General features: G+C 34.1%; 3 protein-coding genes across 3 annotated transcripts; 1 reads left to right on the plus strand and 2 right to left on the minus strand.

Annotated features, from left to right (window-relative positions):
• The first annotated feature begins 56,802 nt into the window (after positions 1-56,802).
• Positions 56,803-75,721, plus strand: LOC149426011 (uncharacterized). The gene is made up of 4 exons (XM_089645494.1): positions 56,803-56,893; positions 64,889-65,126; positions 73,218-73,268; positions 75,179-75,721. Exons 1-4 carry the CDS (start codon positions 56,882-56,884, stop codon positions 75,616-75,618), a joined length of 741 nt encoding a protein of 246 aa, XP_089501620.1. The 5' UTR covers positions 56,803-56,881; the 3' UTR covers positions 75,619-75,721.
• An 8,336-nt stretch (positions 75,722-84,057) lies between these two features.
• On the minus strand, positions 84,058-85,405 carry LOC149426012 (uncharacterized). Its single transcript, XM_089644091.1, has 2 exons — positions 84,734-85,405; positions 84,058-84,520 (listed from the first exon to the last, which is right to left on the minus strand). Exons 1-2 carry the CDS (start codon positions 85,403-85,405, stop codon positions 84,122-84,124), a joined length of 1,071 nt encoding a protein of 356 aa, XP_089500217.1. The 3' UTR covers positions 84,058-84,121.
• A 3,171-nt stretch (positions 85,406-88,576) lies between these two features.
• On the minus strand, positions 88,577-120,000 carry Cog1 (conserved oligomeric Golgi complex subunit 1). The gene is made up of 13 exons (XM_089645505.1): positions 119,806-120,000; positions 119,550-119,717; positions 116,785-116,930; positions 112,280-112,434; positions 110,666-110,900; positions 103,873-104,005; positions 102,456-102,628; positions 100,082-100,387; positions 98,688-98,976; positions 98,119-98,470; positions 94,560-95,000; positions 92,121-92,318; positions 88,577-89,342 (listed from the first exon to the last, which is right to left on the minus strand). Exons 1-13 carry the CDS (start codon positions 119,940-119,942, stop codon positions 89,169-89,171), a joined length of 2,907 nt encoding a protein of 968 aa, XP_089501631.1. The 5' UTR covers positions 119,943-120,000; the 3' UTR covers positions 88,577-89,168.
• Between the last annotated feature and the right edge of the window lie 24,179 nt (positions 120,001-144,179).

Below are 144,179 nucleotides of genomic sequence, written 5' to 3' on the forward strand. Positions count from 1 at the left end.
GAGAGCCATGTAGATTTTGATTAAGTCTTTTTTAATGAGCACATTCCTGATAGATTTGAAAAAATAACTTAGTTTTTTAATTTAATTTTATTTTTATTTTTAGACCTAGATACGTTATAAGGTCAAATATGATGCAAATGTGAATGGTGAAAGAAGTCGGGACGCCCGAGGAAGACATGGCACGATCAAGTGAAACAGATGCTTAAGTCCATGTCAAGAGTCAGAATAATAGAAGAGTTTGTATGAATGTGAATGAGGCAAGGGGTGACGTTTGTGATGGTTAGTGAGTTATCTCTTTAACACTTACTCAGTTTGGAACGGCAGATCCAAACTTCCTATTTGATCATATCCCAATACGAAATACTTGAACAGTTGCTTCAGCAAGGGTATCCAGCAGTAGATGAAGTACGTGACGATCATCAACACGAAATAAACGGTGGTAAAAGCTTGACCTTTTTTATCTGCCACTGTCAAAATTCTTCTGACATTTGCATCCCCAGCACTGTACACTAAAACGTTAAAGAAAATTACAAATTATTTTAACCGTGAATAATTCGTGAATTGATTTACAGTAATTTTAATGATAAAAGAATAAATCACTTTAAAAAAAATGTCTATTAATCTTTAAAACTGAAAAGTAATCTCCTCCCCGTACTATTTCAAACCCAAACCTCTTGCCCGAATCACTGTTTTAAGAAGAAAATACAGGCCAAAAATGTGTATATTCTTGGTATAACTTATATTGTAGGTAATAGGCATTAAAATCGCTTGACAAACGGAGTCTAGAAACGTTCGTTTTCAAGCACAAACCTGGTTTTAATATATTTTGTAAATAATTTTATAAGAAAGCAAAAAATTTACTTAAGTGAAGCTGTTACATATAATCTTAGCTATAATACTGTATTTTTTAAATTTGTTTCCTTTATTTTTCATTTATTGTTTCATTTCTATTGAAAAAATATGTTTCTTAGTAGTTTACATTTATATTTTTTATTGAGTAATTTACTTTTTTATTTGTATTCTACTCAAGCGAAATGATAGGAAAACCTTCAATTTATCTCAAGCATATTTTTTGGTATTAATAATGTACACCAATTCGTTATAAAGATTAATCAAAATAGTGATTTAGCATTAAGCTTCGCCTTAATCATTTAGGTACAATATAATTTCACATAACATACGCATCATTATTTTACAAGGATGACAAAGTTGTTTCTTTTTATATGGGGAAATTCTAGTCTAAAATTGTCACAAACATCAATAGTGCTGTACTTTTCGTTATTTTGTTATAATTTGTTAAATTCTTTAATAAGTGTAACAACTTACTCCTCCTAAAAACCTTCACAAAATTAGAAATCAATTTTTTAAATTTATTACTCATAAAATTAAAAACATGTATAAAAAATTACACCTTCTAACAAAATGGTGGAATTACACAAGTTTTTTTTTTCTTTGAAAATGCTTATTATTTTAAGGTTTTTGGGTGTGCTAAATAAATTTTATATTAAAAAAAGTCAGGTTAGGTTTGGTTTTTTGACGTATATAATTTCAGTAGATAAAGTAAAGTTTAAGTAGATTCTGTAATTTCGAACAAGCAAAATTCCGTTCGCGTGTAATTTGGCAATGATTCTGTGAAATTTATGCATCGGTTAACTCCCTAATACTTACTTTGTTTATATTCGTACTGCAACGAAGTCATCAGATTCCAAAATGCTGGCATATGGTGGTACATCAAGACGTACTTTCCCAAGAAGCAGAATATTGAGGCTGTCATTGCCAGGGCATTTGTTGCCTCCAAAACGGTGGATTTATTACAAACAGACCATAACTGAAAACCGAAAATTGATACAATGATAAAACCAACAAAATACCCCCTAATTTTACTCTGTTTGACAACAATGTTTTTATCAATGGAGGTATGAAGTCCAATAAGTTTAAGTAGCTGTATATTTTTCTTCATTATTGTGAGATTTTTTCCTTCGTCCATCTTGAAATAATTTGGTTTAAAATGTGTTGAAATTTCTGTAACTCTCTTCTTAGTTATGTTTTGATAATATGTTCTGGTTTAGCAATACAAATATAAGATAATATGTAATGGTTTAGCTATCAAACACGAGTTGCAAAATTGTGTTGGTTTGCTTTGTAGTTAGCTCTTTTATACAGCGTTTAGATTGAAATCATCGATGATAGTTCATATGACCATACATCAAGAGAAAAAAAAATTATTTTGTTATGAACACGAATAAATATTACATTTAAATTGACAGCATAGCCAAATCCTTTTTTAACTCGACCGATTCGCGTTTCGTCTGTTTATAATTTTTTTTAAGACCGTTTTTGTTTCAAGACGGTGGCGGTTGCGTCATTGAGATTGTTTTTTGAAAAATTGTATAATTATATAAAATAAAGAAATGTTACATGAAATTCAGTGTGTCCGGGTTCAGTATAAAGTGCACAAACTTCGAGAGAAAATGTTTTTCGGTAGAAGAATATTTTTTCTCCATATATTGTTTAAATTCAAAATTTGTAGCTGCAAACTACCTTAAAACGTTGAAATTTGGAATAAAAGTTATACTTATTTGTACCTGTGATCTTCAACAAACTAAATAAAAACTTACAAATTGTGAATAATGAGAGACCCTGCCCTAAAATCATAAAGCTGTGGTTAATAAATGATCAATCTATGTACCTTTGAACACCTTAATGTAAATTCCCAAACTCTTTGTTTTAAGTGAGGTGCATTAGATATATTATGTATTTACAATTACTCGTTAGAAATATATTTTGCGAATGTCTGCAATAAAATAAAATCTGTGAAATGTACCTACTTAGAAATAAGACTTACTCATGTACACATAATCATACAATGTTAGAGACATAGACTTAAGATATTTTGATTCGGTGGATCCTGCAGACAAGCTGGCATGTGACAGTTTTGTTGGTCTACCTATTTTGTTAAATAAAAAAAAAATATAAAAAAATAATAATAAAAAAAATTAAAAATTAATAAAAAATAAAAACTTATACTTAAACTTAACAGTGTGCAATATGGTTGTGAATGAGGAATACTTGGAGCAGGTGGTTGAGTTTTTGTATTTCAGGAGTATGTTTTCGAGAGATGGGAAGGCTGACAGAGATATTGAAACACTTGAGACTGAAAACAGTTGACGCTAACAAAAAATTGTCCAAGCAGCGCTGCTAGCAGTCTACGATGGAGTTCTGATACCTACCCTGATGTACGGAAGTAAGGCATGGAACTGGCAGAGAAAGGATGAAAATATACTGAATGCTGTTGAAATGAGATCCCTTAGGCATGTGTGGTAAAACCATATATGATCGTGTGAGAAATGTGGAGATCCGAAAAGAGTGCAAGGCTGATGTAAGCTTAATGAGTAAGATCAAGAAAGGGACGCTTAGATGGTTTGGGCACGCAGAGCGAATGAGCGAAAAAATGAGTGTAAAGAGAATAAACGATGAAAATGTGAATAGTAGCAGAAGTCGGGGACATCCGAGGAAGACATGGGACGACCAAGTAAATCAGATACTTGAGTCGGGCCATGTCAAGAGTCAGAATAATAATAATAATTGGATGACTTGTATAGCGTCGTTTTTGTGCAAAATCACCTCAAGGGCGCTGTAATAGAAGAGTATGTATAAGACGATGTATGAATGTGAATGAGGCAAGGAGTGTGTGCCAAGACCGAGTGGTTTGGCGGTCCGTTCTCTCTGCCTACCCCTGCGGGGAAACGGCGTGATGGTTAGTTAGTTAGATTATACTATTATGTAGAATCACCTCCCGAAAATTGTGCACTTTACCACTTGATACCTTGTATTTGGTTTATAATTAAGTAAGATAGAAAAAATTATAAACACACATTTTTGGATGCGAGGTATACTTTTCACCGAACTTCTAGTAAAGAAGTGAAATTATAGTGATTGCTCTTCATTTCGCCAACCTTTTGGACAGAAGAGTGGGTTTATGCGTCTACAACCTGTGTGAAGTACATGGCTATACACTTCTAGGATAATAAATAACAAATTATAGAATATTAAGGTTTTGGTGTAGGTTTCACCATTTTTTATATCTAAGGAAATACTACAAATATTAATATAAATCCCATCAACGTTACTTGTGTACCAACATCTATATGAAAATATGCTCAACATTTGTTTTGTATGTGTCATCCAAGCTAAACGGTAATTTTGCCAACACTTAAAATCACAATAGACTACGTACAATTTGCAAATGATTGCAGGTCAGTACCGCTAGTAATTTGATGGTACAAGTGAGTAATGTCATGAGAAAATACAACTTGCGAACGATTATTGCATCATAAAAAATTACGTTTTGTCATTTTTCAACCCTGAAAAATTCCTTTGTTTGAAATTGTAGTACTTTTGTTTGAGACGATTCGAAATTTTTTTTTTATAATATGATTAATTACGTAATGCATAAATTATCGTTACCATTAAACAGAAACGTGTTTGATTTGAAGAAATCTTTGGCTTACTCTTGGCTTGTGAGGTCTGGCGCCCTAAAATCGCATGATATTGTTTTGCTTTTCATAGATTTATTTATTTATTTCTTGGATAATTTTTATAGCGCCGCTTTTGTTAGACATTACCTCAGGGGCGCTTTACAGTTGATGCAGGCATTACAAAAAATATAATTATTACAAAAAGAAAGTGAAGTTAAGTTATGTAAAATGAAGTACAGGAACAGGTGACACGAAAATAGAAGATGGAGACTGAAAAATAATCCTAGGTGGTGAAGAAACTATACCAGCTACTAGTTTCCAAGGGATGAAAATCGTCGTTTGAGCTTTTAAGGCTTTGTAGTAAGCGTTCGAAAATAATAAGAAGATAGTCTGAAAGGGAATACGAATGCTAGAGGCAGCGCGTAAATATTAAGAAAACAATAATTATTAAACGAAAGTTGTGAAAATATTTAATAAAACACAACTGGTTTAAAAAAGAGCAAAAAACTCTCGACAAAATGCTCAAGTTGCATTTAAAGGTGAATTGCGAATTTTTTTATACCTATAACCATAGACGTCGATGCCTACAACATATTAAATAATCTATTTCTATCGAGGGAATTTCATATAATTACTGTTTCGGCTCCACAAATGTATAGGTATTATATTCAAAAACGACATATATTTTTTTAATACCACAGTATTAGTGGCTGACATATTGTTAAACCACCCGACACCCAGAATAAGGGTAACTCGTTACATATATGAGCCGTCTCATAAAAACGAGTCGAAGAAGCGACCCGTTCTCATGAAGACAACATCAACTGTGAACGGGTGCTCCGCTTGTGTACATCGAGCTTCATTGCTGATCAATGCTGCAATCTCCTTAGAACAGGCTTCATTAAAATAGCTGTAGAACAGACTCAGCATGCCTACATTGCGTTTGTGCATAAGATACGGCAGTCGGTCTGTCAACAATGGATCAATCAGACGGAATGCCCTCCTTTGCACAGAATCAAATAGGTTTATCAAGTTTTGTGAGGTGAGTTTGGTGAGGTGAGTTTGGTGAGGTGGCTCCAAAATTCAATTGTTGGGCGTACTTTAGATTTGTATAGGGATAGCAACTGTTTACTATTGAAGAATCTGCCAGTCCTATACAAGAAGCCAGATTTACTCGGGCTTATTTAGAGCCCAGATTCTTGAGCCGGTCTGACATACTTACTCCAAACATTTCAATAGAGTCTTTATTAGAGAGGGTGCTTCTATCAAATTGCACCAGACAGTCATTCGTCATTTGCCAAAATCAGACACGCTTGGGTTTTTGAGACATTGAAACTGACCAGATTGGCCAGACCCCAGGCATGAACATTCTGGAGGTGGTGGTAACTGTTGATTAAACTATTTTACACTGACGTTTACTTTACGACAGCACTGACTTCTGAAATTGGCGGTTGTGTGCCCAGGTCTGTCTCTATTGGCCGTAGAGAGACGCCACATTTCCGATCTTTGAAACCTATGTGATTAAGGCGATTGAAGTTACGCTAAGTTTTTCTCTAACAGATTAGTAGATAATGTAGCTCAAAATTGCCTGATCCCCGCTAGCAAAATTCTGTAACGAGAAAATATCAGAAGAAGCAAAAATTTAATGAGGTGCATTTTATAGGCTGTCGGAATTCCTTGAATTTTGTTCGTCCGTAACAGAACATTTGTAAAGCGGTCTGCATTTCGAAAAAGTTTGAGAAACGCTACTCTAATTCTGGGTATACATGTACGAACCAATGCGCGAGCCGACCTAATTATAAGAAAGGAACAAAACGATTGCCTTACATTAGACAATGATGGATTTAGATAATATTCTCATCTTATTTATTGGAATAATTGGGGGAGCGGGGTGGAAAGTGGGGAGTGAATTTAAATTATTTTTGCGAACAGAATCGATTTAACTAAATTAAGGCTATAAAGCATAACGTTGAAGAGAAAAAAAATTGTTTTAAAAATACATGAAATTTAAACAAAATGTTATTAAAGAAATTAAATATTAACACGTAAATTTTTCCTATAGATAATGTGAAAATCATAATCTGAAGGTGTTCGAAAAAAGATAGATAGTAAAACATTAGTTTTGATACAGAGCACAGACATGACGTAGTTCTAGCAGTCATGTAATTGTTACTTAGCAAATTCATTTAATTCTGTTGTAGCGAAATGAAATTTGAATTGTGTGATTATAATCACTTGACAAACACGTACAAAGCATTAATTTATTTAGGCTGCATGTTATTACGTAACGTAAAAACTAGTATAATCAAATTTAAATACGTTACGTGGGTCCTGCCATCTTTAGCATTCAAGGCTTTGCAGTATAAGTATGCAGCCTCCTAAGTAGGGCGGCGTAGGTTTATTCGTTGTACCGGATCACTGCACGACTTAAATGTGTCAATTTATCTCGTTAAAATGAGATAAAAAGACATATTGATTCATAATTTTTTAGTTAAATTTACATAATGTAGTCATAATTCCCAGTTGAGACCCTAAACTTTTTTTATTTTTATTTCTTGTTCTGTTTCATGTTTCGTTCAGATTTTTAGTATTATCTTCTTCTTCAATGATATATTACATTGATGGGTATAACTTTCAAAAATTATTAAAAGAAAAGTAATTCCAATAAAAATTATGTTTATCCGAGTACAATCGACGTTACAAACCAATTCTTTAGAACTTTGTAATCATTGCAAAATATGAGAAAAATTAGTTTGCAAGATTATTGTTAATTCTGAATTTCAAATATGAGATCGACAAAAATTACGTGTAATAATTAGGTCCCAATGACCGGGTGGTTAGAGGCATTGTCCAGGTAAGACGGAGATTCTGGGTTCGATTCTCACTTGAAACCGTGACCGTTTTATTTTTTGTGTCTTGTTATTGGACGGGTCAGGGTTTGGGCGGTTAATCGGCTGAGTGACCAGTGACCAATGTGACCATGTTGATGTTGAAGAAACAATTTTTCTTCGCTATTATTTGGTTATAGAAAAAGAAATCACCGGATTTATTTGACTTTTTTTACTCCGAAAGCACCCCATATTCAAAGAGTTAAAGAACTTGTATGCTAATTTATTCAGTCAGCTGCAACAATCAGCAGAAGAAGCATAATAAAAATTATTGTGCTATTAAACAAAATTCTGAATGATGAATAAAATAATAATTTTAATTTTATTTAAGCCATATGCATATTCATGTTAACAAATGTCTAATTTATTATTATTTACATACATACATTATTAAATTGTCATTATTCAATACATTTTCTTTTGATTACTAATACTCCTACAATCTAGCTTCAATCAATGTATACCTATACTGCTCTCTCCTATTTTACCTCATTCCTTTAACAGTAACCTGGTCCCTTTTATAAACTTCACCAGGATTGTCATTTTATATGAGGCTACGTCTTCCTGTTCCACGATGTGTCTTCTCAGGACTCACCTTTCATCTCCAATCCCCCTTGGTTCCCTGAAGGCCGCACGAGAGAAGAAAGCATCATCTCTACTATTCACTCCCCTTTGGTTCCCTGAAGGGCCAACAATGGAAGAGTTATGGAGGTGACCTCGTTTCTCCTCTCCAATCCTCTTTGGTTCCCTAAAGGATCCACGAGAGAAAGGGGCATCATCTCTCCTCTCCACTCCTCCTTGGTTCCCCTAAGGCACCACGGGGGAAGATTTCACTTACCATTCTGTAGTGAACATTCATTTTTTATGTTTCAGTATTTTTTATGACATTAATTTATTTTATATTTTACACTTTATTTTTATTCTTTTTCATATACAGGTTTTGTTAACACATCATTAGTGGAACCTGTTCTGAGGTGTTCGCATGTATTGGGAAAAGGGATTCTGTAGTTTCATCCATAGCGGCATAATGTATATCGCACTAGTTGTACATTTAATTTTCTAATCTTATATCTTATTCCAAAGAAGTATGTTTTCTGTACTATTTCACATGTGTTAAATCATGCGTTATTGTTTCAACTTAACTAATTTTATAAATAAATTGCTATACTAGCTCTACCATTCATTACTGTACAAAATATTTCGAACCAATTAATGATAAACTTTTAGTAAATTCCTAATTTATCGGAACACGTGTTTATGCACCTGTATTTGCCCTGAAATATATATAGAAGTATATATTCATATGGACCTGCAATCCGGCTTTTAACTGGATTACAAATAATTTTTAATAAATGTGCAATTCACATTATTCTCCGTTTACCTAGTTAAAGGCGAAGCTTAATTAATGCCTAATCACTATTTTGATTAATCTTTTTAACGAATTGGTGTACATTATGAATACCAAAAAATATGCTTGAGGTAAATTGAAGGTTTTCCTATCGTTTGGCTTGAGTAGAATACAAATAAAAAATTAAATTACTCAATACAAATTTTTTTTTTCAATAGAAATAATGAACGCATAAAGGAAACAACTTTAAAAAAATTCAGTTTTATAGCTAAAATTATCTGTGACAGTTTCATCTGATTAACTTTTTTGCTTTCTTATAAAATTATTTACAAAATAAATAAAAACCAGTTTTGTGCTTGAAATCGAAAGTTTCTAGACTCCGTTTGTCAAGCGATTTTAATGCCTATTACCTACGATATAAGGTAAATTAAGAATATACACATTTTTGATGTGTAGCTTCCTCTTAAGGCGGATGACTAGCACAAAATAGTGCCACAAACATTGAACCAAATTTTTGTGCAAAAATGAAACATTGGGGCAGGGCAACAATTTTTTTTCCGTGGCCGATGGAAAACAAAAAAAAATTGTAACCCCGACCAAATGTTTTTGTATTTGTCCGATGTTATGATAACATTTGATTGCTGGAGACCCGACTTTATAAAATAATGAGATATATTATTTGATAAAACGGCTAAATGGCAAAATGAAATCAGCATGATCAGATAGAATTAGACTAATTAAATATTTGAAAATAATTTGTTATAAAACTTATCATTTTTATCTATCTGAGTTAGACAGAAGAATTCCGCAATCGGATATTTTTCTTAAAATACAGGGTTTTCCAATAATAGGTGTTATTTTGATATTCAATGGTAAATGATCAATGGTTTCGTTGCTTGTGTGGCACGTAGCGCTGTCTTGTTGAGCGTAAACGTTGTCCAGATCAATATCATCCAATTCCGGACATAAAAAATCATTGATCATCTCTCGATATCGCAATCCATTCACCGTAAAGTAATTTTGGTTGTTGACGAAGCCACCGTGGTGGAAATGGGCCTCATCACTCAAGATGATTTGCATTTGATTCACTCAAGTGAATTTTAATAATTTAAATGCGTTGTTGAAGCGTGTATCGTTCCATTTTTAGTAATGGCATAGTTTCTACTTGTCAAATGTCAAAAAATGACAGCTTCAAAATTAACATCTACCGAAATAGCGGGCTATTCAAAATAACACCTTTTATTGGAAAACCCTGTAGATTTAATCCATTTACCCGAACGAACAAAACCAATAACAAAATAATAAAATAAAATAATAAAATAAAATCTCAATTTTTAATGGATGTGTATCTAACTAAAAATCTCAATTTTAATGGTGTGTATCTGAATACAAATCTCAATTTTTAATGGATGTGTATCTGACTATAAATCTTAATTCTTAATGGATGTGTATCTGCCTAAAAATCTTAATTTAGGTATGTTAATTTAAGATTCATGTAGGTAGATAGTAGATACCACAACAATTTGATTTTATGTTTTTTTTATAGTTCGTAAATCTTTGGCAAAATATTTGTCAGAACGTGTTATGATTATTTTTGGTATTTGTTTTTGGGGTATTATGCCGTGTTGCGCTAACTCCTTCTTTAGCCAACGTTTCGGACAGCATTGCAGTGTCCATCATCAGGGCAGATGTGTTATTAATAACATATTGCAGTGTCCATCATCAGGGCAGATGTGTTATTAATAACATATTGCAGTGTCCATCATCAGGGCAGATGTGTTATTAATAACATATTGCAGTGTCCATCATCAGGGCAGATGTGTTATTAATAACATATTGCAGTGTCCATCATCAGGGCAGATGTGTTATTAATAACATATTGCAGTGTCCATCATCAGGGCAGATGTGTTATTAATAACATATTGCAGTGTCCATCATCAGGGCAGATGTGTTATTAATAACATATTGCAGTGTCCATCATCAGGGCAGATGTGTTATTAATAACATATTGCAGTGTCCATCATCAGGGCAGATGTGTTATCAATAACATATTGCAGTGTCCATCATCAGGGCAGATGTGTTATATAACCAATATATATAATAATCTGCCCTGATGATGGACCCTGCAATGCTGTCCGAAACGTTGGCTAAAGAAGGAGTTAGCGCAACACGGCATAATACCCCAAAAACAAATAACAAAAATACTTTTGGCCGTGAAAATCTTAAATCATATTTGTGTTATGATTACGTCGTATTATTAACTAATTAAAAAAAAAAAAAACGATATTTTTTTTATTTTTTATTTTTGTAATAGTACGTAAAAACATATTTTAGATAGGTATTAGTACCTTTTCTTTTCTAGTTCTTAACATAGCTGAAGCTGAGATTTATTTGGCGATAACGTCCCTAAGAGCAAGGTCTCATATTTGTTTAGATTCCAGTCTCACTATAGGGTCAAAAGTAGGAAATTCAGAAATTATTTCCAAGAGATATAAACGTTGAATTAAAATGTTGCAAAATCCTTTTGAAACACTTGATTCATTGTTGTCTCGACTCACAATGGTCGTTATTTTCAACTGTCCATTGAAACCTTCTCACCATAAGGTAAGTTAAAGGAAAACCGACTATGTTTCTGCCTTTTCAAAATCTTATAAAAATTATTAATTAAAGTGCTACATTAAGAGGAACGGCTACGCTGCTTTTTAGGCTAAAATACCAGGCTAAATAATTATTTTTTTAGCAATAGATATAGCAAATGGTGACCCGAATGTTCATCCCCCGACAGTTGCCCCCCCCCCCCCCCCCGACATTTCGCCCGCTAACAATTGATCTCCTGGACAGTTAATCCCCCGGACAGTTGATCCCTCAGACAGTTGATCCTGTAAAGGATTTTTTCTTTTGTCCTTATCGGTAAAGTAAGTATGCAAAGAAGATGTAAGGCTTTATGATCAAAATCGATATACTTATATCGGTGACCGGATAAATCATCAAAATGATAATATATCACATCTTTAAAAAGTTATATAAAGTCATGGAACGTGAAGAAACAAAAAAATATTAGCTGGGTTATGTAGGTTAGGTTAGGTAAGGTTAGGTTAGGTTAGGTTAGGTTAGGTTAGGTTAGGTTGGGTTAGGTTAGGTTCAAATTATTATTTTTTTCATCTTTTCAAATGACTTTATATCACTTTTAAAATGTGTGTTGAGTTACCATGGAACCACTTATATCTGCAGACGTCTTGAGTGGACATCCGCTGGAAATAGTTTTTAAAATAATAATGCCATTCCTCGAAAGAGCATGCAGTTATAATAAATGAAAAAGCCCTCTAAGCGTTTAGTAAAAAAATATATGAATACTATTTTCGCTGAAAAATAGATTGCTTTTGCTGCAAAATATACTGCTTTTGCTTCAAAATACGACCGCTTGTGCTGGGAAATAACTGCTTTTCGTGCGAATTTCGCGAAAACGTAACGCAAAATTTTCAAGTTCCTAGTTATGCGCAATATATCCCTAACTTGCCTAAATTCAAAATAATCTTTGACGGCTTTGCTAAGATATGAAAAGGTAGGCATTGTAGAATGATTTTTATATATGAGATTTTTCTACATATCAACTCCATACATAAACCCAAAGCTTACCAGAAAACCTTCAAAACCTTATGACGAATTTATTAACGGTATCTCGAGTCACTGACCACCGCGACTCCCACGTGTGCCAGGTGACTGCGGTATTTCGTCATTGTCCGTAACAGAGAATTGTGTTATATTTCGTCACTTCATTAATGCATTGTTGCATCACTGCAAAGGAAAACGTATGGCACTATTACAAGAACAAACAACACTGTTTTTCATGGTCAAATAGATTTTGTCGGTGTCTTTGGTTATTTAGCAATGTAAATATAAAAATGTAAATCACCCTGTGATAAAGAAAAGAATAATAATATTTTGATGACTCGCATAGCGCTGTTTTTGTGAAAAATTACCTCAAGGTCGCTATACAAATATATAATACTAGCGGACCCCACAATTCTTGGCTATTGCAAATGTATTTCTCGGGCGTCTCCAACTTCTTCCACCAGTCACTAATATATGTCATTATGTTACTGTCAAAAAACTACATTAGTTCGATTTTAATTTGACTCATTATCTCATTCCGATGCAGAGATATTGCGTTATTTATTCCCCGGGCGCCCCCGACAACTTTTAACATTCAAGCCACTTTCTAAACACTCCTGGCACCACTAAAAACAAACATTGAATTTTAGTGCGATATCGGTCGGCTAATTTTCTAGTTATGCGACCACGAACATACGCAGGTTGATTTTTGTATATATTAATAAATTTCTGCATGTGAAAAATGTATATATATACAATGATCTTTCTTATTACTAACTCTTGACTAGTCTTAATATTATCAGCTTTAAAGATTGCATCCACCGGTTCATCGATCACTTATAAAAAATATGTGTATAATGCATTTAACCAATTAACGTGATGCTGCATTAGAACCCAATGGCAACTTCAAGCTCGAACCAATGCAGCGTCATTAGCCCGAACGTATTCAACTCGCCAAGTATACTATTTATTTCAATTCTAAGAGCTTCAATATAGTATTCGCAAAAGTTTTATCGATTGTCCGTGCTATTCCTCCAGATCATTTTTTAATTAAAGAAAACGCAATATGGGTGTAAAGGGACGTTCTTGACTTACTTTAACAAGTGATTCCTGACATTATTTAGAGTAAAAAATTTAAACGAAATTTTGGTCTTGGGTGACTTTTTGATGTTTTTTGGTCAAAAAATTTTAGATTTTTTTTTCAACAACAATTTTTGAAAAGATTCTTCCACATATTTGTCAATAGGTTTGCTCAGAAACCGCCAAACACATCACATCAATCCTAGCTCTCCGATAACTACTGATGTTTTATGTATTTTGTTGAAAAAAAAAACAAAAAGTCACCGGTGACAAAAATTTCATTACCATTTTTTACTCCGAATCACCGGTTAAATAAAAACAAGCACATCCTTCAACTACACCTCAAGGTTAGAACCCTTCCGTTCGGCAAATTGTTCCTGAGAAAACGGCTTTCAAAGTTCAAACCCAAGCCTTGCATTTACGCTTATAAAAACTATGTTTTTTCTACAAATGCCACTTTATTGAAATTTTACTTTTCATACCACTTCACAGCATAATTTTTAGAATAAATACAAAATTTCATTACGTTCGGCGTTATGGTTCCAGAGAAAACGGCTTTCAAACTTCGAACCCAAGTCTTACATTTATATTCGTAAAAACTGATTTTTATTCAGATGCCATTTTTGAGATGTTGTTGTTGATTCCACTTCAGACCATAATTCTTAGTACGAATCCTAAATTTTATTCCGTTGTGCGATATAGTTCCCGAGAAAACGGTTTTCATACTTCGAACCCAAGTCTTACATTTATGCCCGCAAAAATGATAATCTTTCGACTTTTACTGAGATTTTGTGATTTATTCCTTTTGCGAACATTATTCTCAGTAGAAATCTTAAATTTCATTCCGTTCAGCCACATAGTTAACAAGAAAACGGCTTTCATATTTCGAACCTAAGTCTTTTATGCCTCTAAAAACTGTGATTTTTCTACAGATGCCACTTTATTGATATTTTGTTATTGATTCCATTTCAGACTACAATTGTTATAAAGAATCCTAAATTTCATTCCGTTCGGCGACATAGTTCCCTTGCCGACGCCCATGTATCGCTTAATTGCTCGTTGTTAATTAATTCTCTATCCGTTTACAGTATAAATGTCAAAGCACAATCACAACGACATTTGCAAAAATTATGGCACATCACATGACATTTTTCCTGCCTCGTACCTTTTCATGCTTATATGTCAATAATATAATTATCCGGCTTTGACGGATTTTTCAGAATGTATTATGTCTCCGAACAAAACTGAAAAAGATGTAACTAAATTATTAAAAGTTAAAAATTTTTAAGGCACGAAATGGATCAGTTTTTACCTCATTTATTTATTTATTAAAAAAATATCGATTTATCATTTTGTATTTGTGTTTATTTTGGAAATATACATTAGAATTAATTTAATATTTAATATGGTGAATATAAAATAAACAAGTCATGTTCCATTTTCAACTTTCACAGGTTTTATGGTTACAGATTATGAAGATTTATTATTACAATAAAATCTTAAGCAGCTCTGTTTCTTGTGTAGAGATGTGCAGCAACATAATTACAGTGAATGATTTTAAAAAATGTGATCTTAGTATTATTGAAAATATAAACCTACTAAATTATTACACAAATAAAAACTACAGTTTTTTTTAAAGTAAGACAAACTTTCCTTGATTACGAATAACCATAACTATCACCACAGTAAGCGGAAAATGGTCTTAGCCAGCCAAGGAATTGAACACACTACGCCTGGGTGGGACCTAAACGCAATGCCAACTCAGCCACTGACCGGTCAGCTTAGTAATTCCTACTTAATTGATTGGTAGTACGTTTGAAGTTGGTAACAATAACTTTCTACTTTGTAAATACGTATTACACAGTACCAGTACTGGCTTATTCTGACAATGGCAAGAGCGATATCATGAATAATTTGTAAGGCGATGAATATTTTAAATTGAGCCGCTATCAATAACAACCCTTACGTAGATGGCGATAAGGTTTAAATTCCCGCTTAACACCATCCGCCTGTTTTGATTTATGCAAGAAAAAAACATGGCCAAAAAGTGCCTTTTGTTTTATTTTTTGGATGTTCAGGCATAAATATTTCTTTTTTTTCGATCATTTTATAAATAATTTAATTTTCCACACTTTACAATAAAACCATACCGAAAATGGGTTCGTAAGTAGGAGATTTTGAACTTTAAAGCAGTTTTCATAGGCCTTATACATTATTTTTTCCTGGTCTTTTAAAAAGATTTATCTAAAAAATTCTCGATTATTTCAAAGGCCAAGATGTATTCTACTCGCAGTATTTAATTAAAGCATCTGACACATATCTAGGCGACCAAATTTTCAAACCAAAAACACATGATTTTGCATTACTACGTATGGCATCGCCATAACAAATAATAACAATAAATAATTTTGGCACTCATACGGAGAAAATTTACAGATATAAAATATCGGTAATTTATTAAAATTGCTGTTACAAACGTGACTGCAGGCTTTTAACGAATAAATTGACAGATTTTATGACAAAATATCAATAAAACACGGATGTGTTGTGAGGACGACGGAGCGCGCGTTCTTAAAAATACTAATATTGTCAAATTGCGTTATAATATTTAACAGGAAAAGGCATCCTGCATGAACACGTGTTCCGATATATTCCGAATATAACAATATTTTAACAGGAAATGAATCGCTGTCACGTTTTTAGCAGGATATCAATAATTCAGCCATACTCATTTTTCTTTGTGTATCATATTCTTCTTCTTCTTTGTGTGCCGTATCAGGTCCCCCCGACGTTGGCGATCACTCTAGAAAATGTCTTTTTGTCTTGCGCTGCCCGGAATAGCTCCTCCACACTTCTAATGCCGGTCCACTCTCGTATATTTCGCAGCCAAGACATTTGTCTCCTACCAGGCCCTCTGCGACCCTCTATCTTGCCATTCAATATTAACTGGAGCAAGTGATACTTCTCCCCTCGAAGTACATGACCCAGATATGAAATTTTCCTGATTTTTATTAATCTAAGCAGTTCTCTCTCTGCTCTAGCCCGCCTGATATCATATTGGCGTGTAATTATAATTTATAATTTATTTAGCGTGTATCATATTGGTTATTTGAAATGGTTAATAGTTACAAATATGAAAATTATTGAACTTGAATAATTTTACACATTACCCATGACTATTTCACGCTTCTTACTTGCCCATGCACCAACAACCATTTTTTGTAAAAATATCCCATTGTGTACAAGATATATGACAATTGTGTAGTAGGTAATCAAAAAAACTGCACATCATAAAATGTTTAGCTTACCAGGATGATCTGACCTGCAATGGGTTTCAGCGAATTTTAACGACAAACGGAAATAATTCGCAGTTTCCATTCAGAGACCCTCAGTCGTGGTTGAGTGATGCTTCACAATAGGTTCTAACAGTGGTTATTTCAGCATCAGAAGAGACAAGAGAATATACAGATTCTGAAGAATCGCTGGCGGTCATTGAACCATGGCTAAGAATAATACGTTTACGTAAGATCTTCACAGTGTATAATAGGTATTGGTTCATATGGTTTTCTTTAGCTTAACTCCACCCAGGAGGCCCTGAAGAAGATAATTTCCTTTAGAGCCCATCTCTGGGGATGCTGTGCAGGGGGTCTTTTAAGGATAGGAAGGAGTGAATAAGGGGTCTTGAAGAGACCAATACCGTAGGAGGGAAGGAACACAAAAGCCGGCAAATCGTTCCATAGCCGAGCTGTTGAACTCAAGAACGAGTCGTAGAAGCCACCCGTTCTCTTGTGGTAGACACAAACTCTTATATATTATGGCGCGTGTTTAGCGAGTATGAACTAGTTACTCGGAGCAGCTTCCATTGTAATACCGGTAGAACTCTGACAGCATACCTACATGACCATTTTGCTCTAAAAATTACAATCCGATTAATTTATTTAACGTACCGCCCCCGTTTCTGCACAGAGTTATGGGTTTTTAAAAATATTTTGGGGATCCAGAATTCAACAGTGCGGCGCAATGATATACAAATGAAAAATAGTATCGAAAATATATTTTCAAAAAAATTATTTTTCTTTTTTACTTCTATAATCATGTAGAATCACCTCCCGAAGTTAGCACACTTTTCCCCCGGAAACCCTGTGCAAAATAGTTTCGTGCCAAAGTAATCAAATAAAAGTTTATTATTAACTAATATAAATTCAACGCAGTTAAAAGTAGTATCATGCTAGAATCATGCTTGCTTAGTTATTAATATTATTGAGGTATGTTACTATAGCCTTCTTGTAACTATAATCCGTGCAGTTGAACACATCTACAATTTCTGCGAAATTATTTCCAACTGCATTTGATCTAGGTACATATAGACTATAGAGGCGCTACTGCGTAATAATATCTCGTCGAAACTTGTACCACTATCAGAACGCGATAAGCGGTGCGCTTAAACCAAAATTAGTAGTTTTAGTTAGAGCGTTGGGAGAGTTGGAGGTCAGTTGGAGGTCATTTGGAGGTAAAAAAACGGAACCTACTTTTTTGCTTTATGTCTCATCTAAATATAATACATCTATGGGTACAAGTGAGTATCTAAAGCCGGGAATACACATGCCTGTAGCTGGCACACTTGCATGCCAGCTCCTTGCACATGCCAGCTACTATCATGTGTATACGCTAACTTGCATGCCTGTACCTGCCTTGCCAGTAGATTGCACAACATTTGATTTACTGGCATGCAAGTTGAGGGAGGGGACGAGGGGGGCTATGAAACCGGCATGTGTGAACGTCGTGACAAGTACGGGCATGCCAGTAGCTGACCTGTTGTTCGCCGCGGCCTTTTCTCTCATTAAATTAGCCACACATTGTACTGCCAATTGCAATACGATGATATTTAATTCACTTCGAATGTTTTCCATTGCCAAAAAGCTTGAGACTACTCAGTCTCAGAGTGATTTGAGACACGTACTGTCTATTGACTGGCATGTGTATACGTCTTGCAAATACAGGCATGCAAGGACGCAACTGGCATGCAAGTTTAACTTGCATGTGTATTCTCATTGCGCCAGTAGCTTGCACATGCCAGTAGCTTGCATGCAAGCTACTGGTCCATTTTACAGGCATGTGTATCGCCGCCTTAATGGCAGGATATTTTGAGTAGTTCACAAATTGACACCAGTTGGCGCTAGTGTAAATGTAGACCTAAATACGAAAAGAGAACTGTCAAAACTTTGTTTCGTCAATTTTTGTTTGTTTTCTGTAGGTTCGGAGCGATTATTTTTGTGAATTCTGACATTCATAACAATGCCTTCAATATGTGTTGTACCGCAATGCTCTTCAAGAACATCTGGGCATCGTTTTCCTAGCAATAAGTGACCGAGCATTATTTGAAAAGTGTAGTTTAAGTAACTTTTTAATAAAAAATGACATTGTGCTAGCTGACAAAGGATTCCGAATTCAAGATCTTCTTGCACCCAAAGATGTAAAGGTCAATATGCCTGAATTTCTTAAAAAGAAGTGTGGTCAGCTTGAACCTGAACAGCTTCACCATTCCAAAAAAACTTCAGCAAATAGGATACATATTGAAAGGGTTATTGGGTTGGGTAAAACATACCGAATCCTAAAGGGAACTCTTACTTAAAATTTAGTGCCTATAGCTAGCAGAATATTTTTTGTCTGTTTTATGCTCGTCAACTTTCGCCAAAATATAATGGAAGGAAAAGAATGTGTTAATAAATAAAATTTTCAATGATACCTGTGTTTTTTAAATTTTTATTTTCAATAAAATGTTTCCTAACTAAATTATCAAAGCGATAAATAATAAACCAAAACTTTCTTCAACTTAACTATAAAAACAATATATTCTTGGTATGTGCCAAGTTCAATGCTCTTTAAAGTTTAATATTGTATAACATACAGTTGCAACATGCTTACATACCGATCTGGTGCCTTTGCCACCGATGCATTCACAGCTTCCTTCGATAATATTTCCTACTAGTGTAATAGCTAGCTTAACAAAATATGTCAAACTCTTTGTCATTTCACTATTAACTTGTGCTCGAAAGAAACTATTTTCTTCATTAATAGACACAACTAAAGGTACCAAAAAATATTCCTTCATCACATTGTATCCTTTCCTGTGAACTGCTGCATACATTGTCATTCCTTCCTGCCCTTTGTAAACTTGAAGAAAGTATTGGTTTATATGAATTATATCTATTTGTGGCAATACAGTCGAATCCTGTATGCTGTGAAATGATTCATCTGGGAGCCAACATATACCCACTATCTCACTTTCATACTCAAAATCATTTATTTCCATAAAGTTACTATTCCGGTCATAGGCAGCCAATCTGAAATTAATAATTATGATTATTGGGTACATTATAAACAAGCAACGTTAGCTAAAGTACCTATAATTATTACAAATACGACACAATTAATGTGTTTCATAGAAGTTCAAGAATGAGGTTATGTCCCAACCACTTAGCTCACCTCTCGATTAGAACTTCTTTCTTGCCAACACATTTTGCCTTTCTATTCTTTAATTCATTTTTAACTCCTTCACAGTCCAGCTACCGTATTTATCCACCATTTTTTAATATTACTTCCAAAATGCACACGCAAGCCAATAAGCCATATCAATTATTTGTGTTAACAAAGCAATATCAATTATGTCAATAATTAACAATGACAGGTCTACAACTACACCAGCGCCGCCAAGCGGGAGATGTTAGCACAGCATTCTGCCTAGGTTAATAATAATACTTAGGCTTATTTCGATATTGATAAATTTAAGTTATATTAAATAATTGTTTATTAAAAAAATAAAACATAATAAAACTTGAAAACTGTAATATCTTAAAAACCTTAGTACATTTCGATAAAAAAAGTTTATATATTTATAATAGAAAGATCATTAAAATACGAATAAAATTTTTAAATTTGTATTAAATTTGATAAAAGCATAAAAAATGTATGTTTGGATATATATGAGTTACATTTTAATATAATATTAAAAAAAAAAAAACATAAATAATTCTCACATATTGAGAATTACCGGCATTTTTAATAATGGTTTATTAAAAAATAATTCATAACAAAACTTGTAAATGGTAATATCTTTGATATTAATGTTAAAGCTCACCCATGGATGGTATTCATAGTAGTCTATTAGGTTACCCATATATGGCGCTAGTTGTCGAGTATTGTAGAAAACGAGGGGAACCTTAAGGTGGGGGTTGAGATGATTCCAACCACATGATAATTAAGATATCAGAACCCATTGTCAAACCATCACATTAAATGTCCAAGTGTTTTGTTGAAGCCGGAGTTTTATTTAATAAGAGCGTTTGTTGAAAACCCCGGAAACCTGTATTTTTTTATGTTATCGTTAATAATTATTACTCATGAATTGATGATAAAATGTATAAACAACACAAGTGGAATTTCTCTGAGAAATGACGTTATATTAATAATCTACGTTAAGGCGATTCCGTACGTAGTAATTCAAAATCATATGTTTTTGGTTTAAAAATTTGGTCGCCTAGAAATGTTTCAGATGCTTTAATTAAATACTGCGAGTAGAATACAGCTTGACCTTTGAAACAATCGAGTATTTTTTATATAAGCCCAGAAAAAAATAATGTATAGTCCCATGAAAACTGCTTTAAAGTTCATAATCTCCTACTTACGAACCCATTTTCGGTTAAGATTTTATTGTATAATGTGGCAAATTAGGTTATGACCATCCGCAAAATAAAATAAAAGACACTTTTTGGCCATGTTTTTTTCTTGCATAAATCAAAACAGGCGATGGTGTTAAGCGGGAATTTAAACCTTATCGCCATCTACGTAAGGGTTGTTATTGATAGCGGCTCAATTTAAAATATTACACGACGTAGTGCACCATCTAAAACAAATCATATATTTAGAGATCATAAGAGATATTATCAACAGAGATATTATTATCAGAAATTATTAATAATTACGTCGAGACCAAATATTTATGCAATGTAGATTGGCAATGAAAATATGTGATGTCAATCATATCAGATGGGACATGGCTTTTAATGTAAAAGGAATTTTACCAAATTATATAACTTTGAAGTACTATATCAATTTAATACAACACTTAAAATTTATGTACAATGATAAACATCAAAATATTATCATGTATTTTAAATTATTATCATGTACATTATGTGAACAGTAGGTATTTAATTACTAACCATAATATACTGTATTTAACATTTTCTAGTTCACAAAAGGATTTAGAAGATTTGTCCAAAGAAATATTATTATCTCAATGACAATTCCTTTTTCAAACTTTCTTCAATTAAGTAGTCATCATAGAATTGATGATTTGGCAAGATTAAAAGGTTGTATCCAATACGGCCGCCATCTTAAACCGGAAACGGAATACACAAACAAATTTAAAGCCAGACTAATTGTCAAACGTCGAGTTAAAACACGACTTCTCTACAATCAGTCAATTATTATTGTACCTCTTTCGGGAAATGTGATTTAATGTTTTATTATTCATTCTAATGGTTACTAATGGCAGAGCGGTATGTTCTTTACTGTCATGATTTGGAAAGAGAGAGGCTCCTCCGATTACCTCTCATCCCAGAAGATAGGTGGAAACTTGAGTAGCAAACGGCCAACGTGGAAAATGCCCATCTTATACAGGATTCCACCGAGAGACAGCCTGGGTTCTCATTGCCTCGCAAAACCTGGTCCGCCATTAAAAGGTTAAGGTTCCCACATGATGCACAGATGGGGCCTTAAAGAGTCGGCGATGTGTGAATGTGGTGCGGTGCAAACCACCAAACATGTGGTAAATGAATGCCTGCTCCATTCATTCCCCGGCGGGATTCATGAGGCGTCTGAGGCCCTAGACTGGCTCGCAGACCTAGATGTTCCCCTCTGACCCCCCCACCATACTAAAGAAGAAGAAGAATGACTTGAAGCAAAATAATTTCATGTCAATATTACCGCTTGTCATTCAATTTCAAATAGAATTGCTGTTTTTAAACGAATCCAAAAGTGAAGCACTGTTTTTGAAGGCAGATGAAAGAAACGTTCAGATTTTGATTTTGCAAACGTACATGGAATTAAAAATATTAAAAATTTGAACGCACACTGATAATTAGACAATCCATCGCCCCTCGTTCTATTTTGTCTTAAGATCAACCGTTTATTTAATATTTAATTTTGAAGTTTAATAAAAATGATGATCCGACAAACATCGTCAACATTGCGACTAAAGTGACAATATGACAAAATGGTACTTATAGTGAATACCTCACAAGAGTCCCAACTGCTCCCGTCTGGAGCCAGTGAGACTATGGCATCCCCAATTGGGGGATGTTGTGAGGCTGAAGGTAAGTGGGGAAAGGAAAGAGGAAGGTGGGGAAGTACCTGGCTATTCAGATCTAGTCACTAAACACGGCTAAAGCCATTTGGAGCAACGTTTCAATTCTGAATGGTGGTCTTACACCAGGGCGATACTGGTAGTATCTTCCACTCTGGAACGTGCCGCAAATATACTATATATTATTTTAATTAATTAATTGTGAAATAACAAAAATTAATCAAATAAAATTTATTTGCGCACGCCGGGTTCGAACCCGCGACCTTCGGAATGGCAGTCCAATGCGTTACCACTGGACTATGCCGGTACTGAAATAACTATAGAGGTTTAAAGCAAAAATGATGTTATTTAAATATTTTTTAGTAAATATAAGATTAAAAATAACGGGAAAACATTTTTTTTCATGAAGACCTGACATAATAAATAGTAAAAATAATACCTGAAGATCGACGTTTATGGGTAATAACTGAATATTGAGGTACGAAGAGTCTTATTTGATAATACAAATTGTTTATTTATTTCACGTGGAAACACAAAGTGAATGATTACAACCACGGATTACACGTGGACTAATAATCTCAATTCAGCATAGAAATAAACTGTTCAAATCTTATAAAACTCATGAAAAGCATTGCCTATCCACCAATGAAACACAAAATTACAGCAAACTTAACCATTATATTATATATAGAAATTATCTAAATACTCTTATAAAAAATGCAAACACCGGTTTTACTCTGAACAACTACAAAAAGCACATAACGACTCACGAAAAACATGGAACATCATAAATGAGATCTCAAACAGGAATCAAAAAGAACACAAAATTCCTCAAAAAATTATAACTGAAAATAATATAATCTTTGATAATCCTAAAGATATTGCAACCAATTTCAACCACTTTTTTACAAACATCGCCTCTACCCTAATTGACAATAATCCTTCTCTTACCTTGCACTCTCAGCATGTACCCCCAGACTTTCTGAAGACTAAAAATTCTACCTACGAACTATCCGAATTTCCCGAAATAACTGAACTTGAAATCGCAAACCACATTGACAATCTAAACGCTAGGTCTGCAAATGGCCCAGACAACTTAAGTAACACTACAATTAAATCTATAAAAAAACATATAATCAAACAATTACACCATATATTTAACGCATGCATCAGAGATAGTATTTTTCCGAATAAATTCAAACTAGCTAACATCATCCCAATACACAAATCACCTAGATGTAAAACAGACAACTACAGACCAATCACATTAACTTCTCAATTGTCTAAGATATTAGAAAAACGCATTAAAAAACGTATCGTCAATTTTCTGGAATCAAACTCACTCCTTTCACCTAACCAATATGGCTTTAGAACTAAACTAGGTACTGATGATGCTATATTTAATTTAACCAAAAACATTTATTCTAACCTGGACTCAAACATCAAAACTTTAACCATTTTTTTAGATTTAAAGAAAGCCTTTGACACAGTCAACCATAGAACTCTCTTAAAGAAAATATCCAACATTGGAATTAAACATAAATGTCTCATGCTGTTACAAAATTATATATTGAATCGCCAACAATGCACAAAAATTGGAACATATTTGAGCAATTTTGATTTAGTAAAACATGGTGTACCACAAGGAACTGTATTGGGGCCGCTACTCTTTCTAATATATATAAATGACTTATGTAATATTAAAATACCTGGTAAAATTTTCTCATTTGCTGACGATACTGCAATAACAGTCCAAGGAAAATCATGGGAAGATACTACTAATAAAGCTAACAAATGTATTACTATTATCAAAGAGTGGCTAGATAGAAACCTACTTACCCTAAATTATGATAAAACTATTTGTATTCCTTTCTTTAACACACAGAAGTCGGTTCCTAAAACCAATCTTAATTTGAAGTTTCATAACGTAAATTGTAACCCAAACACATTCTGTAACTGTGAGGAGATGAAATCTGGAAAACTTAGTATTTAGGTGTAACTATAGATTGTCAACTTAAATGGACCAGCCATATTGAAAAAACTGTTAACAAATTGAGATACCTAAACTATATTTTTAAAAGAATGAGTAATGTAGTAAATATAAAAACCATGAAACTAGTTTATGACTCACTAGTTCATTCATCTCTTTCCTATGGAATAATTGGCTGGGGCGGAACTTTCAACAATCATGTAAAACCACTAGAAATTTCACAAAAATCAATTATTAAGATAATGTACCAAAAGACTAAATCCTATCCCTCTAAACAATTGTTCCAAGAAACTGAAATTTTGGACCTTAAGCAGACCTATAGTGCTCAATGTCTTAAATTTATTTATACGCGACCAAACAACTTTATTAAAAATTCAAATCGTGCCAGCCAATGACATGGCGCTTGTGAATACGCTGTGCCTCACTGCAAAACCAGGTTGGCCCAAAGACATATTAGTTTTATTGCTCCAAAAATGTATAATTCTTTATGTACAACCTTTAAAAGGGACACGTGTGTAAACCTTCAATCTTTTAAAAAGTACATCAAATCTTGGCTAAAAAACACTGAACTAGATATTTTTTTCTTATAAGTTTTACCAAAGCTATCTGTAACATTTATATCCATGTATACATTATTTTTTATTATTTCACATACATACAAAACAGCGGATATATTTTATTGTTTGTAATGCTCTGTCTGCTAATTCACCTTTTAAGATGTCTTCAAAAACTAGTATTTACCTTATTTTTTGTGTTATTTTAAAACTTTTACATATTACATGATTTAGTTTATTGTATTGCATCTCTACAGTAACTCTTTTAAAATAACTTAAATTTATATTTAATATTGTATCTCCACTTAAACCATAGATATAAGATAAAAATACTTATAATACCCACACTCAGGCTTCGCCTTCGTGGGATTTTTTTAATTATGTACATTTATTTCAATATTTTTTATACATTTTTCAATATTTTATGTAACCATGTATGTATAAAAAAATTCAATAATAAAAAAAAAATTAAAAAAAAAAAAATGTTACGACGAGATATAACTATTTTGTTTGTAAATTTTGTAATGACATTTAGTAAGGTAAAATAGAATTAATATTAAATAGGGTAAAATAGAACGGAATAAACTGAATGTGTATTTACTTGGAACCCCAGTTCAATGGTACAACAGGATAGAAATGATTTTTTTTATGACATATTGATTCACTTGGTCCAGATTTTCTTCCGGTATTCTTCTTAAAAGGTTGTGCCGACTTTTTAAAACTGCCACTAAGCTTCTTACTTAATCTTTCCCTAGAAACTGGTGTATTTCCTGATTTGTGGAAAATATCAAAAAATTGTCCGATTTATAAAAGCGGCATAAAGATTTCTGTGGAAAATTTCAGACCGGTGGCAATACTATTTGCACTGGCTAAATTGTTCGAATCGATTCTTCATAAATTCACACTACCACAAGTTGGACCGTTTCTTATTTCTGAACAGCATGGATTTAGAAAAGGTCGATCGGCAGAAACCAACCTATTGGTGTTTACGGATTTCGTATCAAAATCATTAGACAAAGGCCGTCAAGTAGATTGTTCATACAATGATTTTTCAAAGGCCTTCGATACTGTAAATCACGACGTTTAACTCAATAAACTGGCTACAATAGGATTCTCCATAAGACTACTTACTTTTTTTGCTAGCCATCTTGCAGACAGGAAACAGTTTGTGTCTCACGGACTATTCCAATCTAAACATTTCTTTGTACGATCGGGGGTACCCCAAGGCAGTAATTTAGGGCCACTCCTCTTTTCCATATTTATAAACGATATTTCAGAAGTAATTCTGCATTCTAGGTTTCTTCTCTTTGCTGGTGACTTAAAACTTTCCTTAGAAATACTAACTTTAGAAGACTGCAATCAACTCAAGTCAGACATTGATAGAATTGTTGAATGGAGTAAAATAAATCGGATTGAGTTTAATATTTCTAAATGTTTAATTTTGTCATTCACTATAGTGAGTCATACCTGGTATTACCGGTGTACAATGGACGCCCGAAGTTTAAAACGTGTCTCGACAATGAAGGATCTTGGAATCATGTTTGATAGTAGGCTGACATTTCATGCTCATATTGAGACGGCATTTAGTACTTCACTGAGAATTCTGGGCTTTGTTCTACGCACTGCAAAGAATTTTAGAGATAACCGGGTGCTTATAATATAGTTTTATTTAATTCCTAAGGAGTAGACTTGAAAGTGGGTCGGTGATTTGGAGTCCACACCAGGTAAAGTATTCTCTCATGTTGGAGAGAGTTCAGAAGAAATTCTTGAGATTTATCTACATGAAGGAGTGGCTCTATCCCACTGACTTTCTTTTGAGTATGCTCGGAATGAACTATCTACGGGTCAGGAGAGATGTGCGCATTGCTACACTTTTCTTTAGACTGATTTGTGGATGGTTTGAAAACTCGGTCATCATGGAGAGCATTCATTTCTATGTTCCCGATGGTTATCTACGTCACCGACAACATAGACTATCTTATCTCCCGGCCTGCAGAACTAACTTGCCAATGGTCATGCCTGTGGGGAGAGCAATCTTAATTCTCTCAAAGGCAAGCTCTATTATTACTGGTATAGTTGATATACACACTGTTAATATTAATCTAAGAATTCTTATTTCAAAAATATTTTTAAAACGCATTGAAATTAACAATTTTGTAATGTTTTTGAAATGAATAAATAAAATTGAATTGAATTGAATTTCCAACAAGCCAAATAATTCAATGTGTACTAGTACTTCAATCAACAATTACTGTACATATTTATTTTTCTCGGGAGATATTTTCAATTTGCATGGATATTTTAGGCGCCTAATTATTGCTTATTATAATTTGTTATCCTTTGTGCTATGCATAAAAACCTTGTCTTATAAATTTTTGTGTATCATTTAAAAAAAATAATAATGTTTGACAAGTTAAAATATTTCACCAACAAATGTAGATATAATATATCTCCACGCCATCTAGTGGGAAATTCAGCACTAACAAAGCCTTTTATACAAAAATAAAGTTGGTTGTTTAAGGTGGAAAAAAATATAATAAGCAGTAATTGTTGATTGAGGTACTAGTACATATTGAATTATTTGGCGTGCTGAAAATAATCCGGCGTAGCTTAGTGGTTCAGAGCAACTGACCGGACATCAGAAGGTACGGGTTCAATTCCCTCAGCGGCATTTATTTTTACTCAGGAGATATTTTCAATTTGTATGGATATTTCCGGCGACTAGTTATTGCTTCCAATAATTTGTTATCCTTTGTGCTATGTATATAAAACCTTGTTTTATAAATATTAGTTTATCATTATAAAAAATAATATCGGACATTCCAGGGCAGATGTGTAATGAATGATGTTAGGCACTATAGCGCTGTCCAAAAAGTTGGATAAATAACGAGGTAGCGCAGCACAGCATAGTAGCCCAAAAATAAATCAGTCAAGCGTTAATAAATTTTCATAATATTATTAACAACTTTATTTAGAGGGTATCGATTCTCCGATCCAGACCGCTCGCAATCGCCGTCGAAAGTACATACATTGGTCGATGATCTTATTCTTGAGTCTCGTCAAAGGTACATACTTACATAGGCCAAACGTCAAAAGTCATTCCACTCGAACAACGAGTGAGTCGAACCACTCGTTAGGTGTGATTTGAGATTTACACGGCCAAAAGTACTATAGTGATTTGTTTTGGGGTATTATGCCGTGTTGTGCTACCTCCTTTTTAGCCAGCGTCGTTTCGGACAGCATTGCCCATCATCATTCATTACTTCGAGGAGTATCACTTGCTCCAGTTAATATTGAAAGGCAAGATAGAGGGTCGCAGAGGGCCTGGTAGGAGACAAATGTCTTGGCTGCGAAATATACGAGAGTGGACCGGCATTATAAGTGTGGAGGAGCTATTCCGGGCAGCGCAAGACAAAGAGACATTTTCTAGAGTGATCGCCAACGTCGGGGGGACCTGATACGGCACATAAAGAAGAATTCATTACACATCTGCCCTGTTAATGGATGTCCGATATATTTGCTACAGAACGAAGTAAAGCATCAGGCGTAATACTACAAAAATCAATCAAATAAAACTTTTGGCCGGGAAAATATCATATCATATCTAACTCTTACTGTCGATAATTTTTGGTTTCCTTAGTTTGGATTCAGTATATTACATTTAAATTTTTAAATTCATGTAGATGTATAATCACATCTTGCAAATCTGCCCTGATGATGGACACTGCAATGCTGTCCGAAATGTTGGCTAAAGAAGGACGTAGATCAACACTGCATAATACCCCAAAAACAAATCACTTATTGTACGAGTAGAATGACTTCGTCGAGAATCGAGGCCCTGTAATGTTGGTCCCAAAACATAGACATAAGATAATTTGATAAAACAGCCAATATAAGGAAAGGGAACAAAAAAAAATACGCGGAACGTGGAAGACGGGTGACCGTATCCCTTTCTGTGAATTGTCAATATGGTGTCGAATATGGTCAGTATGGTCACGTGGTTTTCCTCCAGCTCGCCGAAATGATACCCGGACTTTAAGTTAGGGTAAGTCTATCACTTCGAATGTTTATGTCCCAAACCATATGTATGTGACTCCTAAATACAGTAAGTGGCCATGATAAAAACAGTACACGAAGAATAATGACTGAAAAATTATGTAAATTTATTTTCCAAATTTATAATATTGTAAGTGTACGGGTTTGCGGTTGTTTTCACTTTTATCTGACCGATTTATTACTTAGAGGATAGGTTAGGTTAGGTTAGGTCGATTCTTTTATAAATTAATAATAATTAAATCATTATTATTAAATAAATTATCATGTTAGTATGTTGACACTGTATAATTTTTTTTTAAATGTTTTATTCTGTATTAAAAGGTAATTGTACCCAAACAAAAATAATGCAGTACTATATTGATAGACCATTCATCTAGAATGCTAATGACTTTAAATTTCAGTGGTAATCCTCATGACGACTTTTTCAAGATACCACACGGCAGAACAGATGTTCTAGCACACTGAATAAAATTTTGGAGCAAAAGTTTTTTTATTTTATTTTATTATTACCTACTTTTTAATTTACTAATTTTTAGTAGAAGTGAGTCGTTCGCGAACGAGTCGGCTCAGTGAACCGGATCTTTGTGCGGATCCGCAAGATCCGGTTCCCAAATTAGCCGCTCACTCGTTCGCGGATCAGTAGTGACTCACTCGTTCGTGTGAGTCGGTTCACTCGTTCGCCAACGATGAGTCGGTTCACTCGTTCGCGAATGGTGAGCCGGTTCACTTGTTCGCGAACGATGAGCCGGTTCACTCGATTTTTGTGAGGAAATTTTTGAAATGGAATTTTTAAATTTTGCGGGGAGTATGTATAGTAATTTTTTTTGTGGGGAATTATGTTTCACAGAAATTCTGTAACAACTCCCCCCCCCCATGGATTTCAAACCTCTTGTGGGGAGTATGTATTTGTAATTTTTTTTTGTGGGGAATTATGTTTTATAGAAATTCCGTAGCCACCCCCCCCCCCCCCCCCACGGATTTCAAATATCTTGTGGGGAGTACGTAGTTTGAAAACTTTTGTGGGGAATTATGTTTCTCAGAAAATCTCTAACAACTCCCCCCCCCCATGGATTTCAAATATCTCGTGAGTATTTTGAAATTTTTTGTGGGGAATTGTGTTTTATAGAAATTCTGTAACAACCCCCCCCCCCCATGGATTTCGAATAATGAAAGGAGGAATCACGTTCACGCAGAATATTTGTGGGGAATATGCAAGATCCGCTGGCAACACTGCCGGTGACCCGCTCAATTGAGCCGGTTCACTGAAGCGGATCTTTCAAGTGAACGGGAACTAGTGAACCGGCTCCCTCAACTGAACCGCTTCGCCCATCTCTAATTTTTAGACGATATAATATGAAATATATAAATAATAGAGATATAGATTCTTTTTAGTTCTTCTCATTAGGAGATCTTGTGCTGAGGGGGACGAGGTTTTGGATATAGGAGCACGAAGAAAAGTAAATATGACTATGACATTGAGTGACCAGTGACGAATCGTGAAATATTTTTTTATTTGTTTAAAAAAAATGTCACCGAAGCAGGAGAAGGAAGCGCAACATAAAACATTTATCACGATAATACTTTTGGTCGTAAAAATCAAGAGACAGAACGGACGATCTCCAAGAGGATATCTGAACACTTTTGTGCATGGTAAAATCGGCCTCTTGGCCAATCGGCAACTGTCGAGCACTTAATTCAAACCTCTCAATATTTTGGATTTGTTTCTGAAGTCCTCGGAAGACATTGAAAATTCATAACATCCCTTTAATATTAATGATAAGCTCAATAGCTCTTGGTATTCGGTATTGACGGCTACACCAAAACTAAACGCAGAAAACCCGTTTATGTTACTTAACCGTTAAAATTAGATTTGGCAAAACAGTATCATATCTACGTACATAAGCACACAATTCAGCACAATCTTCGATTAGGTACACATTTACACTTATCATAGACACTGTTATGCTATTCTAAACGTTGGCTAAAGAAGGAGATAGCGCAACATGGCATAGTACCCTAAAAATAGATCACTATAACATTTTGAGTGTTTTGTATTGAAAAATCAAGTATTATTTTGGAATTTTGACCACTTTTAATAACCGTTTTGCCTTTAAAAGGCTACAAATTAACGCGTAATATTAAGCGACATTACAGTGTATTCGAGTTGATTGCATCAAAACCATTTTCAATGACAGAATAAATAATAGACTATTGCATACATCATGTATCATAAGGCGGAACAATGAAAAGGTCGATATTATAAATGCTGATCTAAGTTACGTCAACCTTCGGGAAATTCACACGATTGGTGTCCAAGAAAAAGAAAACCAAAAGTATCACAATTACCGAATGCACAAAATATTTTACTTATATTATATTAATTATACTCGTAGTTTAAAATTAAATTAGTTCAAATTTAATTTCGTGTAAAATTAATTTAGTAAAAATTTAATTATAAATTTAATTTAAAAAAAAAAATTTTTTTTATTTTTTTTATTAATTTTAATTTAGTTTAAACTTAATTTGGTATTTTTTTAAATTTTAAATTTAATTTAATTATAATTAATTTAATTATAATTTAATTTAATTATAATTTAATTTAATTATAATTTTATTTAATTTAATTATAATTTTATTTAATTATAATTTAATTTAATTATAGTTTAATTTTAATTTAGTTTTATTTTTATAACTATTTTTTTTTAATTTTAATTTTAAATAAAAAAATAATTATTTTAATTTTAGTTTTATTTTTATAACTATTTTTTTTTTAAATTTTAATTTTAAATAAAAAAATAATTAATTTAATTTTAGTTTAATTTTAATTTTAATTTTAATTTTAATTTTAATTTTAATTTTAATTTTAATTTTAATTTTAATTTTAATTTTAATTTTAATTTTAATTTTAATTTTAATTTTAATTTTAATTTTAATTTTAATTTTAATTTTAATTTTAATTTTAATTTTAATTTTAATTTTAATTTTAATTTTAATTTTAATTTTAATTTTAATTTTAATTTTAATTTTAATTTTAATTTTAATTTTAATTTTAATTTTAATTTTAATTTTAATTTTAATTTTAATTTTAATTTAATTTTAATTCAGTTTTAATTTAGTTCGAATTTCATTTAGTTTAAATTTAATTTAGTTATATTTAATTTAGTTGACATTTCTTTTGGTTTAAATGTAATTTAGTTAGTTTTAATCACTTTTTTTCCATTAATATTTACGTAATCGGTTTACATTATGAACAACAAAAAATATTTTATGGATACGTTGAAGCTTTTCCTATCGTTTAACTTGAGTGGAATTAGAATACGATTGTTAATTACAATAGAAACATAAACTACTAAAAAAATCATAAAATGCATTAACGCAGTTAAGAAACAATAATAAAATACAATCTTATGATTCTTATTCACAAAATATATATAAACCACTTTTTGGTGAAAAAAAGCACATTTTTTACTTGTGAATTCCTCTTAAGTGAAAATGAAATAGTCATTTTTATCATTTATATCAAGTTGGAAGGTAATAATTTTTTTTATCTATTTATTTATTTATTTATTTTTACATTTATTACATACAAGATATACAAATATAAAAGGAAGCTTTGACTGTCCAACTAGGAAGTTTCCCGTTTTAGGACAGTGAATCTATTATTATTTATTTGTTTTTACGTAAAATCACATCCAGCTGGGCTTTTTTTACATGCCTTTTAAAACAGAAAATATCTAGAAAGCTACCGAAAATTATACAAAACAAAAATTTAAAGCTGATGAATGTAAAAAAATATTATTAAAATATGTAAGAGTAACATAAAATATTATATGTTAACTTGGGTAATATATAAGCCTGATAATTGATGGAAACATTTAAATACAGAACACAGATGAATCATTTCAACAAAGCGTAATTAACGTAATTGATTAACGTAATTTTACACATTATTTTGTTTTCATCGCTGCTATTACGGAAATTAATCACTAGACCGAATAATATTGAAAAGATATTGTATTCTTATAATCAGGAAATATTCACATCATTGAATAAACAAACTAAAATAAATTTGACATTTTTTGTTAATTATTTACTTTTTAATAATAAAAACACCCGGAACAAAAACAACAAAATCACAAATCTAATTTAAATGGTAATATTGGAAAGATCCAAGGTGATAACTAAATGAATTGAAAGAACTATTTTTTACTATTATTTCTTTTTTTCATGTGAATATCGCACAAGAGTCCCAACTGCTTCCAACCGTCTTAATTAATTTTAAATAATTTAATTAAGTTTAAGTAATTTAATTAATTTTAAATAATTTAATTAATTTTAAATAAATTAATTAATTTTAATTTGAGTCTTGCGCTGTCCTGTTTCATCTCGACCTTTTTGCATTTCGTATGTCTGTAAAATTGTTTTGGTTTGAAGATGGTGGCCTTTTGCATGGTTCAGTACAAAGAATGTTTTTATTAAATGCAAAATTGTCTCATTTATTCGGACTTTATTATTCGCGTTGTATATAGGTACATATTATGTTACCTACCTGCTTTAACAAGGTCTGAATAATGAATTGAGAAAAAAAATTGTCCAATTAACTATTCAAGATTTTTCAATTCTAATAAATTATTATTTATGGTTTACAATTATTTAGGGCGGTATTTAAGGAAGTACCTACTTAGGTAAAAAAATCAGTTCATAATAAATTTGGTTTAGATCACAGACATATGAATATATAGACTAGAAATTAAAGGTGAGGGGTAAAATCAACTGTTGAAGAACGAAGGGGGTAAAGCTGACTGTGATTCGTCAATAAATCAATCTGACAGTATATAGGCATCTCGCATTATAATATCACCATTTAGTTCTTAAAAGTAAAATCTGCTTCTGAATGAATAGACATTTTTACATGGGAGCGCAAAGTACTCGCCACGTTATGAACAAATTTGCGAAGTCCAAATTCGGCAAAAAAAATTTCTTCTATTTTCAGAGTCGAATATTTTATTTACGTATTTAGTTAAGACACTTTTATAAGTGTTCATAATTTAGTTCCCAGTAACCAACGATGCGTACAGATATATCTCGATGTGATAATATATGTTTCTACAAACTGATCCATATTATACGATGTAATTACGCTTAAAATAATGCTTACATATGGAATGTAATACGACAATTGGGTTTATTCTCTTTTTCACATCTATTTTTACAAGTTTTCATAGCTAAGCCACCATTTTGCCGTGTCATTTCGTAAAATGCCTCGACCATAGCTCGACGCTAGTTCGAACAAGAATGATGACGTCACATTCTCAAGATTCACGGGAAGCCATACGCGAGCCCAGCCGGCTCCAATGGAACCGGTATGGGGAGTGGGGAATAATACGCTTTTAATCACTTAGGGCAGGTCTACTAATATTCATATGTCTATGGTTTAGATTTACTAATAGAAAATTAGAAACATGGTTGTTTTAACGCGAGGTCTATACAGAATATAACTTATTTACTATAACATATTTAATTTATATACTATTAACAGAACTACTTACATAAGTAATCCATACCATTTTTATTTCGTATTGTGAACATCGTACTGTTATTATAATTCTTGTTAACTACAGTTGAATCCTTCCAGAAAGGTCATATAGTGTATGTACCTACCGATTTTACAGGTAACTAGGTTGAGTCACTACGTGTTACATTGACCTACAACGAAAAGATTCTTCCCATAAAACATGCGAAATATTCAGGGTTGCAAAGTTAATTAAAAAAACCCAAAAAGATATTACTCATTCGATAAAATAATAAGCTATAACTAGATGGGTCCTACACTGTCAATGCAGAATCTGGCGGAACCGCTCCTGCGGTGATCTTCTCGCGTATGTGACACATTGCGAATGTTTCAGGTTTCAGTGCGCCCCAAACGATTGCACTCGATATTTCAAATTCATTTGAACGGGTTCGACACAGAGTACTTATCAATAAACTGCCATCTTACGAACTCCCGCATCATTGTGTAGGTAGATCACCAATTTTGTAAAGGACGTTGAAAGACCGTTGTCAGTCAATCGATCGGTTTGTTTTTATTGCACATCAATGACCTCTTGTCACGTGCATACATTTCAATAAATAAAGTTTTTATTATTATTTTCATCTTAATAATACAAAGATATGGTATGATGTCCTTCACGCTAGGAGTTCACCTGTGTTGAGGTTATTTCTGGATCGATCGTGAAGACCTGCTTATTAAAACCCGCTCAAGAGCCACCAAAGAGCGAGCGGGTTATTTTTTCGTCAGCACCCGGGTCTCAAGACCCATTCTCACGACCTGCTCTCGCAGCAGTGTGGCTAGGTGAGCGACAAATTTTCAGTAACAGGGTCTCGCTCAGTGTGTTGGTTGCCAGTGTGACCATTGCAAATCTTCTCTTCTTGCTTTTATTATATTCTGCTATTTTCTTAGCTTTGTAATCTAAGAGTTTCTTCTAACTTTCAAATTCGGTAAAACAACCCGTCTTTAGTGTCTAATATTAGAGTGAATACTATATTATTATCATTGTATTCGCGATTAGTAAATTCAGCCTTTTCAATGCCGAATGACCAATCTAGCGAACTTTATGTCGAAAATATTTTTCCTATATTAGATTTTGTTAACGATCCCAAGGCCAAGTGGGGAAATCGTAGGTCACCTGTAAGTGTGAGACAACCGAAATGTTAAGGTCACCAGAACATATCATTATGTCACTGAACTCACGTAATCTATTGCACGCACGTATAACTTATTTTGTATTTATTCAGAGAGATCATTTATTTGTTCGTTCACCTCGAAATGGGAAAAAAAACATAATAAACAAAAAAACAACTTAATGGAGTTCATGCTCTGTCCACCGTGAAGACATAATAATTGTCATAACAAAAAAAAAATAATTTCAATTTAAGAGGCATGTGTGGGTACCGTAGCCTGGGAACCATTAATTGGATAACCACGCCCAGGTAGTTCGCCACGTTTTGTGACTTAGCAGGAGTGTCCGAGTTCATGGGGTGAGGTTTGGGTGTTAGTGGCGGATACGTTTGCCAAGCTACCGTGTGGCGGATCAGATTTGGAGAGAATGGGTGAGGAAGGCCTTTTTACCTCTCCCGTAGGACTCTCTCGACCCGTCGCCTTGCAGTGGGAGGGATAAATTCAAACGTCCGTCACTCCTGGACACACTGACCACCAGATTCCTATTCACCCTTTCACCTTACCTTCTTCTTCTTCGTTTCCTTGAAAAAACCCTCCACACAGCATATCCAAAGGTAACATAGGCACTGAGGTAAAATATTATTAGTAAAAAAAAACTTTTTAATTTTTATCAAAGGAATTAAAGAACGATAAAGATGGTTATTTAAATTTATTTTTGCGTTACAGGGGGCCCTAAAAAAAAAATTATCCTCAGATCCTATGTCATCTTTGAGGATGCTGTGTGGAGGGTCTTTTTGAGGCCTCCATGTTGTAGGAAAGAGGAAACTCAAAGGGTGGCAAATCGTTCCACAGTCAATCTGTTCCACTCAAGAACGAGCCGTAGAAACGAGATGATCTTTTGTGACAAATGTTAACCACGTAAAAATGTTGGGCGCGGGTTTTTCGTGTGTCGACTATGCACCAGTGCCAAAAGCATCAATGATTCTTGTTACTCTTAGCATCTTCTGTATGGTGAAAATATTGAATAAAACACAATTCCTTTAAAATAGAGCAAAAACCTCTCGTCAAATGCTTTAGTTGCATTTAAAGATACAGTTTGGATTTTTTTATACGTATTAAAAATATTACATTAAATAAGGGAACAAAATAATTGAAATGAGAACAAAAAACACTTGTTTTCAATAATTTTCGGAGGTTACTTTGCGATTTTTTTCTATCGAGGGAATTTCATATAGTTAACGTTTCGGCATTATAAATTTACAGATATAACAATTATTGAGTTTTCGGCGTTCAGTTTTGTTTAAAAATTAATCACTACATTTTCTTTGACCATGAATGTTTCTATCATATCTGCTTACAATTTCGATATTTATTTCAGTTTCTATTTTTGACCACCATCCCTCAGCAACAAGCAAAAAAAAACATCTCAGATAGTAGTGAGATCTGGTATTATAAAATTTGAACAGATTTTTTAATGATTATTTACTAGGTCAATGCAACTGCTTTCAACGCAACGTCACTTTGGTTGTTCCATAAGATTATACAATATTTAGCCTTACATGCCTGAAAACTTTTATATGAAAAAAAAATTAAAGAAGAAGTTCTCAAACTACGAAGACTGACATATGAATACACCAATTACCAATTACGTGTAACGAGTGTCTTTGACTCAAGTTATTTATGTTTTTTTTCCTTTGTCTGTCATTACAAGGACAGTCAGTTTTTAAGTACATAATTCCTTATTAACATCATTAAATCAATTATATGACAAATGCTGCATTTGGCTCTGTTACCTGCAATATTTTAAAGTACAAAAATATCAGTATGAAACTACATTTGTAGCACATCTCTACCGCTTTCAGAAGTGCCCCTCCTTCATCATGTTTTAAACCGTTTTATTTGTAGCACATCTCTGGCGGATTCAGAAATGCCCTTCCTTCATCAAGTTTTAAACCGTTTTATTTGTAGCACATCTCTGGCGGTTTCAGAAATGCCCTTCCTTCATCAAGTTTTAAACCGTTTTATTTGTAGCACATCTCTGGCGGTTTCAGAAATGCCCTTCCTTCATCAAGTTTTAAACCGTTTTATTTGTAGCACATCTCTGGCGGTTTCAGAAATGCCCTTCCTTCATCAAGTTTTAAACCGTTTTATTTGTAGCACATCTCTGGCGGTTTCAGAAATGCCCTTCCTTCATCAAGTTTTAAACCGTTTTATTTGTAGCACATCTCTGGCGGTTTCAGAAATGCCCTTCCTTCATCAAGTTTTAAACCGCTTTATTTGTAGCACATCTCTTTTCCGTTTTTAGAAGTGCCCTTCCTTAACCAGGAGAAAATTAAAACTAAAGAAAATACTGTCAGATAAATATAAATATTTAGGTTCTGGAGTGCAAAGGGAAAGGGTAATTGAGGAGTTTGCGGTAGGAACAGGGCGGCTAACAGAAAATATGTTTATAGTAGGGCTACACGAGTGTCTGTAGGTACGTTCCGTTTTCTGTTTAAGCAAGCCATACTTTGACTATACAGCTAACTTTGACTAGGTGACGAACTTTGTTGACTAGATAGATGATTAATTTGCATTTTTGTTGACAGCGTATATCGCTTTACATTGTCGATATCAGTCTGGCTATCAACCGTGCGTCGTTAGTTACGCTTATCAATTCGACGTTGTAAAGTTATCGATTTCGCTGTGCTAGACCGCCTCGTTGTATTTATGAATTATCTCCACCCCTGCTACTTACCTCCTGTTCCTTAGCTGGATTGACTAAAGGAACCTAATATTTAAAAAACTTGTGAGGCGGAAGGAAAGTAAAGATTACGTTAATTTGTTTGTCTAATTGTGTAAACATATCTCGCAAAAGTAGCAGGATTATTATGGTTGTCATTTCTTTAATACGGAAGTACGGCTAAAAGGTGTATCAACATTGAGAAGCAAACATATCCGTTCTTTCTTTCTTTGTTAAATTACGATTTCCTTCTTGCGTTTTAAGTTGGATGAAGATAACCTAGACACATATAACAGTGCCATTGAATACTCAAGGATAATTAACAATATTTCCAATAAACAAATAACACGCCCACACAATCAAACCTTCTAAAGACATCTCGATAAACTTAGATTTTTTCGTAAATAAATATTTTTTTGACCTTCGACATTTTTTGCAATAATATTTTACGCATTGTTAGTCTCATAATAAAACAAATATTTTAACAATATATGGGCAGATCAATGACAAAATCATTAAAAGTGACCAGATTACCACGAGAAAATCACTTCCTTGTGTAGTATTGGGAAAATCCATTTGAAGATGTTGTTTTAAATTTCGGCAACCGAGAAAAAAGCTTTTATCATTTTTCTGTAGTCTGGATTAGTAACAATATATATCAGAAAATTTTATGAGTAATATTTTGAATAACTTACTAGACAAAACTCTCCCTAAAAAAACCTTGGAAGTAGAACGAAATCAGGTTGAAATTGCCACTGAACACAGGTCGCCCGATTAGATTTGTGGATAAAAACATCGCCCAAAACAATTGACAAATTTTATTTTATTAAGAAATTAGCTGACGTGTACCCGGGGTTGCTGGGGATTATCATTGGGAGATACACATACACCATAGCCAATTTTTCTGTAGGCCTTTTTAAGATATACAATTCCGTAGTACATTATTTTGATGCATCTTATGAGGCTTAGCCAGCTTTAGCAATGTAGTGCCCGAAAATATATTTTCACTACTTGATTATAAAACATCGACTTTTGTCTACTTTTTATAAATACAATATGCATGTATCATATATGTAAACCTTCCGGGAAAAATTTTCTAAATGATAGTGAAAATTCTATCAAAATCCGTTGCGTAGTTTGGAAGAACTAAGCGTACAAACAGACAGACGCGGATAACGACTTTATTTTTCACTATTTAGAGATAGAGATTTTGTCAGAATATAAAGCCGCGTTTACACCAAAGTTGACAAAACATTGTTTTCAACTAAAAGTTGCTCTTCTCAAATTTAGAACAACAAATGGAAAACTTGTTGCCAAATAATTGGTGCGAAAGGCAGTAGTGTCAAGAATTAGGCAATATCTCCGAGAAGATGAACTCGATCCGTTGAGTGGTGAGCTGAGGTGCGACGGGAGTGTCAAAAACTGCACTGAGAATGACCAGTAGTGACTTTGAGTATTCGATTTCAATGATCGGATATAAAATCAAGAAACGTGACACAAACTACAGGAAAGCAGTATCTACCTGTCCAAGAAAAGCTAGCAGTTAAAGTTTTTTGGCTACTGGTGATTCGTACACAAGCCTCGGTTATTTGTTTAAAATCTCAAAATCAACCATTTAACAGTTTGTTATTGAAGTTTGTTAGTTTGCGTGGAGGGGGAACAGTTCTCCACTAGTTTCCTACAAGTTGCTAGCGCAAAGCGCGCAGCAACAAATCTTCCACTTTTAGTTGTCAACTTTCTTTGATCTTTACCGACACTCAAAAAAACCAAAATTTAGTAGAATATTTGTCTCTCCACAAGTGGAACACAGAAAATGTTGCTGTATTTTGTAGAAAAAGCAACAAATTGCCGCTTGTGGAAAACTTAGTGGAAGACTTTGGTAAACGCAGCTTTAGTACAATGAAATGAAATCCCAAAGATTCGTAAGTTGGATAATTGATAGTTCAAAACATTTTACAGTCCATATACGGTATTATTAAATATTGTTAAAAGATTTATTGTCAAAAACCAATTCCGGTTGCCGGTGAATGGGTGCGTGATTTGCATTCCTGCGTAGTGCGTAAAATTATTCAAGTTAAATGAATTTTTAATTTTCAAAATTGAAACTATAAATTATATCAGACAAGCGAAGAGTAATTACCAAAATGATTTTATTAATGTTTTTTTAATGTTACTTTTAGCTTCACAAATCCTACAATAACTACGTGAAAATTTTCACGGATCTGCGCTGGTATTTTGATAACTTTGCTGAAAAACTTTTGGGAAAAAAGTGTGTTACTCATAGAACATAGGATTGTAGCGACTGAGAACTGGACTTACCGAGCGCAGAGACAGCGTTTATAAAGACGCGCCCGCCTAGTAGGACCGCGCGCGCCCGGAGAATTCTAGAACTCGCAGGCAGATCACGAGTCCCAAAATATCCAGGCTACGCTGCACGGAAGGTACAACAATTGTCGAATATTCGATACTGCACTGCGAACGGTTCTTATTATTATACAGGGTTTTCCAATAAGAGGTGTTATTTTGAATAGCCCGCTATTTCAGTAGATGATAGTTTTGAAGCTGTCATTTTTTGACATTTGACAAGTAGAAGCTATGCCATTAATAAAAATGGAACGATGCACGCTTTAACAACGCATTGAAATTATTAAAATTCACTTGAGTGAATCAAATGCAAATCATCTTTAGTGATGAGGCCCATTACCGCCTCGGTGGCTTCGTCAACAAGCAAAATTGTCGCATCTGGGGCTCGCAAGACCCAAGAGTTATTGTTGATTTTTCAGGCTGCAACTTTTATAAAATATCACAATGAAAGCGGCGAGTATGTCGCATGGATAAAAGTAACTTATCTCTGCTACTTTAACTGATAAAGTGAAGTGTAAGTAGGTACGCGTCATTCGGATTTACGGTTTCTGTTGCAAGTTATCAGCTTGCAATGGATGCCACTTTAGCCAAGTCAAATATTGATGAAATCTATCATTTTGCCGTACAGATTAGTAAATGATTCTTTGAAGATTGCCGAAGTTATTGTACAATCATTTTGCACGTAGAAAAAAACGGCTGGTATTTCTATAGTAGCAACAAGCTACTACAGGGTTTCCAATAAGAGGTGTTATTTTGATATTCAATCGTAAAAGATCAATGGTTTCGTTGCTTGTGTGGCACGTAGCGCCGTCTTATTGAAAGTTAACGTTGTCCAGATCAATACCATCCAATTCCGGCCATAAAAATAATTAATCATCTCTCGATAGCGATCCATTAACCGTAACTGTTGCTCCAGCTTCATTTTCGAAAAAGTAAGGTCCAATGACTCTGCCTGACCATACACCGCACCAAACAGTCACACGTTGAGGATAGAGAGGCTTTTCTACAATAACTCTTGGGTTTTCCGAGCCCCAGATGCGACAATTTTGTTTCTTGACGAAGCCACCGAGGTGGAAATGGGCCTCATCACTCAAGATGATTTGCATTTGATTAACTCAAGTGAATTTTAATAATTTCAATGCGTTGTTGAAGCGTGTCTCGTTCCATTTTTATTAATGGCGTAGTTTCTACTTGTCAAATGTTAAAAAATGACAGCTTCAAAAGTAACATCATAAGTGTATTAAGCAGACTGTAATATTTAAAGCACGTGCGTCAGGTGGGAATGCTGTTCTTTTTCTACCAGTATTTCAATGGAAGATGCTCTGAGGAACTAGCGTCATTGATCTCTTCGGCAACGGTGCATAATCGGGTAATACGCCAAACGCGTGCTTAATATATGTACGTGGTTGACATTTGTCACACGAGAACGGGTCGCTTTTACGACTCGTTCTTCAGTTCAATAGCTCGGTTGTGGAATGATTTTCCGGCTTGTGTGTTTCCTCTCCTCAAAAAGACTCCACACAGCATCCCCAGAGATTACATGAGCCCTAAGGGAAATTATTTTCTTCAGTCTCCTGTGTGGAGTTAATGTAAAAAAAAACTTTTCACACATTCAGTTCCAATTTTTAAAATGATAAATTAACAACAAATTTGAATTCAGACAACCGAAATTATTACGTAAGATAAATTACACCGCTACAGCAAAACAAAAGAATGACTCAAAGGATGTTTGTTTTATTCCACTCTCTTCCAAACTCCTATCGCGGGTCAGCCTCCCATATCCATTTCATCTGAGGTCACTATTAATCGGATTAAACGCAATCAAATACGAGATCTACTTGCGGTATACTAATCACTTTTAAAAGAAATAAAAAGAAGGTTTTGCAACATTATTTAGGTCATGGTTTACGATCAAATACGAGTAAGGGTTTTTCCCATTGCAAATATGGATAATTTTATTGCCAATTCGATTAGTTGTCTAATTTATTCGCTTGCTTACATTTAAAAAGGCGGTAGAAAGGCCTTCCTAACCGCAGAATGTCGGACCGTTTGTTCATGAAAATTATGTATTTATTTACTGCAACGAGTAGTTATTGGAACAGTAAACTTCGCGTACAAAAATATGTTTCTAATCTTCTCTTCCATATAATACACAAAAATTAATGTTTAATAATAATAACAATAATATTTGGATGATTTGTAAATTTATAAATTATCAGTGTAATCCCTAAGAAACTAAAATATATCAATCTAAATTTAAAGAGCCTCTTACGTAAATTCAGGGTCCGCCAAGGTCAGCAAGTATTTCAGAACCTCTCGTGCCTCCGGGACTCGAGCCACAACTCTCGAACCATAAATGAACCACTCACTAGATCAATATCTTCGGGTTTTTAGTACTGAGCCCATGGGTCCTAATGTTTGCCATAGATAAAAGTCTGTAACTGAAAAATATACGTCACTACTACACATACTCACCATCGACTAGGATAGAAACTATAAAAAAGGCGTAACCATAGACAATATAATTCTCATTCGGAGCCAATCCCATTCACTAGCCTAAAATTTTGTTCTGAGATGAACAATCAACCTGTCGTAAAAATAAACTAAAATGACTTAAAATCCTTTAAATAAAGGAAGAACATTTATAAGATTATCAAATATGAAATGTTTTTTTACGACAGTAACGAATTTTGATATTTCTCTGCTTTTAACAGAAAAATGAAAAACACAGAAGATTTTTGTATTTCGTAATAAATTCTAATCTATCAATCCGTATTGACCATTTGCGAAAAAGACTAGGGTACTCCTTAAAACTCGGAAATCGATGTCGAATCGATGTATTGTCCGTACATCCTTTCACATCGCACTTAACATTTTTTGACATTTTCATGTTTTGACAGCGGCCTATAAACATGCATGAAGTTCGCACTGGTTTGTGGAAAATATACGTCACAGATACACAGCCATAGTCTCGAACCAAGTCCAAACGATGCGCACTTCAGACTCGATCGCCAAACAAGACGGCAACTTGAGAATGCTGAATGTCAGTCCGGTAGGTACTTTAACGGGCGAGACTGCTACAAGCGCCGTTTTTGTGCAAAATCACCTCAAGGGCGCTGTACAAATATATAATACATTTCTACAATGATCTATGTTATTACAAACTATATATGGAGATAATATACAAAACAATACTTACCTGGTAGGTCACTTGAGATTAACACTTAATTAACATTAACCAATTGTTTATTAGCGAAATTTAGATACAAGATTTAAGACGTAATTGGATATAACTGGACTTTCTCTCAGGAATGGTATATTTAATTTAAGGGTATGATAGTAAGGCAAGTTTTTAGTTTAGAACTGAATTCTGTTGGACTTGTTGTGGATCTTAGTTCCGGAGGAAGTTTATTACAAGCCTTCAATAATAATAATAATAATAATTGGATAATTTGTAGAGCGCCGTTTTTGTGAAAAATCACCTCAAGGGCGCTGTACAGTTTATTTCCTAGGATCTACATTTGTTATTTAGACCAACTGTGCCAGCACGAGGTTCGTCATCCGTTCAGGTATGTGTCTGCCGCCAATATAGCGCTGACATGTGTCTGCTGCCAATAAAGAGCGCCGACACAACATCCTCACATAGACAACAAACCTTGGCAGCACCGCTGTGACGCTCGACAAAGACAGAAGATGGAGACTCTGCTGCAAGAGTCCTAGGTAGCGATCGGCCCAGATAATCCGAAAGCGCGATCACCAAACTTAGTATTTGGCTTGCGCTTAGGTTCTATCAGTTTGCCTACAGCTGATGATCCTTGCTTGTTCCCTATAGACTCAATACTACTGGACCGATTTTGCTGAAAGATTCATAGCTTGTTTTTATTAGTTTCAGGAGTGTTTAGAGAGTGGTTTTAATGGTAGAAGAAGTCGGGGACGCCCAGGAAAGACTTAACACATTACCTCTGCACTGGAATGAAATACGAAGCTGAATAAGGTAGACCTTAATTTACAATCTCAAAAAATTTTTCCAAACCATTCGTAACCCCGAGCAACGCCGGGTAACATGTCAGCTAGTATTTACTAACTCAAAACCAAAATTACTTGGAAATAGGTACTTAAATACCTACCTACATAATTAAAAACCGTATATTTTCATGTAATATTCAAATAAAGAATTACATAATTTGCCCAAAGAAATGTCACTATCTCACAGACATAGGAATTAATAGACGAGAAGATAATGGCGAGGGGTAAAATCAACTGTTGAAGAACGAAGGGAGTGAAGCTGACTGTGATTCGTCAATAAATCAATCTGACAGTAAATAGGCATCTCGCATTATAATATCACCATTTACTTCTTAAAAGTAAAATCTACTTTTGAATGAATAGACATTTTTACATGGGAGCGCAAATTACTCGCCACGTTAAGTCCAAATTCGGCAAAAAAATTCGGTTAATTTTCAGAGTCGAATATTTCGTTTAAGTATTTAGTTAAGACACTTTTATAAATGTTCATAATTTACTTCCCAGCAACCAACCAGCTTTGTGTTTCGCGTCCAGACGTTTCTCGATGTGATAGTAACAACTGATTCATATTATACGATGTGAATATGCTTAAAATAAAGTAAAATAATGCTTACATATGGAATGTAATACGACAATTGTGTTTATTCTCTTTTTCACATCTATTTTTACAAGTTTTCATAGTACAAGTCAACATTTTGCCGTGTTATTTCGTAAAATGAACCGATGATGCCTCGACCATAGTTCGCACAAGAATGATGACGTCACGTTTTCAAATTTCACTTGAGGCCATACGCGAGCACAGCCGGCTCCAATGGAACCGGTATGGGGAGTGGGGATAATACGCTTTTAATCATTTAGGGCAGGTCTACTAATATTCATATGTCTATGCACTATCTCAATAAAATTATTTTTTTTAAATTTTCTTCAAGCTGGTAGGGGTACGTACCTCACATAATTACAAAGAAACTCGACGAGTCTACATTTGAAGAAATAATCTAAACTAAAGCATTATAATAGCCACCATCCCGAAACAGAAACGGAACGTACAAACAAATTTACAGATAGACGAAATGCAAAACGGTCGAATAGAAACAGGACTTTGCTACGCTCAGTCAATTATGTAGAAAATGAAGTGTAATATTTTTTTTTCTTTAAGAGGAATCTATAAGTCAAAAATGTGTATATTCTTCGTATACCTTATATTGTAGGAAATAGGCATTAAAATCGCTTGACAAACGCAGTCTAGAAACGTTTTCATTTATTTTGTAAATAATTTTATAAGAAAGCAAAAAAATTATTCAAGTGAAACTGTCTCAGATAATCTTAGCTATAATTACATATTTTTTTAGTGTAATTTCCTTTACGCGTTCATAATTTCTATTGAAAAAAAATTTTTTTTAGTAGTTTACATTCATATTTTTTAGTGAGTAATTTATTATTTTATTTGTATTCTACTCAAGCGAAACGATAGGAAAACCTTCAATTTATCTAAAGCGTATTTTTGGAATTCGTAATGTATACCAATTCGTTATAAAGATTAATCAAAATAGTGATTTAGCATTAAGCTTCGCCAATGTATACTTTCATAGTCCAAATTCACATAATTGGGAGGAAGCACCTTTTAGAGAATTTTGTGTTCGTACGTACATAATATTTATGTCAGTATGTTGGTGATATTTGAAGACTGAATTTGATTTGAAGCAAATCTACGATAATGATAATAAGAAGGTATAAAATTAGTTGGTAATAATAGTTTACAAAGTAGGTAGAAATAGTTCGCACATACTCCGTTTAAAGTTTGCCAAGTTCAAATTATTGTCAAATAAATTTACATTGTTTACGTATTTGTTACCAAGACTGTGTAAACGTTGTATTGGAGAATGAAAACTATAGTTGGAATGAGATGTATGTATGTAAAATGTTGGTATTTGCCTAGTTGTTCGTGTAGGTATGTGTAGATTTATTAAATGCTGGAGATCACAATAATCGAATTTAGAGTAATTTTAATAAAAAGGTTAGGTCGTTTATTTTACTTCTGTTTAAATATAAACACGAGGTTAGAATAAACGATGTTGACGTCTCACTAAGATTTTGAACGATTGCGATAACAGGTGTTACGCGATAATGCACAAAAATGAGCAATTCACAAAAAGATTTATCTGAAATATAACAAGAACAAAAAAGTGTCGATTAAATCATATGTGAATACCCAGAATCTTTGTTGCCAGATAATTCGGCCAAACGTCAAAAATATATGCTGAATAAATAATTATTTTCTCGACTTTAGGACCAAGGGCAAAACCCAAATCATTTGTAATTTTACAACAATGTTTACTGATAAGTAGCGATGCTTATACAACTTTCTTATGCATTCCTTTATCTTGACAACTTGAAAACGTATCGCGTCATCAAATGCAATCATCACAAGCAACTGCAATGATAATTCTGGCTACTAAAAATAAATATTCACGATAAGATAGCGCTCAGGATAAATTCTGTCAATTAACTTCGAATTATTCGCCGATATGCGCACAAAAAGATTTATAGATTAATGGCCATTGGATTTACAACCTTTAATTTGACCCTTTTCCAACATAAAGAGACGTGTAAACGTAATTAATTAATTTTATGAATTTACGATTAGATTTATGTAGTTTTTCCTTTTATTTATTCCTTTATAAGGTCTGTGACTAGGTGCTCCTTTGTAATCTCCCTTTCTGTTTACCGCATGTAACTAACCAACAAAGTAATTAAAAAATGAACTTAGCATTATTTTTTTACTAAACAGTTATTTGCGGATTTTCTTTTTTCGTTCGGGCTAAAAAATATTTTTTTTTGGATATTTGCTGCGAAAGAAAACGTAATTATAGTATGTTCTCACAATTATCGTAATTATAAATTCTCAATATGTTAAGATAGTCAGAAAGTGCCCAGAAACCTCGCATTTTCCCCGTAAAATGATTCTCCAAGCAAAATAGTAAAATCTTAGAAAAACAGCACAATTTAAGGAATTTGGTCAACTCTGCTAACCAACGCGACATTTTCCCTAAACTAAAGTAGATGGCTGTACAGGGTATCGATTCTCCAATCCAGGCCGCTGAAAATCGCCGTCGAAAGTACATATATTGATAGATGTTTTTATTTTTGAGTCTCATCGAAAGTACAAAAGTCATTCCACTCGAAATGGGTCGAATGATTTCGTCTAGAATCAAGGTCCAGATGCAACTAGTTTCGTCATCTATATTCACACCTTTGTCTTTTCACGTGAACTTTTCCGTTATTCCGACTCTATTTGAGTGCCTTGATCGTGACATCTCTTCATCGGGCATCCCGAAATTTTCATCTTCTCACTTACATGTTGTAATATTATGTTCTCCTGGCATTTCTTTCTCGGTCCATCTACTATCATCACGACACTCTGGGCGGGATTTGACCTCATCCACAAATGATTTCCACTGGCTGCAGTCCATCTCCATTCGCCTCCGATCCTTGGTCCTCCTTGTTTTATTCCAACTCTCTTCCACATAGTCTATCAACTTCTCTGTGAATCTGTCTCGGGGTTGCTTCCACCAACTTGACCATGGATGATGGTGTCACATCATCCAGCATTCTTCCAACGTGTCCATTGTTCAGACCATCACAGTCTGTTTGAACTACAGAATCTAAAGATGGTCTCATGCTCGATTAGATTATCGAGATCACGTTTCATTTTAACCTTTCAGTCTAATTTGTTCGTTTTGGGAACAATTCACTTGGTCTCACAGAAATCGCTGTTTCCCTTACTGTTGTGGTGAAAAATATGATCTAGGCGGTGTTGAAAAGAGAAAATGCCACGCTTTATATTCAAATCTAACAGTTAACCACAGAATAATTAAAACCTTTAAGAAACTAAAGGTTCCGACCGCAATTAGAAAATAATCTTATGAGAATTATGAATTGTTTTATTTAAATATTTTTATGTGAAACGACAAAAAGTAAGTTAACAATAACGTTTATAATACATAATATGTCTAATAATATAAGTAGATAAAAATTTGTTACCCGGTAATTCAAGTTAAAAACGTCATTAAATTATAAAGTGAGCAATTTAAAAAAAAAAATTATATTTTCATTCAAAATTTTATAATAACAATAAAGCGTATTTTATCACCTTTCAAAAACAGTTTTCAGTTTTCGGGTATGTTCAGAAATATTCCATTTATTTGGATTGTATAACAAAGCGGAAATCTGACCTTCTGACAGAATAGGACTGATGCCTTCGGGATTTTTATGTGGGTTCAAAGAAGCCGCTTAATCATCTAAAACAAAAAATAATTTCTCCATTACATCACTAGAGCTTATCACATTTTAATGTTTTTTTTTTATTTTTTTTATTTTTTATTAGGTACAATATTTTTTACAATTCAAGTTTTCCAGTAATGTAGGCCTCACTGGGTGGCTTGCCCGTGCTGAGGCCTTCATTTTGTAATATGAAATATAAACTACATAATACATTTAATGAGAAAAATTATACATTTAAAATTAAAAATACATAATAATATATTTAAAATTAAAAAAAATAGTACATTGAAAATAATCTTGTGTGTTTGTGAGTGATGTGTGTTTATATTGGTTTTGTGTGTTACGTGTATGTTTTATTTTTATTTTATGCTATGAAATTTTGATAATATTGTCTTTTTTGTTCTTTAATCCATTTTGTAATTTTGTGTGTGAATTTATTTTTATTTTCCTCAATTTTAATTTCTAGTTTTATACTGTTGAAAGCTTTTATTGCATGGTATTGGTAGTGTCTTTGTCCAAAGCTTGAATTTACTGTTTTATGTTTTCTTGGTACGCTTGTCTAACTGGTCTGTTATTGTTATTTTGTGTATATTGAAATTTATTTTTTTTGTCAAAAATGTATTTTAGTAGTGTTTTAATGTATAATTGGCGTATATCTAGTACGTCACAGCTGTTGAATATTTGGTCTGTATCAGTCAGTCTTTGTTTTTTTAGTTTTACCTTTAAGATCGTTTTCTGTGCGGTTTCTATGTAATTGATAGCCGAGTTTGTTGCTCCTCCCCAATCAATAATTCCATATTCTATTATTGATTGGCAAAGTGCAAAATATATTGTTTTCAATTGTTATATTTTATATATGTTTCTTATGTTTAGGAAAATGTGTATTGTTTTGAGAAGTTTATTTGTGATTTGTTTGATGTGAGGTATCCATCTAAGGTTATGGTCAATTACGATTCCTAGATACTTTATATGTTCTGTTTTTTCTAGAGGAGGGCAATCGCAGATGTTGGTGTTTAAACATTCGTGTATTTTTATGGTGTTTGTGTTGTTTTTTGGCTGTCCTGTGCTATTTATAATGTATGTTGTGAATTTTGTCTTTGATATGTTAAGTGTAAGTATGTTTGAGTCTAGCCATGTTTTCACTTGCGAGATTCCCAAATTCGCTATTATAATTAATTCATTGTTTGAAACAATGACACCTGGTCAACGAGTACACGCGAACATATTATTATAGTTCAACTATTGTACCTTTGGGGTCAATGGATTATACATATTTACATGAGTAGTTTACAATAGGTATGACTTCCCACGCTGATTATGGTCTTACGAAGCCATTTTTCATTAGATTCTGCCAAAATTGATGTAAATGACCGTGAATATCGGCCTCCGCCAAAGGAAATGTATGGTTCATTGCGAAATTATCTCCGGCGCATGATTTCGCATTTATCCGCAAATGTCCACACTTCAAGGAGAGTTTCAAAAAAACCACATCCGATTTACATTGACTGCAATTTTATTTATTGCCATGCGGAGAAGGCTAAATGCATGGGAAATTATAGGTACTTTTATTGTTGGGTAACATTTCAAGATAATGTATGTAATCTTTGTAATTTTTGTTTGGCCTGATTGAAATTATAAAATTGGCTGGCATATTGATTGATTATTATTCATGCCAATGGCTTGATGTTCTTGTCATGTCTCTAACTCTAACTAACTTTGTGGTAGTGTTCAGATTACCCAAAATCACTGGTTCGAAGTAGTGCGAAATGAAAATGTATTTATTATTTAAAATCGTTTTCACTTTATTGATTTTTGTTATTTTAACTATCCCGCAGCCAAGTGGAGGAGTAGGTAGTATCCAAAATTACTATCTTCCTTATATTAACTTAAATACTCGACATATAATTTTAGTATTTTACGTACTCCTGTGAAAATACGTAAGCTACCATTAATAATTTACTGTATAATTAGGATTTCTATAGTTTAAAAGCCCATAAGACAGAAAAATGCATGGGGTCGTCATAATGGCTTTTACAATAGAGTGATTACAGAACAAGTAATCACAAAAATATTGTTGCAAGTGATACAATTGTTAATAGAAGAGCAGTTAAACAATACATAATTAAAAGAAATATCTACTAGTGTAGTTATAATTGAATGAATACTAGGTTTGTATAAGACCCGACATAAATCGAGGTATGAGGTGTTTATGATAATGAATAGCAATTAATAAACAAACTTTTAGTAAATTCGTAATAATAACGGAACACGCGTTCAAGCACCTACGTTTGATGCGCAATGCAAAAGTGTTGACTTTACATAAATAAATTAGCAATATTTTTTGTTCGTAAGTTTTCTCCGTGCAAGGTCAGAAAGCTGGACAAAGTCAGCTTCTTAACGTGTTTGACATTCTCCAAAATTTAATTGTATTTCATTTGTTCTTATATTTATTTATTTATTTTAAAATGTTTTGTCAACTTTTAAATCAAATTAATTTAAAACATTTTCTTTAATGGTTTTCATACAAGTTAAGAGGCTGTTTAGAGTCAAGGTCCCGGTTTTGATTGAACCTGAACTAATTCAACTTAAGATTTCACATTAAGAACTAGTCTAATGTTCTTCTTTCCTGAGTGCACGATGCTCTCAGTAGGTCAAACATCATCATCCGTAATCGAAACGCTGCGTAAGGCCCCCTAGTAAGCGTTCAAAGATGGTTTGAAAGGGAGATATGTAAATACTAATGTCAGAGGGAGCGCGCTAATATAAAAAAACGATAAAAATTAAGCGAAAATTGTGAAAATTATCTATTATTATTTATTGTAATTAAGTTTAATTTGTAGAACTCCATTTTATTTTTTTATTTTTTTATATATACAATAATATTATTATTGGGTTTATAAAAACAGTTTATTTTTAAACAAGTTCTGCTGTGTAATTATTATTACGCGTGACAGCTGTTTCGCCCTCTGAAGGCATTATCAAACATTATCAAACATTATCAAAATTATCGTTTGAAATACAGTAAAAATCTCTTGAAAAATGCTTTAGTTGCATTTAAAGATACACGGTGACTTTTTGCATGCCTGTAAAATATTAAATAACAGAACAAAACGTGTTTTTAATAATTTTCGGAGCTTACTTTGTGATTTTTTTTCTATCGAGGGAATTTCATATAATTAACGTTTCGGCATAACGATATTATCTTCAAAAATAACATTATTTTTTTGGAACTTAAAAACTTAAAGAGTTTAAGAGAAACTTGTTATAAATCGGTAGATATTGGGTATGCGGGATTTTTAGATTAGTAAAAAGCCAGGCTCTTCAAAAACCTTCGTTTTATTCATATTCCTCTTCTTCTCACATCCTTCGGCCTTACAAAAGATCCATGAATTTAAAAAAGAGTAGGGTTTCCACATAACTCTCAAATTTACTTCTTCTAACAACCTTCCTGAATATTGGTAGTAGTTGCCATAGTCCCACCGGCTCCTGACAGTTTAGTTTCCAACTCACTTAAAAAATCAAATGTTTTCCTAATACATGTCGTATAAAGGAACGTAAAACAACTCTGATATCAAATCAGTACACAAATAATTGATAACAATAAATTTCTTATCGATATTTTGGAATGATCTCCAAAAACCACAGATAAATTAGATTAAAAAGTCGTTAAAATTACAATCGTTATCATTATTAGTCACTTATTCTTAATTGAATAAGATACATAAATATTTCAAACATACAACACGTAGTATATTATGCGTTTGAAAAAGTCGGTCGTTCAGTTCTACGAGATGTTCAAGGTCAAGGTCCTTTGCGGCAAAATTGTGTTATATCAAAAATATTACCCAGAATTGTTATTAACCGAAATACGTGAAATTTCACGCATCTCACGTGTTGAATGTTGAATGAAGTCTGCGTCACGCACAGGTGACCATTTGCTGGTTGCCTGACCATGCAATACGGTCAGGAAAGTACAATATTGACAGGGCCGAATTCAGTCATATTTTATTATTTTAATATTAATTAAATCGGCATTTTTTTTAGATTATACAATTCAAATATGAATACATACACAGTAGGCACAAATAAAAATATGGAAAGAAATTTTAATACTCCTGATTTTTATGTTTTGGTTTGCGTGTTTCTATTGTAAGTAGGTAAAGAATTGAATAAGCTTAATAGCATTGTATTTAAAACTTTTTTGTCCATAGGAGGTTAGACAAACTTATTGGAGGTAATCAATGATTTTGCTTTTAGTTTTTGTTTTCGTGTTTCTAATGTCAGTAGGTAAAGAATTGAATGGCTTAATAGCATTGTATTTAAAACTTTTGTGTCCATAGGAGGTTAGGCAAAAGATTTTACATGATTTATTATTTATTAATTAAATATTTTATTAATTTATTTATTCACGCCTTCGCGGAAAAAAATAAGCATTGCTTATTTATTAAGAATCTCTTCAAATTATTGGTAATCCGGGCAATAACGGGAATGCAGACCATTTTTAAATCAAGCTTGAGAGGATGCCACAAGTAAAAAAATTGTATATTCGTAATGAGCCTTATATCGCCACGAATATAGGTTATAGGCATACAAATCGCTTGGCAAACGGAGAAAAATGAGAATTGATTATTTACTATACATCTCTTAAATTTATTGGTAATTCGGTTAAAAACAGAATTGCATGTAGTTTCCTGATAAACTTTTATATATAATTTATTCTTAGATATATCTGAACACGTGTTCATGCACCTGCATTTGCCGTGATAATCTATAATGACGGAATGCAAAAAAAATATAGAATTTTTATGAACACGTGTTTCGACATCGTGATTAAATATTCGTAATTTACTAAAAGATCATAAAGAAACCTAATAATTCTTTCGTTAAGGGCCTGCAATCCCGTTTTTAATCGGATTACCAATGATTTGTAGAGATTCTTAACAAATTAGCTATACTCATTTTTCTCTGTGTTGAAGGCTTTAAATGTATACATTGTTTTGGGTATGTTGTTCAGGATTACAATGATAACTATACGGAGCTACATTTAGAGGCGTTACTGCATACTAATAACTCGTCGAAACTTGTTCCACTAATAGAACGCGATAGGCGGAGCGAGTAAACAGGATTCGTTACTTTTAATTAGAGTGTAAAAAAGCGGAACCTATTTTTTCGCTTTATGTCTCATCTAAATATGGTACATCACTGATAGTACATCCCATAATAAATTGTAGGTAGGTAGCTAATTGTTATAAATATAACCTGCTAGCTACCTACTGGCGACGACTGCTAAAGAAGAAATTTGAATTTTAAAATATCGACAAACGATGGCTACGAAAAAAATTACCACTTTTAAATACCCTATAATATTAATAATACCTTCAACTTCTAACATTTCCCATACATTCTGACGGAAACTTGCTACACTAGCGCCTCCTAGCGGTATGAGTTGTGCGTCTTGATTTTCTTTCACACATGGATTTTATGTGAAATATGAACTTATTTATTTTACGTTAGTAAATTATAGCAATCAAAAATAATCAATTAGGTAAACTTCATCTGACCTTACTGCTTTTTTTTCGCATACATAAAAAAATATTAATGTGAATATTAACTCTGTGTTTGATGGCTTGGGTAATAAAATATGACTCGTTTTCGAGTTCAATAGCTCAAGAACCATGTTCACTCCTCCCGTTCCTCAAAAATATCTCCCTTAAAACACGCAACATTCCCAAGATGTTATAAGTCCTGAGTGAATTTATAAGTTTCTCCTAAGACACTGAAAGAACTGTGGTAATTTGAGATAGGTCTATGGTCAAAACTGGACCCCAGAAAGCGTACAAAGAAGGGTCCAGAAATTTTTCAAAATCATTAAATTTATATAATGTTGGAAATCTCTTTGATAGAGAAGATTATTACGAGAAGTTTCATTAAATAAATACATTTAAAAGATACCTTACAAGACTTGGCTACTAACAAACTTGTAAGACTTGGGTGCGAACTTTGAGAATTGTTTTCTCGGGAACTACGAGTGTGAAATTTGGGAAAATGATGAGAATAATATTTATAATGGGAATCCAATGTAAAATCTCATTCCACAAGTGGCACTTGTGGAAAAATCACAGATTTTACGGGCATAAATGTAAGACTAAGGTTCGATCTTTGAAGGCCGTTTACTCGCGAATTATGTTGCCGAACGGAATGAAATTTAGAATCCGTACTAAGAATTATGGTCTGAAGTGGAATCAACAACAAAATCTCAATTATGTGGCATTTGTGAAAAAATCACAGTTTTTACGGGCATAAATGTTAGTTAGACTTGAGTTCGAACTTCTAAAGCCTTTTTCTCCTTTTCCACCGAACTGAATGAAATTTTGGAAAAATAATATTCGTAATAGGAATTCACAGTAAAATCTCGATAAAGTGTCATTTGTGGAAAAATTACAATTTTTACGGGCATAAATGTAAGCTTGGGTTCGATCTTTGAAGGCCGTTTACTCGCGAATTATGTTGCCGAACAGAATGAAATTTAGAATCCGTACTAAGAATTATGGTCTGAAGTGGAATAAACAACTATGTCACCGAACGGAATGAAATTTCATAAAAATAACGAGAATAAAAATCATAATAGGAATCCACAGAAAATTCTCAATAATGTGGCATTTGTTGAAAATACACGGTTTTTACGGGCATAAATGTAAGCTTGGGTTCGATTTTTGAAGGCCGTTTTCTCGTGAATTATGCTGCCGAACGGAGTGAAATTTTGAATCCGTACTAAGAATTATGGTCTGAAGTGGAATCAACAACAAAATTTCAATTATGTGGCATTTGTGAAAAAATCACAGTTTTTACGGGCATAAATATTAGTTAGACTTGAGTTCGAACTTCTAAAGCCTTTTTCTCCTTTTCCACCGAACTGAATGAAATTTTGGAAAAATAATATTCGTAATAGGAATTCACAGTAAAATCTCGATAAAGTGCTATTTGTGGAAAAATTACGGTTTTTACGGGCATAAATGTAAGACTTGGGTTCGATCTTTGAAGGCCGTTTACTCGCGAATTGTGTTGCCGAATGGAATGAAATTTAGAATCCGTACTAAAAATAATGGTCTGAAGTGGAATCAAGTTTGTAAGGTGGGTATCTGCATCGTTCCAAGTCCGGACCTGCAACCTTGTACTCTCAGAAAACCTCCAAAGATTCTATGCAAATCCAATTATACATACAGCGGGATAGTTCAACTGTTTGAGAACGGAGTGGAAGGAGTCGTGGTACCAGCTTACACCTGAGTCGGTAAGTTGGTGGTCGCGGGATGTTTGGTATAAAAGGACCGGGACGGTAAACTGGAGATCAAACGTGAACAGTTTCCCAACCTAACGGTGTCGGAAAATACATAGTTATCACATTTCAATATTTGTTGGTGTTTTGGATACAGTAAACCATGAATAAACTGGTACGTGCAATTTTATATTAAAAAATATCGAGTTTAAATTTAATAGGTTAATTTTTAAGAAAATGTGTTATTATCTTTAATTTAATTTAAAATTTATAAAGTTAACTTTTGTATTTTGGTGAAAGCCAAAAGCATGGTCGCGATGTTTAAGAAAATCAATAAAGTTTAAAATTACATTGATAATAATTAATTAATTTTTTCGTAATTTTTTTCAAGCTTTTATACCAGATAAAAAATTACATTTTCACTTATTTAACTAAAAATAACTAAAATAAATAGTTAATTTGAAACAGTAGCTACTCCTTGATTCTGCTGTGTTCATTTATAAAAGCTTTTAATGTGTTTATTTATTCATCTTCTACGCCCATAATAACTGTAATAAGTACATAAAATTATAGTGGAACAGAAATCATAAAATAAGATCTGTTATTAAAAATATATATGGAACCCATGCATAAGCTATCCTTATTTATTATTATTGATGTATGTTATTATAGCCTTTTTGTATCTTTATTCGGTGCAGTTGAATACATCTACAATGTCTGCATGCAATACGATTTAGATGGTATATTGAAAGTGATCAGTCTCAGTAAATCAGGGCTGTCTGTAATTCCATTAATATGTTTTTAAATAAAAGTCAACTGGTAGACAAGTATTATTTATATCTGAGATTCTTAATAATTTTAATTATTTCATCAAGTGGTTGTAATTTAAAGTTTATATTTGTAGACCGAGCTTAAAGTTAATACATCTGATATGTTTGCATAAATGAAATAATTACCTATTCGATAATAATCTTATTTATCTTATATTTAATAACTAATTTCATCAAAGCTTATTGTAATATTTTTGTCAACAGGTATTTATTTGATTTTCGAAGAAAACAAACACTTTGTGGCTTGACATTATATAATAGAAAAAAACTTTGTTTTAAACCACTTTATTTGAGTTATATAGGTCGACCAGTTTCAATTGCTCTCGACTTTCTTCAGGAGAATGGAAATATATATTAATATAATAACCCTTTAAATTTCCATTGTCCCGAAGAAATGTCGACCTATATATCTCAAATGAAGTGGTTTAAAACAAAAACAAAAAGATTTATGGTATTTATTTGTTTGTACTACTTTGTCTATTCTTATATACGTAATTTTCATCGTATATCCTGACGAGGGATATATTTTGATGATTTATACAAAGTTATTCTTTTTGAATAAGTTAAAAGATAAGTTTATTTTCACAGTCCGTGTAACTATTGACTTCTTACAAATTTTAAATATATGATCACAAAAACACAACAAAAATGATATCAATATTGCCGAAAATTCATTTAAAACTTGAATGATATGAGATTACCCGATAAGGGCCATTCTTTGATCTCAGACTACCTATAAAATAATATTGTAATCTTGAAATATAATGAATATTTTAATTTTTTTCTTTTATTATTATGTTTAACTTACACTACGACTTCAGCTACAATTATTAGCAAAAAAAACACCTAAATACGTGCTGTACTCAATTACCAGAACATAGTAGACAATTTTTTTTTTCTATTGTATACCTTGCATTTTTATCTAAAATTGATGATTTCTTTTATTTTTTAATAATACAATTTTTTACCATTTTCCCCTTTGTGCATCCATTGTTCGTGTCATTGTTTTTGGGATTAAACAGGCATTGAACTGCATTGTTTTGACACGAATAAATCATTATCTGTCTGTCATAAAACAACAGAACAAATTTACAAACGAATAAATTAATAAAGTCGCATAAAACGCGGGAATCATAAATATGTTTTCAATATCAATGTTGACAAACATTGGACATAGATTAAAACTGAAATACAAACTGAATCACGCCAAAATCGTGATATTTTCTTGCATCTAGCACAAGCACATTGATAAAGATTTAGTGGGGATGTCGGTAAAACAGTTCTCATTGACTAATTTAGGCTTATTTAGCTGAACTTAACTCGTTAAGGTGAAGAACTACGAAGTACCGTAAAATCATATGTTTTGGTTTAAAAATTTGATCTCTTAGATATTGCATTGAAATTGAATTTTATCAAATGGGATTATAAAATATCTTGGCCTTTGAAATTTTCAAGCATTTTTTGACAAGTCTTTTTGTAAGCCAAGAAAAAAATAAAGTATCAGGCCTATAAAAACTGATTTAAAGTTAAAAATCACCGACATACTATGAAGTGCATTGCTTTAAGCCCCCTCATACCAAATTTATACCGATTTAAAACAAGTTTCTCGTTATATCAAAGTTTTTTAAGTTCCAACAAAAATATATGTTATTTTTTAAGATAATATCTATACATTTGTTAAGCCGAAACGTTAATTTCATTAAATTCTCTCGATAGAAAAAAATCGCAAAGTAAACTCCGAAAATTTAAAAAAACACGTTTTCTTCTGTTATTTTAATATGTTATAGGCATGAAAAAATTCACAGTGTATCTTTAAATACAACTAAACCATCCTTGAACGCTTACGACGGGGCTTTAACACTGTTGTTTATTCGTTGGCGATCTGCGTCGTGATCCAGCAACGATGACAAGCTACTGACATTATCGATAAAAAGTTTACAGATACGTGTGCTTGTACTAGTGACCGGATAACTCATCAAAATGATAATTAATGAAATAAAACAATATTTTTTGTTTAAAACCACGAATTTTTATTAATTTTAAGACCAACCGGTTTCGCTTCACTCGAGCATCGTCAGGGTAGACAATTAAAACTTTTTAATTTAATTAATTAATTAAAAGTTTTAATTTTGTACCCTGACGATGCTCGAGTGAAGCGAAATCAGTCGGTCTTAAAATTAATATAAATTCGTGGTTTTAAACAAAAAAATTGTTTTATTTCATTAAAATGTTAAACCACAAAGTGATTGCTTTCTACGAAAAAATGATAATTCATCACATCTTTAAAAAGTTATATTATGGAAAGTGATGAAACAAAAACATTATTAACTGGGTTAATTAGGTTAGGTTAGGTTAGGTTTTAATATTATTTTTTTCATCGTTTCTAATGACTTCAAAGCTCTTTTTAAAAGTGTGTTGAATTGTCACTGTATTGAGTTATCATGGAACCGCTTGTACTAGGGATCCTCAAGAGAGAAAAATAATTCAAACATTACTTTCAATTCTATGAAACACGTTAAAATATTATAGAACACACTTGCGAATGGAAATTTATCATGATTTGGAAAAAAAACACATTATTTGAAATGAATAAGTTATTGAAACAGTTCCACTGTGATTATTTTTTACGATATCTAGTTCAAGGTCAACTGCGTTAAGATAAAAAAATAATTGGCAGTAGTACATACTTTCATTCATTGACATGCAAAACGTGTGTCACTTTTATAAGGTTAACCTCCTAAATTGCAACCTTTTTATATATTACATGTTCACTTGTTATTATTTCGTAATGATAGTTTTTATCCGAAAAGTGGGTGCGCCTTTTAGTAAATTGAAATTGTGAGGCGGCATAATACAAAAGATTAATATCAAGCAGCCCAAGATTTGTTTAAAGCAAAATTGAAACGATGCCACAAGCAAAAATGTGTTTATTCTTAACGTGCTTATATATATATGCTTAATGTGCTTATATATATGCTTATATCGCTACGAATATAAGAAATAGGCATAAAAATCGCAAATTTCTAATTTATTATAAATCTGTTCAATTTATTATAATGAAATTGCAGGACGTTTACTGATAAACTTTTAGTGAATTCCTAATATATCGCAACACATGTTCATGCACCTGCGTTTGCCTTGATAATACATAGCGACGAAATGGAAACATTTTAGGATTTTTGCAAACACATGTTCCGAAATCGTGATAAAAGGAAATCTATCAATTCATTTGTTAAGGGCCTGCAATCCTGTTTTTAACTGGAGTACGAATAATTTGAAAAGATTCTTACTAAATTAGCGATACTCATTTCTCTCCGTGTAGAAAAGCTCGATTTCAAGCCCTCAAGGTTTTTTTTTAATTTATTTTTTATCGGAAAGAAAAAAGTTAATTACAAGTGTCAAAGATATTATTAGCCAAAATATTTTTTTAAAGTTGTTTATTATATGCGTTCATACATTATTAATGAAAACAACTTTTTTTAGTAGTGTTTTAGTAATGCTTACATTTTATATAAAGTAAATAACTATTTTATTTTATTCCTCTCAAGTGAAACGATAGGAATAATTTTTATTTATCCAAAGTATTTTTTATGGCATTCATGTAAACCAATCATAGTAAAGATTAATCAAAAATAGTGATTTAAAATTCATGTAAAGGTTGATAACTGACTAACTAACCAACACGCCGTTTGTACGCCCGCAGGGGTAGGCAGGTAGGGTAGACCACCACTCAACTTAGTCTTGGCACACACCCCACGCTTAATTCACATTCATGCATCGTCCAGATTTTATTCTTATATCCATACTCTCCTAATTACCAGTCTTGATTTCTTTCCGGAACTCCTCATTTTTACATTTTATTTTTTTGCCACACGTACGCCTCAGGAACTCATTTTTAAAACAGTCCGCCAGTTTCATGCCTTACTTCCATACATCAGTGTTGGTATTAGCACCCTATTGTGGACTGCTAGCTTCACTTCAGTTTAAAGTTAGATTGACCAAGTCAAAAATTCACTTAGGACGGCTTGTTTAATTTTCAAGTTCTGTTTTTTTACCGTTTTTTTGTAAAAACAAACTCAAAATGAAACCATAAAAGAACTTGAAATTTTGATGAATGGTTCAAATTCTGTGAAACAGCTGGACTTTAATGTGTTCTTCGATATTTAAATGTTTTCAAATGTGTCCATAAATGTACTATTCAAATGTAATGATCTAGTTGTCAATGTTAGGTACAAAAAATATTATAAAAAATAAGTCCATCAAATCTAAAATTTTATTGACGCCATTAAATTCAGACTGACATGTTTAAAATGACAGGTAATAACGATTTATGTCTGATAAATACATAAAATTAAAATGTTTCATCTAATAAAGACCAATGTAAATTACACCTCTTATCAAGGTTTATAAAAAATGTGATTGTTTTGTCGATGAACTTGAAACAAAAGTTTTTTTGAGTAAAAAAATCAAGCTGTTTGCATTTGAAGGATACTTATTGCAAAATAACCGTAGTTTTTGTATGTCTGCGGTTTATTTATAATAAAAGATATCTTTTTTAGATTTCTTAATGTTCAAAGCCTAGCGTCAAGTGACGCACCAAACGTGCTAACCTTATCATCATCGGACTGCTGGCTTTGGGACAACTACCAACATGATGCATACATAACATAACTGCAATATCTCGCCATAGTGAAAGTAAACAAAAACGACTAGGCGTTACAGTAGACCAATGCCTAAAAAATGGTCCACACGCATAAACATACTCAAAGACAGAGTGAGGAATCTAAAATACATCTTTAGATGTCGACATACCCTGAATAAAGTATCAAAGACGAGATAAAATAAAGCCAAAATCTTAACAACGTAAGTGAAGAAGCCGTGCACAAAGTCTGTCCAATACACAAGCTCTGGTGTATTAGACAGACCTGCGGTTGAAGTTTCCCTATCAAATATAGTGGGAATCGTAACGACATAAGTGATGAAGTCCAGTAAAACAATATTCAACGCGTGGACCGGCGTAATGGACGGACCTACGGTCGACTGTGCCTTAGCAGGCCTAGAAAATCGATCTTTCCGTGGGGATTATTTTAATTATTTCTGATAAACGTATTACTAAAATCTCATATGTTTCTAGAGGGAAGTTCCTAATCCCTTGAGAAGTTACTAATTCACCGTATAAACAAATAAAATCTGGTGCTTACCACTCATTTTATAGTCGAAAAACGTTTTATAAAATTTTTAAACCGTTTTACATCAAATATTTTAACAAAAAACACATTAGAGATTTTAGTGATAATTTCATCAGAAATAGTTTAAATGTGAGCGTCCAGCAAACTTCCGTTATTAGATCCTTGAAGGATAGGAAAAGGGAATGGAGGAGGTTTATCAAAATCTTACAGTCGACAGTCTTCTTCGTGTTTTGAAGGTCAATTGTGCAAAATGTCATCAATCTATGATTAGACGCTTTCTATATATTAATAAATATATACCTAACAGATTTTCAAACCTTGAGATTAATTTTTCGATCAATAATCAATAATAACCAAATAATAATTTTAAAAACCCAACGGGCGTTCAATAAACGAAATGGCCTGGGAAGATTGGAGACATCAGTTTTCTTTCAAATCGGTACAAATTAGATCCGGAGATCTGGCACGAACGATCGACAAAGCCCTATGTCAATACGATATTGACCGAATCCGTCATTTATGGTCAGTTAGCGATATTTGCGATCACGCTCAGAATATGATTTCGACAGTCGGTCGAAAAAAAACACTAATCTTAGTGCTGCCCCGAATGTATCGAATAAGCTATCTCTATATACTCAATTTTTGGATGAAGTCGTTTGTCATGCAAAATAACTGGCTTATTAATGAACTAGCTGAGCTCGTAGAACTGAAATAAATCATGTACACGATCCACAGATGTATTTGGACGCGATCAATTTATTCCGTTCCAGCCCGGAGAAACAAAAGGTGTTAGTTGTGACATATCTAAAGACCTCATGAACTAATTAACTCCCTATTTTAAGTCAAAAAGTACACCCGAACTGTCAATGTATGTTAATGTTAATATCTTAATTTGATATTGTCAATTTATTAGTATTTTTTAATTTTACGTAGCTGTTTGACGTTTACGGATGTCAATTCATAGAGAGATCACAGATCTTTTTTGAGAGGTGGTAAAAGTGTTTTTTTATTATTTCTTTTCACCGGACGATTCCCAAAGGGCAAATATGCATTAATTTATTACAATAATATGCATTACAACGTGTAGAAGTTCATTTCTATTTATGACTAGAAGCCTACGAAATTTGGTGGTGGAGAAAAATGTTCCAGGATTCCGTGGGCAACCACGTGTTCTAATATACCCATTTTCAAAGGGGTCTACAATAGGCTAACAGCTGTCTATCAAACCAAAACCTCCTAGATCGTAAGGCCGGGACACTGAATCATATCAGCCTCCTAGCTTGTATGCGAACCTTCAAAAAACGTATTTTCATTTATTTTTTTTTACATCAACTAAACCGTTTTAAGATGTTTTAAAATGACACGAATTTTTTTGTAAAATCCCATACAAGTTAGGAGGCTGCTTTGAATGAGTGTCCCGGCCTTGTGATCTAGGAGGTTTTGGTAAAACTCACGGTCACCTGTAAAGTGTTTGACAGAGAATGGGTGGAAGATCACCACGAAAGTACACGAAGGAAAATGAGTATTGCTGATTTATTAAAATCCGGTTTAAAACGGGATTGCAGGCCGTTCCCTGTTATGTTTTCAGTACATTCCTAATAAATCGGATCATGTGTTCATGCACCTGCAGTTTTCGTGAAAATACATAATAACGTAATGCGAAAATATTATAATTTTTAGGAAATCTATCAATTCATTCGTGAAAGGCCTCCAATCCAGTTTTTACCCATATTACGATTAAATTGAAAGGATTCTCAATAAATTATCAATATTTTATATCAGTAAGTTTTCTCCGGTGACCGGATAAATCATCACAATGATAATTCATCACATCTATAAAAAGTGATGAAATAAAAACATTATTAACTGGGTTAAGTAGGTTAGGTTAGGTTAGGTTAGAAAAAAAATATTTCATCGTTTCTAATGACTTTATATCACCTTTTAAAGTATGTTGAATTGTCACTGTGTTGAGTTATCATGGAACCATTTTCTCCATGTGATTAAAAGTAAATACGCATCGGTGTCATTGGTTCTCCGAGCAGCGCAGGACGACGAGGAGTGGAGGATCCTTATCCACCCGGGTAACTGGACTAATGAGGAAACAACTAAACAATAATTTATGACTAACAGCAATATTTTGTCCATCCCCAGGTACTTTGCGCGCTATTCTGCGCTGCAGCAGTGGCTGCCGTAGATGACAATGACAATGACGCCAACAGCAAGGGGGCCCCTCAAGGGCGCACCCTCGGGGGCCTGTTCGACCTGGATGGCGGCGGCGGGGGCTACGGGGGCTACAGGGGGGGCGGATACGGAGGCCACAGCGGGGGCGGTTATGGAGGCTACGGGGGCTATAGCGGTGGGGGTTACGGAGGATACGGAGGGAGCGGAGGTAAGACTGATAACATTTTTTTTAACTATTCCCACGACTGAATTGACGGCCTCCGTGGTCAAGGGGTAAGGCTCTCGACTAGCAAGCTGCGCTTCAAATCCCAGCGTGCGCAAGTAAATTATATTTGAATAATTTGTGTTATTTCATAAATTACTCATGTATATTTGTATATACTATAACTCTGGTCTAAGATCACCATTCAGAATTGTAACGTTACTTGGAATGGCTATGGTCGTGTTTCTCCTCGGATCAAAAACAGCGAATCTATATGAAATTCAATGTCAACGGGGAATATTTCTGAATAAACCATAAATCTGACAGGTTCATAAGTGGTGAAATCTCTAAATACCCGAAGGGTTGAGGAGAAGCTTAATGCTAAATCACTATTTTGATTACTCTTTATAACGAATTGGTGTACATTATGAATACCAAAAATATTTTTGGATAAATTGAAAATTTTTCTATCGTTTCGCTTGAGTAGAATACAAATAAAATAATAAATTACTCAATAAAAAAAATTAAATGCAAACTACTAAAAAAAATATTTTTTCAATAGAAATGTGTGAACGCGTAAAGGAAACAACTTTTAAAAACTACTAAAAAAAATATTTTTTCAATAGAAATGTATGAACGCGTAAAGGAAACAACTTTTAAAAAATACAGTATTATAGCTATGATTATCTGTGACAGTTTCACTTCACTAACTTTTTTGCTTTCTTATAAAATTATTTACAAAATAAATAAAAAAAAACAGTTTTGTGTTTGAAATCGAACGTTTCTAGACTCCGTTTGTCAAGTTTTTAATGCCTATTACCTACGAAAAAAGGTATACCAAGAATATAGACATTTTTGGCTTGTAAATTATACATATGCATTAGCATATCTCCTGCGACATTGTTTGCACAGAAATTGAACTATATGTTTTCACAAACATGAAGAAAAATGCCTATTGCTAATTTATCTAAGCTAAGAATCTCTTCAAATTATTGGTAATAATCAAAGATATTAGAAGAACCTAATATCTTTGGTAATAATGGTTAAAAGCGGTATTACAGGCCTTACAAATGATTTAACAGGTTTCCTGATTTAATAAATTTAAAGTAAATCACGAATATATTATCATAATGTGTTTTCGTGTTTTAGGATTACAAAGAAAATTCTTTTTTCGACATTATATATAAAATTAATGTTTTATCAACAATGCCTGTTAATTTATCGTGAAGGCAAAAATCAATTTCTCTCCGTGAACAACATGAAGACGTAGCTGTTTTGACGTAGATGCAATTTTTGATTCAATGTTTGTGCAAACAATGTTGCAGGAGCCAAGCCTTTAAAAATACATACAATCCGAATCAAGTTCTAAATAATAAAAGAGACAAAAAGTAACACTGTGCTATAACGTTATATCTTACAATATTAGTCATCTCGCCTCTTTTTATAATATTTAAGAATGACCGTTCTTTGACCTTCCTCGACAATCGTTATCGTTATTAAAGGCAATAGAGTCGCCATTTGTCGCAGATTCGGAAGGCTGAATTTTATGGCACCGACCTTAACAAAAAAGTAGAATTGTTTAATTATTTCATTGCCATTGAAATAACATAGAAAAAGCCAAACTAATAAATATTTCACACCACTGTTGGTTAAATGAATTAATAATATTCATGTTATAAATACACCATAAAATATAATTGCACGTCACAGTATATAAGCATTATCAAGCACTAGAAACAATTTAAACAAAAAAGCCCATGCAGAAAGCCCTGAGGAAAATAATTTTACTCTAGTTCTATGGCCTAGGTAGGAATCTAGGGATCAGTGGGTTGTCCAGGAGTGACGGATGTATGAATATATCCCTCTCACTGTGGCGCAAGGAATGGGTCGAGAGACCAGTTGGAAAGGTCAAAGGGTCTCCCCAAACCGGCCTCTCCCGATTTGGCATGCCATGCTGCAAGTGGGCATCCGGAACACACAACACTCGCAACTGTGGGTTGTCAAATCATAAAATGACGATATAAGGTATAAAATTAATACAAGCTCTAGAAGGATATAGAAGTACGAAATACGAATACATACAAAATTATTGTACTCCTATCTCCTAAAATTGTACATACAAATATTTTTAATGGGTCTGCGCAAGTAACTAATAAATAAAAATGAAATCAGTAAGGTGCGAGATGAAAAACTGTACATATAACTCGTCTAACGAAAATCTGTCGAACAGTAGGATAAGCCGTCTTGAATTTTCTATCTCGAATGTCTAGGCCAATACAACTGTTTTCAGTTTCAATACCATTCCTATAATGAGCTACGAAGCTTTGGAATGTTCATGTAAGTACAAGTCTGAAAATGCATTAATGTCTTTTGGACGAAATGAAGTATACACAATTCTCTAAATAAAAGGTTTTCCAATTAGAGGTGTTATTTTGATATTCAATCGTAAAAGATCAATGGTTTCGTTGCTTATGTGGCACGTAGCACCGTATATTGAAAGTAAACGTTGTCCAGATCAATACCATCCAATTTTGGCCATAAAAAATCATTAATCATCTCTCGAAAGCGCAATCCATTCACCGTAACTGTTGCTCCAGTCTCATTTTCGAAAAAGTAAGGTCCAATGACGGATGCCGGACCATAAACCGAACCAAACAGTCATATGTTGAGGATAGATAAGCTTTTCAACATTAACTCTTGGGTTTTCCGAGCCCCAGGTGCAACAATTTTGCTTGTTGACGAAGCCACCGACATGGAAATGGGCCTCATCACTCAAGATGATTTGCATTTGATTCACTCAAGTGAATTTTAATCATTTCAATGCGTTGTTGAAGCGTAAAATATTAAAAATTTCTACTTGTCAAATATTAAAAATTGACAGCTTACAAAATAAAGTCGCTTGTCTGTTTGTGTACTTAGTCAATTTAAATTTCGCAACGGATTTTCACTATCATTTAGAGAATTTCTTCCGGAAGGTTTATATATATAATACAATCATATTATACAAAGGAATGTCTATGCTTTGTAATCAAATCCAAAAATAAAAAATCTGGCACTTAAATTGCAAACGCTGGCTAAACCTTTGGAGATACATCAAAATAATTACAAAACAATTAAAATGACCTGCAGAAAAGTTAATGGTGTTACATGTCTATCTACTAAGGATAACACCCAACAACGCCGAGTATAGGTACAAGATAGATAATTTTTTACATAATAGAGTTATCAATTACACAATGAAATGCCACAAAAATTACTACGTTTTTTTATCGTCTACGTTCGTCACGTATTATCAGCAGTTGTCATATTCGACCTTTGAATATTCGATACCTGACTGATAATAAATACCCTACTAAGATTCCTTGATGTACTCGAGATTAATAAGATTACTGAATATGATTTTACTATTATTATTATGGACTAATCGATGTTTATAGAATTTTCACACGATGACATCATGTACTAGAATTTAAAATGCAGGTAAATGATTTGAGATAAGAAGTTTTATATTATAATCTCGTTGATTTGTTATAATTATAATTTGAATACACATTGATCCATTTGATAAGTTGGATATGAACTTTCTAGGAAAATCTTCTGTTTGTATGTATAATTAGGGATTGGAATGTATTGATACGAACTCAGTACAATAATTACGTCTTGCATTTTGAGATTAAAAAGAATTTTGCCTTAGCTAAATTTCTTGAATTTAAATCCGAAGAGTTCAAAGAAAAAATATTTATCGAATTTCGAAAATATTATTTTAATTTCGATTTTGTTTATTGATTGAATAAATTAAGTGGAATCTTGGAAAGAAAAAATAGTCCGATTCCCGACATCTCATCGAGTTGAAACTGCGCAGATAGATTCGTTGTCGATGACAGTGCATTATATCAACTTTTTGTCGCACTCATGCACACATCGGAGAATTTCTGAAGGTTCAATCCTCAGTCAAATGGGAAGTGAACATGGGACGCCTGGGTGTAGTTAGTATTGCTAATTTATTAAAAATCTCTTGAAATTATTGGTAATCTGGTTAAAAACGTAATTTCAGGTTTCCTGATAAATTTTTTGGAAATTCCTTATATATCGGAATAAGTGTTCATGCACCTGCGTTCACCTTGATAATATACAGTGAATAAATGCGGAAACTTTATTATTTTTATGAACACGTGTTACGACATTGTGATAATACATTCGTCTTTAACTAAAAGTTTATTAGGAAACCTATCAAATCATTCGTTAAGGGCCTGCAATCCCGTTTGTAACCAGATTACCTATAATTTGAATTTTTTCCGTGTATCTATTAGTGGATTTTGATGTTTATTTTCTGTCGCTAAAACACGCATATATTTTTACACGGAGAAATAGTGCACCTATCAATAAAGGTATTTTTCCGACAAATTAGGGGTTTTCCAGTTTGCCTTTTCAAAGATAAAACTAAGCCTCCTTATCAATTCACATTATTTTATAGACAAGAAATCCTCCCGTTTAGATACTAGCTTTATTGTGCTCGAAAGGGCTTTAGATAACTTCAATCGAATGACAAATGGCTTGATGAATATCACAAAGTTATGTTTTTCCACTTATCAGATGTTTTTTTGAAGAGAGATGTAGTAGAGGAAGCTTGTGAATTACCTGGTTATTCAGTTATGGTCACTATACCTGTCACAACCATTTAAAGCAACAACGTTTCGAATCTGAAAAGCGGTCTGTCATCAGGGCGATGCTGACAGTAGAGACTTATCTACCAAAGTTTGCAATAAATTATATTATCATTAAATCAGAATAGTGAACAGAATGATGCAATAACGAAAATGAATTATATTATAGGCAACACATGTTACAAGCGTTTTAATTGGTCCAGGTGCATAATCCGGGGGAAGGTCATTTAACGGTAGGATTTTTTCCGGTAGGCTTTACCAATGATAGATTAGTTCTGCATTTGGAACCTATGTTAAATTAGTTCTGCATTTGGAACAATGAAATATCTGTTCCCACGCCTCCACGAAAAATCATCAGGAACAGAAAAGTTCAATAAATCGAATGAATTTGCCGAAATAATGTTTAGAAATTAAAACTACTTTCAAAATGCTTTGTGTTTGGTATCGTATAAAAACATAGAGTGTTTGAACAGAGATCCACCCCGATTTGGAAGGAAACCTTTGGTACACCGATAGCAGTAAAGTATTATTGTTTACTTAACGGCACAAACTGATATGGACTCACAAAAGCCGTTCTATCTCGTTTTGTATTTATGTGAGATATGTGATTTAAGCAGTGTTACAAAGTTGCAACATTACGCTTTGTATTTGTATTCAAAAGTTTACCATAGGCTGGAGTAATTTTTATTTTTAGAATTTCAAAATCTCTATAAGTTTAATCATTGACCCTATACCATATGAAAAATAACACAACATTTTACTGACCTGTGATATATTCAGGTGACGCGGTTAACCTTAAAATTTATAGAATCTTTTGACCACACTTTTTTTTTGTATATTTTGCTAATATTTCATAAACTTCTCTGATAAAAACACTTTATCCATTATTCAAGAAAAATAAAATGTTTTTCATCCACTATTGGTATTTTACAACATCACAATACGTCGGACACATGTTGTGTAATTGTTTTGGTTCACAAACGCAGGACACAACAAAATCTTTTCTTGTGTTTTGCGTTTTTTAATTAATAAGTGAAGCATCAAAAATTGATAAAAGTAATTTTGAGTTTCATACGCATCAAGTTTAAGAAAATAAGAAGTCACTAGAAAGAGTTTAAAACAACGAGAAATGATAATCCAAAAAGTGCGGACATAAATAATAATGACACGCTCAAATTGCAGTTATCTCTGAGCGAAAAAGGATATTTCTAAACGGAAAAATATTCGGAAGATATAAAATATTTTCAATTCATAAATCGTGAAATATTTCAATGTTTTTATGTTCCTTATTGCAGGTTATCCTTACGACCCCTATGTGTATGATTTGCGACCACCATACTACGGGTATTATGGTAGGCCAGGTAATATCACCATAGAACCATTATTTCGTAATCATGGTCTGGAATTAACAGCTAAAATGTACATCACGATGATTAGAAACAACTTCAAGTCAATCACTTTTTTTGCAAATATAGATATGTTTGATAACATACTAATAAACTGTGCTAACTTAAAATATGCAAACAAAATTGCAAAGGTAGTAATACTTATAGTATGTATGTTTTGAATAACATTTAACATGGTAACAATCGTAGCGTTATACAAACATATTTTAATTTCAACAAGTTCAAAGTAAGTCATAATCGATCCATTTTTTTAATTATAGGTACTAGCTGTACCTCAGTTGCTATGGCAAGAGTCTGTCTAAGCAGATAGAGAAAAAATAGCGCGTTTTAAAAGCATGTTTTTGTCTGTCACATGTGACATTTAAACAATATAGGTATTTATATAAAAAAACACACGCGCATTCGAATGCAAATTTGTGTCAAAATTTCAAAGCAATCGTTGAAAATTTTTGAACGAACGAACATTTACCTTTTGATTTAAATAGATAGATCGGCTGTTCTGTGCAGAATGTATCACTGAGGCGGATGTGTGGTAAAACCATGTATGGACGTTAAACGAATGAGGGGATTCGAATAGAAAGAAATACATAAAGATAATTAAGTAATAAACAAAAAGATATTCCTACGGGAAAAAAAATTCGAGTCAGGTCGTAGGTGAATAAATCAAGGAGTATGTATATTGAGAGAAGTACGAAATAGGGGTTTATCTTCTACTTATTTATTTGGATGATTTGTTTAGCGCCGTTTTTGTGCAAAATCACCTCAAGGTACATTGATAAGTATAACCTTCAAAAGGTTGTAAAAGAAAAGTAATTCCAATAAAGTTGAATTTTAATTGAGAATTTTAGAAAAAAATAGGTGCCTCGTAAAAGTGTATTTTTTAAATCGGATGTGTTTATCGGAGACACTATCTAGGTTACAAACAAATTATTTAAAAATCATTCAAAAAGATAGCAGCCAATATGCGGGAAAGATTAGTTGAAATAGTATTGTTAATCCTGAATTTTAAATATGAGATCGATAAAAATTACGTTAAATAATTAGGTTCCAATGGCTAAGGTTAGAGGCGATATCCCGATAAGACAGAGAACCTGTTCTTCAGAGACCGTTACCTTTTTATTTTTCTGTGTCTTGTTCTGTTTCATGTTTCGTTTAAATTTATTATTATTATCTTATTGTTCAATAAAATTGATATCACATTTTATTTATTACAACGCAAAATGTTTTAACATATTTATAATATGTGTCACACTAATACCTACTACAAATCCAATTTGCCTAATCCTTTACAATCTTAATAATCCTTGCAGGAAATACTCAACAGCAAAGCACTTCATATAAGAACAGCGTCATCAAAACAAAGATTATTTTTCTCTTATTCCGCTTCACTCTTAATACGCAATATTTCACTTTCAAATAAATGGATTTAGCTTTATTAATTCAAAACATGATTTATTATGTCGGGGGAGACGGAAAAATATGAACTTTTAATTTTAATTTCGTTTATTAAGTCACTTACGCGATATGTCAATTAGTATGCGGCGCCATTATAGTCGCAGCCGACGGCGACTATGTTCAAATCAAGAGTTGGATAATATTCATAATATCGTATTAGAATTAAATCACAAACCAGTCTATACAAACCTAGCGTAGCCCACAAACTACTTGAAAACTAACTCTAAAGGGGACGCGAGCAGGCGTTATTAAAGGTTCCCCAACATTTAAAGGAACTTTTAGTAATAATATAACTAAATTCAAGTATTAATTCAAAGTAAAAATTTCATATTTACCGTGAAGCGGAATTCGTAACCTTTACCAAACAAAGATTTAATCTTCATAATATAATAATCAATAAGGTATTAGTATTTACACCTGTTAGTCGTGCTACATGCCCAGTGTGGCACAATTTAAGAGCTGTAGCACAGTTTGGTAGTTGTGGATTTGGTATTCATGTTATAAGATATCTGTTTCTTGCATGAGCTGTTCTCAAATTTTGACTTTTGTTTAACCGAAAGTGTTGATTTCAGGATATGGTTATTACCCCTACAGACCCGGCTATGGTGGTTATTACCGACCAGGTAAATGCTGACATTAATTAATGTATCAGTAGAATCATTCGAGATATAACACATCCTAGTTAAACATTAACCAACTACGCATTATATCCATCTCCATTGAATAACACTAAAACATTTATTTTTATTGTCACTGCAATAATGGACGCAATAACAAGAAAATTATTGAAACGCAGTCAATATAATAATAAATTAAGTATCAAATTTGACCTTTACTAAAAAACATTAAAATGCATCTCCATGTAAAACATTTTCTTTGTTAAAAAGATACCCAACGTAATTTGTTTTACTTTACTCCTTCCAGGGTAACATTGCCCAATTTTAAAAAAGTATTTGTTTTTTTTTAATATTTCGAAAAATACTACTAACTTATGGAACGTCATGCAAAAATGTGGTGTTTTTCCTGAAACAAATAAAAACAACACTAAAATGCATCTCCATGTAAATCAATTTCTGTGTTAAAAATATACCCACCGTAATTTGTTTTACTTTACCCTTTCATGAGTAACATGGCCCAGTAAAAAAAAATCTTTGTTTGTTTTTTAAATATATTTACTATTTGAACAAATTGTGATCAGCAGAAGATGACAACTATTGTGTTGTTAATCTTGTCAGCTTATCACAATTTGATCGAAAGCAGAAACTCATCTGAAATCGGAGTTTAACGGGGATCTCTAAACAAATGCGCAGAGTGACCATTCGATGACACGTGAATTTCTGCGAAACAACTGGGCCTAAGTTTTTTTTTCAATCGGGAGACTGAGGGTTTGATTCCAGCACAGTGAAAGCATGCACGGGGATTAGAGAAAATAGGTTTAATACTCTCAGGAAATTAAGTCATTGACATGAACATGAAACGGTGACCTGTTCTTCAAACCAATTAAAATTGATCAATTTATATTTCATATCCCTCCAGTTGGTAAAACTAACCCTATCCATACAAATTAATTCAAATAAATTGTTCACCTAATAATTACATTATACAACGTGTCCGGAAACTCGTAGTACAAACGGGAAACTTTGAATCTACACCACATAGAGGAACAAGGTTATTATTATTATCACGCTACAAGGTTCACAGAAAACTTATTAATCCCAAAAGCAAATAACTAAATAAACAATATTTGAAAAGGGACCACACTACATGGCCATTAAAGTATATAACAACCTTCCACGTAGCATCAAACAAATAACCGACATACTTAAATTTAAATCATCATTAGAACATTTCTTTTAAACAAATGTCACTACACCTTACATAAATTAAATACCTTTGTTTTTTTATTTATTTATTTACGTACATTTGTTAACATGTAATGTTGGGTTATGTAATATAATGTGTATTTGTTGGGTTAGCTGGAAGAAATAGAACATAACATATAAGCTATACCCTTTGTACTCTGTTTTATTTTAAAGTTTTTTTTTTTTTAAACAGTTTTCAATTTTTTCAGCATTCAAATAAAGGGTTAATTTCTTTCGGAGCACCGTTTTTTTTTTCAATTTTGGACTTGATTTACTCGAAAACGAAGGATCGAATAAAAAAAAAAGTTATACCACAAAATCGACTAAAAATTAGATGTAGATTCAGTTTCAGTTTGTCACTTGTAGGAACTACGAATTTCGGGACACCTTGCAGTTTTTAATTTGTGTCCTCGTTAAGAAACCACTGATTTGTAACTGTGTAACTTTGTATTTGATGTTGATAAATTTTAGTAAATAGTGGTGTAAATAAAGTTAGTCATGAATTGTTTACTTGACTGCTTAGTATCATCGACATTGGTTTTAAGTGGTAAGGAACATGAATGAACGAACCACTGCCACATAAACACACTCCCACAAGTCTACGAAAAAATAAGTTTGAGTGAGCTTGTTAAGTATTCAAAAAAATCTAATATTTTGATATTTTATTTCAGGACAAAGCGGAGGTGGTTACCGCCCATCATACGGAGGCTATAATCGCCCTTACGGAGGTCGACCAAGCTATGGTGGTTTAGGAGGATATGGAGGTAGCGGCGGTTATGGAGGCGGCGGTTATGGAGGCGGCGGTTACGGAGGCGGCGGTTACGGCGGCGGCGGTTATGGCGGAAGTCTCGGAGGTTACGGAGGTGTTTATGGAGGAAATGGTGGTTACGGAGGCGGTTATGGAGGTAACGGCGGTTACGGAGGCGGCTACGGAGGAAACGGCGGTTACGGAGGCTACGGAGGTCACCGAGGCAGCGGTGGTTATGGAGGCTACGATAACTACGACGATTACGACAGCGGGTTCGGACTCTACGGGAGAGCCGCGGGACGCTCTGCAGGAGCGGCATCCGCCTCTACCAAGTCCGCCGCAGTTACAGTGGAGAAAGCATAGAATTGAAATACTTATTTAAGAACTGAAGAAATGTATTTATTGATGAATTTCATTAAGACATTTCTATACCAAAAATAATGTACTGTAATTAAGTTTCGTTTTAAGAAGTAAATTATGTATCATAAGTTAAAATTAAAACTATTTTTTATTGCAAAATAATAAAAAGATTAAAAAAACACTGATTTGTTTCCTTAATATAATATTTGTTACAAGCGCAAAGGAATATAATAAAACTGATTCATGCATAAGAAATTGAAGTGCCTACAAAATAGAAATGAAACCATAAATCTAAACGCTCCGGCTCACAGTGGGCTGAAAATCGCCTTTCATAGACATAGAGACTTGAATTTTCAAGGGTATTTTTTTGGCTAAAAATGGATTCTGCTGATAATTACTATGCTATAAAATTTCACGTGAAATGCTTTACATATGAGTAGTCTTGCAGTGTTAAAATATTTTTAACTAGACAAAGCATACAAGATGCATTTAAGCATTAAAATGAATTATCAACGTTAAAAAGTTTTTTTTTCAACTTGTTTTTAAAAAAAATCGCACGTTGCGCCACAATACGAAGTTTGTCAAAAAATTACAAATAAATAGTAGTATATCTGTGTGTAAGGACAGAATGGTCAACCTTATGATTCCAGAGATAGCCTCATTTTTAATGTCAGTGCCATACAATTTTTTCTTAAAAGAATGATAACCCCTTCATTTGTACACGCAATTGCTTCGTACGAAATTTTATAGCATAGTAATGATCAGCAGAATCCATTTCTAGCCAAAAAAAATACCCTTGAAAATTCAAGTCTCTATGTCTATGAAAGGCGATTTTCAGCCCACTGTGCGCCTCGGCTCTGAAGTCATAGATACCGCATAGGAGGCAGTCACTGACGAGATCGACAGCCAAGGCCGACTGCCGACAGTGCCGACTAGAATTCACTAGGGCTAAGTAAACTTCACTGTTTGTAAATAGCCTAATCACTCTGATTGTATAAAACATTTGCTGTAAAACGACACACACATCAGCAGTAACGAGTATTAAAAAAAAATCTGTGAGCTCGATGGCACTGACTTGATCACGTGACACTTCAAAATCCAGCCCACGTGACGTCATCTGGAGGTCTAGCACAGTAAAATCGATAACTTTGCAATGTTGGGTCGATAGGCATAACCGATTTTCCGAGCACGATCGATCTGTTGATGGCTAGACCGATATTGATAATGTATACTCTGTCAACACTGGAGGTATTTTCTCTGAATTGACATTCCTAAACGTCAGGCAGCTACGTAAAAGTTAAAAATACTAATAAATTGACAAGGTCGAATTGAAATAATAACTTCATGTACACATTGGCAGTCCGCATGTATTTTTGTTACTATAAAGAGAGTTAATTGGTTAATGAGGTCTATATAATTCATCATACCCAACAACTTTACTTTATCCAGGCTGGAATATGTTTCGTGAATACGATTCATTTCAATTCTAAGAGCTTTGTTAGTTCACCCACATTCGGCAGCTAGTTTGCATAACGAGCGACATTATCCAAAAACGTTGTGCTTATTGACAGCTTATCCGACATCTTGGAGGCTGCGCTGAAGGCGAAGCTTAATGCCAAATCACTATTTTGATTAATCTTTATAACGAATTGGTGTACATTATGAATACAAAAAATATGTTTTAGATAAATTGAAGGTTTTCCTATCGTTTCGCTTGAGTAGAATACAAATAAAATATATAAATATAAATGTAAACATCTAAAAAAAATATTTTTCAATAGAAATGTGTGAACGCGTTAAGGAAACAACTTTAAAAAAATACAGTACTATAGCTAAGATTATCTGTGACAGTTTCAATTGATTAACTTTTTTGCTTTCTTATAAAATTATTTACAAAAGAAATAAAAACCAGTTTTGTTCTTGAAATCGAACGTTTCTAGACTCCGTATGTCAAGCGATTTTAATGCCTATTACCTACAATATAAGGTATACCAAGAATATACGCATTTTTGGCTTGTAGCTTCCTCATGCGCGGCTATTGTATACCAACTGGTAATCTTATTCTGACCGTGCTCGCAAATATCACTTACTGACAATGGGATGACATTTCGTGAATATCGATTGACATAATGACATTATATTCGTAAGAAATTATGGAAAATTCACGCCACAACCCTTCAAATTGGACGGCAAAAGAAATAAACAGACTAAAGCATGTTTTGGGCGTGTCCGTGTGACTAAAGAAAGCTATTTTTTTCCTAGTTCTTGAGATAATGATAAAAAAATAATAATATCGGGATCCTTTTTAGAACATACCAATTTCATTGGTTTCTTTCGGCAGAGTTGATATTATATAAACTGTGACATCAGTTTTCTTTCAAATCCTTGCAAATTACACTTCTTGGGATTATCTGTAAAGTTAAGATTACTATTAAGACACAGTTATGCATTATTTCAGTCAACCTATCTTATCTTTATTTGTGTTATAATATATTTTATCAATAGATTATAAGTTCGGTAAATACACCAATAAATTAAAAATCAATAAATTAATTATTAATTACGCGTCGATAAGCATCAGGAACATTCTATAAGCGCAAATACAAATGAATTTTGATTTGCGTTGTAAAAATTTCCAGATTCGTTGGCATATGAATCATTTAATCTAACTAAATTAATAATAAAGTGACAGTAATGGATCAATTGGCATTATTTTTATCACGTCGTAAACATTTTCAACAAATTCAGGTGATAATTGGTGATGGGTATGATCATGAAACAAAGAACAACACGGGATAAACGATAGATATTAAAAAAAAAACTGTCATCGAAAAAGCGATAAAATTTTCTTTTTCGGATGCTTTCTTCTTTTTAACGTGAATACCGGCACAAGAGACTCAACTGCCTGTGAGCAAATAGATCTATGGCATTTTTGTAGTATGTTGAGAGGCTTCAGGAAGTGAAGAGGGGTAAGAGATGGAAAAGAAAGATGTTGTAAAGTTTCTACCTGGTTATTCGGATCTGGTCATTAAAAATGGCTAATGCCATGACCTCCAGGATTTTTTGCTTACTGGGCAAGCTACTGAGCTGTAATGGCACTCTTCATACCAACTGTGATTTTTTGCTTACTGGGCAAGCTACTGAGCTGTAATGGCACTCTTCATACCAACTGTGATTTTTTGCTTACTGGGCAAGCTACTGAGCTGTAATGGCACTCTTCATACCAACTGTGATTTTTTGCTTACTGGGCAAGCTACTGAGCTGTAATAGCACTCTTCATACCAACTGTGATTTTTTTGCTTACTGGGCAAGCTACTGAGCTGTAATGGCACTCTTCATACCAACTGTGATTTTTTTGCTTACTGGGCAAGCTACTGAGCTGTAATGGCACTCTTCATACCAACTGTGATTTTCGAACACACATAGCTTGTGAATAATAATCGGTCCACATGGATAACAAAAACAAATAATTTAATTAACAGGATGGGGATCTGCTGTATTTAAGTATATACATCACCTGAATACAATTAAAAAAAGGAATCATTAAAACCATACTGAAAGTACCCGTAAGAACGCCTTCGATTGAAATTTTCAATAGTTTTGATGTACCAAATCCACAACAAATATACCATTTAAAAATACTGAAACCTCTACAATATCGCGTATTCATTAAACAAGGTCAAATCACAATGACATAAAAAATATTCCAGGTCATAAAACAACATTCGGACAAAGAAATTATATTTATTTTGCGACGAATTTCCACAACATACTCCCCCCTAATATAAAGCGAACAGAAATTTTGTATGATTAAAAATAAAGAATAAAAATCTGGCTGAAAGAGATTAATGAAAAAACAGAAATGAATAACTTTAGTCCGCCTCAGCACAGGTCACCCTAGTGAGTAGTGAGGAGGACTAAGAAATACAATTTACTATACATATATTTAATATCATATGTATCAATATAATATTGTATGTACAATGCTTAAATAGTAGCTACAAAAAAATTAAAATAAAATAAAAACTTAAAATATTTTATTCAAGTAAAATATTTTATTACAAAATCTTTGATTTATTACAAAAAATAAAGGGGATTCCCAAAATATCTGAATCAACGCTTTATCTAATCTGAGTTTTAGGGGGTATTTCGCTATGTCGGGCTAAATATCTGAATAGCTATCCGTTGGCTGGCTTTAAAGTTCAGAATAACTTCGTTATTCAACGGCGACCGTTTCACCATTGTTGCCGAGCTTCCGGATAGATAACACTCGAAATAGTCTGACAACATCGCAAAATGTTTGCAGTTACTCCATCTACTGCCACGGCTGTCATGCGTCACAGTCCGCACACCGCAAAGTGTGCATTTGTTTGGTTATGTTATGTTGATTATCAGGTCATTTTAGATAGATTCGTGTCGAATTAATACATTGTTTCTTATTTTGAACACAATCAAATAATTCAGGATGGATCATACAAGCATTCAAATTCATTCTACAAAATTCGACTCACTTCTCAGCTGTTAATGATTCGAGGAATAGCGCCTAACGTGAGGTTCGAGCACTGATTAGTCAAATCTAACTTTAACCCGAGCGTTAGCGTTATTCAGATATAGTGAAAACGAAAAAATGACTAATCCGCGGATTAGTGATTGGTCAGAACATAATCAGAGATAGTGAAAAACCCCCCCAAAGTCGTAAAATTATTATTTTAATATTTTGCGTAAAACTTTACATTACTGCCATCTTTACTAAAACATTTACAACTAATCACAAAATATAGCGACATCTCCGTAGACTTCTCGAAGAGAAGTAGAAAAAGATGTCATCATTCAATCTGAGTTACAAAGATCTTCAAGAAAGACATTCACAATTCAATATTGTATCGGTGATTCAATCCAATATTGTATCGTTGATTCAATCCAATATTGTATCGGTGATTCAATCCAATATTATATCGGTGATTTAATTCAATATTGTATTTGTAAATTTGTATGCCTTTCTTGAAAGAATTGAGTTTTTAAACATACTTTTTTTTTTTTTTTTATTTATTCACATTTAAACCCGCTAAACTACTTATGTAGTTTGTCAGCAGGGACATAGAGACAACATTTATACATTCATAAGATACAATTTGAACGGTACATAATTACATAAATTGGTTTACATTGCAGAAAAGTTTAAATAGCAGCATAAAAGCCTTATATAATAAGCAAGTAAAAATAAATGTATGAACAAATTAGTATTATCAACATAAAACATAAAAGCCTTATAAAATAAGCAAGTAAAAATAAATGTATGAACAAATTAGTATTATTAACAAGTACATCAATAGTTTCATAAATAGAGGTAGGTAGTCAGGTATTACAAAATAATTGTTTTTCCATTTTCTAAGAATATGAATTCCATTTCAGGGGCATCAGTATAGATCATTATTATCCAATAACCATTTCCTTAGATTATATTTAACATTAGCAGTATACATGTTATTATTTTTAATTGTCATTGGTAATAAGTTAAACATTTTGGGTACTATATAGTTTAAAGTTCTTTCACCATATTTATTAGTACATTTCGGAACTACCAGTCCTCATTTTGAGTGAATCTTGTGTTATGTTTATGGCAAACTCTTTCCCTATACAATGAATCAGACAATATAACATGTTGACTTACAATATTATAAAACAATAATCCTCTGACAGGTAAAATATTCAGAGACTTGTATATTAATTTAATGTTACTTCTGTGTTGATTGTCATATTTATGGATTAACAATTTTATAATGGAGTTTTGTAATGTTTGTATATAGCTTATATTAGTTTTACAAGAATGTCCCCAAGAAGTAATTCCATAACGTATAGTGTATTCAGCCAGAGATAAGTAGATTAACTTTAAAGTACTTATAGGCACGAAATATTTTATTTTATAAATCCTACCCACAATAGCTCGTAGACGTTTACAAACATTAGCAATTTGTACATCCCATTTCATGTAGCAGTCAATAGTAACACCCAAATATACATAACTTTTGACAAAATCAATGGTTTCACATGAACAGGGCTGTGCAACATTTTTATGTATGCAGTCAAATGTGTGTGTATATAATGAAGGAATTACATTACATCTGGCGTGTGGAGATCTGATGTGCATAATTTTAGTTTTTTTGGCGTTTATAAAGAGGCCTGCATCATGAGACCATTTCAGTAGGGCAATAAAATCATGTTGCATAAGGTTCATTGCAGTAACCAGATCTTCGTGCGATATTACAAGCGCCGTATCGTCTGCATATACAAAATGTTTAGCAAATAAAAACAATTTTCTCATAATTGAGACATAAATAATATAAAGGGTTGGCCCTAGAATTGACCCCTGTGCAACACCTGTTGAGATATATTTTCTTTTGCTAAATTTTTTAAGAATTTTTACTCTTATTTGTCGATCAGTTAGTAAATTTTTTAATAAAACTAGCAGCTTTCCTCTAATTCCTATTGCCTCCAGTGTTTCTAATAGTTTATTTGTATCAATGGTATCAAATGCCTTAGAGTTATCTATGAATAAAACCAAAACTTGTTTTTTTAGATTTAATTCATAATTTATGTGATTTGAAAATTCCTGAAGCAGCATTTCCGTACTTTTTTTCTTTTGAAATCCATATTGGTTGGGATCCAACAAAGAGAAAGATTCTAGATATTTATTAAGTTTTATGGAAATGTATTTTTCAAGTATTTTTTCTAGGGCTGGCAATATGCTTATTGGCCTATAATTTTGAATATCTGTATGTTTGCCCCCTTTGTAAATTGGCCTAATGATGCTACTTTTTAGTTCATCTGGTATTACTGCTTGCGATAAAATTAAATTGATAAAGTGTGTTATAACAGGCCCTAAAATATTAATATGTGTCTTAATGTCAAACATTCGAATGTTGTCAATCCCTGGTGACTTTGAATTGTTTAATTTGCTAACAATAATATTGATTTCTTGGCAGGTAGCTCTGGGTAGGTACAAACTATGTTGCACTTCATTCGACCTGAAAGTCGATGCTAAATAATCACATTTATGTATCATAGAGCTAACACTATTTGTAAAATATTCAACAAAGTTATCTGCTACGGTTTCTTCATTATTCGTATTTAACATATATTTCGAGATTATTTCGTCACAACTACTTTTGGACTTGCGTCCTAATAATTTATTTATTTCATCCCAAGTTTTTTTTGTATTTCCAAAATAATTTTTGAATTTATTGTTAAAAAAGGTAGACTTACATTTAATAATTTCTTTTGTCACCTTATTTCTGAAAGTTTTATATTCCAATTCAAAGAATTGATTGCTAGGAAAATTCTTCCACCTTCTGTACAATGAATTTTTTTTTTTTATGTTTTCTAAGATATTAGAAGTTATCCAAGGTTTTATTGACAGAGGTCTTTTTTGGGTTTATAATTCATAACGATTTTACTCTGTTCATACAAATTCTTAAAGTTGTTTTTAATTTTACTATATAGTATATTGCAATCTTGTTCCTCAAGCAAGGAGTGCCACTTAAAATTATGAATGTTTTTGTCGATTTTGTTTTGCGATAAAAACGAAATTCTTTCCCCGTGTTCTGGGGCTTCTTTCCTTGCACTATATTTAATATTAACTGCAGTTAAAAAGTGATCCGCTATAGTAATATTATTACATACACATGAGGAAAGAGAATCGCTTTGTTTACATCCACTGTTAAATCGGACAAATATGTGGTCTAAATAAGTACGAGTAACTTTTCCTGCTAAAACTGCTTCTCTAGTTACGTCACAAATACATTTGATTAAATAATTATCCGACATTATATTTTCATATGCCATAATAATAGGGTTTTGACAATTTAACAAGTCTAGATTAATATCTCCTATAAGTAAAACATTTTCTTTGGGGCTTATAGTATGCAGAATGGCAGATATTTCATTAAGAAATTGTGGTTGGCTAGAGTTGGGGGGGCGGTATATATATGTATATATTTTTTTTTTATTCTTTATTTTGGCTTTCACCCATTAAGAGTGATCTTGGCCATAAATTACAACATTTTTCTTATTAATAAATACAACAAATTACAGGATTATTGCTATGATGTTTAAAATACTCTTGTTTGGAAGTGTCATAGAGCCAAGCACACATTCAAAATGATTTGTTTCTATTGTTTTCTGTTGAAATGTGAATTCATTTCGAACATATAGCAATATACCTCCTCCAGATTTTTTAGTTCGGCAATAGTTGTAACAATTAAATCCAGGAATATTATACAGACAGACGAGATTCGGTGTTATGGCCGTTTCACATAACATTAACACATGAATATGCTTCCAACAAGTATTTAAGTAGACATTCAAAGTATCCCAGTATTTATAAATCGATCTAACATTCAACTGAACAATATTAATATTTTCCGTATTGTAGTTGCTATGAAACTTTAGCCAATCACAGAAATTATGAGTATTTTCGTAATCTACCTCGTCATCTTCTTCAATGTAATTAGACGCCATAATCAATGGTTGCAAAGTCCTTGGCAAGGGCAGCCTTGTAGGCCGGGCAGGAGTCCTTGTCTCCAGTCGGATGTGCAGCGGGCTTCCCAAATCTTGTACAGGTGGCGCAGACAGGCTCGGCGGCGGCTTTTGGGCAGTTTATCCGGGCGTGACCTTCGCCTGCGCAGTGTCCACATCTTTGCTGGTCCTTGCAAAACTTGAAGGAATGTCCGATCATTTGGCACTTGGAGCACACTGTAAGTCCAATGAAGTCACGAACACGGCACACATTCCAGTCCACAAAGACTTTCCCCTGCTCCACCAGCACGTGACGAATGTGGGCAGGAACCTCGAAGACCCGGTGGCAAGTTGATCCAGTTCGAGCGCCAGCAAGGTGACTTAGCTTGCAACTTTTTACTGCGAAATCTAGGCCTGCTTTGTCCTGGGCTCCTGCTAAGGCATTTTTTAGGAAGCACTCGTCCGTTAGGTCACGAGGAACGTTGAAGAAAATCACCCTTGGAAGCCGTTTTGTTGGTAATCGAGCGCTTAGAGTGTCCGAGTTTGCTAGACATGGGGTTTTCAGTATTTTATCCTGATCTTCTTGTGTTGCAGTATGGATTACAACGCCTTTGTTTCGGATACTCCTAATGCCCGTCACACGGATTCTAAGTTCTGATGGTCGTAATGTATCTTTTAGTAGCTGTTTCGTATCGTCGCTATCTTTTGTAGAATCCAGCTTTGGGAAGATGCATACAGCAGGTTTGGGGGTCCCAACGTTAAGTCCTGAGCGGTTGATTGATGGTATCATCTTCTGTGGGCCATTTTTCACAATATCGGCAAACGATAGGCTTGTTTCCGTGGCATCGGCTACTCTACGCATCACTGGTCCTAGATCCGACTCCAACTGCAATATTTTTTCTAACCTGTGTTGGTTTTCTGCTTTTTCAATCGCGATCTCTCCCTTTGCCACTATTAATTTGGCATTGACTGTTGCCAGATCAGCTTTGAAGCCCTCTCGTTCCAATAACAGCTGTGAAACTGATCTGAATACAGCGGATACATATGCGCTTATCCGCAGTTGTTGGTCCTTTGAGACTCTTGACTGCTTTTCAGCAAGGACATCTTGGAGTGCTCTTAGACTTGCTTCAGTGTCGTTCAGTATCTGGACTGAGGACACTGGGATTTCACTCTCATTTTCAGACACGTCGGAATAGTCCGATGCTCCGTCAGATTCCTCATCTTCAACCACTGGAGAAATCATTCCCGAGGCCTTTTTTTGTGATGGGGACGTCATCTTGTCCAGCATTCTTTTTTTACGTCGATGGCAGCATTCATCAGGCATCGGTGGGATGGACATTTCAATGAGAACAAACACACAATCTTAGGTTGTTTTAAAACTTTCGATAAAAATGTTTAGAATCCGCTAGAATAGTATTATTTTATTACCGTTTTATCAAATAAACTTTTTTGGCACTTAAATTTTCCATATAAATACTGTTTGCACACGAATTCGGAGTTTTTTTTTTAGTTTTTTTGCAAGAGCAAAGTGTAAACACGAACTGCTGTCACTGCGATTATTGTTACAATTTAACTAAACTATTTATTAATATTCCATATGCAAACAAAAATTCATCTTAATATTTCAAAGCATGACTTGCAAAAATGTTTTTTTCTTAAATAATCAAATTAGCAATGTTTACGAATGCTTGGAATATAACATAACCCTTAAGAAATTCCTTGTATAGAGCACAAAGATTTTTTTCCATTAAAATACAATATTAAGCTAAGTTAATATTATATTTAATACTAGCTGTACCCCGCCATGCGTTGCCTACCTTTCACAGTTTTACCTGTCACATCTATACAGGGTGTATCGGCACGTACCCGACAAACTTTAACCAGCTATTCCTTAGCATATTTGGAGTAAAAAATCTTATGTGCACTTTGCTGTCCGGTAACGTATTTTTTTAATAAAAAATTTACTATTCATATTTTCACCACATGTCACCACTGTTTTATCCTTTGTCAAAGTTTGAAAACCCATCTGGCAAATATTTTATTCGAATTCCGTTGAATAATGCACGTGTGTACCTATATTGGCGGACTTTTACAATCACAACGAAATGGCACGGCACCATTCGTCTCATTTTTAACTATTATTATTTAGTGTGTGCGAAAGAGCGAAGACGCTTTTTGACATACTTGCTTAAAACAGCTGTTGAACACGAAACGCAATGCCAATGACAGTGATGTAGTGTGGAAATTTTTTTTTTTTTTTGTTTTTAATTGAAAAAAAAATGCTACCGGACAGCAAAGTGCCCATAACATTTTTTACTCCAAATGTGCTAAGGAATAGCTGGTTAAAGTTTGTCGGGTTAGTGCCGATACACCCTGTTTAATATAAGTACATAAAAACACACGCGTTTTCGAATTCAACATTGTGTGAAAATTTCAAAGCAATCGGTGAAGAACTTTTGGAGTGTTAAGATTTTGCTCAAATGAACATTTTTATTTATATAGATTAAAAACATAATTGGTACACAACAAACACTATTCTGTGGCGAACTAAAATTAGTATGTTTTTATCAAACCTTTCAAACTCTTTGAAGGTAGTGACCGAAGTGCAAGGAAAATGTCCATAATATTGACCTGGATATTAGCTACTTGAGCGATTGTTGTGCGGTTTTCGATTTAATTAACATCATTCCTCAAAATATTATTTTGGACATATATGAACTGCTTGCTGCAGTTTAAACCCAATTAATCCACCTGCATTTCACCGTTTATCCCACATTTTTATTAGTCTTAAAAATTTGGCATATTATGGCGTGCGATTGCTCAAGACGTGTTGCAAACTTGCCATAATATGCCAAATATCGCTCGAATGGTTAGGAGTATGAATAAATGATTATTTACTTCATATTAACATACTTACATTGTAAAACCTTGACTCTGCACAGAAATTGACTGTCCATTCTGCCAGTATTTCAATGGAAGATGCCGAAGCTCATTCAGCCCTTTGGCACCGATGCACAGTAAGGAAACACGCCAAACATTTGTACACGGTTGGCATTTGTCACATTAGGTGGGTTGACTCATTTTTGGAATTATTGGCCGCCCTGTGTGTTTCATCTTCCTACAACAACTCTACTTCCTAAAAATACAGTCCACACAGCATTCCCAAAGACGATACAGGCCTTGAGGGAACATATTTCCCTCAAGGCCTCCTACATGGAGTTAAGGTTAAACGCTACGTTCGTTATTATCTACGTGTCCATAGATAGCGTTGTTTTAATTATTTTACTAAAATACGCTTTTTGCAAGTTATTCTTTACAATATTCAGACAAATCATTTTTTTGCTGCCGTACATACGCAATTTGAAAATGAATAAATAGTTTTATCAGTATAAACAGTCAATTCTTTCAAGAAAGACATACAATACAATATTATATCGGTGATTCAAACCAATATTGTATTTGTGTGACTTTTGACAAAATTGACAAAACCATTTTTTCATATTTATACTGTGTACATACTGGCGCAAACAAATAATTCGTCAAAAGATAGTAAAGCAAAAAACTTACAAAAAATAATACCATCTATGAACACATAGATTATAACAAACGTCTCGTTAACTTGAATAGGCGACAACCATGGACATCCAAATTAATAGACTTGCCCTAAAATGAAATCTGGGTATCATTTTTAGGAGCTAAAGGCAAACCATGTGAACATATTTTTGGCACCGCAGCGCAGCACAGTCCACTGTGGGACTTTTCTGCGCAGGATCTCAATGTGCATAAAAATCGAACAGCTTTCAAATTTGGTTAAGTAGCGACGCTTAAAATGAGTGAGATGGGTATAACACATTTATAAAAATAGTGTGAATAAATATTAAATTTTGGAAAACAGCCCAAACTTTTGTTCACCAGATTTGAGATATCTAGTTAAGTTCCAGCAATTTGCACCGTATTGTAAAAATGAATAGCAATTCGTAGGCAGATTTTATTTTCGCAGACTAAATGATATTACAGTGCGAGTAGCCTGTAAATTGTCAGATTCACTTATTGACAAATTAATTAAAATGCAACAATTGGCATACCAGTTGTCCAGAGTTACAGAGCGGACGACACTCTTAGTATTACTCTAGCGAAAGATCACAAATCACAATGAAGGATCAGATTATGTAAAGTAGGCAACCTTCCACAGAAGAGACTTATTTTTATTAAACCTGAACGATGAAGGAGTGTTGGGAGACCTACACTTAATATTGTGGATGCCTTCAAAGGAATTAAGGATAAGGATAAGGATTCCGGTCAAAAGGAACTGGAGGGAAATTTCAGGAGACCATCAGGAGAGGAGGAGTTTCCTGGAAGTGGCTAAGACTCTCCAAGGACCATTTATAACGTCAATGATTTACATACATAATATTATATATTAAATTTATTTAATATAATGTAGTATAATATAGGTGTATACAAGGTTCACACATAAAAATAAAAATGTCTGTACACAGGAAATGGCAAAATTTGGAACTAAAAAAAGATTGAGAAAATAATTATTGAACTTATAAAGATGTAATAATTAATTAGGCAATTTTGACCTTTACAATGCCAAGCTTTTAACGCAGTCTATCCCATCATGAGACACATTCGACAAATATGTGTTTTAGTAAAACTTCATCGATCGCAGATGTGACATCTGCATATAAAAATAGCCACTGATGGATCTACATATCGTCAGTATAAGTCCAATACTGCAGAAGAACCATTTATAAAAATTATTAGGAGGGACAATAACAGATGTGCGCGCTATTGCTTGCTTATGTACTGAGGACGGTTCGTTTGCGGTATTGACTTCAAGCAGACTATTGGTCTATTTTAAAATTTAAAAGCATGTGTCAAAATGCATCTTGTGCTGTTCAACTGATATCGCCAAAATTATTTGTTTTGACATTATTAGCTCATTCGTGGTATTGAATGATACACTGACGATATACGATGTTAGGATATGGGGATAGCCGCCGATGGATCACATTTGCGACAGCCGCTTAAGATTAATTGGATCCGAACCAATCCGAAGTCATCGAACCAAAGAAAGCTGCGGCCCCGGAGCGAACAATGTTAGAGGCATTGGTGGTGTGATAGGTAGAGGGGGAAGCACCCAGGACATCTGACAGGGAGGCCGCACTCTTGCTCTGGACCAGTGTTCCTGATGTCTGCTTCTTGCGCTGGGAAAAAAAACAATTAAAAATTACACATTTTGCTGGAGTGGCACAAAGACAGGGATAAAAACTTAAAATTCACCTTTTTTCGCTACACCTTGTACATAAAAGTCAATTTACTGGATCAATACAATTAAATCAACGATCAGTGGAATTTTTTATTTACTTTATTTGACAAGAATCCTTACAGAAAAGGCCGGATTTCCCGGGCCTAAGGCTCCAACATCGGGGGGGGGCTCCGATGTTTTTACAGTTTTTTTTTACTAATATATTAACGGTATACATTGAAGATTTAGGAGTTTGAAAGAAACATTTCTTCAAATTTCTTAGTGCCCCACATCGCAGAGGGCCCCCGGCTAGGGGTCAAATTGGTACACATTGAACATACCCCCCTCCCTAGGGGGCTCCAACTCTGTAAGTGTAACTGTCCATTCCAATAGCAAAACAATATTATTTGATTATTAGCATTTTTTAATATTCACATGGAAAATGTCGACATGTAGGCGTAAGTTAACTTTGTATAATTATTTTTCCAAGAGGCATTACTAATGGTAGATTAGTTTTGCATCTCAGAACTAGGAAAGATTTGCGCTCACGCACTATTGTAAATTTGTCAGGGACATAAAGACAATTTTTTCTAAAATCTCTGGAATACCAATGTGAACGTTCAAGAGGTTAAGATATTTGAGCAGAACACATCGAGGTAATTTTCGCGCCGTTTCCGAAATTTCGTCCCACATGCAACAGGTTAATCAAAAGCTGAAACAGGCCGGGGAAAAGGTTACTTATATAGAATTTGACGATCTTTTAGAAAATAATCACAAAAAGCATTATCAATATAGAAATAGGTTAAATAAAGAATTTGACACTCGCAAAATTACTCATAAAACACTTGGAGAAAATTTTCAAATCCAAACACACAACACAATTATTTGAATAAAGAACATTGTTGCAATACACTGCTAGCTTAGTATTCAATGAGTACTTTTTAATTTTTTTTTTAAAACATTATTTTAATTTCGATTTTGTTTTCATAAATGAATGCAAATTTTGGAAGTGGAAATTAAACCACTTCTCGACATCCGATCAAGCTGTAACTCGGCAGATAGACTCATTGTCCATGACAATGCATTCTATCAACTTTTAATGGCAATAATGCATACACACGCAGACAGATATGCATGTTTCTGAATTACAGCAGTTAATACACAAAACAAATGACAGTACTATCCAATTAGATTTGTCTTAGGTGTTAGCGGTGTTCACTTCAGTCCCTGAGGAGGAAGATTCAATCCTCAGTCTAAAATTTTTTTTTTATTATTTGAAATTGATTACTAGAGATGGCACAACTAGGTCGAAAAATGAAAATAGATGTATTATAGTAAAAAAACTGTGTTTATTTGCCGATTGACTTAAGACAAAAAAATAAATTATTGTTATTTATAATTTGTAGAACTCCATTCAAATTTTTTCCTTAATATTTTCAATAATATTTTTATTCAATTAAAAAAATGAGTTTTTTTTTTTTAAAACAAGTTCCGATGTGTAATTATTACTACGCGTGACAGCTGTTTCGCCTTCTAAACGCCTTTTCAATGACAGTTTGATAATGCCTTCGGAAGTCGAAACAGCCATCCCGCGTAGTGATAAATTTACCGTAGAACTTGTTTATAAATAAACTGTTTTTTATAAATTGAATAACAATATTATTGACTATATAAAAGGAATAAGTATATGAACAGTGTGTTATTTTGATTCGAAATTTACTGCATGCAAATTATTACAAATATCTTTATGTACTTTTGATCTTCCATTGAGTGCAATATGTTGGACACTTTGGGCGCAATGTGCCTAATGGGCACATATTTACTAAACATAAAAAAGAAACACTTTCTGCAAAAGAAAAACATTTTTTTGACACCGATCACCGACCATATTTGCATGGTAAAAGGAGATAAGATACTCGAATTTCTTGCATTCGTGATTGGGAAAAACTAGCCAAATAAAAACATAATCTTTCATGCATTTGGGTAAAAACACAAAAACTGAACACCAAACTTGGTCACACAGTAATAAATACCTAAATACTGAAGGCATCTTCATATAAATACTGAAATTTGAAACCACATTTTACTTTGTGAATTACATTACAAATAGTAACATTCATTTTAAATGTGCGTTTGTGCTGTTGGTTTGGGATGTAAAGTGTACAAAAACATTGTAATACCATTGATAATGCACATATACATTAAGGGTTCATAAAAAATATAATATAAAGAATGGTGGAATCTGGACAGGTATATGTATATATAAGTTGTGGATTTGCAAAACCGTTTTCGAAATTTCAGACATCTGGAGATAGTTGCGAGAAACTGTTTGGAACACTTTGATTAAAAGAAAAAAACATTTTATTCTAAATATCTAAACAATAAAACAATATTCTTTCGATATTTATTAATATAATATTTACTTTCAACGTATTTAAAACTAGATCAAAACGAGCAGAAATTTCCAGAGCAGGTTTAGCAACTTCACGACTCTATATTTTGTTTATAAAGACAGAGATCCTGGGTTCGTTTACAGTTACAGTTACATAGATACAGACGAGTCCACAAAACACATCCATCGATGTTTATAAAGACAGAGATCCTGGGTTCGTTTACAGTTGCATACATACAGACAAGTCAACAAAACACATCCATTGATTTTTCTTTTCAGTAGCACCGTAGATGAATATAATACATATTAAGAATTGTAAAACAAAACTAATTTCAGAAATTTTACCTGTTTTTCTGCCTGTTTTCTGGCGCTAAGTGGAGCCGTTACAGGCAAAAGCGGGAACCAGGCTATTGCGGTATTGCCTTGTCCAGTCAGGATGTAGGCGTTGGGTTCCTTATCGGCTGTCCCACCAGACGCCAATGGTTTGGGGCCTATAATGGAGTTCAGCTGGTCGTGGTTCGGTATTAGACTGCCCAGCAAGGTCTGAGAATGGCAAAGATTAAATAATAATTAGAAAAAGATCAGAATATTAGATTTATAATTTTTTTTGGTAAATTTATACCAATTTACATAATTTAAAAAGATAGAAAATAATTACACTCATCAAGCTAATTTGTTTGGTTTTGAGAACAGAAATCTATTACCCGTAGAGTCAATTTGTTTGTTTTTCGGAACAGTTCATACAGCTGTTACAATTGCCATTTTAAAAGGAATCTGATGTTGTTTACACGAGGCGCAGTTTAGTTGGATAGGGTTCTAACTTCGCCTTACCATGTTCTGTGGCGTTTGCGAAGACGATTTCTCATAATCTATTTAAGACCCCGTAGTAAGCGTTCAAAGATGGTTTCAAAGGCAGATATGTAAATACCAATGTTAGAGGGAGTGCGCTAATATTAAAAAACGATAATAAATAAGTAAAAATGGTGAAAATATATAATAAAACAAGACTCTTTTGAAATAGAACAAAAATCTCTCGATAAATGCTTTAGTTGCATTTGAAGATACACTGTGAATTTTTTCATGCCCAAAAAATATTAAATAACAGAACAAAACGTGTTTTGATAATTTTCGAAGCTTACTTTGCGATTTTTTTCTACCGAGGGAATTTCATATAATTAATGTTTCGGCATAACAAATGAATAGATATTATCTTCAAAAATGACTTCCATTTTTTTTGGAACCTAAAAATTTAAAGAGTTAACGAGAAACTTAAAGGTATAAATCAGTAGAAATTGTGTATGCGGGGGCTTAACATTTTCTGATTTTAAGGTTTAATCTTTCGTAAAGTATTTAAGTTTGACATATGTTTAAAGGAAAGTATTTAATTAGAATGTGGAAGTATTTTGGAATGGTATTGGGGAAATGTAGTTAGAACCTTATGCAATGAATTATTATTCCCTTGCTGGTTACACATGGTTCTACCATAAACGCTTTAAAATATGGTATGATTTAAGATTTTCACGGCCAAAAGTATTTAATTATTGAAATTAAAATTATTAAAGTGATTTGTTTTTGGGGTATTATGCCGTGTTGCGTTACCTCCTTCTTTAGCCAATGGTTCGGACAGCATTGCAGTGTCCATCATCAGAGAACACTTCAGAGCATGTAAACTCGGCCACCCTGACAAATCGGAAATTGCCGAGCATTTAATTGAAACCGGACATTACTTTGGATTTGTTCCTGAAGTACTGGGGAGACCCAAAACATATAGAGCACGACTAATTACGGAGGCAATTGAAATTCATAAAAATCCAGTAAATATTAGGGGCCGTTCAAGTATTATGTAAGCACTATAGGGGGGCAGGGGGGTCTTTGCTTTGCTTACTTTTGATGACATGGGGGGGTGGGGGGGTCGAGATAGTGATTACGTCAGCACTGCTCAGCAGTAGTTTTTTTTTTTTAACACATTGGCAACCCACACATTTTCTATGTTTGAAAACCGAATACATATTCGGGGATTCCCACAAATAATTAATATGTTTAGGTACTCGCTTAGTTTGTTTAAATGAATATTATGTGCATTAAAGTCCTCTATCCTAAGTCTATTTTATAAGTGCTGCTTATGAATCAATAAAAAAAAAACAGAATACATTAATAGAAAAATGCATATAGGTACCAATTTTTACATAAGCATGGGAGGGGGGGCTAAGAGCTTTGCTTACTTTTGGTGACAAGGGGGAAGAGGGGGTAAATAATTGTAATAAATCTGCTTACGTAATACTTGAACGGCCCCTTAATAGAGACGATGGAGCTAAGCTCAGTAGTTCTTAGTATCCGGTAATTGACGGCTACACCAAAACTAAATGCAGAAAACCATTTTAAAATTATATGTTAATGTCAGCTCTTATAGGGTTGCAGCTGGCAACACGTTTTTGCATCTTCATACATAAGCACACACTTCACCACAACCTTAGATTACTTATCTGCCCTGATGATGGACACTGCAATGCTGTCGTAAACGTAGGCTAAAGAAGAAGGTAGCGCAACACGGCATAATACCCCAAAAACAAATCACTATAATGCTTTAAAATATGTTAAACTATAATACTCAACACAAGATTCAACCTGGAAATCACAAATCGGTAAATAGATTATGAGAATTCATCTTTGCAAACTTTGAAACCTCATACACTCAGAACAAGGTAACGTGAAGTTAGAATCCCGTCCAATTGAAGTGATGATATAGCAAAAAAGATGAAATGGGAATTCACAGTCGGAACTTACTTGAACCCTCTGCACTGATCTCTTCGCATTCGTTTGCAGTCTCGGATAGAAGACATCGTAATCAAATGGATCAATCTTCTGCTTCAACAAATCACACACTTCATGGCTCTCCGTCAATGCTTTTTTATTTTCCCTCGTGACCAAAAGAAGGGTCAAATGTCTTACATCCATCAAAAGTTGAAGGGCGCATTTCTGGTTTATCTGATCCGATTTATCCTTGATGACCTTCAAGAAGTATTGAAGGACTCTTTCTGCCACCGAGTCGATGAATAGATTGTGCGTTTTCTTGGGGAGGGTGTGAGGAATAACTTCATCGAGGATGCGACTGGTGGAGTAAAGGAATTGCTGGAGTTTTATTGATGGACCCGCAGGTATTTTGATAGTAGAACTTATGGGTTTGTCCTGGTCGTCTTTTTCTTCTATTGTGATGGAATCCCATTGCTGAAAATTGACAAAATAAATGTATGAATTAAAAATCAACACTCAAATAATGTAACAAAATTAGGATAAGTACATACAGGCAAATCATTTTAAAGAGGACATGTTTGAATGTATTTGTAAACACTGGATAGTATCGAAAGTTTCTCAAACAAGTTTAAAACATCGGCTCGAATTTCCCTCTTACCACGCAAATGCCTAAAGGTATAGGAGCGTAGCGACATTTATCGATTCTGTACATAGAAATATGAATATCAATAGACGAGAACTTAAAGGCGAGGGGTAAAACCAACAGTTGGAGGACGCAGAGGGGAAAGCTGACTGTGATTTGTCAATAAATCAATCTGACAGTTGTTATGAAACGAACTTTCATAAAATTAAAACATTCAACCCCGTAATATTTTCTTAAAATCAAGTACTTGGTATTTTTAAATTCTTTCATATGGTAACCCCTTGGGGGCGTTGACCATTATCGGGAGAGGCGGGGCAAAGGCCAGTCCTCAGCTCGGTTGGAAGAGACACCGGTTCTCTTTGGTTTTAGCTTTTGTAACGAGAGGGTGTTACGCTCTCCGCTTTGAATTCGAGACTTGCTTTGCTACCCAGTGTTTTGAAAGTGTTTGTCAATTAATTACTAGTATATTTCGATTAATTTTTTCTACTGCCTGCCCCCTGGACGTCTACAAAACTACCTGCGGTATCGTTCCATGCTTTATTCTATTAATTTCTGTGTCTGCTTTCTTCCCATTAATTTAACATCATTTTTCATTCTTTTAACCGTCCACAAAGAGATTTAAGCTTTCCCTACGCGTAGATTTCAGTGCTGTCATATAGGTCTTCTTGAAGGCATTTAAAAGCACCACAATAATAGTGTTTTATTTCAAAGAAATCCCTTTGTTCTGTACACTTCTAGAAGGCGTCTGATCTCTCTTAACTTAAACGAACTAAAAACACGGTACCTGCTTGAGCTAGCCAGGTATTCTTGAATATATATTACATTTCTATATGCGGTTCGATTCCGTGGAAACCCTTTATCTAACACAGTATATAGGTATCTCGCATTATAATATCACCATTTAGTTCTTAAAAGTAAAATCTGCTTTTGAATGAATAGACATTTTTATATGGGAGCGCAAATTACTCGCCACGTTATGAACAAATTTGTGAAGTCCAAATTCGGCAAAGTAAATTTCTTCTATTTTCAGAGTCGAATATTTTGTTTACGTATTTAGTTAAGACACTTTCATAAATGTTTCATAATTTTCTTCCCAGTAAACAACGATGAGCACACTTGAGAATCGCAACATTCGAGCAATGTTGGAGGGTTGTCACAACCGCTCTGTTTCTATTAATAATAAAATAATGAAATCTTAAGAAAATATATAACATTTCACTTTTAAGAAGATAATAGAGAAGGAAAACAACTAAAAAAACAAATGAAATTATATACACACAGCTTTTACCAGCGATTCCTAAGAGTATTTGGAGTAAAAATTTGGACATCATTTTGCCGTCCGATGACACTTTTTCAATTAAAAACAAAAAATATGTTTTTCTATCACACATCGCCACTCGGTATAACCTAGCGCATTACGTGATATGCACTCCTTCTCGTTCCAGCAGTACCGTACATACGAAACAACGCGCGTACCTAACACGTGATCCGTTGCGACGTGTGATAGTATGATCCAAAGATAATATATGATCGGTGGTGACGTGCGTTAGAAAAATATAATATTTTTAATTTTAATAGATAAAAAATATCATCGGACAGCAAAATGAAACATACATTTTTCATTCCAAACATGCTCACTGTATCTACATTTTACTTCCAATCATACCAATTTTTCACAATTGATAACCAACCATTTATTCTATATTAAGTGTTGTTTATGAGTTGTGTAAAATTCAAAACTCGTTTAGTAATAACGCCATTAAAGTGGAATAAATTTAAAAATGATTGGTTTATTATCCTTTATTGATACGACGGAGTTCCAGCAAGATATAACAGATGAAAAAATAGACGTACGAAATGATATGATTATGTATTTTAACGAAGCGCAAAAGGTGAAGGCACATCCCTGATTCTTATGCAAACGGCTTTGTGTTTTGCGTCCAGATGTATCTCGATGTGATAGTATATGTTTCTACAACTGATCCATATTATACGATGTGAATAAGCTTAAAATAAAGTAAAATAATGCTTACATACGGAATGTAATACGACAATTGGGTTTATTCTCTTTTTCACATCTATTTTTACAAGTTTTCTTAGCACAAGCCACCATTTTGCCGTGTTATTTCGTAAAATGAACCGATGATGCCTCGACGATAGCTCGACGCTAGTTCGCACAAAAATGATGACGTCACATTTTCTAGATTCACGGGAGGCCATACGCGAGCCCAGCCGGCTCTAATGGAACCGGTATGGGGAGTGGGGAATAATACGCTTTTATCACTTAGGGCAGATCTACTAATATTCATATGTCTATGATTCTGTATAAATTTAGACTCTCGATTTAATTTGAAAATGCACTATGCTCTATCAATATGCATTATAAAAACTTGTCCTATAGCCCTCAAGCGTTTGGTTGCATATATATAAATATATATTTAAAAAAATCTTAAAATAAAGATAAACATTCCCAGGTTATGAATAATCTAACAATATTTAAAAATCTCCTACTGCCACCATAGAAAGTGGCAAATGTTGCTTGTGTCATGATGGAGGGCTTAGCCAGCAGAGGAATTAAACACACTACGCCTGTGTGGGACCCAGACGTGATGCTATCTCAGCCACGGACCGGTCTATACATTTACCATATTATTTAATTAATATCATTCCTCAAAATATTAATATCGTAACATATGAACTGCTTACTTCGGTTTAAAGACAATAAATTTACCTAGATTTCGCCGTCCATCCCATATTTTTTATAAAAATTACAAGCGATCGCTCAAAATGCAAAATTTGCCATAATATGCCAAAAATCGCTTGAGTGGATAAATATTAATAACAAAATTGATACAATAAGAGATTGGATTTAAATTAGAAATCTCTGTTTATATTAAAGATAAATATGTTCAATCAATGATAATAATATGATATAGACATAATACTCACAACAAGCAAATAGTCCATATTAGCCAACACGGTAAACTCCTGAGGCATCGCCAACAGCAATTCTTCAACACTCTTCATAGAGATCTCAATCCATTTCTCCCAACAAAGATGGCAATTGGTACTCAGCAGTTTGCAGACATCATCCCAGGATTTGGTTGCGCCACTGTCCCCCGTGCTGACATCCTCAAAAATGTTGCTGTTGTGTTTCTGGGCGGGGATGAAGCAGAAACGGAGATTTGGAACCAACTGCGGCATTGCTAGGAGGAATCTCGCTGTCAATATTGCAGCAGTTTTTTTGTGGGTGTCGGATTCCTTCTTTGATATGCAGTCCTTGTGGACGTACTCTAGGAAACTGAAATGAGAAGATAATACAAAGATAATTGTTTGCTAACTAACTAACCAGTCTTTGCGTGTCACAGCAATATTAATTGTTTGAAGAGCCAGCGAGGATGGAAGACGGTCGACCACCATAAAGGTGTTTCTATCATAAGCCTGCGGGTTGAAGAGAGTTGGGAGGCTTAAATGTAGGCAAACACTGCATCCTTAGAATGAGAACATTACCAACTAACCTATTAATATTATCCATTGAACATATCCTTAGATAATTTTCAACCTCCGCACAGTCTGAATGCTTCAACTCTTGCTCCGAATCTTTGCCATCCAACTTCTCCAGCAGGAAGTTCTTGACGTCACTGTCAAACTGGGCGCCGCCAGGCTGTCCGTCCAGACCCGGGTTCTTGTCCAAAGTTCCGTACAGATAGGCATCCAAGTCTCCGAGCATTGTGCCGAGACTGAGATTAAAGCTTTCGCAGAGTTTTTCTAGGTTAGGAGTGAGCCCTCTATCTTGCATTGTCATCCCTTCAAAAAAATAAAAGATTAATATATCCAGGAGTTTAATTTTTAAAATACATTTTGGCAAATGTATACAACTTAAACGGCCACTGATTGTCCTGTTCCTCAGAAGAAGTAGATATTGACAATAATAATTTATTTGCATAAAAATTAATGTTTCTTTGTTTGTCCCTTACGCGTCGCTATACCATTCATCCGATTTCGCCGAAAATTTCAAAGTTTGTTCTTATTAGTGCCAGGAGTGTTTAAATAGTGGTTTGAATGGTGAAAGAAGTCGGGGACGCTCGATAAATACTTAACGCATTATCTCTGCACTGGAATGAGATACAGAGTTGAGTTGAAGTCAACATAATGTAGTTTTGTAACAGAAATAATGTAGAAAAAGTCGGGGGTGCCCGAAGAAAACACAAATCAAATTAATATTTGTCATAAAATGAGACGTAAGTGATGAACGAAGAAAGAGTACATCCGAGGAAGACATGGCACGATCAAGTGAGACAAATACTTATTGCAACAAAATAATATTATTTCCACCTTAAAAATGAAACCAGTTACCTACCTACTCTAGAATTCATAACCTCAAAACTTTATCCAAACCATTCAAGTCATTAATTAAGTCCCCGAGCACCGCTGGGTACACGTCAGCAAGTAAATAATAAAACTTGATGATTTGTATAGCACTGGTTTTGTAAAAATTCACCTTTAGTGCGATGTTAAAAGAAATGGGATAGGTTATTTTTAATTTCTCTTTTGAATGAATTGTTTTGGTTCCTTTAATATCTACAAATTTACTTTTTTAAAAGAAATCTTTGTTCAAGAGCTATTGTATATGTTGTTTTGATAGGCGGCCAGGGTAGAGTATTGTGGGTGTATGATTCTCTCCATAACAACCTGATTAAAGACCACTGCTCATAAATAAAACATTGCATGAAGTGACTTTTCGTGCAATACAAAATGTTTTTTTTTTCTTCTTCTCTCATATGGTGGGGGTTCAGAGGGGGACAACTAGATCTGCGAGTCAGTTTAGGGCAGTTTAACAGTCCTCGATATTGAGGATGTCATGAGGATATCCAACCGTAACGAGTTATCGTATGAATGCTGAAATATTTACCTTTCATCAGTGTGTTTATCGATTTAATTATATCTTCCCGCGAATCGATTGAAGACTGTCCAATCAAATCGCTCCACACAAACCAGTTGAGGTTTGCCTCTTTTTCCGTGCAGCCGGGCTTGCTGACATTTTCAAGCAGATGGTTGACGCTTTCCACCAGCGATCTAGAAATATCCGTCCACTTCACCGATATGATGTCTTTCAACCTTTTGGTGAGCAGCGGCTGGAAATGGGACGCCCAGATGTTGGTGTTTTGCTGGCCGATGGTGAGGGTGCGGCAGATTACATGCCAATTTTGGGGAGTCTCTGGAAAATTTAGGATAAAAATGTAACATAATATAGAAAGCAAATTGAAAATAAAGGTTAGAGAGCAGTCTGGACAGTCTCGAAGGGACTTATTTGCAGCAGGATATTATTGAATACATAAAAATAAAACAATTAACATTTGATATGAAAAATTGGCAAGCAGATATATATCATCATAATATATTGGAGGAAACTCTTTCACATAATCACTGAATTTATGCTTCAAAGTCCTTGGAAGTATTAGAATTTCTGTGCCCCTTGAAGTCTTGCCAAATAAAAAGCTATCATGGACTGTAGGTTAATAATGTTGAATAAAACAATGTTAGACCCAAAACAGATCCCTGTGGGACGCCATCATTTAATGAATGTGAGGAAGAGGTTCAACAAACAACAATTGTTTAAATAGACCACTCATTTAAAAAACTGGCATTACATGCAGTAATTTTGCAGGAAGTCAGCACATAGTAAAAAAATACATAATAAGAGTATTATCGAACACCTAATGGACAATAAAAATCAATGACTGTTTCGTTATGACGATTGTCATTTTTCTGGCACTATCAGCTTTGTTCTGCTCCCACCAACCATAGAGTAGGAATTCAAACTTCGCATTTGATTTTGTACATGGAACAGGCACGCACCGAGGAAAAAGTGCGGCAAGTAACAATTCAACCGTCATCGACAAAAGAACGGAGAGAAAAACTCATTATTCATAGCACATGTTCGTCGATTGTGTGCATTAGTTCATGTGAATAAGGATGACTTGTGATTAATCAAACTTTCTTCCCAAGTGCGGGCCCCGCTGGATATCAAACCAAAGAGTCACCAAACCTGGTAAGTGCAGAAATCTGGCGATTACTTTGTGTTTTCGTTGGGGTAGCGCAATCTCCATTTCGAATTACAAGTCTCCTGGAACAGAGAAAGGATAACGCCTTTCTCTGTTCCAGGAGAAATTATGGAGACGCAATTCCAGCGTCATCGTACAATGACAAAGGACTAAAGGATCATAAAATTACAAAATAAACATTTTAAAAGAAAAAAAAATTATCACTGGTGAAGAAGATAATACTAAGAAATCTAAATGAAACATGGAACAGAACAAGACACAGAAAATTTAAAAAAAATAAGGGTCAACTGAGAATCAAAACCAGGATCTCTGTCTTACCGGGACAATGTCTTTACATATTCTGTGTCTTGTTATGTTTCGAGTTTCGTTTTGATTCGTTAGTATTATCTTCTTATATAGCACTGAGCACAAAAATACGAAGATCTGAATTGGCGAGTGGGGAAACGTAAATGTGAAAGAAACAAATAAAGACGAAGGACACACAGTAGAAAAAGGATAGATAAGGACGGACAACATCGGAAATCAGTACGACTACAATTTTTTTTTACATTGCTGCATTATGCTGGATTTAAATCGGGAAATTACATTTTATTTTTTTTAAATTTTTTTATTTATTAACCAATATACATATAATACATAATATATAATATCAGTGGTAACAATACCTCCCTAATTGAGAAATTCTCGTGTTTAGGGAGGGAGCACTATCAAATTGACAGTACTATACATACTTATCAGTTGTTACAATTTGGATGCATGAAGGACTACTTTTTTTATACATAATGAAAATACAAGTTGCAATTTTTTTTTTTTTTTGTACACAATGAAATTTTTTTTTTATACATAATGAAAAATATAAGATGGCATTTGTTTTGTACATAATGGAAATATAGGTTGGCACATCGTTTTGTCAGGACATTTTAGGTTTCGTCGGGACAGAGGCCTCGATAACGGTGACAGTCCCAAAATATTGGGACGGATGGCAACCATATACAACTACACATTATTTGAGGTTCATCGGGAAGTTAATTTTAAAATGGGACACTTCTCTGGTATGAGGACCTTTTACTTTCCCAGAGCTTCCTCTTCTTCCTTTCTTTAAAAAGACCCTCCACACAGCATTCCAAAAGATGACATATACCCTGAGGGAAATTATTGTCCTCAGAGCTTCCTGTATGTTATTGTTAAAAAAAAATAAAAAGATAATATTTGAAAACTTACCAATTTTAGTAGCATCTTCCCTGATGGTGTGAAGTGACTTAGCACTTTTGACATACTTCAGCAGGGATTCCACTCTTTCTCCGGTGAACTGTTTGACCCAAGTCATCCATGAATTGACACAGTTGGAGAGTTCAGAAGAACTGACAGGTTTCAATTCAAACGGGGGAGATAACCTGATAAAATATACTAAAGCATGAAGCAGTGTTTTGAACCAGATTAATTTTGACATGAGAAGAATTGGATTTTAGATTTATTTTCATAAGTACCATGTAGGAGGCCCTGAGAAAAATAATTTCCTTCAGGGCCTATATCTTCTGTGGGGATGCTGGGTCGAGGGATTTTTTAAAGGAAAGGAAGGGGAGGAAGGAGAAGAAATCTGGGAAGGAAAAAGGTATAAGTGGTGGGTAGGAATCTGGGGTCAGTGTGACCAGGAATGACCCACTGCAGTGTAAGGTGATAGGTCAAGAGAGTCCTGTTGGAGAGTAAAAAGATCACCCTCAACCAGTCTCCAAACCAAGTAGGTGAACAGACGCATCTGCCACCAATAATATAATAATAATAATGATTTACTGTCTTCTTTTCTTAAGTAACATATAGAGATAATGATATCCTCACTGGGATCTCCCGTGCTGAGGATTTCATTTACACATTATAATTTAATTATAAGAAATTAATATTACAACAAAGTAACATATGAATTTAATTATAAACATATATCATGTAGTATAATTTTTTTTTTTAATAATTTTAAAATAAGTAAGATAGTGTTTTTTTGTATAGTTCAGTTTAGTAGATTCGGTTTTAGTCTGTGTTTGATATCAGTATATTTTCTAATTCAGATCTCCCTATATTAAGTATCCAGCTTTTTATTTGAGATTTAAATGTTATAATGTTGAGGTTTTTGAGTGAGAGTGGTATTTTATTGTAGAGTTTAATACTATGATATAAGAAGCTTTTTTTGCCCAAAAGTTGTATTAGTAGTTATTTGTTGGATAAGTTTTTGACCATGAGATCTAGTGTTTCTATTGTACGTGTTTGTTGTTATTTCTTGGGTTTTGTACTTATGAATGTAAATGAGTATAGTTTTAGAACATAGTTGTTTAATTGACATGATGTTAATATTGGTGAAGATTTTCTCAGTGCTAGTTCTTACAGGAACTTTCAGTATAATTTTCATTGTGGCTTTTTGAGTTTTAATTAGTGGATTTAGTATATTTTTATTTGCACTGCCCCATCCAATAACACCTAGACAATCCTCACCCCATGAACCTGGGCTCCCCTGCTAAGTCACCAAACGTAGCGAATCACTTGTGTGATGGCAGAGGTGTTGGTTATCCAATGAATGGTTTCCGGCGCGACGGTACCCACACCTGCCTCCCAAATTGTAAAGTAAAATAATTGTCAATTTTTATATTACCTGAATTCTGCAACAACAGGCGGTAGAAGCTTCAATCCAAGAGTATCATGAAATTCCACTAGATTAATGAGGGGCGGTGAATTCTTCTTGAATAATGAAGTCAGATTTGATAGAATGAGTCCACCTCCATTTTCTGCAAATATAAAAGACAGTAAAAATGCTGAAATATATATTTTTACAGAGAACTAGCTGACGTGTTCCCCGGCATTGCTCGAATTTTCTCCAGTTTCTATAAATATAATATGCATGTATTATATATATAAACCTTCCGGAAGAAATTCTCTAAATGATAGTGAATACCCTATTAAAATCCGTTGCATAGTTTAGAAGAACTAAGCGTCCAAACAGACAGATGCGGATAGCGACTATATTTTATTATACTATTTAGAGATAACAGAGAAGAGATATCATGAAAATTTTACAATGTCCGGGGCCTGCAGGTGCTATGGTATGTCCGAATGGTTAATGTTTTTAAAGCGGTAGAAAATTGGATAAGTTGGAGCAGAAAGAGAAGAATTAAAAGATCATGACGTGTTTTGTGATTTGGGCCTATATTTCAATACAAAATTGTGCTTCACCATGATCACAAATTCCAATGGGATGGAGATATTTCAGACAAGTGTAAGAGAGTGAGTGCATTCTAAATTTCCATTCAAATTTGTATTGAAGGCACGTTTTCTTCTGTGAGTCCTGGCATCATCAGCTTTTACTGCTTCATAGATACAAATTTTCTGTAAGTGTGGTAAGGCAAAACATCCTATTTCTGACACTGCACCAATTTCTGACACAGCACCAATTTCTGAAACTGTACCAATTTCTGACACAGCACCAATTTCTGGAACTGTACCAATTTCTGACACAGCACCAATTTCTGAAACTGTACCAATTTCTGACATATATAACTCATATTACGATTTTACCAACTGAAGCAACATCCCTACATATATTGTAATAGTGCATTAGAAAGTTGCACCTTTTTCGCTCTAACCCATGTGTAGTAAAGGGAGTATTTGACCCTTAGTTCTACCAAAATCATATTTAGTATCCTCCGACACGTGATATTGAAGTGTATCAGACGCAAGTCCTTTACATTGACTGTAAATAAGGGGTGCTGAATCTTCTAGTCAGTGAGCTGCTTTATGTTCAGGGCCTTTTCCGGTTGCTGTGATGTCGTGTATCCAAGGAAAGAGCAGTAGGTAGTCCAAGGAAGCGAGAAGTCAGAAGTCAAAGGCGGTTGTAGTGGTTCCAGCGGGAGAAGCAGTCCAGAGTGAAGCGGTCAGAGTAGATGTCGGAAGAGAGAGCCTTGAGATCGCTTTACGCGCGGTATATATAGGACTAGCGGGGGCGTGCACACATCGGTGTGCGCGCGTCTGAAACGCCCCGCGTAAACGAGGTGCATTTTTGTGCAGCTTTGTGTGTTTTCATATGACTTTAATAGTCAATATTAAAATTATTTATTCAATAGTACTCTTTACGCCGCTTCATCTCATGAAAACTGTTTTTCCCTAGCATTTTTAATGTTTTTATAATAAATTGTACAATATGAATCAGTGGGTCCTCAGACCGACATTGGTGTGAGGAAATCCTTATAACTACTTAATATTAATGTTTACATATTTCAATATTACTTTACAACATAGACGCCAGCCTTTCAACTTGTATATTTTTATTTAGCATTGTTGCGGCGAGACTCACGCAAATCTAACATTAATTTGCGCAATTATATATGAAAAGAGAAATATTTCTAGGTTTATCGTGCTTTGCGTTGATTGGCTAGCCGTTGCCGCTCACTGTTTGGCCTGGCTTCGCCTGGGCAAAGGAGAGGGGATGCGACGTAAATACTGGGTCCACGGCTTGCGATGTGCCCAGTGCTCTCCAGCCGGGGAGGGGATACCACGTAAATACTGTGTCCGGGCGCTCGTTGTGCTCAGTACTCGCCGGCCGGGTAAATACTAGCTTTCTTATCCTCCCATGGTCAGAAAGCTGCTTTGCGGCCTTTGGGTAACATTGCGTATTGCGTTCGATACATTGAAGATTGTCCATTTTCTCTACTTTTTTGGTGTGTAACACAAGTTTTACAACCTGTGATGACAGAGTTCACCATTGTTTTATGTATTCATTTTCTATATTTTTCACTAAAGGATTGACCATATTTGTAGATTAAAAAAACAGAAGTACCTATTTCAATGAATTTTTGTTAGTTTATTATTATTTATTAACATTAAATATACGCAAGAGTCTTTATAAAAGGCGCGAGTGTCTGTGGCAAGCGGACAGCGTGTCTTTGATTTTTATACAAATCTACAGTTTTATTCTAAGATCGATGAAATTTTGCGCACTTGACCTTCACAACAAGAAGAAACAATACCGCCTAAGTGACACACAGTCTAAAAATCACTTTTTTTAATGAAATTCGATAGAGAAACAAATTCTGCCTATATCTGTGTAATTAGTTCATAAAACTAATACTAGAATGCGCGCAAAGCGCCAAATAGACAGTACCAGACAACCGACGTGGGCTATATTTTCAATGCAATATCGAGCTCATTTGTCTCTCCTGCACAATTAGATTTTTGACAATTGGGCAATATTGTTTATTCGTTGACGATATGTGAGTCTGAAAGAATGAGAGATAAATGGTAAAATTGTGTGTGCGCGACGTTTTGAAAGACAGCGCCACTGCTATTCAAAGGTTTTGCGTGATGGGAGCGTTTCTTTTTTATTTTTTTTTTTTATTTTATTTATTTGGGAAAATCAACAGATTATTTACATATATAAGAATAAACTAAATAATATAGATAAAATCCAATAACAGATTTTCACTTAAAATTATAATAATAATAAAAAATATTAAAACAAGAAACTAAGGGTTCTGTACCCGTGGCCTGAGAAATTTACAAAAAATACAAAATTGTAAATAATAAATAAAAAATAATAACAGATCTAGGAACACAAATAATATACTAATAACCAGCTAAATTTCAAAAATTTAAATTTAACTGATATACTAATAACCAACTAAAATTCAAAACAAAATGTATTGTAAAATTTCAACACAGCAGCAATCAATAACACTACACAATAGCAATAATAACAATATAATAAATGTATACCTACAACTAAATTGAACACATGAGTATAAATTGGAAGGTAAGTAACTGGAAAGGATTCAAAGCAATAACATGATAACTTCAAGTAGAATATTTAAAATTATTTAATGTTAGTTATTACATATCTTTTAAAGGTTCCTAAATTACTTGAGAATATGTCCATATCATTAAAATTCTTATTAAATATACTACAGGCTCTGAATATAAACGCATTTTGTCTTATATTAGTAGAACATTTATGGAGATGAAAAAGTGATTTTTCTCTAGTTCTAACGCTCGGAACTCTAAAATTAATTTCAGACAGAAGGGGAGAACAATCAATAAAGCCATTGATAATTTTATGGAGATATATTATATCTGCGGAGTCTCTTCTAGTTTTTAATGGCTTAAGTCCATAAAGGTCCATCGAGCTGTTTACGTCAAGGTTTGAATTTAGTTTGAAATTTAAATGATGGACAAATTTTCTTTGGATGGCTTCAATGCGATTTATGTAAATATTATATTGAGGATTCCATATGGGAGAAGCGAATTCAAGATGACTGCGAACATAAGAAAAATACAATATTTTAAGTGTTATGATATTATTAAATTCTTTTCCAATACGGAATAAGAATCCTAGCATTCTAAGGGCTTTCTTAACAATCATATCAATATGAGCCTCAAATGTAAGTTTACTGTCAAGTATAACACCTAGATCACGAATTTGTGTAACTTTTTTGAGTAGTTGGCCAGCTATATGATAATTATGGTCAAACTTAATTTTATTTCTAGTGAAGGTAATTACATAACATTTAGAAGTGTTCATGTTGAGACGATTGCGGATACAATAATCATTAAGCCTATACAGATCTTCTTGTAGTTTAAAGCAGTCAATTATAGAATTAATAGGCAGGAATATTTTCATATCATCAGCGAAAAGTAGAACATTTGCATAATTAAAGCATTTTATAATGTCGTTGATGAAAATTGTAAACAGTAACGGTCCCAGGTGAGATCCTTGGGGCACACCTGAGGGTATATTTACAATCTCAGAGATGAAGCCATTTATTGTTACTCCCTGAGTGCGCCCATTAAGATAGGAGACTAACCATCTATATAAATCCCCATGAATTCCCAAAGCTAGTAATTTGGACAAAAGAAGACTGTGGTCAATTTTATCAAACGCTTTTGAGAAGTCTGTATAGATTACGTCAACTTGGATTTGATCATCCATTGATTTAGTAATATTTTCAATGAAAATGGCAAGATTAGATACAACCGATCTTTTTTTCATAAAGCCATGTTGGTTCACGAGTATTACAGACTCGATGCAGTTATATAGTTGTTCATGAACAATTTTTTCAAAAATTTTACTAAAGATTGGTAATTTAGATATCGGTCGATAGTTCTGGACATCATTTTTAGCCCCAGACTTAAAAACAGGTGTGATGAGAGCACTCTTCCAACGATCAGGAAAGATACCTTCTTTCAATGAGGATTGAAAGAGCAATAATAGGGGCTTCGAGATTACCTTGCTACACATTTTGATAAAGAAAGCCGGAATTTTATCACTACCCGCACCCAGTGAGCTAGAAATAGTATCGATTATTTTTTCTATTTTTTGTTTTGAAACTGATACCGAGGAGATATTAACTTGATTGTCAAAATGATAGTTGGTAGAGTGTACATCGGAAATAGTGTTGTAATTAAAGGTGGAGACGAAATGCTGTGAGAACAGGTTACATATTGCGAAAGGATTTTCAGCAGTCACTTCACCCAGTTTCATAACATGAGGCAAACCAGAATTATTTCTTTTTCCTTTAACATAAGACCAAAAGTTTTTAGGGTCACGAGATATATTAAGTTCAGCGTTTGTTATAAATTGTTTAAGACATTCTCTAGACAATTTCTTTTGCCTTGATCTAAGGATACAGAATTCATGGTAGTCTAAAGGATTGGACCACCTTTTCCACATTTTAAACACTTTATATTTTTCCTTAGTCAGTTTTATTAGGGCTGGACTAAACCAATAGGGATAAGAATTATTAATATGAACTTCCTTTGACGGGACGTTTAATCGAATGATTTCATATAAAATTGTATAAAAGCGGTCAATAGCAGTATTGGTTGATAGGTTTAAAAATTCTGCATCCCAATCAATACTACTAAGGACGTTATTTATTGTTTCATAGTTAGCTTTCCTAAAAAGATTGATTGTTCGTTTGTTGTCCACCATAGGAGTTTCCAGAGATATGTTAATGTCAACAAGAATGCTTTTATGATGTTTACATTCAGGGATGAGATACTGGTCAGTATTTGATACAATTACAGGGATCGAGCTAAAAACAAGGTCTAGGTATGTATGATTATTATTTGGAAAGGTGCAATACTGTGATAGATCAGTAAATGAAAGGGTGTCAGATAGTTTGGAAATAATTTCAGATTTAGAGCCATTCGTAATTTGCATACTATTACCATTACTTAAAGACCAGTTAATTTGAGGTAAGTTGAAATCACCCGATATGACAAAATGATCATCGTGATGTAGTCCTCGAAGTTCACATAATTTATCCATGAATTCATTTATATTTTGTGAGTGATTGACTCCTGGAGGTATGTAAACACAGCATAAATGAATTTTTATGAAATTATTAATCTTAACAGTCACCCAGATGTCTTCAGCATTCGTGTTAAAATCCTTACGTTCATGAGCTATGAGGTGCTTCTTCAACGCAATCATTACTCCACCTCCTCTTTTTTGCTCATTGCGATCGCGCCTAAATACCAGGTAACGGTTGTCAAATAGCTCTTCACTAGCAATACTGTCTACAAGCCAAGTTTCAGTTATCATAATAATATCATAGTTGTTATTGGTAACATTAAAATAAAATCTATCAGTCTTAGAACGCAGTCCAGTCACATTTTGATAATATACATTCAACATTTTAGTACATTTAGTTGATAATATATATAAAATATAAGATTGATAAAATAGTTGTAAGCATGTTCTAGTAAATTATAAATATTAGAGTGGTGTTGTAGTAACGCAAGCAGAGTAATTGTAGGATAATTTGGATTAAAGTTGGTAGTATTAAAAGAGTTAGTTGTTAATATTATACAAATAAAGAAAAACCAGTACAAAGGATGATATTTTAAAGTAGGAAAAAAGATAAGGTAGATAGGAAAAATAAATTGATAATAGCTTATAGTCACACGAGACGATGCTAAATCTAAGAAGATTATCAGCAAAAAACCTGAGTCACGTCAGATTCCAATGTCACCTGAATAATGGGACTAGTTTCATTTTTGCGTATAAAAATTTTTCCGTATTTGATCCATCTGAATTTAAAGTTTTTATCCTTGCTTAAGTCTCTCACTGTCTTGAAGAGCGCACGGGTTGCAGCAGTCAGATGCTCGTTGACATAAATTAATTTATATATATATAGTTTCTTTTATCAAAGTCTGTACCACTGTGAACGGGAGATAGATGATGCAATTGTGTGTGCGCGGAGTTTTGAAAGACAGCGCCACTGCTATTCAAGGGTTTTGCGTGATGGAAGCGTTTCTTATATCAAAGTCTGTAAAACTGAATCAAGTTCATTTTATAAATATGTCATATATCGGAGCTGGAATTCTTTATCTACTCACCCTTGCTTAGTAAGGATATTTATAATATGTCAATATGTTAAGATTCTTGTACACACCGACAAAACAGCTGTAAAGAAGTTCCACAGTCCTGACGATAACTTTGACACTGGTGGCGATCCTGTCTTTAATGTCATTCTTAACATTCCCGTGGCTAAGGTTGGTTTCCAAGTCTGATGTCAGAATATTGGACAGGCTGTTGGTGCTGTGAAGGGTTATGAAGGTGTTCATCAGGTCCAGGAGGTTCTTCTTGGAGTCCAGGAGGAGCATGCTGGCCAGGCAAGATGCTGCCACCTAGAAATTACAAATAAATTAGTAAATTGTGAGAAGAAAAGCAAAATAGTGTCTGTATTAATCTAAACATTTTTCTTTTGAGTTTAAAGATCAGGTTCAATTATTCTTGTTACAATACAAACGCACAGGTAATGATATTGAGTCTTCAGTTTGGCAAAAGCTAGAAGTCTGGAAGTTTAGATGTTGATTTGAGATAAGTTTGATGGATGATATAAAAATGGTTTGGGTGGAGATTAAAAGCACTTTTGTTTAGATAATCACATCACTTGCACAAAAACCAATTTTGACTAATAACCAAAATATATTTATTTTCATATTCCACGAAAATTAACATTTTTTACTCAGAGACAATTTATTCCATTCCATATAAATTAATTTGTTTGCATTTATTTATTTATAGAGCGGAGACGGTTTGCATATAGTTTCCGTGAGCATGTGTTTTCCCAGGTCTCATCTCTCCTCTCCAATCCCTCTTGGTTCCCTGAAGGGAAGAGTTCATGCAGGTGGCCTCGTCTCTCCTCTCCACTCCTCCTTGGTTCCCTAAAGGTCCCACGAGGGAAGAGGGTCTCATCTCTCCTCTCCACTCCTCCTTAGTTCCCCGAAGGCCCCACGAAGAAAGAGTCCACCCCCTGTTGGTTCCCTGAAGGCCCCACAAAGAGTCTACTCCCCCTTGATTTCCTGAGGGCCCCACGAGGGAAGAGAGCCTCACCTTGTTTGCATTTAAAATGCATAGTTGTTAATATGTAGGGAGAAGTAAATAAATCTCACAGAGTTTTTTCTGTATTGCTATTAACCCCTTGGGCTGTTTCACTTTTACAGACAACAAACACCTATAGTCTTTTTGGGAGATACTTCTCCCAGCCTGACACGGTCTCATAAAAACTATGCTATTTCATTTTGAATTACAGCGAGATACATGATAACAGTGTCAGAAATAGAGTATACCGCGCTTTCAGTTTGTATATAAAAGTTTGCCATTCCAAATTTCGAAATAAATCCACGTAACAAAATTTAGCATCTGAAAAATATTTGTCAAAGATTGCAAATTTTTTAATAAATATTTTTATTTAAAACGAAAAAAGTTAAGTGACAACAAACTTTTATAATACCTTGTCTAGTTAAATATCTTTTTTTGGTTTCATGTAAAGTTGTAATTGAAGTTTACGTGGTAAAAACCATTAGTAAGCGACTTTAAAAACTTGCATTAATGTTTCTATGTTTGCGTTAAAAATAATCTTTTTTTTTTATTTTTTACTATTGATTTTTAAGGCTAAAATGTGAAAGAGTCTTTTATCTGCTTTTCAAATTACAAAAAAAAAAAGAGATAATAAACGGAACCAAAAAGAGATAACAAACCATCATAAGGGAAATGCACTTACTTCAGCTTTCAAGTCTGCGTTACCCAATTTATTTTGGCAGGCATCAATCAGAAAACTGTTGAAGTTACTTAGAGAATTCCATTGTCTATGGACAACGGGCATGAGGGCTGATATATTCTTATTGCTGCTTTGTCCCCCAGTCTCCAGCAATAGTCCTTGAAAACAAAGTATTTCTTAACTATGTAAAATATTCAGAAATATAAAGTTTAAAGAGTTATTTCTTTGTTGTGATTGTATCTATTCATGCCCGTCTTGACGGGGAGTTCGCTCGGCTACCGATGTTACGGCAATATTGTCAGGTCAAATCTATTTCCATCTCGCACTTAAATTAACTTTTAAAATGACTGCCTCTACAAAGGCTAGCCGCTAGCCTAGTTAGGCAGGTTACGAAAAACTTTTTCTATCTGTTACATACTTTTGTTTTTATATTATTATTTGCTGTTGTTAATTCTATTTAATACCTAATTTATAAACAAATGTACACTATGGACACTTGACATGTATTCTTAGTTAAAGTTGCAAATTTCTTAAATAAAGATAGATTATTATTATTACTTATATGTGTATCTCCGTTCACCACCTACCCGCTAAATTACTATTACTAATAATTAATAATTACTATTACTAAATTACTATTACTATTACTACCCAAAATTCTATAACATAAAAGAATAAAACATATACACGCAACACAAAAAAATATATAAAACACGCAACACGCACAAACACATAAATCATTATAAATGCCGATTTACATTCTCTTTTAATATTTTTCTTTTAGTGTGATAATTATATTTTAATTTTTAATCTTTATTTTTAGTTTAAATTTATCTTTATTTTAATGTTGTTTTTCTTTTTTTTTTTAAATGTATAAATTCTTATATTATAAAATGGGGGCCTCAGCACGGGTAAACAACCCAGTGAGGCTAACATTACTGAATTAGAAAATGAAATATTGTAAAATAATGTATCAACAATAAAAAAAAATTGTATCAAAAATGCATTATAGGTAGGTATATCCCTAAATAGTTTTTTGTCTCTCCTGAAAATTTTTAAAAATGGATCTTCTGTGGTATTATACCATTCTGTGGACTTATACTGTTGAAATTTGGTGGAGTTATTGCAGGAGATTGTTTGATTGTGTATTTGTCTTTTCATCTATTTTTTTTTATTTATCTATTCACTTATACATACAGTTTATAGGTATACATATTGGCATAGGGTGCAAGTAATACAGATAGATGTACCATATCGTCGCATTAATTCGTAGACTGCGTAACTCCAAATTTTTCGAAAATACGTTTTTAATGCCATCTGGTGTTAAAATTAGACCCGCATCGACTAGTAAAACTCGAAAATTTAAAAAAAAATTAACCTTTTAGATAAACACAAATTAGAAAACTGCGTAAAATTATGGTGCCATTTTTACTCGCGAATACTTCGTAACTCCTTAATTCAGTATTGGCCGGTGAGCCGTGCACGCTTGTTGTGTTTTTGACTGAGGAAATTTATTTACGGTGTAATAGTTTTACCGTGAAATTAACTGAGATAAGTTGATTAATCAATTTTGAACATTTTATAACCTTAATTTTAATTGTGAAGTCACGAATAGTGTTTTGTATCTGTAGCCTAAACTGACGTCTTCTGCACCGTGTGACGCTCTGCCGTAGTTCTCTTGTTTTATGTGCCTCTGCGGTTTCGTAAATACCTAATAGGTCCTTGTTCTGTGATTATCTCTTCTTCAAGGTCACCATCTCTTTGCAAGTGGATCTCCTCCTGATGCATATCCGGATCCGGTTCTTCACTGTCCTCTTCAAACAAACCCAAAATATTTACGGTGGAACGTGCGGCAATTCCATCTCGTCTCTCCTCAGACACAGTCCGTTTTCTGTCAGGCATCTTCCGCGGGTCAAGCACATGTCTTGGTATGCCATCTACTTCGATGTTGTTGACTGAAGTAAGTCCTGTCACCCTTCCATGCACGATGTGCATCTCCCATCTACTGGTTTAACCGCAAGAAGATCGCCCACTTAGAGCTCAGTCAATACTTCCTCTTCTATATTCAATTGCGCAGAAGGGTGTCTCCACGAGTGTGAAGTGTGAACTATACTAGACAGCGCAATACCTCGATCATCCTGACTTTTTGCAGCCAAAGATTGTACCGAAACACTGCCTGCAGGGGATCGCTTCCACTTCTGGCTGCAGTTCTCTTTATTGATTGATGATGTCGTTCAACTATACCGTTTCCAGCTGGTCGGTATGCCGCGCAAAATCTTTGACGAACATTCCATCTCTTACACTTATCTGTAACACTGTAGGAACAAAATGCAGTACCATTGTCCATGAGAACTACTTTGGGCGGGCCTCTTTCCCGAAACACTTCTTCCAAATGTCTGATAATCGAAGCTGCATTATCTGACTCGATTTCCCGCCACACGGCAAATCTACTTGGACCGCAATCGATAAATGTGAGTAAACATTTCCTACCGAAATGAGTAACATCAACTGCCAAGCGACTCCAGGTTGTCACAACATTAAGATTACCCGCTTCATGGGATGATGGTGGAGGGTCAATTGTCCTGCATTGTACGCAGGAACGCACACATCTATCGACGTCCTTTCTTCTCGCCTCGGGATCGACCAGCCGGGCAAGATGAAACGTTCACTTTACTCCAAAGTGATGCTGAGCATGAAGAGTTTCTACGCTTAAAGCACATGTTTGCTCACCAGTTCCACTTTCAAGTCTCTCCCACCTATCTTCACACTCTGAGGAGTCTCTTTCACAACGTTTCCTGTCATGGCTACTCTTTGCCCGGGTCTTGCAAACCCTAGTAAGTACATCAGTTTTATTTCTACAGGACAACAAGGGTGATCGACAATGTCAGATCAAATTCTTCTACAATCTCCTTCATCAACTCCAAGCGTCACTTAACGATCATCTCTGACACGACTACTCCCGGTCAGTGTAGATCTCACCCAGCACAAAACCGTCGCCGAATCTGTAATGATCTCCAGAGTTTGAAGATTTCACTTGAGAGTCAGATTTAATCCCTTAAGGAAGGAAAAGTACCAGCATTTACAAGACTTAAAACAGACATTAGAAAAGGATTACCACTCCTTTAACGATAACCTTCCGCATCATTAAAATCATTAAAATGCATCTAAATAGACTGCCTCGACATACACATACATTGTTGTGTTTTATTTTGTAAATGTAAAATTCCTATCTCCCAAATTTTCCGGTAGGTTGTTCATAAAACTGTTCGCAGAAAAGTATGTATCTTTTGTAAAATGCGTATCTCCATTCTCGGTTTTTACGTAAACTTCCTAACTCCGATTTGAAATAGAAAGCCTTAACTCACAAAAGTTTAATGATTGAAAATAAATTTCCAAATATATTATATGTTCGAAACATAAATAAAAAGAATAAGCCGTCTTTAATTTTTTTTCACTACGAGGTTTTTTGTGCCTCCTGTAAAATTTTACATTTGGGAGTTACGCATTCTACGAATTAATGCGACGATATATAAAACGTGGTAGTAGAATGAAATGTGATATGCAACTATATATACATGATTGAAGCGTAGGTAGTAATGTTCTGTGAACACCTCACTAGGAGAACCTGTGCCGTGGTGTTCGCATGGGTGTTATTCTGCCGTCATAGGTGGAAACACAATATCCTCCTTGGGAGTCTCCACCGTAGTTCCACCCATGGTGGCAGTATATGACATTATTAGGTTAGAAGCTGTGTTGAAATGTTCATCATAATATTATATAGACACAATGTAGTAATTTGAGGTAAGTTAGGTATCAAAATGTTCTGTAGACACACTGTAGTACAAGGGTACAGATACATTATTATTATTATTAACCTATTCAAAAAATTACTAATAAACACGGGAACGAACATTCACTTATCTTGTACTTTCTATATTTAATAAGATGCAAATGTGCATATAAAAAGCAAATCAAATTTCACCACTGAACTCTAAAAAATTCTGAAAAAATGGTTTATAGATCAAGATTTTTGTATACTGTTCATTTTTTTTATTTATATTTTGTTATTTAACATAATACTGTTTCGCTCCTGTGAACCACTGTAAACATAAATCATGTATATTGTAAAAGCCTTTTACGGCGTCTAAATAAATAAATAAATAAATAAATACATTAGAATCCATTATAAAAATGTCCATTATTAAATGTATAAATATGCCTATAACTGTGTGTAAGTATGTTGTGTGCCTTTGAGTGTGTGTATGCCTATGTGTATGTTGACTGTGTTATATCTGTCTGTCTACGTATTTTATGCCATTCTATTGTAGTCACTAGAAATGTTATTATTTTTCTATATTGTGGCTTCCCGTTATAATGTGTTATAATTAATATTGTAAAATTGACCAAACTGCTTGGCAGTTGAGTGGCTGCTTATAATGAAGAATAAAAAAAATATCTGTAGTACTAATAATATAATGAGGTGATTTTAATGATATTTTTGTTCTTACCTGTGTAAATGTGACGAGCAAACAGATAGAGTTGCGTAGCGGTCAAAAAGTCTTCTACGTCAATATTACTCCAAATCTGTTCTGGAATGGCCATAAGTATTTTGATTTGAATTGCGATCCCATGAACTTGTCGACTAACAACAGGCCTGAAATCATAATCAGGTTAGTAGACCATAATTAGAAATGATAATGTTCAATTTAGATTTAATGAACTTAAGGCCCTTCCTTAACAGAGATACTTAGAAGCTACGTGACTGTGACGCAACCACAAGTAGCCTACCGATATGCTACTCTTTAATGCTAGTTTCTGGAATTATACTGAGCTTAATCATTTTTTAAAGTGCAGATAAGAAATTAATACAATGTCGATTACTGCAACGGCATTTATGCCAGCCTTCCAAAATATCAAATTGACAAACTTCAATCAGTGCTTAATGCAGCAGCATGGCTCATAACCGGCGTTTCTAAATATTTACACATTTCAGAACACCTTCGTAGTGCCCTGAAAGAATCCAGTACAAATTGTGCTGGATGGTGTTTAAATCCATCAAATCTAATGCATAGACGCAATGTGGGCATGCTGTGTCTGTTCTACAGGTATTTCAATGGAGCCTGCTCCAAGGAGCTAGCAGCATTGATTCCTGATGCACCGGTGCACGTGCGCAAAACTCGACGGACACGAGCTGAACACCCGTTCACGGTTGACGTTGGCTTCATGAGAACGGGCCATTTTTACGACTCGTTTTTGTGTAAGTCGGCTCGTATGTGGAACGAGCTACCGGCATCTGTTTTTCCTCCCTCCAATAATCCGAGCCTCTTCAAGGCCCGCATTAACAAATCCCTTCCTACAGCCCCTACCTTATTCCGCCTCACAACGCCGCCCAACCGGGTGGTGACATAGTTCCCCTGTCTGTACACTGCACAGGCAGGGACGCTCTTGTGAGGTGTCACATAAAAAAAAAATTTTAAAAAAAAATGAAATGGCCCCACCCTACATCTCTGAAATATGCGTCCCGGAAAACTCTGATCTGAGGCAGTCAACTCTTAGACTTAGATCAGCAACATCATCAGCTATAGGCAGACAGATGGTACCTATGCGCGAGCCAAATACAAAGTTTGGTGATCGCGCTTTCGGAGTACCTGGGCCTAAGGCTTGGAATAAACTCCCTCCGGAATTAAGATCCATAACAAGTCAAACAGAATTCAGGTCTAAACTAAAAACTTACCTTTTTAAGCTGTCATACCCTTAAATTAAATATACCATTCCTGAGAGAAAGTCTAATTATTTCCAATTTTAAGTCCTGTAACTAAATTTTGCTAATAAACAATTATTATTATTATTTTTTTTTTATAGTGAATACCTCACAAGAGTCCCAACTGCTCCCGTCTGGAGCCAGTGAGACTATGGCATCCCCAATTGGGGGATGTTGTGAGGCTGAAGGTAAGTGGGGAAGGGAAAGAGGAAGGTGGGGAAGTACCTGGCTATTCAGATCTAGTCACTAAACACGGCTAAAGCCATTTGGAGCAACGTTTCAATTCTGAATGGTGGTCTTACACCAGGGCGATACTGGTAGTATCTTCCACTCTGGAACGTGCCGCAAATATACTATATATTATTTTAATTAATTAATTGTGAAATAACACAAATTAATCAAATAAAATTTATTTGCGCACGCCGGGTTCGAACCCGCGACCTTCGGAATGGCAGCAAATTAGTTAATGTTAATTAAGTGTTAATCTTAAGTGACCTACCAGATAGGTATGTTACTGTATATTATCTCCATATAAAGTTAGTAATAACATAGATCATTGTAGAAATGTATTATACACGGTGTCCGGAAACTCGTAGTACAAGCGGGAAACTGGAGAATCTACACCACATGGGGAACCCAAAAAAACATAAAGTTTTTTGATTTGAGCATTTTCAAAAAAAAAAAAAAAAAACCAAAAAAAAATATTTTTCGGCTATTTTAGGGTTAAAGTTTTTTCTGGTGTTTAGGGTTGAATAACAGATGTTTTAACCCTGCAGAGCAGAAATATTTTATGATTACACCGGGTTAAATGAAGGGTGATTTCAAAATAATGCTTCAAATCCGAGTTTCTTCATTTGTTTTACTTTCAAATAGTTTTAATTAGTTGGGTACTTTGATCTTCGGTAATAATTTATAAGAATTTGATTAAAAAAAAAAAAATTAAAAAAAAAAAAAATCAACTTCAAACTCGATTTACTCGATAACGAAAGCTCAAATAAAAAAAATATATACTACAAAATCGACTCCAAATGTGATGTAGATTCACCAGTTTCCCGCTTGTACTACGAGTTTCCGGACACCCTGTATATTTCTACAGCGCCCTTGACGTGATTTTGCATGAAAACGGCGCTATACAAATCATCCAAATATTATTAATAAGTGACTAGGGATGAAGACAGTGATATTGTTCTTATTTTTATTTACAAGCATAAAAAACAATCTAAAAGAAGATGTTGGGTTCACTCATACAACAAAATAAATGTTAATTATAGGGCAATCATCACCACCAAGGAACTACTTGAGAATGATGTCAAATTGACTTTTCTTTCCAACCTAAATCCATCGACATCAAACCCATAGTCAACGCGTACCATCGTGTACGAACACTAACAATGTAGTATGACGGGTACTCACGAGCGACGCGTATGCTACGCGCACGAAACTCGAGTCGCTTTTAAGTATCTCCATGTACGAATGGCCTTAGTAGACAATAAAATAAACAAGTAGCATTACTTTTCGTTGTTTTCCGGGATAAATTCATTCTTGAATCCAATTAAATGAGTATCATGTAGATTTCGACACGTTAAAGTCATGTTTTCGATGTGTTTTATGCAATTTTGAGCAGTAGATTTCATGTCACCTATGGTATCGGCTGCTTCTATGAGGTCCCTGTACCTCTCGCTGTAATTAAAACAAAACAATTGTATTTTCACTTGTAAATTGTTCAATACAGTGCAGAATAAATAAATTCAGAAGATATTGGACGTACCCGACCATAACCCTTAATTCCTCCCTTTTTCTTTCGATCTCATGGAGTAGTTTCTTTTGTGTGTCATCGATTTCACTGATAGTGTGTTCCTCAAATAAAACATCAGGATTGATATTCAACAAATCTTTTGCCGGCATTTTGGCTGTATTTTGAACATCTACGAGAAGTATTTTGACAGAAATTTTTGTTATGACAGTTGCCGCAGAGTTGGCAAGTTTTTTTTCTTTTTTGTTTATGGCTACTGAAAAATGAAAAATAAACTCTGCCCTGATTAGATACTGGATATGGTTTTTACAGTAGCGACATCTATGAATTTAATGAATAACTAAAATAAATTATTGCTGTTCATCTGTACGTTGTACAAGTTGGTATATTTATTGTAAAAGGTGTTTCGACCTATGATCAATAGATGACGCTAATATCATCTTTTTCAAATAAGACAAATTATCACCAACACAGGTTTATTCACCACGACAGAGACTTATAAAACGAAAATTATCAACATTAAAAATCGTATATTCTTCTTTAGTTTGAAGTCAAGTCAAATATATTTTTATATTTGGTTCCCTTTCCTCACTTTAAAATCCACTTTGATTCCATTGAAAAAAATCAGCATAATTTGTATAATCGGTTTACAAATAGAAACTGTGAATTACAACCACAACAATAATTAAAACTCTCAGATGAATGATTTTTCTTTCCGACATTTATTTTTAAAATTGTTGATGGAATTATAGACAGCCCCGATTTACTCAGCTTAAATACCTTTTTTATTTGCAACAACAATATCGGAACGGAGTCATAATCGGTTGTACCTAAATTATATGCAGTTGGCAATATTTTTAAGGGTGGAGACCAGTGGCGGATCTTCCCTTAGGTCAATTGGTGTTTGACCCCCCAAAATTATAAGACAACAATAATAAATATAATAATCAATTATGTGCATCAAAACATTTAAAATGTAACGCGAAACAGCGGCGGCGGCGAGTGACTAGCAGTGACATCTGTTGTCTCTAATAGAAGCTTTCATTCACAAGTCCACACGATTCGCTGGGTCAATTTAAAGAATGTCCAATTTGGCATCTTCTGTCCCTACGCGCGCCATAGAATAAACGAGATGGCACTATATTTTTCGTCGAAGTAAAAATTAGCTTCCGAAGAAAGTTTAGGGACGCTTAGGTCATGACCGTGGGGGAGACAACACGGTGAATATTATATGTTTTACAGAGATGGTGACATAAACAAATGTCGTTTTTTCATTTTACACGCTTGTAGTGTGTGGAACAATGGTTGTTTTTCAATTGCATAGTTCGGGAAAGGATTAGAATAATTATTTATGTTGTTATCGATTTAGAATGAAACAAAACAAAAAACGTAAAAAATCATTGTCAAATAGAATCAAACACTGATTTTATTTATTTTAATGTTGTGGACAACTACATTAAAACTTAATATCTTAAAAATAATTTGCCGTAAGTACATGGATTGTGTATTTATTTCCAATTTATTATATTAACATAATATTTATTTAGAGTCCGCGACTCTAAAACTCTATAACAAATTGATATAGTTAATAATATACGGGCATTTTTCACAATATCAAATAAAGATTAGTCACACATTTTTTTCAAATGACCTACCACGACTGAATCCCTAGAGCCGCCTCTGGTGGAGACACATTACGGTATACGCATCATGGCTTGGCCTATTTCAGTGTATCGCTCGCCATAAACTATCAATGGGAATGTATGTCGAGCGATATGCTGAAATGTGCCAAGCCACGCAAATATAGCGCGCTTATGGCGTGGTCTGTCACAGGCTTTAAATACTTATAGTGGCTTGGCCTATTTCAATATATCGTTCGCCATATACTAATACCAATCGTATGGCGAGCGATATGCTGAAATAGGCCAAGCCACGAGAATATATGTAGTGTGTTCTGTCACTGTCATAAATAGTAATAGTCCAGTCAGTGGGGGATAAAAAAGGGCTCCACCTTGCAAAAGGTTAGGTAGTAGCGATTTTCACATATGTTGTTAAGATTGGGACTCTAAAGAAAAAAAAAAGTTTTCGACCTTGGGGGGGTCGAGCTCGACCCGCCATCTTGGATTGAAGGTGCCAAAATTTGGTTTTTTCAAAATAATTATGAAGTGGTCGTTTTTACAACCAAATTGTTGTATGCAAACTTAAAGACAACTAAATTACCTACATTTTTTGTGGCAAGTTTTTTTTTGTAAGTCTAATAGGTAACGAGTTACAGCGGTTGAAAGAAGAAAATTTTGACAAAAAATTGTAAAACTCCAATTTTCTTGATAAATTTTGTTGATAAAAAGCTGTTGGATTGGTTTTCTCAGCATTGTCCCTTCCCCAAAATCAATTCACTTCTTTCTATCAGTACTGGAATTGTCGGGGATGAAAAGATTAATTGTAATTTATCCAGAGAAATAGGTACCGAGAGGATGTCGAACATGGTTACCACGTCTGAAAATTTTGTATCTATAAAATTTAAACGTAAGGACAAAGTTATTCCATTAGTAGCAGTCAACAGCAGCAAAGGTCGGCGAAACAACTATTTCCATCAACACGCTAATGTTGTTCCAGAGAATGTGTATTGTGAAGAAATCCGACAAAGAATTGAAGGATTTCCTTAAATTCGAACTCGCCCCATTTCCTTTGTCGCTTTTCACAGAAGAAGGAATGCGCAAAGGCACGAAATCATCATTTTATGGTGTTTTCGAACAACTTCCAGAAGGCGTGCAACTTGAAGGTAGCAAAATTAATGTTGTGGATGAAGGACATCTTTTACATAAAGTTGTATGGAATCGGAATGATTATTTTGGGTCAATTTGCGAGAAGTACGTTCACTATGTAAGAAATCACTATGGATCACATGCAGTCATTGTTTTCGATGGATATCCGCTTGATGATGGTGAAAAAAATACGAAAACCGCAGAAAGACTTCGCCGATTGAAGAAGCACATGCCTGCAGATGTTCTTTTCGATGAAACAATGCCAGTTCAAGTTTCACAAGAACGATTTTTAGCCAATGAAAATAACAAAGTCCGTCTGATTTCGATGCTTACAAAGCAATTTATACAGGATGATTTTACAGCTAAGCAGGCTGAAGAAGATGCTGATGAGTTGATTGTCAATACTGCGATTTCCTTGTGTTCATCATATGACGCTGTTTTCAATATTGGCGAAGACGTTGATCTCCTAGTTCTGCTGACAGCATTATCACCACCCAAAAGTAGTATATATCTTCGCAAACCCGGGAGACGCAAAACTTTTGAAAGACTGTATTCCGCGAATAGTGTGAAATACAAAGAGGCGGCTGAGAATATTCTGTTTCTTCATGCCTTTAGCGGCTGCGATACAACATCGTCCTTCTTCAACCAAGGAAAAACAAAATTTTGTTCGCTTGTGCAAAACGACACAAGACTCAATGCCATGATAGGAATCTTCAAACAACATGATGCAACACCAGAAGACATAGCAGTTGCAGGAACACGCTTTCTTGTTGCTTTGTACGGGGGTGTCATGGATAAGGAAACCTTGGAAGAAATCCGCTACAAACGTTTCGCAAAGTCGACAGCAAAAAGCAAATTCAATTTTGCCTCTTTGCCACCAACGAACGACGCTGCATGGTACCATGCATTTAGAACGTACCATCAAGTCCAAAAATGGTATGGAATCCAAAAAAATCCAGAAAACTGGGGCTGGAAACGTGACACCAACGGGCTTGTTTCAGTAAGAATGACAAAGAAACCAGCACCCGAGACTTATTTTGTTCATGCAATTGTAAAAAAGGATGCGGCGTTGCATGTAGCTGCAGGAAAGCTGGATTGAAGTGTTCTATTGTATGTGGGTGCTGTAATGGTCAAACATGCCGAAATTCGCCAGAGGTTCACATCGATGTCGAGGACGAAGAAGAAGAGATTTTGTCAATGGAAGCCCAGAATCTCAGTATCACAGGCAATGAGTTAGATGATGACATTGATGACGAAGACTGTTATTAAGTAACATAATTTATAGTAACATAATTCATAGTAATGTAACATAATTTCGAAATCTACCATCGCTGGTATATCTGTGGAGTAGATCTACTGGGGATACCACAATAAAAAATGCGCCATGTTTTCTACTTCATGGTGGTGTGGAAATGAGTTAGCAAAATTATTATAATTATGTAATGAATAACCCGAAAAAATTACAAAGTTGGGAATTTCATCATTTTTTAGAAAAATATTCACATTTTTGCCACTGTAACTCGTTACCTATTAGACTTACAAAAAAAAACTTTCTACAAAAAATGTAGGTAATTTAGTTGTCTTTAAGTTTGTCTTGAACAATTTGGTTGTAAAAACGACCACTTCACAATTATTTTGAAAAAAACAAATTTTGGCACCTTCAATCCAAGATGGCGGGTCGAGCTCGACCCTCCCAAGGTCGAAAACTTTTTTTTTTCCTTAGAGTCCCAATCTTAACAACATATATCAAAATCGCTACTACCTAACCTTTTGCAAGGTAAAACTCCCCACTGACTGGACTATAATGGATCTAAACCTTTTTAGGTCCATGTAGATGTGTTCAACTGCACGGAATATAGTTACAAGAAGGCTGTAATAACATACCACAATAATAATAATGTGGCGAAGCTTAATGCTAAATCACTATTTTGATTGATCTTTATAACGAATTGGTGTAAATTATGAATACCAAAAATAGGTTTTAGATAAGTTTAAGGTTTTTCTATCGTTTCGAGTAGAATACAAATAAAAAAAATAAGTTAAGTACTCAATAAAAAATATAAATGTAAACTACTAAAAAATATATTTTTGCAATAGAAATTATGAACGCGTAAAGAAAACAACTTTAAAAAATACAGTATTAGAGTTAAGATTATCTGTGACAGTTCCACTTGATTAACTTTTTTACTTTCTTAAAAAATTATTTACAAAATAAATAAAAACCAGTGTTGTGCTTGAAATCGAACGTTTCCAGACTCCGTTTGTCAAGCGATTTTAATGCCTATTACTTACAATATAAGGTATACCAAGAATATACACATTTTTGGTTTGTAGCTTCCTCTTAAACCGCATAGATTATATATAATTTAAATAGCAAATTTTACTTCATGATTACCGATCTATTACATAATTATTCATATCATATGTTTGTAAAAGACAGTATTTTATGCCGGATCAAGAGAGTCTGATTGAGGGATACCATTTGATTTCACAGCAGGACTCTCTCGACCCATCGCCTTGCACTGCAGTGGGAGGGATGGATTCATACGTCCGTCACTCTTGGAAGTAGGTACTGACCCCGAGATTTGTACACACCCCTCTTACCCTTTTTCCTCCTCGGCACGATCAAGTGAATCAGATACTAGAGTCGGGCCATGTAAAGAGTCAGAATAATAGAAGAGTATGTATGAGACGATGTGTGAATGCAAATGAGGCAAGGAGGGGAAACGGTGTGATGGTTAGTTAGATGTTATTACAAAAATATGTATATTGCCATTTTGTTTGTGTTTGTATCCCTCATTTTTTTGTGTCGAGTGAAAGATTTTTTATTTTTTTTATTTTATTTTTTTTATATTTACTCCACACAGGAGGCCCTGAAGAAAATAATTTCCCTCAGGGCCTATGTCATCTTTGGGGATGCTGTGTGGAGGGTCTTTTTGTGGAGAGGAAGGAGTGAACATGGGTCTTGAAGAGTCCCATGTTGTAGGAGGGAGGAAACACAGAGGCCGGCAGTTCGTTCCACAGCCGAGCTGTTGAACTTAGTACTAGAACGAATCGTAGAAGCGACCCGTTCTCATGTGACAAGTGTCAACTGTGTACAAATGTTGGGCGCGCGTTTGGCGTGTATCCCGACTACGCACCGGTGCCGAAGGGATCAATGACGCTAGTTCCTCAGAGCATCTTCCATTGTAATACCGATAGAACAAGGACAGCATACCTACCTGACGCCTGTGCTCTAAAGATTGCAGTCCGTTTGTTAAGATTGGGGAATCTATCAAACGGACCGCCCGTTTCTGCACAGAGTCAAGGGTTTTTTTCAGATATTTTGGGGCTCCAGACCAGAGATGGCTGCCAAATTCGACAGTAGGGCGCACTTGCGATTTGTACAGGGTCAGCAGTTGTACTATTAAAGTATCTGCGGGCCCTGTACAGTACGCCCAGCTTCTGAGAGGCCAACCTCTGGCTTCGATGGAGCCCCCGTACCTGAGCTGGTCACTTATAGTTACACCAAGCATATCAATGGAAGGCCTGTTCGGAAGATTGCTTCCGTTGAAGGAGACTAGATTATCATTTGGATCCCTTTTAGACGTAATCAGACAGGATTGGGTCTTTGAAACATTAAATTCGACGAGATTATTTTTACCCCAGGAGGAAATACTCTCGAGATAACCGTCCATTCTCTGCTTCAAAGCCCTCCGAGCCGTTGGAGTTTGTGTGCCCTTTGGGGGCCTATCAAACAAAAAGCTATCATGAACTGTACTGTCATCCGCGTAACAATGAATCGGTGCACATGTCAAAAGGTCATTGATGTGCAACAAAAACAAAGTCGGAGACAGAACCGATCCCTGTGGGACGCCAGCATTTATGGAGTGTGAGGAAGAGGTGAAACCGTCAGCAACCGCCTGAATCGACCTATCCCTTAAAAAGTCAGCAATCCACGTACACAGGGATGCGGAAAGTCCGTAAGAATGCAATTTGTTGACAAGTCCTCGGTGCCAGACCCGGTCAAAGGCCTTGGATATGTCTAGTGCGACCGTTTGGGTCTCACCGTGACGTTCCAGGCACCGCCCCCAAACATGCGTCACATACGCGAGAAGATCACCGCACGAGCGGTTCCGCCGGAATCCGTATTGACGGTCGTTGATAATTTTGTTCTTCTCGAGGTATGTGAGCAGTTTGTCGTTGATCACACGTTCCATCACTTTGGACAGAACTGATGTGATCGCTATGGGGCGGTAGTTGGCCGGGTTGGAGCGGTCACCTTTCTTGGGAATAGTGTGAATTACCACTTTTTTCCAACCAGAGGGCACAGTGCCACACTTCAGGGACATTTTGAAGAGCTTTGTCAAAACTGGAACTATTTCCGCAGCACACCTCTGCAATACCAGGGCAGGTATTCCATCAGGTCCACTAGCTTTGTTAACATCGAGCCCCCGTATGACATGGAGTACATCCCGATGCCGGATCCTCAGCTTTTTCATATAGAAGCCGCAGTGAGGAACCGACGGCGGAACAGCATCCCCGTCGACACTATTGACAGATATGTGTGGTGTCTATGACCAAAGCATGTACATATAAACAAATAATCTATATATATAAAAAGTTTGTTTGTTTGTTTGTCCCCTACAGACTCTATGGTAAAATTATAAGAGCGTGTGATGTGGAAGTGAATGTTAGATGAAGTCGGAGACGCTCGAATAAGACATGTCACAACCAAGTGAAACAAATACGTAAATTTTGAACCTTTTCAATTCTTTTCAACAACACACTAGAATTCACAACTTCAAAACGTTATTCCAAACCATTCCCAATCCCGAGGAGCGCTGGGTACATGTTAGCAAGTACTTGTATAAAACCAAATTAACAGCCGGTAATAATTATTTCAACCGCCTCATAAAGTATTTAAAAAAATAATCAAATAAATTTCCCGAACCCATCGATTCGTACAAATGAAATATTCCCCTCAACGGAATATCCTAAGCGCGTGGCGTGATTAATGCGAAGAGAGAAGGTCAATACTTATTCATTTATAAATCTGGTTTTTGAACATGTGGTTTGATGGGCACTTTTGGAAATGAAGTCATTTTGTATTGTGAATTAGCTCTCTTATTGTCACAGCGGGACGCCCCCATTCCCATACTAATGTTTAATGGCTGGCCGCGGGTTATCTAATAATTGGTATGGGGGCCCGACGATTTGCATATCGATATTGATTTGATTTTTGACAGGGACAAGGACGGTTGCTTTATTGTTTGTTACGGGGTGTCTTTTGTTCACATATCGAGCAGATATGTGGTCAGCAGTTTTGTTCACATATCGAGCAGATTTGCGGTCGTCAGTTTTGTTCAGATATCGAGCAGATTTGTGGTCAACAGTTTTGTTCACATATCGAGCAGATTTGTGGTCAACAGTTTTGTTCACATATCGAGCAGATTTCTTCTTCTACTATTCACTTGAATGCTTTAATCTTCATTTCACCACATTTAATTATTCGATTCATGTCTACCTTGGGCGTCCCCGACTTTTTTCTTTACTAACGCCCCTTTTCTGGGCTTTTACATGATAATATTAAGAAATATACATTATTTATTGTACATAACTGAATTGCTTCATTAAAAACATTTTATATTTGTTTAAAGATAAATTGAAGATGTCCACTGACTTGGTATAATTGTTTCCCTCCATTAGTATTCTAGGCAAAGAGGAATACATATGGTAGTTAATTCCAAAATTTCTGCACTGAAATAAATACTGACTTCTAAAATTACGTTGTGGAATCCGAAAGCTTGTCAATTCTAGCAATACCGGACTATCAACTAAATCATTAAAATTTTATATAGAAATACCAAGTCAGTGAAAATTCTTCTGTCTGACAATTTGAGCATATTCATATAGTTTAACAGAGTGTTGTAGTTCAACATAATTGCTGGAATACCCATTTAAATATTTGTAAAACATAAGAATTTGTTTTGTATTCTTTCAACAGCTTGTACATGTATATTATGAATTCATGTTCAAACGTGAAATACTTGGGGCACATTATTAATGAAGACCTATCGGACGATTTCGATATCGAACGACAAAGAAGAAGCCTAAGCATAGTGTCTAACATGATTGCCCGCAGATTTTGCAAATGCAGCAATACCGTTAAAAATACTGTTCAACGCATTCTGTACTGGCTTGTATACGTGTGAGACATGGTGTCACTACCGAACTTGCTCGATGGAACGACTCCGAATTCAATATAATGACGCCTGTAGAATCATATTTGGATACCGAAGATACAGCAGCGCGTCGACAATGTTCACGGAACTAGGACTGAATGGATTTGCCGGCCTGATGAGACACCGGGTCACTGGAGCCAGGATGCGGCTAATAGCCTCCGCCAACATGTTGGTGACCGCAGCCTACGAGCACCAAGCGCCACTCCTGAGTGAGCGCTGGGCCCAAGCGCACTCATGACCACACCCTGCATAGTTGTCCTTATTTGATAATTTATTTTATCTATCGTACAAAAAAAATGTATATCTATATGGGACGTGTGGGATTGCACTAACCTCCCCACATTCTGGAATAAAATATTATTATTATTATAATGTGGGTTCCAAACAGGAGAATTGTACTCAAGTTGATTTCTTACATAAGCAAAATATAACAATTTAATACACTTTATATTGTTAAAATTTCTGGTTAGCCTAGTTATAAATCCCAACATTTTCAAGCCCTTATTAGAGATTTCTGTTATGTGGTTGACAAATGAAAGATTTGATTGAAAAGTGATGCCTAAGTCTTTGATTTGTGTTAATGTCTCAAGAGCATTGTTATCAATTTTGTTATCAAAAATCACTGCATTTTTTATTCGATAAAATCTAACTATTTGACATTTTAAGATATTTAAGTAAAGTCTATTTTCATTACACCAAATTAATAATTTGTTGATATTGTCTTGAAGAATGTTGCATTGGTAAATATTTTGAATAGTTCTATAAATTTTGATGCCATCAGTAAAAAGTAAGAAAGATACATCATGAAATATTTTTGTAAGATCATTTATAAACAAGATAAATAAGATTGGGCCAAGGTGTGAACCCTGTGGAACTCCACTTGTTGCATTAATTTTTTCGACAGGGAGGATTTTATTCTAACAATTTGTTGTCTTCCAGTAAGATAGTTTTCAAACCAGGCTAATATATACCATCAGGCTAATTATACCCATCACGTCATGTAATATCATGAAATCCACATGGCTACTGTTAAAACACTTAACTATATCGAATTTAATTCGACTTCGCATCTCATTCCAGTGCAGAGATAACGCTTAAGTCTTCTTCGAAGGTCCCTGGCTATTTCTAAAATTCATTATTGTATGCCACAGTGTTACTTTTAAGAACTACATTATATCTACTACGCATACTAACTAATGCTCATTTTAGTTCAGAGATTGTTCCATGATATCTCAACAATGGCAATTCAAGACACATTTAAAGAGTGATACAAAAGCGATGAAAAACCTAACCTATAAACCTTACCTAAATAGCCTAGTATTTGTTTCATCCCTTTTCATGACTTTTTATCACTTTTTAAAGGTGTTTTGAATTAATTGTGTAGAGTTGTCCGGTTACACTATTCCGCCAATGATGATCAAACATAAGTTCTTACATGATGGACGTTTAATAAAAAACTTTGCTCTTTATCCAGTAGTTTAAACATTGGTAAAAAATAAATATTTCCAACAAATATTATTATTTATTATTCTCTATTAAAACGTCTAACATAGCACCGATTTACCTTCTATCTATTCTATGATCCATGATATAGATAATTTATGCAATAGAGTTAAGTTGAATAGACGAAATATGCCATTTATCTTTATAAATAAAAATGTTCATTTGTTCAAAATCTTAAATCTCCGACAGTTCTTCACCGATTGCTTTGAAATGTTAGCACAACATTGCATTCGAATACGCGTGTGTTTTTATATACCTACCTACATTATAATTTTGGCAAAAAACCTCTTCAGAATTGAAAACTAATATGAAAACTCCCCTCTGTGTGAATGGAGTAAAAGGAAAGGAAAATATCGCCAATGAATTTCGTAACTTCCTTTCCATGGCAGGTAAAGAAGTAGCGGAAAAATCTCTGAATGTAAATTTTAGTTTGAAAACCGAAGGTAATATTACCACTTGTTAGTGGTATTATGGCGCTATATACTTACCTTTATAGCTGGCCATTTAATGTGTATAGTGTAGATTGTGATAAAGTAAAAAGATGTAGTTTGATAATTTAAGTTTAATGAAAACACGTTACACTATAACACGAAATTAATATCAGAAGGATTTAGTAGGAACCAAGAAATGTAGACTGCCAGGGTAGACCGGAGAAACAGGAATGGTCGGCCGGTAACGGAACTAGTAGCGAGCTCTGTTTTCGGGTTGCTATCCTCAAAACAGTGTTTCCGTATTAAAATATTATTTAAGGTTGGCTGACAGTTCTTGACTCCACAGTATTATTACAGTATTGCTGTTGCAATACTCCACATATGGTAGAAAGAGCTGTAAGAGAAATAGCTACAGGAAAAGCTACATGATTTTAGAAGTCGAAAAGATGGGTAAATTTTTTGGACATTCTAAGTATTAAGCTAGTTTTTAGGTCAAAAGGTTGAATTTTTTTGTATGGGAAAATAAATATTCTTCTATTGAAAAATATTTTAGCATGGGATAAAAAGTTGTAATTTCGAAAAAAGCTAGTTTTCTTTTTTACTTCTACCATCATGTAGAATCACTTCCGGAAGTTAGTGCACGTTACCCCCGGACACCTTGTATACGATCGACAATAACGACTTGAAATAATTAGATTCCAATGATCCTGGGTTCGATTCCCAGTTGAGACTATTATTTTTTATTTGTTAATGTGTGAGTGTTTTTTTTTCATATTGCGCTGGCCTTATACTAAGCGTCTGATTCATAAATAATATTCATGTAATGTCACTGCAAAAAATAATGGATGTCACCGCACGTCACTGACTTCCATAAGCGCTAAGCACTAAGCATAGTAGGACAGTAAGATTACAGTCGCAGGTTAGCAGCGTAATGATGATGCTCGCACTCCAATAGTTGAGCACCAGCCCTAATGGAGGCAGGGGTAGGAAAATCATACCGCTGATAGTTCCGTTGCAACATTTCCCTCTCTCTTTTAAACTACGCGTTTATCAGAGAGAGAGGTTACACTGGCAGGACCATACAATGCTTCCTTATGATTCTTAAAGTACAACGTGGTAGCACGGCGCGTGGCACTTGCCGTAGCACTACCCGTGGCACCACACCTCTCGCAGCGCGTGGAGAGTTAAATGGATCCTCGCCCCACTTGTCTCTCTTACGGTTGTCTCTCTTGTCTGTAAGTTTTTAGGACTGTTGAAAAGTTTTTTTTAAATATTTATTATCGAAGTATACAGCTCGAAATTAATATTGTATACGGTTAGAAAACTACAAAAGCCGACTTGTTTGAACCCTTGTCAGACTTCATCATATATGACAAAAACGGTATTCGTTAAAAGATAATAATTACAGTTATGATAAAAATTGGGCACAAAAAACACTAAAGATAATTTCAAGTCAAGATAGGAACGAGGTTTTGATGGAGTTCAGGACTTCCGCCACATCAATACAAAATATTTGATTAGTTGCGTCAAAAAATTTAAGGACCTGACTTGAGTTAAAATAAAAAAAATATATATATAGTCTTACTTTGGTATCTAATGATCTGCTAAAAATATACGTTCTTTCATTAAAAGACGAAAATAACAAAAACTAAAATAGCGATAATAAAAACACGAAAAAATAAGATTATTATAATCATTAGTAGGTACACGGTTACTGGAAACTGGTGGTTTCACATCACATCTAAGTGGATAACACAATAACCCACCCAAAAGTTTTTCAATTTTGAAATTTGAGACTGATATCCCCAATTAGGGCATGTTGTAAGGCTGAAGGTAGCGGGGGAGAATATAAGGGAAGAGAAACCTGGCTATTCAGATCTGGTCACCAAACGAATCCATTTCAAGCAAAGTTTCAATTCTGAATGGTGGTTTTACACCAGGGCGATACTGAGAGTATCTTCCACTCTGGGACGTGCCGCAAATATACCATATATAATTTCAAATGAGCAAATGGTGAAATAACACGAATTAATCAAATAAAATTTACTTCGCGACCTCCAGCTTGCTAGTCGAGAGCTTTACCCCTCAACCACGGAGGGCGTCAATTATTTTTTGGAAACCTTAGGTTTAAGAAACTATTAGAGCTGGGACTAGGCAAATACGCATTTTGAAAGACAATATATAGCTGATAGTTGTGACAGATTAAAAAAAAATCCAAATTCAAACTTAATTCACTCGAAAGCTCTAATCAAAACAAGTTATACGTCCCACAAAATCGACTTCAAAAGTGATGTAGATTCATTCATTCATAAATGCAATGAAGTTATTTACTTTCAAAAATCTGCTTTTCTCTACATTGAAATGTATTACATATTTTTAATATTCAATATTATTTCAGGGCAAACTTTTGAGCTATACCTCACCGTGCCACCCCTACCCACTGCACACCCCGTTTCAGGGTTTGTGAAGAACCTCTCCGGTCGCGCGGTTGAATGGAAGATCACAGATGTCATATAGTATCATCAAACGTCCATTTGCTTTCCAAGGAGGTGCAGGCAGCAATTAGAAGCGGGGGCTAGAAGGCAGCAAGGTAGGTAACGACCTACTATAATAATAATAATAATTGGATCATTTGTATAGCGCCGTTTTTGAGAAAAATCATGTCAATGGCGCTGTACAACTTATAATGAGTTCCTAGGCTCTATTTAATTTTATTATTTACAAACAGACACCTTAAAGACACTTTCTTGGCTTTCTTTCAAATAAAATTTTTTATTAGAAAGTTTTTAAAACACTGGACTTTCACGATAATTTACATTTGCTTTTGCTATTTTACCCACATAACTATTATTATTACATTAATTAAAAGACTAGCTGTACCCTGGCACGCGTCGCTGTGACTGTCTATCTGTTCAGATAGAGAAAAAATATCGCGTTTTGCTTTTACATCTGATGGCACTGTTTTTTTTAAAACATGTTTTTACCTGTCACAGGTGACATCTATTTAATAAAGTTACATAAAAATGCACGCGTATTCGAATGCAACGATGCGTCAAAATTTCAAAGTAATCGGTGAAGAAATTTCAGAGATTTAAGATTTTGAACAAACGAACATTTTTATTTATATACATTAGTGGCAAAAGAGTTGATGTCTTTTTTGAAGTGAAACTTCTTTAGGCGCGTAATGTTCGGGGACGGAGTAAAACCGAGTCAGGATCGACACGAAAATGCGGGTACCCCCACCACCGCTCACCGTTCACTGTCCCTCTCTCACCATATGCGCTTGTTGAGGTGGGGGAGCCGCTCACGAACGTTCTCTCTCTTCTCTTCTTTCCTCTCTCTCAGACACCAGCGAACTGCGCCACGCCAAGCATCAGCTGCTTGGTTAGTATACTGCGTCGTGAGTGTAATACGAGTGAAATACGTAATTGATTGTGGTTCATACGGTTAATTTGAAAATAGAGAGAGAGGAATAAATTAAATTTGAAAATAGAGAGAGAGGAATACTAGAAGTTTCACTTCTGTCTTGCGTAGGCTTGACACACCCACTTTTTTTTGAATACTGGAGAAATTAGGACTGTTTAGGATTTAGTTATTCACAATGTTGCGGATCATGAACGTGAAAAGTTTCTTATTTTTGGATATGAATCCCTCAAAAGGTGAGTTCTATGTATGTACATGATAGACATATTTACTCAGATTGATTTTATAACACTGAGACGCACCACCAAAATCCTAGTCGAGGAATGGGGTCCTTCCTGTGACGTCGTATAAAACTAAGCATAATTTGATAGAAAGTTGTGGGAGAGGCATGCGCCATGCACATAATGTATCTTAATTCATATCACAATTTTTTTTATTTTTTTTATTTTAAGGCATATAAACTGTGTTAATATTAATTTAATACACAAAGGAGGATGGAAAAGAAACAGACCAATTATAAATGTTCACAGATGGTTGAATTAGTAATATACAACTAAGTATTTAGTGAATGGAGACTAAAATATAAAAAGCAGGACTATGTAACAAATTTAAAAGCCGAACTAAGTAACAAGTATAAACATGGAAGTAGAACAAATGTAATGAACCTATATAATGCATTTTTTTTATAAATTTAATTTAGATTAAATTTGATAATATTATTATTAAGTTCTGCAAGTGTTTTAGTTTTTTATTATTGTGACAGCTGTTTCGGCTTACAAGGCCATTTTCAAACTGTCTTGTAAGCCGAAACAGCTGTCACAATAATAAAAAACTAAAACACTTGCAGAACTTAATAATAATATTATCAAATTTAATCTAAATTAAATTTATAAAAAAAAAAAAAAAATGGAGTTCTACGAATTAAACACAAAAACAATAAATATATATAATGCTTTATACAAGAATATAAGTGTTTATAAGTATATAGGACGGATAAAGTGGGAGACAAATTTTTATTATAACTTATTGTATTTTTATTACTATTTATGTTTATTTGTAAATAGTAAATGGAAGCAGTCTGTTAATTCACATACAAAATATATTACCATCGATCTGTTTGCATGTTGCTTAGTTATACATGTTTGTATTGCAATATTTAAAGCACAAACGTCAGGTGGGAATGATGTCCTTCTTCTACCGGTATTACAATGGAAGATTATGCGAGGAACCAGCGTCATCGATCACCGCTGTATAGTCTGGAAACACGCCAAATGCACGCCCAACATTTATACACAGATCACATTTGTCACATGTCACATTTGTAAGATGTTGATATTTGTCACATGTTGACATTTGTCACATGTCACATTTGATATTTTACACGTCATATGTTGACATTTGTCACATGTTTACATTTATCACATGTTACATATTGATATTTGTCACATGTGAAATGTGACATGTTGAAATTTGTCACATGTAACATTCTGATATTTTTTTATATATACCTATGTCACATTTCGCATTTATCACATTACACATATTGATATTTGTCACACGTCACATGTTGACATTTGTCAAATATCGCCTGTTGATATTTGTCACATGTTGATATTTGTCACATGTTGACATTTGTCACTTGTCACATTTTGATATTTTTACATGTTGAAATTTATCATATGTCACATATTGAAATTTGTCACGTGTGACATGTGACATGTTGACATTTTTCACATGTCACATATTGATATTGTCACATGTAACATGTTTATATTAGCCACATGACACATGTTATCCTTTGTCACATGTCACATTTGTAACATGTAACATTTTGATATTTATTTTCACATGTCACGTATTGATATTTGTCAAATGTAACATGTTGACATTTGCCACATGTCACTTGTTGACCCTTGTCACATGTAACATTTTGATACATGATGACATTTGTCACATGTAACATTTTGATACATGTTGACATTTATCACATGTCACATATTGATATTTGTCACGTGTGACATGTGATATGTTGACATTTGTCAAATGTGGCATGTTGACATTTTTCACATGACACATATTGATATTTGTCACATGTAACATGATTATATTTATGCCACATGACATATGTTATCCTTTGTCACATGTAACATTTTGATATTTTCACATGTCACATATTGATATTTGTCACATGTGACATGTTGACATTTGTCAGTGATCATGTTGACATTTGTCACATGTCACATGTTGACATTTGACACAGTCGTTTCCACGACTGGTTCTTAAGTTCAATAGCTTGGCTGAGGAATGATCTGAGTTTCATCCCCCCTATAATATGGACGTGTACTCCTTCCCCTCCTCAAAAAGAGACAAGAAAATTATAACGAACGTTACTTTTAACCATAACACAACATATTGTCCACTTCACATTACTTCCCCATCACAGTTATGAAATACCTATCGCTTTTGGAGGCGTTTATACTTTTTGAGACTGGTAATTATCCCTTAAAATCTCTTGTCTTAAGTGTGTATTGCGCAAGGTCACCAAAGGTTAGCAGGGCGGGGCCAGAGGTGACTGGCGGCCAATCAGTGCGCGCGGAACCGACGCCGGAAGTGTGTTTGGCGTCGTGACCCCGTGACCCCGCCTATTCCATATATACCTTCCTACCGAGCTTTTAGATTTATGCAAGTTTACACCTTTTCTGGAACTTGTATGTGAGATCTATAATATATTAAAATATTTTGTATCAATAACTTGACAAGCTACATAATAGATGTACCTATGTAGCGTTGAAGAAAAAGTAATTTTATTTAGGTAATGCGTCTTGTCTAGAATTTGATTGCTAGCCATACCTCATATATGGCCGTCTTGTGACTGTATTGGCATCGCGTCTAGGTCTCACTCAGGCGTCGTGAGTTCTATTCCTCAGTTGGCTAAGTCCTCAATCTCGATAAAACTAACATTTTCTGCTTACTTTGGTAGTACCTACACAGAGAAAAATGACTATTGCTTCTTTATTAAGAAACTCTTCAAATATCCGGTTTCGCCCGATTTTCAAGACTCTTTGATAACTTTTTCAAAATTGGACAGTTGAAAATATCGAGGAAACAGTCGCGTCTTGTCTCATTTTATTTACAAAATTGATATTACAAAGCTCCAAACGAGAAAACAAATTTTTGCTTTATAGTTAATTAAATCGAAAATCGTTTTATCTACCGAGATTATTCCCGGTTATCCCCTGTTGCAGATATTTTCATTGGGATTTAAATATGTCATAAAAGTTAGTACCTACCTATTACCTGTGGTCGAGGAGTAAGTCTCTCGACTAGCAATACGAAGACCGCGGGTTCGAATCCCGGCATGCGCAAGTAAATTTTATTTCATGACTCATTCATTTTAAATAATATATATAGTATTCTTTTGGCAAATTCCAAAGTGGAATATACTCTCAGTATCACCCTGGTGTATGACCACCTTCAGAATTGAATTGTTGCTTGAAATGGCTTTAGTTGTGTTTGGTGACCAGATCTGAATAGCCAGGTACTCCCCTACTTTCTTCTCATCCATCTCATCCCCTTCCAAACTACCTTCAGTCTTAAAACATACCCCAATTGGGGATGCCATAGTCTCACTGGCTCCAGACGGTTGGGAGCAGTTGGGACTCTTGTGCGGTATTCACAAAAAAAGTTGTATCGAAAAAACTTTCAAAGTAAATTCAAAATTTCAACTTAAAAAAAAAACGTTGTCTATGAACCAACATACATACAAAAAATCGCCTAATTGAAAATATTTCAGTCTTATACAAGAGGCCTAAAGTTTTTGAAAAAAATAATTAATAAAGCAGGTTAGTTGAAGTTATTTTTTTGATGTTTAAAAATTAAGCATTAGGATGTAAACAACTATACTCTAATACAAGGTATAAGTCTACCGCACTTGGCCTGAAATTGAGTAATTACTCGTAAAACAAAGTTTTGCTAATTTTCATAAATTAGTGGTAAAACCATGCATGCTCGTGTGAGCAATGTGGAGATCGTGTGATCAATGTGGAGAACTTGTGAGCAATGTGGAGATCGTGTGAGCAATGTGGAGATCGTGTGAGCAATGTGGAGATCGTGTGATCAATGTGGAGATCGTGTAAGCAATGTGGAGATCGTGTGAGCAATGTGGAGATCGTGTGATCAATGCGGAGATCGTGTAAGCAATGTGGAGATCGTGTGAGCAATGTGGAGAACTTGTGAGCAATGTGGAGATCGTGTGAGCAATGTGGGGATCGTGTGAGCAATGTGGAGATCGTGTGAGCAATGTAGATACCGTGTAAGCAATGTGAAGATCGTGTGAGCAATGTGGATACCGTGTGAGCAATGTGAAGATCGTGTGAGCAATGTGGAGATCGTGTGAGCAATGTGGAGATCGTGTGAGCAATGTGGAGATCGTGTGAGCAATGTGAAGATCGTGTGAGCAATGTGGAGATCGTGTGAGCAATGTGAAGATCGTGTGAGCAATGTGGAGATCGTGTGAGCAATGTGGAGTTCGTGTGAGCAATGTGGATACCGTGTGAGCAATGTGAAGATCGTGTGAGCAATGTGGAGATCGTGTGAGCAATGTGGAGATCGTGTGAGCAATATGGAGATCGTGTAAGTAATGTGGAAAATGTGTGAGCAATGTGAAGGCTGGCGTAAGCGTAATGAGTAAGATTAAGAAAGAGACGCCCAGATGATTTGGGCATGTACAGCGAATGAACGAAAAAAGGAGTGTAAGGAGAATATATGACGTGAATGTGTATGGTAGAAGAAACCGGGGACGCCCGAGGAAGACATGGCACGATCAAGCAAACCAGATACTTTAGTCGAGCCATTTAAGAGTCAGAATAAACGAAAAGTATGTATGACACGATACATGAATGTGAATGAGGCAAGGAGTGTGTGCCAAGACCGAGTCCGTATTCTCTGCCTAACTCTACGGGGAAAGGGCGTGATGGTACGTTAGTTAGTGTCAAGGGTGCTGAGAACGATAGATCCAACATAATCGAAAAAAAGTTTTTTTTTATGACAAAATAATATGGATAATTTTTAATTTTTTTTATTGACTGATAAAATTCTCACGATAAAAATCTGAACTGATAAAATAATTAATCGATGACTTTCAATATGAAGCCCTTTTATGTAATGTCCTTACCTAATTGAAAGAAATTCAATATACCTACTATTACCATTTTTTACGGTTAATAAAAACCACGTCATTATTAAAATCAATCGCTGTTTATAAGGGTATAAAATAAATAAATAATAAATCAGGGGATCTCTCCCTACTTCCTCAATGTTGGGAAAAGTATAACGTAAGCACCCTCATGAATTTCAATTATTAAAATACTGTGGGATGTTAAAAATACGAGCGTGACATTACCGTTCCTTTGTGTCTTATACAGTATGGTAATAGGAACGATAATGGCTTAACTTTTGTGGATTTTTGGTAATTTTTTACCCCGGAGCACTGGTATATAGTTGAAAAGATTGGCCCTTGCAGTAAAAATAATCTTTAATTTTGTGTCAAATAACACAATATATTAAGATACAAAGATGTTATCTAACTTTAAAACAATAAATAAACAGCAATAATTTTTGGGTAAACATTTTGATTTAATCGTATCCAATCGAAATTGGAACCGTGAATATTGTGACGTCATATTGTTGCCTAACTATATCCACCAATGAAAAACTCCGAAAGTCTATGGAATAAAATTTCAGAAACACTAGCATATATTGAATATTTTCTCGGGTAAGAAATAAGCCCCCATAGCTCAGTGGTCAGAGCTTTCGACCGGAAATCGAATGGACACGGGTTCGAGTCCCGTTGGCGTCATGTATTTTTTATCAGGAGATTTTTTCAATGTGTTTCAGGCGAACAATTATTGCTTATAAAAATAATTGTTATCCTTTGTGCTATACATAAATAAAATCTTGTCTTTAAAACATTAATTTATCAAAAAAATAATAATATTATTATGTATTATGTATTTTTAATTTTAAATGTATTATTTTCTCCTTAAATGTATTATGTTGATTTTATTTTCATATTATAAAATGAAGGCCTCAGCACGGGCAAGCCACCCAGTGAGGCCTACATTACTGGAAAACTTAAAATTTAAAAAATATTGTACCAAATAAAATTTAAAAAATACATAAATAAATTTACAGGTTTCCTGATAAAATTTTACTAACATATCTGGGTATATATTATTTTCCTAGTTTATTTTACTCCAATGTTCCGGAAATGCAATAATATCGCATTTCTGTTTCAACTTCTTACACGCGTCATTTAAAAAGACCGCTCCGGAAGTCGCCGCTGTGTTGCCAGCAAAAAAAAATGGGGCACCAAATTCAATTTTTAAACGTCATTCGAACGTGAAATAAAAAAACTCGGGGATTCGAATTTTGAATCTTTTATTTTAAATTACCTAACATAACGAACGTTGATTTTGCGGAGATTCGCTTGAAGGCATTTTAGAGAACAGGGGTTGGTTTTATTAATTTGTAACCTTACTTACTTGAGTTATTTGATTGATAGATTATGTGATTTGTTAACATGATTGTTGGAACTGATTAACAGCTGATAACTTTATCAAAATAAATTATTTTAATTGACTTGTTTTGTTGTTTTAAATATCACTGTTGAGATACCTACCCCTATAGAAATGTGTTATGGGCTTGTCTTAGTTCCCGAAGTGAGGTTTATATTTCATTACTTTCGATGATTTTTTTCTTCACTTATTTTTACTTTCATTTGATCAATTTTTCCTTACTTTTGATTTGAAAACGTTTTCAAATACTTTTCTTTCTTTCCAATCGGTATACACACAATATCTCGGACTTCGATGGTGTTGTAAATATCTAAAAAATGACATTAAAATAACAATGAAAAAATAATGATATACTTCATAATAAAATTCATGGATCGCATTTATATTTTATGAGTTAATTTTGAAGTTGGGTGACCCTTTTAAAATTGCACTAGAAAGAAGAAAATATGATTATTTGAAGGAATTTTCTTGCAGATAAACACAAGGAGATGAATTCATCTAATATTACTTTACATATAAAGGTGCTTTTTTGAAAATAGTAATTTAAAATTTTTCTTAAAATTCCGAAAATTTATCGTCAACATAATTTAATTGGTTTTTAGATAATTTAAAAGAAAAAAGATACAAAAGGAGTGATTGTATTGTCTGTAAATATCAGTTTTTTTATTTACCCACATAACGCAATTAGGGATTGGTCAGATTTTCTTTTATATGCGTTTTTGGTAGTGTTCCTTCACACCGATTTGCTTTTGACAGGCCGTGTGCTGACAAATAGTATGGTCAAAATTTGAACTGTACAGTTTGAATTCACACACGTCAACTATAATCACGGAGGGCCATGAGCCGTACAATCGCATCAAAACGTTCGTCTTGTCAAAACCAATGTGTGTACTCTCGCCGATTATTTATCGGAATAATCCCTTAAACGTATTTTATCGTAACTATCGCAAATCTAAATCAACATAACGAGTGCTACCGTACAACGATCACCGTCCCAGTGCTGACAGATGAGTCTCGAGATGCAGATTTCGTTCGCCACCCGGTAAGTTGACTGTGAATTAACCTTACAATTTGTGTTATCGCATTCGCCTGTCATAAGCCATAGGCTTTATCCATGCTTTATCTGTGTGGAGTAGCCCTTCAAAATACGGCTATCCCAACCCTTGTTCGTTCCTCGAACAGGTATAATTACTATTTTTTTCTTCAAACGTATCCCAATATTGTCTGCCTACCTCTTCGAAAATACATCGAAAATATACACTACTTTTTTCAAAAGAATTGCATTTTTAATAGACATTTTATGTCAAAATATCTCACCCTTTTAGGAGTATTTTTATTAGGATCGTAAAAAATGATTGCGTTCGGCTTATTTGAACTGGCCAATAAAATTATATTATCCAATATATTTAGAAGCGATTGAACGTATTGAATGATTTTTACATTATTCTTGAGCAGGGGTCACAAACGACGAACTGGTGACTGATGAGATATGGATAGAGTTTTTTTTGTTAGCATTCCCTTACAAGTACTTTTAAACGCTCTTAATCGAACGAATGGCAATAATTTATACTTGTTTATGCTAAAAATCCAATGGATGTAAATGAATAAAAAAATATATATTTTTCAGTTTACCTCAACAATTTGAAACAACTTGAAGAGTAGCTCTCAACAATTTAAATGAGACGCGAAAATTTGTTTTTAGTTTTTGGTTTGATATATAATGATATAAAACAATTATTTTGTATAAAACCACGATTTTTTTTATTATAAGTATTAATTTGTACCCTGGTGATGTTTCAACTAAACGAAACCGGTCAGTCAATAAATTAATAAAAAAATCCCGGTTTTAAACCAAATAATTTTTTTTTTTCATTGAAATTTTGGAAACGTACATGTCATCTGTGACAGGTAAAAATATGCCTTTTTTGAAAAAGAGCGCCATCTGTTGTAGATAAAAGCAACACTCGCTATTGTCTCTCTATCTGTTAAGGCAGACTGAGCGACAGCAGGGTTGCCATGGGTGTGGCAGGGTACGGTTAATTATTAATAATGTGTGACATAAGATTCTTATTAACTAATTTTATTACCCAGATAGTAAATAAATATTCTCAGGTTTAACTGGAAAGCTAGTTTATTTATTTATACATATAAATAAAGAAGGTGCAAAATAGTAGGTATATGCAGTTACAAAAATATACAGTACTAATAATTTCGAGTATTTTATGATATATTTTATAGGCACGATCAAATTAAAGCAATAATATTTTAAAGGCCCCTTTAAAATATTGGGTCTTTGATTCTGGTTTAAATTTCCGGGTGCATATTGAATGCTGTAGAAATGAGATTCATGTATGATCGTGTGAGAAATGTGTAGATCCGTAAAGAATGCAAGGCTGATATAAGGGTAGTGAGTAAGATTAAAAAAGAGACGCTTCGATGTTTTGCGCATGAAGAGCAAATGTACGAAGATATGAGTTTATGGAGAATATAAGACGTGAACCAAATGAACATCAAGTAAACCTTGTTACATATAAATTATGCAACCCAGTAGGGGTACCTACCTACATGTAAAGGCAGTAAATTGTCTTTGTGTTTTTATGTACTTTACACCAGTTTGTTTATGGAGATGTCAGTGAGAAAGAAAACGAAACGACATTCTTTGACAAGACACAAGACGGTTCACCTGGAACCAGCCGACTCGTGTGTTGCTGACGGATCAATCCAGTACGAGATGAAATTTTGGAAGAACAATCGTAATCTGAGTATTTTATAGCCTTGTGAGGTAAATTCTACCCGGAATGATTGGATAATCATCAATACATAATACAAAGATGGTATTTTCATTTCCTTTCCAAAATTTTGAGACAGTGGGATTTCAAGAATGCCATACTGCTTTGGGTAAAGATTCGGAATCGCTGGACAAGGATTATATGAAATATTTTTAAATAAAACTTTCTGATTTACCTTAATTACTATAAAAGGAATCTGACTGCATTTGGGATATTTTTAATTTTAGCATTTTAATTTTTAATTACGTAAATCAAAAATTCACTTTCGTTGTATGAGATGACAGCTGGAATGATTTGTGTTGATAACATTTTCTTTTGTTGGTATTCCTGATACGAGTGACTAGATTTTTTACTCTATTTTTTTTTATTCTTGGTTTACTCTATGCAAATACTAGGTAGGTACTATTTTGGCCAAAATCGAAAAATAAAATGAAGATATCAAGGTATGTTTTATAAATAAAAAAACACTAGTTGCCATACTCAAATCGGGACAATAACAGAAGAGACGATATATGAAAGTGAATGAGGCAAACGCGGTCTGCCCTCTCTGCCTCCCCCTGCAAAAAAACGGCTTTATGGTCAGCTAGTTAGTTAGTACATTTCCTGGTAATTTTTCCATAAACACGGAGCGAAGACAAAACAAATAAATAAAAGCGGTCTCAGTAAAAGTTAAGAAATA

The sequence above is a fragment of the Hesperophylax consimilis genome, chromosome 2 (assembly GCF_061612785.1).
Source record: "Hesperophylax consimilis isolate HC1 chromosome 2, BYU_Hcon_1.0, whole genome shotgun sequence".
NCBI classification, from domain to species: domain Eukaryota; kingdom Metazoa; phylum Arthropoda; class Insecta; order Trichoptera; family Limnephilidae; genus Hesperophylax; species Hesperophylax consimilis.

Excerpts from the sequence above, each read along its gene's own strand:
- LOC149426011 (XM_089645494.1), top strand. Across the intron at positions 65,127-73,217 it reads AGGATACGGAGGGAGCGGAG|GATATGGTTATTACCCCTAC; the intron begins GTAAGACTGATA and ends TGTTGATTTCAG. Across the intron at positions 73,269-75,178 it reads TGGTGGTTATTACCGACCAG|GACAAAGCGGAGGTGGTTAC; the intron begins GTAAATGCTGAC and ends ATTTTATTTCAG.
- LOC149426012 (XM_089644091.1), bottom strand. The coding sequence starts at position 85,405 with ATGACGTCCCCATCACAAAAAAAGGCCTCGGGAATGATTTCTCCAGTG. Across the intron at positions 84,521-84,733 it reads GTATCCGAAACAAAGGCGTT|TGCAAGCTAAGTCACCTTGC; the intron begins GTAATCCATACT and ends GCAGTAAAAAGT.
- Cog1 (XM_089645505.1), bottom strand. The coding sequence starts at position 119,942 with ATGCCGGCAAAAGATTTGTTGAATATCAATCCTGATGTTTTATTTGAG. Across the intron at positions 110,901-112,279 it reads ACGCAGACTTGAAAGCTGAA|GTGGCAGCATCTTGCCTGGC; the intron begins GTAAGTGCATTT and ends TGTAATTTCTAG. Across the intron at positions 100,388-102,455 it reads GGAAGATGCTACTAAAATTG|AGACTCCCCAAAATTGGCAT; the intron begins GTAAGTTTTCAA and ends TAAATTTTCCAG.